Genomic DNA, 118,126 nt, shown 5'->3' with positions numbered 1-118,126 from the left:
GTGAATTTTAAGGGTAAATTACCTCACTACAGACACAATTTACTGGTACAGAATTGTTTTAAGAGAGTGTTTACCGCTTTGGATCCTAATGTATCTTGCGACAGCTTTTACAGTACACTTAATGAAATATTTTATAGAGAAGTTCCGCTTTTCGCGTTTTGTCAGGACCTATTGCGCATTGTCTTCAACAGTATTTCCCGATAAATAGAGGACTGCAAGAATATCCTCGATATTCAAAAAGGGACCTAAGAACGACATTCAAAATTACAGAGCTATATTGATCTTATGTAATTTCTCCAAAATAGTTCTTTATAATAGAATATATACCCATGTCAATTTAGACATAGCACCTAATCAATTTGGTTTCGTCAAAAATCGCGCCTGTACAGTACCTGGCTTGCGTAAATGATTATTTGTGTCAGCATTTAAATAATAGAGGTCAGGTTGATGTAATATACCTTGAGTTCTGCAAAGCTTTTGACAAAATTGACCACTTTGTACTTCATAAGCTAACATTCTTTTGTTTTTCTAAGGATTTAATTGCTTTAATAAAATCTTACTTACGAGTTCATAAACAATTTTTGGAATATGAAGGTCTTAACTCTCCTGTATATGAAGTATGCTCGGGAGTTCCGTAAGTATCTAATTTAGGCCCGCTTTTCTTATTATTATTTTTAAACGATCTTGTCAAATTACTGTCTTGTTAGAGTTTATTGTTTGCGGAAGATATAAAATTTTTCACAAAATTAGATACTGAAGACGATTGGGAATTCCTTGGTAAATCTTAATAAAGTTGAGAATTGGTGCACTCAATAGACTATATTTAAATGTTAATAAATGCTCTATTCTCTCATTTTCTAGAAAACTGTTGCCGATCAATTTTGACTATAGAGCAAATAATATTATGTTAGCTAAAGTGGATGAGGCGATCGATCTGGGAATTACTTATTATGCGAAATTAAGTTTCGCCAAGCATGTAGCAAAAATAGTTGCTGACTCTGCCAAATTGTTGGGTTTTGTTTATCGAAACTGTCGGCATTTTGAAAATATTAATACTTTAAAAATACTTTTCTTCTCTTACATACGCTCAAAATTAGAATACGAATCTCTAATTTGGTACCCAATTTATACCTGATAGATGATATTGAGCGCATTCAGCGCAAGTTTATGAAGTATTTCTGATTTAGAGAGGAAGGTGTTTTTCCGGCAAGAGGTTTGGATAGTCAATTATACTTAAGTAAATTTAATATTATACCCTTAGCAAAAAGAAGAGAAATTCTTTCTATAAAATTCTTCGTCTCACCTTTTTGGCTAGATTAAATTTTAGGTACCAAGAATAAACTCGAGGCATTGTAGATTATTTTATGTAGATCTTGCTAAGACTAATATTTTGTTTCAATCCCCTATTAATATAATGTGTCAGAATTAATTTACAAGAACGGTGCAATATTTTTATTGACAGTTTAAGGTACATTATAAAAAGTTTAAAGTAGATAAGTAATGCAGACTATTTCTAGTATGTATATAAATAGTCTGTTTAAGTACATAGAATGTTAAGTATTTTTATTTTCCATTTTTATACATATTTTGTTTTTTTATTTCCTGCTTTGCATGTGCTGTACAAACTTCAACATATTTTTATTGTTTCTTTTTTTTATTCTTTCCTGTAATTGGATAACAAACCTGTTATTAAAAACAAAATAAATGCCTCTTTTTTTTAATCACCCGCTTAATCGATTCCTCGAAGTCGTCCTCTGCTAGAATCATTTTCCAGATACAAGCTGGCCAATGTAAGGACAGTAGCTTTCTCCCTGAATAATTGATCAATTTGCTTTGGTTGCCGCTTTAAACTGATGCTGATAATAATTGCAGGATTTAGTACCACCAAATTGGCGCGCATCAGCCCAACAGATTAATAAATGAATTAAGAAATATGAAATATAGTTACGCTTTAAATTCAATCAAAACTTATGGGTAGGTAATGAATGTTTCGCTTCAATTATTTTTAAATTAAAATAAAATATTGTATACCACAGGGAGCAAGTTCATGAACCTTGTTTGATGGGTGTAGTATTAAAAATGATTAAAAATGTAAATTATACCCAGTTTTACAAATATAAAATAATTATAATAAAATAACTCCTCAAACCGCTAATAATGAAATTAAAATCTTCCACATTTTATGTGATTTGGAAACCAGACTGGTGTCACAGATGGTATATCATGGAACTCCAAACCATTACACCTTCAAGGCAGTGGTAATGTTAACAAGCAATATTTAAAGAAATGATGATAAGAGAGAATGAAAAAAAAACCCTTGCTAAGTTTCCTATTGAATCTTAAGCATTCTGTTACGAACTTACAAAATGATGTCTTTATAAGTTAAAAGAGGTGCCGAGAAATCAAATGCAAAACAATCATATTTTAGGCGACTTACAATCTTATTTTCTTTCTTTGGGTAGGTGTAAAATTTACGTGTGCTCCTACCAACACACACGAGAAATAAGTCAGTGGCAAGGAAGAAAATAAAAATCGATACAGATCCTTACAATCCGCGTAACGATACTAATGCCCCCACTCATAAATTTGAGATGAGCAATAAAATGTAGTTTAGTTTTATGTATCATTACCCGACACAATTCTTTCTTAGCTTTTCCCCAAGCTCTTTTTTTATGCAAGGTTTTCAAAATTGTTTTCTGCAACCTGGACAATGGTCTGCGTCCTGGTCTCCAACGATAATCCGCTCTTAGTGTGGCAGATTTTTCTGTCAATCAGCTTCCAGGTTGGCGAAATTTTCTAGTAATTTGTTTTTCAAACCTTCTTGCATCTTTACAGAATTTTTAAGCAATTTAGCTTCCAAACTTGCAACATTTCACCGATATCGCACCAGTATTTCATCGTTGCACCAGCAAAAAAAGTTGTCCCGGTCATCGCCTTCCTTAAGTAATGCGTTACGAAGCCGCTCCCGCAAGTCCGCTTATTTTCCCGTCAAAAAATGGCATTTTCACACACTTTAGTCCGAATTATTTTAGTCCACAATTCTTTATTTTCACCAAAGTTCAGTTGACTGACATCCGATTCACAACCCAGATCTGACACCAATCTAGCATTTTTCCGTTCGTTACGTGTGAATTAAAACAATCGAAAACAGTCAACTACTTTACTTGCACACTTACATTACTAAACACGATCACTTACGACTACTAGAGACATTTATCTTTACAGTATTTATTTACTAGTATTTATGTCCGATTTAAAATATTGCGCAAATATTTTGAACAACATGAACTGACATCCCAGCGTCGACGCGGCTCCAGTATTGCCAACTCGCTGAATGCGTTCTCCGCTGTTTATGAGAAGAAATTCCGCTAAAATCCGCTAGACCCTAAAACATAGTGTTAAACGGTCGCGGCCGGCAGGGGAGGGGGTTGGCCAAAAAGTTATGTTATAAAACGTATATTATATTTTTTATTTGGTTAGTTATAAGAATAAAATAAATAAATGAGTAGAGTAACGAAACTTATAATTACCAAATTCCAAGGAAAATATAAACAGATAATCTGATTAATCCGCATTTTGTATTTAAAACTACAATCTACAAATACTTAAATAATATAAGTCATTTTAGTTCAAAAAAAAAATCATTTTCTAGGTCATCCGTGTCACCGATGCCTATTGCTTGGGAGTAGGATTTGTTGGTTCTGATCTTTTTAATAATATCATTTGGCAGCAAGAAATCTTTACAACAAATACCATTTTTTCATTACGAATTAGTCCATTACGAATGGCGAGAAATGATAAGTAATGGAAGTTTCATGCGATTTCTAAGCTTATTTTTAATAATGTTCATTTGGCTGAATTGTTGTTCTATTTTGGCATTCGAATGCGGCAACGATAAAAACCCTAAGGCTACCAGAGCCAGTTCTTTAAATACGACAATATTGTAAGAATACTTGTACATAAAAACTTCGAACTAAAAATTGTGCGTAATGTTAATACTTTTCCATGGAAGTAAAAGGAGTTTTTTCCATTGATTTCCATTGATCAGTGCTATTTCTTCGTTATTTTTATTTATTAATTTTAATAAGTCTATAATATCTCTCTTATTAAGATTTAAACAATTTTGAACCGAAAATAATAACATTTTTTAAAACTTCTATATTGTCAGGGACTCGACTTTTGATTTCGGTAATTAAGCTTACAACGAATCTTATACATCGATCGCGTAGGCCGTCTTCGTCGAAACCTTTTGCTACCATAGTTTTTAATTGATTTTCAAAGGGTATCCGAGGTAACATCTTTTATCGATATAATCCTCCAGCTTATCGGTGAATACATTAAATTTTGAGTTTGGTGTAACAATTTTATTAACTAATGAGGTCAGTAAATTCATCAGATCATCTAATAACATAGTTGGATTGACATTGTTTGCCTAAAAAGCTTTATTAACTCTATAAACATCAATTAATATTGGTTTTAAAAAATAAATATAAGCATAATTTAAGTGATCTGAGTACATTTGATTTAACAAATCCGTAGTATAACATTTATCGTTACTTAATTTAGCTGTTTGAAAGTGAGTTTTCAACTCTAACCACTGAGTATGTATGCAACTAACAGCTAGCTCAGTAGACAACCATCTAGTTGCACAAGCTTGCACTATCTTAAGAGGTTCAGCACCGTCATTAATTGTTTTATACATAATGATTTTCTCATGGAGGACTTTGAAAACCAGTCATAGGTTTCACGAATTTAAAATTCTAAATTTCGTGGCAGTTCTTTTGTTGCAGCTGATGCAGCAAGCTGTAAAGAATTGCATATACAGCGAATTAAAACAATATTGGGATTATAGGCCAATAACTTTTTATGAACGCCATTGTTTACACCAGTCATTACAGCTGCATTATCTGTTCCTAGGCCACGTAAATTTTGAATTTTTAAATTATAATTTCTTAACATACCCAAAAGGCATTGCAAAATCCCGTCTGCATTACCAGAATCCAATTCTCCTAGTCCCAAGCCAGTTGAAATAATTTTATTGGTTTTCGCGCTAAAATATATAATAGATATACCTAAATATTTGGTAAAAGAAATATCATTGGACTCATCAATTAATATGCTATAAGGTAGATCTCCAACATCCTCTGTAAGCTCATCATGGAAATAAGGTGCAATTACATTTATTATTACTTCAGAACATTTGGTCCGTTGTATTTGCAATTCTTCAAAACCTAAAAAAGATTACAATAAATGAACGTATTTTTATTATGTAACACTCAAAAAACTTTTAAAGGAGGATTTACAAGTGGGAATCAAGTGTTCGATCCTTAATGTCGAAGAATGACATGCAATATATATTGCTAGTTTGCCCTCGGCCTTTTTTACTGAGTCTAGTTGACTTTCTGGCTTAAAAGGCAATTTGGTATTTCACAAAACAATCGTTGGGTTGTTCTTATGCCTTTTATGCCTTCTATTTGCATGATTTTTCAAATCAGAGTATTTATTTCCAATTGTGGTCATACAAAATGTACACTTTGCCAATTTACCGTTGGTTGACTCAACGAAAGTTAACCATGGCGATAAAATGGGATCTTTCTGGAAATTGGAGAGATATAATTTATTAAACCACCAAAATCCGCTTACTTATAAAATTATTCCGCTGAAAATTCCGCTAAATCTAGCGGCAAATCCGCTAAATTGGCAACACAGCGCGGCTCCTTCTTAACACTTGAAATGCGTGCTGCCTAATGAACAGACAGAAATTCTGTTGACATCTTTATTGACGTTGTTGATAAAGACGCGGGCAACTATCCTGACATGGCCGGAAATTTAAGCCTGATCTATTGGGCGATATTTAAATTTGAAGTAATTTGCAGAATTACAGAATATAATTTTATTTTATTTTAAAATTAACAATACGCTTATCAGTTTACGAATACCCATATTTTATTAAATTTGTTAATTTTAAATGTTGTGAAAAAATATATACCTATATTGCATCTCAGACATCCCTCATCACTTTATTTAAGAATAATTAATACATTTTTGTTTCCATAAGAGTTTAAAACAATATAAGAAACATGTAACAAACATACGTAAATAAAAAATTAAACATATTCATTTATCCATCTATACAATTGTAACAAAATAATATATATCCACATATTAAGGAAAACAAAATATAAACTCTTATAACAACAGAAACTGAACCTATTTCTTGAAATAAATCTGGCTTCTCATAAATAAAAATATATTCAGTAAATAAATTAATTAATAATGACTAGATATAACACAAATACATATGTACAAGTTAATATGCATGTTTTTTTATTTTTTATTTTTTTAGTATAAGCAAATAAAACAAAATACGACCTTGGATTTTTGGTTAGTCACAATCGGGTAAAGATGTCACAAGTCAGTGAGCTTCGATGGTTGCACTTAAGGTGGATTAAGTTGATTAGTTTTTTGAGAAGGATGTCTCAATCTGGATCTGTCATTATTTTCTTTAAAAATAACAAATAGGTGTTGGATTTCTATTCCATGTTAATGTTATTTCTACTCCAGCATGTCATCTAAGTCGCACAGGATTATCAGTGTTGCTAAAATCAGAAAAGAAAAAACTCTTTGGAGCAAACTCGATAATTGGTTTTTCACTTTTAGTCGGACTTGCATGACAGATCTTCCTGCAAGATTTTTGTAAAGATGGATTCAATGGAAATTTAAAAAATCTGTGATTTCTGTAACTATCTATTTATAATATACAAATTAGTGCATAAAGGATATTTGCACGAATATCTTAATCTAGATGAAGATAAGGAAAAGAAAATACTAGACATTTTCCCAGTGGAAATCCAAGGAACTAAACTGAATTGTAAAAAAAAATGTTAAATTGAGAACAGTGACATAGCTATGTCCAAAATAGGATTGAATCTATAATTATCTATACCCTGGAAAATGATAATACACCCAAGATGCACCTCGACTTTATTAGAAAATACTTAGGTATATCATCATTGAAATGTATCATAATTGAAATGTCTCCGGCTCTATGTAGTTGCACGATGATTCAATGTTAGCACCTTTGTAAAATAATTTATCAACCCACGACTCAAAAAAACTACAAAAAGCTATAAAATTACTTAAAAACTTTAAATTGGAAGAAAATCATGAGGCCTGGCTTGTTTTCCGCCCAAAGAGAACCTAAAAAAGACCGGTTATTCAAATTTACAAAACTTATTTAAATTTATAAAATACCCAACATTTATTGAAATTAAACAAAATAAAATTATTGTAATCCTTTACCTTATAATTAACATGATATTACAAGACAAGTTAGCATGATATTTATTTTTCTTTATAGCTCTATACCTATATTTGGTATAAATTTTAGCTTAAAACAAGTTTCAAAAAGATAATTTCTTATTTTAGGTCTAGTGCATCAAAGATCTAAGTGTTCCTGAAAAGACTTTGATGTGTCACAGTGGTTGAGAGCAACCTTTCCCGAGGAAGATAACATAAATATTTATTTTCTTTTAATTTAACGATCTAAATAAGATTATATTGTTTGTAATGTTATTGGATTTAGGGATCAATAAAATAAAAGTCCAATACTATTTAAACTTACCGACGGCGACGTTTCGGGAAATATATAAATAAGATGCAAATCTTCAGGGCGCTAAAATACAGTAATAATAATTAAGACAACAGAAAAAAAGTGAAGGTAAAGGTTCGGTCCTTGTCAACAACAGAATGTAAATAAATAAAATTAAAAATAATAAAAAAATAAAAAAAGACGGTTTTTTGACGTGGAATCAAACCCTGGGGCGTATATCCAATACCAATTTGAAACCTTTTATCCCCTGATGATGGAAACCACTATATCCGAAACATGTAAGGAATTTTAACTAACTAAATGCTTAATAAATAAGTGGAGGGAGACTGCAAGATTTTCATTTTACCTTAACCTACGACTCTGACTAAAAAAAGTGTTTGTATAGTTAGTTATGTACACAATTATGCCACCCTATATATAATAGTTTGCTCTCTACTCAGTTATATTGTATTTCATGCTTTATTTGCATTATTTAGTCTATATAATCACTTGTAATATTAAGTTAAGGTAATCTTCGTTCTTGCTTAGAGTACACTGTATCGCGGCTTGTCAAAATAAAAGTTTTTTAAAACATTATTAACATGATAGGAAACATAACTGGCGCAGTCGATAGGATCAGGGCAGTTTTCGGTTGAGATTTGCACGTCATCGAGACGATTAATCGTAAAAACGTGAGTTTGAACTCTTCGGACCTGATACGAACGTGGAAGCTGAGATCAAACCTTATCAGAATCGCTCTGAGACGAGAGATCAGTGGAAACACCATTTGGCAGCACGTACACAGCACCTTAGCAACGCGGGGATTCATCTGATTGGAAAAAGGTAAGTGCCAATTTCCTTTCAAACCCTTTCCCTTACTTTGGATTGAGCGAGTGGAAAGTTAGTTTTAAGTTATTGTTAATTTAAAATTTTTTATTGAAACATATATTTGAAAAACTTAATTTGAATTTATCTTTACCAATTGAACATTATTGAAATTACCATTGAACTTTCTTTTGAGCAAATCCTATTGGAATATACTCTCTCTTTATCGTAAAGGAAGAAAGATTCAAATAATTTATTAGTATAATTAATTTTAGAATTGAGTTTATGTTATTTAATTAATAACATTATTTTTATTTTATTCTATGAGTTAACCAAACGTTGACGCATTAGCTGAAGAATTTTTCAGAACTTTTAAATTAGAACAACAAAATTCACCTTTAGAAACAATTACTGAACAATCCGAATTATCTAATACAATGACTACCACACGATCAAATTCTATAAACTACACCCTTTTAAAAATGTATGTTGATACAATTCACCTTTACAATGGTGATTCTAACACTCTTAACAATTTCATCTCTGCCGCAGATTTTCTATTCGAAACATATGATAGCCAAGAAGATCCTATTTTAAAAAATTATCTGATTAGAACTATTAGAATGAAATTAATTGACCGAGCACTAATATTAGTAGGTTGCCGTATGGAATTATTATCCTGGGCAGATATTAGAAATGCTTTACTAGATTTCTTTGGCGATAAACGTAGTATAGAATGCCTTGAAAAAGATTTGTTTGTAGCTATCCCAAATAAGAATGAACAACCGTTAGATTTTGCAAAAAGACTACAAGTATTGCGTAGTGCTTTAGCTCAAAAAATTAATAGTTTTGATGGACCTTATGACAGCTAAAACAAAACTTATTCATCTTAGATAATACGATACTATATGTTTAAGAACATTTATAAGAGGATTAAACAACCCCTTACAAAGTATTATCCGATTAAAAAACCCAGATTGCATAGAAACTGCAATGACAATGATATCAGAGGAAGAAAACTTCCATTATACATAAAATTTATACAAACCATTTATACCGATATACCATAACAAACAACCAATATTAATGCACAAACCACCAACATATTCACAGAATAACTCACAACACAAAAATTATAATAACAATATCCAAATCAAAATAATTTTAGAACCCCAAATAATAATTTTAATCAACAACATAATTATAGACAGAATTTTATTCCACCTAGTTATCAGAATTTCGATCAAAATCCAAATTTCCCACGAGGTCCAGTTTCAATACAACCTAGGCCAATGCCTCAGAGACCTCTTCCAACCAATCAACAAGTTTTCGGTACCCCAAAGAATGTTTTCAAACCCACAGGTCGAACACCCCTTGATAAACCTGAGCCAATGTCAACCAGAACATCTTATACAATGCCAACAAATTCTAACATTCGCCCCAATATTCATTTTAAGCCATCTGGCCCAAGAAATTTTATTTCACAAGAACTTTTCCAAATAGAAAATAAAAATCCAGAAGAAAATGTCACAACCAATTACCACCTCAGTGATGATAATGATGATTATTATGGAAATAATTTTGAAAATCCTTATGAGACAAATTCTTACCAAATAAATAGAAATAACCCCTGTACATCAACTGATTACAACGATCAGTTGATGTACAGGAACCCAATGAACCAGAATATTCCTATGATGTGAATACATTCCCTATTCCAGACCAACAAGTAGAAAATGAAAATTTTCATATCACCAACCCTTCGAACACCCTAACATAACATACGAAGTCAATACGCAATTCACTAATAGCCTTCCCTACATCGAAATTCAAAACCCACCAATTAAAATATTAATAGATACTGGTTGTAATCCATCAATATTACGACCCTCCATAGCTGAAAAATATTTTCCTGACAAAATCTATCAATTTTCATCGATATTAAACCGGAGTTGGAGAAAAAGAAGTTCTCTACAAAGCCATTATTCCAGCTTTTACAGAATTGCAAACAAACGATTCGATCGATTTCATACTCTATGATTTTCATAACTATTATAATGGTATTTTAGGCCTTCAAGAATTAACTAAATTTATGTTTAACATTGACCTATATCATAAAAGGCTGATAAAGTCAGACGGTATTACAACCTTGTCATTCAGATATCGCGAGCCTGACTCAACATTTAAAATCACGGTCAACGCCCACGAAATTCTAAGCACAAAGGTACCCGTAACAACACATGATACTATTGACATAATTATACCTGAAGGAACAATAAATAACTCTTTGTATATACCAGAAACGCTCTGCACAGCAGAAAATGGTTTTGCACGTGTTGATATTTAGAACAACACAGATGAGAATATTACTGTCGAATTAATGAGTCCAACTGACTGTAAAATATTACCATAAAGATAATTTCGAATTTTTTCACCTAGACAATTTAATTAATTTAAACCCAAAAATATCCCATAATAATTACTTTACATCTAACAAGAATTTCGATATTACTCAATTTATAAGACATGATCATCTTAATAAAGAGGAAAAGTCAAAAGTTTTTAAATTAATCAGAGAATTCTCAGACATTTTTCATAAAGAAACGGAAAAACTATCATTTACAAACAAAATCAAACACGAAATTAAAACACATGATGAAATCCCAATACTCTTAAAATCATACAGATACCATTTCATACACAAGGAAGAAGTTCAAAAGCAAATCAACAAAATGCTGAAAGATGGAATTATAAGACCCAGCCAAAGTCCATGGAGTAGTCGAATATGGATAGTAAGTAAAAAACCTGACGCAAGTGGAAAACAAAAATGGCGAATTGTCAATGACTACAGAGGAGTCAATTCTAAAACAATTGATGACAGATACCCTCTGCCAAACATCAATGATATATTAGACAAACTAGCAAGGTGTACATACTTTTCCACCATCGATTTATCATCAGGATTCCACCAAATAGAAATGGCACCAAACTCTATTGAGAAAACAGCGTTCACAGTGGAAAATGGCCATTATAAATACGTAAGAATGCCATTCGGATTACATAATGCACCAGCCACCTTTAAGAAAAATAGAGGCGATCCAGAAATTCCCGATCCCGAGAACATCAAAGGAAATAAAATCATTCCTAGGACTCTTAGGTTACTATAGACACTTTATAAATGGATTTGCGAAACTAACAAAACCATTCACGAAATGCCTAAAGAAAGGAGCAGTAATAAAACACACCCCTGAATACATACAAGCCTTTGAAACATGTAAAAATTTGCTATGTAACGATCCTATACTACAATACCCAGACTTTAGAAAACCCTTCATTTTAACCACAGATGCTTCAAATATAGCAATAGGAGCCATATTAAGTCAAGGAAAAATAGGACAAGATCTTCGAATTGCATACGCATCTAGAACCTTAAACCAAGCTGAATGTAATTATTCGACGATAGAAAAGGAACTTTTAGCCATAGTATGGGCTACGAAACATTTTAGACCTTACCTATTTGGCAGAAAATCCATAATCGTTACAGACCATAAACCCCTGCAATACCTCTTCAACTTAAAAGAGCCAAACTCTAGATTGGTACGATGGAGAATAAAATTGGAAGAATTCGATTATGAAGTCCAATATAAAAAAGGAACCCAGAATACAAATGCTGATGCTCTATCCAGAATAGAGATTAATATAATAGAAAATGATTCTATACTTGAAAGCCCAAAATCGAATAAAATCAAAATTCTTTCCGATATACAAATATTACCCCCTCGTGACCAATGTCCACAAAATGGAGATACAATTCACTCAGCAGTAGATGACCCGATATTAAATATACCTATAACAGAAAATTGTTTAAATACCTACAACCATCAAGTTCTAATTACTCACAATACAAATAAACAATATTGTGCCTTTAAAACAAAACATTTTGAGAACAAAATTAGATATCACTTAACTTTGACTAGCAACTATGTAAACGAAATTGTATACTTTTTCCGAGAATATATCGATCCTAACGCTGTACACTGCATGTATATTGAACAATCTGAAATTAAAAATTTAGGAAATAAAATGGGAGTAATCTTATCTAAAACATTTAAACATAACTCTTACAAACTAGTAATCTCCAATACATTCTTAAACGATATAGTAAACGTAGAAATGCAAACGAATTTAATAAAGAACCATCACGAGAAAACTTGCCACCGAGGTATTAATGAATGTATGATGTCCCTAAAAAAATTATATTACTGGCCCAATATGAAATTAGACCTTACCCAGTATATAAACAATTGTGACATATGTCAACAAGCTAAGTATGACCGCCATCCTCCTAAAATAGAATTTTCATTAACACCCACACCTAGAGAACCTCCAGAATCCATCCACATGGACACTTTCCAAATTTCTAAGTTACGCCCTAGCTTGCAACCTAGTTGCAAGTTCTAGATAATTTAGAAATTGTTATAAGTCATCAGATTACCTGTGATAATGGCACAGAATTTGAAACTTCCCTATTAATTGATTTTTGTAAACTTCACAAAATAAAAATTCATTTCACTACTACCGGAAATTCAAATAGCAATAGTCCTATTGAAAGAGTCCATTCAACCTTAATTGACCACATTAGAGTTTTAAAACTTAAATTCCCAAATGCGACAATGAAACAACTAATGATTTATGCGATTACAGGTTACAACCTCTCTGTACATAGTGTTACTAAACAAAAACCCTTTGATGTCTTAAATGGACGTCCAAACGCTTTAGACCCTTTTGACCTAGTCTTATAATATTTATCATGAGATCATATTAAATAAATATGGTAATGATCGTAAAGACCGATTAAAAATTATCTATGACGAAATCTATAATCAATCTCTCAATACTAAATTACGTTTAAATGAAAAACAAAATAAAAATAGAGAAACCCCCATAGATATCCCATCATGATCAAAAATCTATGTAACAGATAAATCCGCTTCGAGAACTAAAGATAAAGCGCGTAAGAAAATAGAATACGTTCAAGAAGATATCGGCAATTAAATCATTACTAAAAACAAGAAAGTTGTACATAAATCTATGATACAAAAACCTAAAAAAACACTTTCTTTACCCTAGAAATAATGAACCTCCTGACACTTCAGAAGAGCTTCGCAGTTCTCCTACAAGTATTATCGACAACAGTGATAGCGACTAATCCTATCATAACCCCAATTAAATCCCCTTTATTCCCATTTCATCTAGGAAATGCGAGAATCATTGAAAGTAAACATACTTTCCTCCATTATGTAGAAATTAAACCATTAGTTATAGAGCTTACTAAACTAGAAGATAATTTTAGAATTTTAATTGCCGCTTGTAATGAAACAAATATTATTAACGCTTTGCTTTTACATCATATTAACACATTAGATATGCTTAAACATGCTAGCTACTTTATTAATGAAATCAAAACTAAACTTAATAACATTAAACCACATAGCCGTGAAAATTGAGGCTTAGTAAATATATTGGTAAAACGTGAAAATTGCTTTTTGGAGTTTTTGGTACATTAGACTCCGATGATGGAGAAAGATATGACAAAGCAATTGAAGAATTACGCTATAGTCAGAATACACATAAAAAAGAAATAAATATGTAAATATCATTAACAAAAGATCTAATTAATAGTTACAATAACACTATATATACACTAAGTAAAAATCAAAAATCTTTAAAAAATCATGTTGACCTTTTCAAAAAGCAAATGAATAAAATAATTATTGATCTTTCTATATATTTAAAACGTCAAAATACTATAAGTCAATTAATTATAAATTGCCAGAGTTTTATTACCTTTCTAGATAATTTAGAAGATGCAATAATGTTTGCTAAACTCAATACCTTACATAGTACCGTAGTTTCAGCTATCCAACTAGAAAAAATAATTTTAAATCTAACTACCCTTTACGGTGAGGAAAGACTAATATCATTTAGCGACTTAAATTATTATTATCAATTAACAGGACTTCAAGTAAGTTTTTCAAATGATAAAATAATTTTTGCTATTCATTTTCCTATATTTATAAAAGAAACTTTCGAACTTTTCCACTTGTTTGCTATTCCAACAAACCAAACCATTATAATTCCAAAACTTTCTTACTTTATCTGATACGGCACTGATCTACACCAATATCAAGAAGAGGCCTGCCCATTGATTGAAGACCTGTATGTCTGTCAAAATGCCCTAGGACCCCAAGTGGACGACTGTACTACGTCCCTTATAAGAAAAGCAGAAAACTAAACTGCAAGCTGCTTAAAGTTAACGTAACTACCCCTATTATCCATCCTATAAATCAGCAATATGTTCTAGCTATTCCTGCTAGCACCAAAATAAAAGCACAACAAACGTGCCAAAACAAGCAAATATTCTTTATTGATACACCTAGTTTAATAGAAATATCATATAAATGCGGTATAAGCTTGCTAGGATCACAATTCTGGAATCAAGAGGATATCCTGAGATCCAACCCTTTTCATCTACCGGATGTAACATTCAATGACTTGGAAATGCAGTTGCCAGAAGAAACAATCCAACTAGATTCAATCGACTTCAACCACATCAGATCGTTAGCAGAACATTCCAATATCTTGAAACCCCTTCCAGAGGAAGAAGAAAGAATTCACCCTGCAGCCTGGAGCTTTAGTATAACTCTTGGAACCATACTAGCCATATGCTGTATATTCTTCGCTATCTACACACTTATCAAAAGGAAAAGGTCTACTGAAGAGGAACTAGAACTTCAAGACAAAGAAGAAGCTGAAGAAAAAGATGCTACCCCTGGTACCTCGAAAAACAACACACCATCAACAACAAACGATTTTGTTCCAAATACATATTAAATTTTCATATTTTTATACCTGGATAAAATTTTAAGGTCAGTGCAATAATTAAAAAAGTCCTAAATCCGACATAGGGCTTATGGGCTTTTTTACTTGTAAAAGCGCTCAAGCCTCGTCCACTTTACAAGCGGAGAACTACCTTAATCCACATTGATACGTAACGGGACCACGTGATTGCTATCAGCCAATAAGAGACCCAAAAGATTTCACGTATCTACGTAAAGGAAAACACGGATAGAAGTTGCTTAATTCGAACTTCATTCCGTATTTTTACTGCATAAAGGAGTTTTCGCAGAGTCGATATTTGTTAAAGGTTTTCTATTATATTAAAATAGGCAGAATTAGGGCCATCTATATCGGCTCTCTTGACAATTTTTTTTTATGTGAATTATTTCTAAAATAATTCTTTTTTTGCAGTTCGTTTGTTGGTCGAGAATCGAAACACTTTTAAAGTCGAAACTATGTCCTGTTTCTTGTCTGTGTTGTACTAGCAGTTGGGTTTATTTTTTTGCTCAGTTTTCTGTTCTCTTCTAATTCTGTCTTTTAAGTATCGCGAGGTTGGTCCTATGTAACATCTATCACATTCGTCACACGAAATCCGATAAATTATATTTCATTGTAATGAGTTTTCTGTTTTTTCTTTTAACTTTGAAAAATACTTGTTTTCATGGTGTTGCAACGTTTTTGTGTTATTGTTATTTATATGATATTAATAGTTGGGTATTTCTCTATAGTCATTTTTTAGTTTTTCTGTTAGTCCTTGTACGTATGGCAATTTGCAAAATATTTTCTCATCGTTTATTGCTGGTTGCCGTATACTGTTTACGCCGTTAGGTTTATAGAGTATTTTTTTTTAGTGAAAGTGAGTAATTATTGTCTAGAAGCATTTTTTAATGTCCTACACGCAAACTTGTGGACTTGGAATGGCAAATTACTTGTCATCAGTATGTGGACATCTTGTTGCACAAGATTTACAAGATACTCTCATTGATAGAGTGCTATTTGAAATTCCGTTTTATAAAAGATATGTTGACGATATTGTAACTGTTGTTTTAAGAAATCAACATTTAATTATTCTAACTCAACTCAAATACTATCATCCAAAACTACAGTTTACTTTTGAAAAGAAAAATAATAATCAGATATAATTCCTTGATGTTTTAATCATTAGAAAAGAGAATGGAACTTTGGAAACTAACTGATATCATAAGTCTACATTTTCAGAGCGATACAATAATAATTTTTCTTTACATCTTTTACGGATAAAATCAATATAATTAAGAATTTAAAATATAGATCTCTTGCACTAGCATCTGAACATTTAAACGATTCAAATTTAGAATACATTACAAACAAATTACACCTGATCAAGTGTAGTAAAGAAAGTAGAAATACGAAAAATTAGATTTTGAAAGGCTTCCATGCTATGGGTAGACGTCATGACTAATAGCGAATTCCATTGGAAAAAAATGTTAGAACTAGGGCTGCACCGACACTGGTTCGGTTCAGGTAAAAAACCACACTGTTGCATTGTCAATGGTTTTTGGATTTAGCCCTGAGGGAAAAAATAAAAAATTGACTGTTGTTAGTTGAGGTTATGTTTTACGTTACCTTTCCTTAAAATTTAGTTTTGCTTATATGCAATTATTTATTGTAGTCAGGGTGAAACCGAATATTAATAATACTCTTAATTTTCACAAAACACTTATTTATTATTACAAAATGCGGACTGCGACTACATAAGCGAAAAGCATAAGTGCGTTATCAAAGTATAAACACGAATGAATTCAAATAATAAATTCCGTGCCTGCAAAAGGCGATTTCTACCTGACTCGCTATAAACAAAAATGGGTATCAAATATCTTATGATCAGTTGCTGGAAATATTTATGGTGGCGGACCACATTATCAATTTCCCTAAATAATAATCGCCATATTTTCTACTTACGGGATAAGAACTAGAGCCGCACGACCTGCCATAGCTCGTGCGGAACTGGGGTGCACTCACGGCAAAAAGTGCCACATTGGTGCATCAATGGAGTACAGAAACCTGCACTAATTACACCAATGGTTTATAAATTTTGCCCTGGTTCCGCACTCGTGCTACATTTGTCCCCCAATAGATTTCGCTATTCATTTTCTCGAACCATAAAGCATTCAGTGAAAGCTTTCAAACGACGTATTTAATTTAATTTTTCAAAATGCCTCCCCGCCGAGATTTTAAAGTTTGGCAAAATGAGCTAGAGACCAAAAAGTAGTATTTAGGTTGCTAATGATGTGTGCCAAATTTCAAATTTTTATATAAAAGCGTTCAAAAGATAAGATGGTGGAGGGCAATTAAGAGATGCACTGCATTTATATATTATACTAGAATACTTGAAATGCATCTTTATTTTTCAATGATTAAATAATATATTTCTGCTTACATAAAATTATACAGTTGTGTTTTATTTTTAAGCCTGTAATTTAAATAAACATTATTACTGAGGTTGTCTTAGAATTCGCATTTCCCGCACTTAATATCGAGAATTTCTTCCCGTTATAAAGGAAATTCTTATTTCTCTATATTTTTGTGTTTTGTATCGGTGTCTGGCAATCAAACGATGATTCAATACGGTGAATCCATCCTATATAGGACGTATGGAAAATTACCTTAGCCTTTCTGGCTTCCCGCCTGTTTTAAAAAGATGAAATGTCAATGTTGTCAAAACAAAGTATTTTTTGGTTTTGTCGATTTCAATTTTTCTTCTGTAAGTGTTTGATTCTAGGTCTGTAATTTCTCCTATTTTGCAAAGATATGTCCTCCGAAAGCATTAAACCCATTCGAAAATATTTAAAAGAAAAAATCGTCAATAATCAAGAATTTGTTGGCAAAGAAAAGGAGCTTAACCAAGTCCTAGACCTACTCAAAAAGACTGTGGAACATGGAGAGTCAAACTCTATGTTATTAATTGGACCTAAGGGCTCTGGAAAAACAAAGGTAACCTTCTATTAACTTTTTAGATGTGTGTAAGTGTAGTAACCTACACTCTTATTAGGTGATTCCGAAAGAGGTCATATTCTATGTAAAATTTATGTGCTTGATTATCATAAATATAACATAACACTTGCTGGCAAAGCTAATACATATCAAAAATGTAGAAGTAGCAATGTATTAATATTGGACTAGTAAATGTTAAAATATCTGACAATTCAATTTTGGCATCAACACAAAACTACATATTTTCAAATTTACAATCCCATTTTTTTGGTAATATACTAAAATTAAATCAAATCAAAATTTGATTTAAATTTATTATTATTATATTATTATTATTTTTGGCATATTAAGTGTTAATATAACTTTACAATCCGACTCTTTTGCTATTGATCCAATTTGCTTAAAGTTTGGTCGGGTTATGTATAGAACAAAATAATTGTTTCTTTTATGTTAAGTTTTCTGTTTTCTTTAAAATTGTTGTGTAAGATTTACTAGAAATTTGCCTCAGAGGGTTCATGTGAGTGAGGATGTAAAGCAGGTCTATAGTCTTAATATGGCCCAAAGAAGATTTTTGGGTATAAGCTGCACTGTACATAAATTACTTAATTTTCATCCACCAGAATATCTGTCAGAATTCCTTATTCAAAGGGGAGATAGGTACACATAATGTAAATATTTACTATAAAAGCACACTGACAGTATCAGTTTAGCAGTCATATGTGACAGTCATGTTTAAGTTCGTAGAAGGCTACGCCGGTACTCAGTTTTGTTTGTTTTGTTTTGTTTTGTTTTGATTTGATTTGTTTTGATTTTTTTATAACCACATCGACGTGCTATATTTCCGTACAAGTGTTCCTAATTAACAGGTTCTTGTTCTCTAACTTGTTTTGCTGGCATTGACCTTACCTTGAAACCATAGAACTTCAACCTTAGGACTTAGGACGTGCTAGTGTGTTCCTGGTGACGCTCAGGCTCAAGTTCCTGTTTGGCTAGCAATTCCTGTCTAACTGTATTTATATATTCCTTAATTTATTAAAATGAATCGTTATTTCAAATGCTGTCAAAAAAAGGAGTTTTCAAATTATTGCTGCATCTTTTGTATGTCTATATTCCACCCAAGTTGTTTGGATAGAAATTCTGATGCCATAAAAATGGGAGGCTACAAAATTTTATGCTCAGAAAAAAGTCAAATAAATTTTAATGAAAATGAGAATGAAAAGAAGTCTTATGAGCAGAAGATTCAAGAATTGTTGATTCAACTAAAAGAAAAGGATAGGCATATAGAGAGAATGAGAAGAAACCGTTAGGTGTTTGAAGATGAAGTGTCAGAGGCTGAAAAGCCTCTTACAAGTATCCAAACCATAATGTAATTTATAATAGCAAGGCTCTCTATAGAATATTTCACGCAAATAATATTAATCTAAATAGAATTTTTTAAAGTCTAATCATGCCAGCAACTTTGGATCAGATTTGGCATCATTACTGTATACCCATATTTTAAAACATTTCAAAAGTAGCATTTCATCCAAAAATGTGTCCACAATAAAACCAAGTAATCAACCTGGACTTCTAGGTACTGACTGTGATAGGGATTCTTTTTTATAGATAAATACACAGAAGATGAAGCTCACTCACATTCTATAAATAACATTGAAAATAAGCATGCAAAAAGTTTCAGTAGTTTTATTTTAAATATACAGTCTCTAAGAAATAAAATGGACGAGCTTCATCTTTTACTTGATTCATGTGATTTTCTTGATATTGTATTACTAACTGAGCACTGGTTAAAGCCTAACAAATGTTTCTTAATATCTGATTATATTCATATATCAATTTTTTGTCGGCAACACTCCATACATGCAGTAACAGCTATTTTAGTTAAACAATTGAAGCTTTTTTCTGTAAAATTAATAAGTATGATAGCTTTCTGTTGGCAAAGGTTTTTGAATTCTCCCTTTGTTTTTGTAAGCGATTTAATTTATATGTTCTTTGTGTTCATAGACCACCCACAGGAGATATTGGTATGTTCCTGGACAAACTTGATTCTCTATTATCCCAATTGTCTCTACACTCCATAGTTATATTGGCTGGTGCTGGTGTACAAATTTAAATGATGTGTCATGTAGAGTACTCTCATCTGATATTTCTGACCATGAAGCCATTCTCGCTAGGATTCCATGCAACACTGTATTTCTTTCATCTAATTATATAGGAAGAATTTTCAGCAGAGCAAATTTTAATGCTTTTTCTTCTACTACAGCTTTGGTTAATTGGAATGCAGTTGAAATGGCTCCTGACCCGTTTACTTTACGTTATTTCACGTCCTATGTGACAAGATCAATCAGTGTTTTCCTAAAAAGAGGCTTAAAATGAAAAATAGAAAACCATGGGTCACAGCAGGCCTCAAAACTTCAGCTAAAAACCTCCATTTTTTGGCTAAGTTGTGCAAGTATACAACTAATGCAAACATTATTCTTTATCATCAGAAATATCGTAGTCTATACAGAAAGACGATAAAAGCAGCAAAGGTTAAATATTATAGTGACTGCTTGAATGTGTCCTCAAACAGGCAGAGAGAATGTTGGTCAATTATAAATGACTTCAGGCATTCTCACAAAAAAGTTTCAGAACCAGAAGTAAGACCAAATAGTTTAAATGATTATTACTGTAATATTCTTCATTTATTGCTCAAGGATGTGAATACTAATATTGATCCTTTGCATTATATTCAACAAGTGTCAGTTCAAAATTCTTTTTTCTTTTATCCTGTTAGCCTAACTGACGTTAAAGATGCAATTAAAAGCTTAAAAAACCATAAATCAGCTGGAGCTGATGGGATATCATCAAAATTACTACTCCTTTTGCCTGACTCAGCATTGAATGCCTTAGCTTCTGCCATAAACAATTCCTTTCATAATGGCATCTTTCCAGCATGTTTGAAAGAGGCAGTAGTTATCCCTCTTTTTAAGGGTGGAGATTTGAGTGAGCCTTGTAATTTCCGTCCAATTTCTATATTATCTACCCTCTCCAAGATAGTTGAAAAACTTGCAAAAATCAGAATTTTGTCTTTTTTGCAACATAATTGCATTTTATCTGCAAATCAGTTTGGATTTCAAACGGGAAAAGGGACTCATGACGCTGTTTTCGGCTTTTTGGAGAGTGTCTATGTGTCCTTAAATTCTGGAGAGTCCGCGGCGGCAGTGTTTTGCGTTTTATCCAAGGCATTTGATTGTGTAGATCATGGAATACTGCTGTCTAAGCTCAATAATTATGGCTTTAGAGGTGTGGCATTGCAATGGCTGGAATCCTATCTGTCTAATCGTACCCAAAGAGTTACAGTATCTGGATGTTTATCCGATTCCAGATCCCTTAAAACTGGAGTACCTCAGGGTTTAGTGTTAGGACTATTATTTTTGGACTATTATTTTTGCTCTATGATTTGGGTTCATTAAAACTGCAGGGCAAAGTGGTTCAGTTTGCTGATGATACCACCATTTTATGGAATCATAGAGATTCTGATAATGTTAGAGCCCAGGTTTTTAAGGATCTTAAGATTTTATCGCAGTGGTATGCCGCAAACAGGCTTGTATTTAATGTAGGTAAAATCTTTATTATGGGATTTAAGTGTGACGTTCAGGGCCTTATTTAGTGAAAACTCCCCCTTGCAAAACAAAGAAAGCTGTAAGTTCCTTAGTATTACCATTGATGGTCGCCTTCGCTTTGAAGATCATATCCTAAATCTTGCATCAAAATTATCCTCTGGATGCTTAGCAGTAAGAATGGCGGGGCATGAGCTGGGAGGGGTAGTTGCACGTTCAGTGTACTTTTCTCTTATTGAGTCCCATCTTCGTTATGGCTTGCCTTTTTGGGGTTTAAGTAACAAGGGATTATTAAACATAATTTTTGTGATTCAAAAAAAGGCAGTTAGATACCTATGTTCCGCTGGGTTAAGAGATTCTTGTAAACCTCTCTTCATGCCTCAAAAAATCCCTACTCTTTTTTCTCTTTTTATCTTAGAAACGGTTACTCTTATTCATAAATGTCCTAAACCTCCCTCTAACACTGGTCATATGACTCACCAGGTTAACGATTTTCCCTTACCAATCCCTACATCCTCCCTCACCAAGAACTCACTTATATACCTTAGCAAAAAAATTTACAACCATCTTCCTGTATATATCAGAAAAATTTTAGAAGTTTAGAGAAGTTTTTTACAAATTAGAGAAATTCAAAAAAAATTAAAATCACTTTTATTATCCAGGGCATATTATAGCCTTGACAATTACTTTACAAATACAAGTAGGTAGATAATGGATAAAAAAATTGTATGTATGTACCTGTTAAAATATAAGTTTGCTGTCTGGAGAGAATTCCCATTACACCATTCAAAATTTTCGTGACTTCTTTGTAAATTTCAGCCTGAATTTGAATAAATTGCATTGCACAACTAGAAAGGTAAAACTTTTTTAAAATTAATAGACTTTTAATTATCTGTAATTCTGTGTTGGCCTTCTTAAAAATAATGCGGCATTGTATCCATAGAGATGCATTGGCTTACTATTATGCACTATTATGCACCCTGGCCTACTATTAAAATTAAAATAATAGGTAATTATTTTACGAAAAATATGTTTGTTTTTTTTTTTTGTTTTTATTCTGTTGTTTTTCGTAAAAAGGAAAAAATCAAGTGGTTTTTTCTATTAAAAAATATACAATGTGTTCAATTAAAAAAAAAACATTACTTAATTTTTTTATTTCAAAATTGTTAATTATAACAATAAAACAGATTATATAGCCGTGTTCTACGGAAAAAACCCCACCAAAATCATTTTTTACTTTTTCAATATGTTAAATATTAACGGAAATACAGTGAGGGTCCCAAAATCCAAAATTTTCAAAATCACTCTGTAAATTAAAACCTATGACACCTATCAAAATGTTGACAATAACATATTTCGTTTCATAAAAAAGTAGCACAGTAGTGCATAAACCTGAAGGTTCTATCGCCTATAGCAAGGAGATAACCTACAAATGTCCAAATTTGGAGACCCTGTACTAGGTGTTTACCGGTGCAGACTGACGGTTTCAAATCTGCTCACATGTCTATAACAACATTAATAAATTGTAGACATATACATACATAATTCATGCTTTGTACTACTTACTATTTGACAATTTAAACTATGATATCCTTTTCTATTTATGAATATGTTCATCTAGCCTTGGCTTAACTATGACTATGTGCATGCCGTCCACAACGTCTATTATTTCTGGCATATTAAATACAGTATAATAGTATTAATATCTACAATCAGGCATGTAATCATTATTGAGATAATAAAATATTTTTTCTAAACATTTTTCTTAAGATCGTTCCTTGGATATTTTAACTTCAGTGATACTGAGGCTAGTGCTTAATTGACTAATACATATTAAAAAGTTGTTTGCAAGGCACCGTTAGTAGCTTCCTACACCATAAACATGCAATACGTAAATTATACACAAATTTTGCTTAATATACTAATATATTAAATTACATTGAAGTTTTTTATAAGGCATAACATCTTTAAGTTATAGTCTGATTTACTGACACTTCTTGGCAATTTGCAATATAAAAAAATATTTACTGCAATTATGAAGTAGGTGTACATACTAACATTTTGAGGTATCTTAGAGATATAAACACAATCCTCCAAATGTTGTTCTAATACCCTTAAAAGGTACATTGCAGCCTCCTCATTTAAGCGGAATTTCTGTCTAAATTCAGTATTGCTCAATGAGAATGGGTTTTGCGTATATCGGAGCATTTTTTTAATAAGTCGTTGTGCACGTCTATTCTCTTCAACTTCTAAGTACCCTGAAAAAAGCAAATTTGCATAAAGTAATGCCATTATTTGTCACTAAGTTTACTAGTCTTCGACAACTGTATCTGTATCTCAAAAAAGAATTTATGGGACGTGACTTATCTATTAGAAGTTTTAAAACAAAGTTGTCATATTGACAAATATACAATTTTAAAAATACAAATAATAACACCTAAAACACCTAAAAATACAATTTTAGGTGTTAACTATCATTATATATGCTTATTAATTCTCTAAAAACTAAGAAAAAAATACCCTAGCTTTTTGTAGGTTCTTATTAAGTTTGAATAAAAAAATTATAATATTGGATTCGCAATGATTATAAGACTATTAAATTTAATGCATTGATAAGTTCTTTAAATTGTCTGAAAAATAAAAAATAGTACGCCATTGAAGCGGCCATATTTACCTCCCGTCTCACCTACACCCCTGAGCTTCAGATAACTTTGTGAACCTGTAAGTACCTGCAAGACACTGTAAATTAAAAAATATTATTTTATAAAATAATACCTTATTTATTAATAATACTATAAAATATACTTATGTCTAACCACAAAAATAACTTTTAGTAAATAATATCCATTGCGAGTATTTCGTCTTCAGAAGATAAAAGGTTTGAGAAAAAAATGTACACTTTTCCCACACAACACAAACATAAATAATAGACATCTGACATTCCCATAATAATTTCGACTCGAAATTAAAATTTCAACCACTTTGTTCAGGTTGAAATTTATTTCATCATATTCAGATTCAATGACGTCATATCCATGGTTCAACCGAAATCCGCAAGGCTCGCAGTCTCATTTCGACGTCGCCATATTGATTTCGACCTGTTTTTGGTCGAAATATCAATTAGTATCTGGGTCATTAACTATGCCAGGAGTGATACAACCTTACTACTACTACTACTATTTAATATTCCATAAAGTTAAAAAAAAGAGAAAACGGAAAGCTTTAAAAATTGCTGGTAAAAATTGTATTAAGAAAAGAAAGAAACAATATAAAAAGTGCGCAGAGAGTCGAAATTGGTGGCAGGATTTAAATTTTAAAAGAATTTAGAATTTTAAAATGTTTTTATATTTATAAACTCTTTTATATATTTTGCATAATTCTTTTTCGATATATTTTCAGTATTTATTGAGAGATTATTCATAACATTGTTGCGTTATAGAAAAAAGACTTCTGAAAATTTGCTGTTCGATGACCAGGAATTTTTTATAATTGTGTGTTCCTGGTATTATGATTATGGGCAATTAGAATGATGTTGCGTGTTGTTGAATGCGGTTTTTGGGTTCTGATAACTTGGAACATAAAAAGATACATTATATTCTTGTTTATATGTCATTGAGAATCGGGTTGTCTTTCAGATACGTCTCCATAATCAAAGTGAGAAATTCCAAGGGATTCAGAGAGTAAATATTTACTGTTTGAGGAAAGATCGATTTAAGTGTGAAATATTTTTTAATCTCAGATATGCCAGTTTAAATTTATTATTTATATGGCTTTCAAGTTTTCATTTAAGTTGGCCGTCTATAAAAATTCCCAGTAATTGGTATAAAATTTTCAACTTTAATGTGTTGATTATTATGCCTGTGGACTGTATTTCACTGGGTGGAAAGATGCTTCTGGTTGTTATAATTGTTAATACGTACATTGAATATAAATAATAATAATTCATAACTTAGACGATTAATGTAATTAAAATAAAAAAATGTAAAAATGGTCGACTGAGGCTGTCGCGTCTCCCACGCTTGAAGTAGAGGAAGGCTAGATAGTTCAATACCGGTTCTACGTTTCAAGTAAAATCATATTTAGGTTTAGGTGCTTTTAAATTATAACTCCCTTTAATAAATCTTTTTATGATCTTTGACCCAATTAAGAGCTAACCTATATGTATTTATTGTTGCGTAAGAGTTGCCTTTATTTATTTGGTTTACTAAAAATTCAAGATAATTATTTGAGTTAAATTCGAATACATTATAGTTCAATTGGCTTTTGCAAAATAGCCAATATTTCTGAAAACAAGCTTTGTGTTATTTCCAAGTGCCTTCTGATATGGATGGAAACATTATCATTATTATAAACATTATTTTGGCATAACAGGACATTTTTCTTTTAAGTAGCGCAGTCCGGACAATTTCCCGACCATCAGGAAAATTTTTCTGTGCAGGAGATGGGGCTCTCTAAAGGAGGAAACTAATCATTTTTCATTAGGTTTAAGAACCAACGGCTTACCACCTAATAAGGATACCAACCGGGTAGGAACGGGGAAACAAGGAACCGGGATATACTAAAATTCCTGTCGCTTTATCTTGAATAATTTTATCTGAAGTTTTAGATATCATGAAAAGGAGGGAAGGCGTAAAAAAAATACTCATTTTCCCAAAAAATTGTAAAGGCATCTACTGATATGGAATTAGGATCAGGAAACCAGGAAACATACCTTTTGCATTTTGTAATGAGATTTGTTGCAAAAAGTCTATCTCTGGTTTCTCAAATTTTCTTATTATTTTTTTAAATACCTGTCAATTAATTCATATTTTGTTCCAACGAAGTTTGTGTTGATCCCTTATCAGCTTCTTTATTTTCTTTAGAAGTAATATACAAAGCAAAGGGCCTTATACGGTTTTGTTCGCACCAATTTTAAAGCTGATAAATAAGTTATCTTACTCAGGTTGGGATATTTAACGCTCCCACCTCGATTTATGCAAGCTCTGGCATTTTTATCAATAATAAGTAGGACTCGAATATTTTCGTTTGATTTAGTGAAGGATTGCAATCCATAAACAGCTGCTTTTATTTCAATGTAGTTAATGTGCATGTTTCTATCTGAACCTCTGACAATTCTTTCCATCAAAATTGGCTTCCCAGCCCGAAAGGGACGTATCTGAAAAAATCTCTTTTCAAAAACTTTTGGGTTTTATTTCTTTGGTGTTTAAATTGTTTGAAAATCAAGAAAGAATGTTTACTATACACCTTCACAAGGAAAGGTGTTAATTGGCTCTTTTATTTGTTAATAATGAAGCCTAGATTAGTTACGAGATTAACTGTGGGTTTGGTGTTGACTTTACATTCAAATTTGTTCTTAGTTATTATTAAAATATCATCTAAATATATTACCAATTAAACATTTTTAAGGCGTAAGTATTTAACTACTTGTTTCATAGTTTTCGTAAAAATGTAAGGTGCAATATTAAGTCCAAAAGGAAGTCAATTAAACTGAAATACTTGATCCTCCCAAGTAAATTTTAAATATTGTTTATAATTTTGATGAATGGGTAATAGGAAACAGGCGTCTTTTAATTCTATTATTGTTACATAACAATCTCGAGTAAACAGTTTATTAACTGTTCTGAAATCATCCAAGTTTGAAATGTGGCGTATCGATGTATTTCATGTTATTAAATTTAGAGTAAATCTCTTTTTCCCATTTGATTTTGTTGCAAAAAAAATCACGACAAAAATTCACGTATAAATGTGAACATTTGGAGTTGCACCAATTTCTAATAGCTCAGTTAAGGACTTTCTTCTCGAATTGAAATCTAATTAATAGGGGACTCGATCGAATTTCAATTTAATGCCTTGAAACTACTCAAGGACCATTTTATCACTTGGTTTTTTTTGTCACGCATTGTAATGTGATAAACGAGCTGCTTATTTTTTGTTTACCGAAACTAATGTCTTCTGGTCTTTTTTAAACTCTGCTTGTTCTTACCTGCTTCGCCAAACGAAAAGAGTATGTATCTAATTGACTGGATAGCACTACTCTGCGTGATTGTATGTTCATGAGGGCAGGATGTTCTGCTTACGCAGCATCGATAAGGCATTATGTGCAATTGGAAAATAATAATGCGCCATCAGCCAGAGATGATAGCTGAGGATTAAATCGTTAAACGATTTTCCTTAATGGTTGCATCCATCACACCACCCAGAGCCGTTAATCCATGGCCTATTTGGTGTTGTAAGGATCTTAAAAAATACTATTTTCTATTAACAGATTCATTCAAACAATTCAACACTTCCTTATTAATTTTGGGAGGATTCAGCGCCTGGTAATTCTTAGCGATTGGATTTTTTTCACGTCTTCTTTGTAAATAAAATTCTCATCTTGAAACAATTTCGTTATGTAAATCTGGCCCTTCGATATTAGTGTCTGGTGGTTTAACCCTTAGGGCTACCGAAAGATCGTTGTTTGATGGCGTTGCCTCTAAGGGAAGAGGTGGAGCAGTTGCCTGGGAAGAAGAAGGACGAGAAAGCAATTCCGCCTGATCTTTATCTAACTCAACAGGTACGTCTTCCAATCCGGAATGTATTGGTGATTGATGACTCATCCTTGGACGATGAAGACTCTACATGTTTTTTGTTACTAAAATGTTGTATGGTTCACGATCAAGTTAAGAATGATTAAAGCCCACGGCTTTATTCAGTAAGGACGCGCAAGTTGGCACAAATTCATTTAAAATTCAGATGTGTTCGAAAAAAAAATGCTCGGACACGTAAATTTTTATTTTTTGTCGAGATTTTTTTGATGATGAATTCATGTGTCATAATTTTTAGTCCTACCCCCTATAGGTGGACCAGCTACGACTATCAACTTAATTTTTTTAAATAGAATCACCCATTTCTTATTTTTTTTTTTAATTTTGAATAAAATTTAAAGTATATTTTGTATACCATGTCCTGTACCTAACCTCAATATTTATTAAAAAATTTGCGATTAAATTTTTTATAAGTAACTATGAATTTTTAGAACAGTTTATAAAAAAAAATAAAACAAAAAAATTTTAATAAATGTTCAAATTGTTGACCATTAACTTCCTGACAGTAACCAAGTCGATATTCAAATTCCTGTAATACTTATGGTTTAAGGCCGGATTTGTTATATTTCGGCTCTAATTCTATTTTTTAATTCTTCTAAATTTTCAGGATTATCAAAATAAACTTTGGATTTTAGATAACCCCATAGATAAAAATCCAATGGGGTTAAATCTGGCGACCTTGCTGGCCATTCAATAAAACCCCCCCTTCCAATCCATCTATTTGGGAAAATGTTGATAAGGTAATCTCGTACTGTTCGCGAATAGTGTGGGGGAGTCGCCATCCTGTTGGAACCATATTGATTCTGCCGGTATAAATGGATTTTCACCATTTGGATAAAGTGCAATTAAACTAGGTACTATCTGATTTTGAAGCTAAATATTTTTCAGAATAAATATACGTTTAACTTCTTCGGAAATTGTGTGTGGCTTGCCATACTCCTTTGTCGATTTTCTGGTGCCCAATAACGAAAATTTTGCCTATTTACAGAATCATTAAAAAAAACTTGCCTCGGCAGAAAAACAATCTTACTTAAAAATTGAGGGTTTGCATTACATTTATTCTTCATTATTTCGCAAAACCCTATTCTGCGGATATGATCATTTTCAATAATGATTTCAGAATTTTATATGAATGCCATTTATTCCTATGCAAATATTTTAGAACACATTATTTACTAACCGACTGATCTGCAGCAACTTGTCGAGTTCATTTATGTGGATTTTCTTGTAAATCGAGCAAAATATCTAATTGTCTGTTTTCTGGAAGCGGTCCAGGTCATATTTGTTTCTAACATGAGCAAAATCTCTAAACTTTTTTCAATTTTGCTTACTACCGAATGTGTAATAGGTTCCTCTGGATACTTATTGTTAAATAGATCGCAAACTTCGGCCTGTGTTCGAGTCTTGTCGCCATATCCTACCATCATCAACATTTCAATTCTCTGTTTTTCAGGTAAACGTGTCATACTTTTAAATTTTGCAACTGCACTTGACACTTAGTATTGACACTTACTGACATTTACGTAAAGTAATACATACTGTTTCCATGCGATTAAATGGTGACAAGGTGTCAACAATCAAATATACTTGTTAAAAAACTATGAAAAAACATGTTTGAATATGCTCAAATGATAATAAGACATGGTATATAAAATATACTTAAAATTAGACACAAAATACGACTTAAGCCAACTTGATCGGTCGGCCGTTCAGATTAGAAAGAAAGCCAAACGTTGTCTTTTCAACAACGGAACCCCTATGTAGATTCACCGGAACTCAAAAAATTACGGCTTAAAAAAATTAAAACGAATTTAATATAAAAAAATGAAGGATTGCCCGAAAGCTCCCCACCTAAACGTGACGCTTCCAGACGATCAAATGAGTGTCTTTTGTATAGATAAAATTGTAATTATTGAATTTAAGAAGAAATATTGATACTGAAAAATCATAAAATAAATCAATCCGGCGAATCTACATTATTGTGAAAACAAAGCTTATTAAAAAGATAGTAATTCCATCTGATCTCCTATCTACCCGATCTGACTACCTACCCGCAATCCGACAATGTCATGCCGGCCGATAAGGTCATCATATTAAGGTCACAGGCGATGAGCACCACTGACATGAAATATAAACCTATAGTGAAATTTTTAGACAGACACTCTGAAGCATGGGCAATCTGCACTCTGCCAAGTTAAAGAGAGAAAAGCTGAATTCAGTTACTTATAAAATTACAAATAATATTGTTAACGAAAAGTAAAACATAGCGGTGAATGGCATAAGATTTCAAGTAAGATCCTTTAAATAGAACATAACAAAATATCTACAAAATTACATTATCATAAGGGCATACAATTCAGGTGATACATAATACAAAATTAATATAAATGATAAATCAATTCTGATCTAAATAACAAAATACATAGTTATCCTAACAATGGCCACATTATAACACATTACACACAAAATATGGAGAGCGAGGACCTTAGACACTATGCATAGATAGTTGCTTAAAACCATTGTCAAATAGCCAGTAGGCAATGCCATTTATGCACACTGATCAAAAGAATGACACTATAGATTTTTAAGTTTCGCCATTTTATGAGCAAAATGAAGGATTGAGAATGTTTAATATATATTAAAATGACTCTAATATATATATTAAAATTACTCTAATGTATTAAGTTAAATGATAATAATTATAGATAAGAAACAGCTTACGATTCTGTTTTTTTTTTAAAGCAAAAAAATTATATCACCGATTAGGTATAGAATCTAAAAAATAATTGAGATACCGTTATACTTATGAAACTATATATAACATAACCTAATATATGAAATTTATTTACATTAACCACAGCCGACTTTACTCATGCCGTGAAATGATAACATCGGCAACATGGCTTTGAGATCGGTTTTTATTTCAGTTTTCATGGGACTTAATGGAGATTGTTTGAATTCCTCTTTTAAATTTGAGTTTTTAAGTGAAATTTCGGAAAGGAAAGTGAATGTAGTTATTATTAAGAACTTACTAAGTCTTAGTAACATCTCCCAGCCAGTGTCGGTGTGTTATATACTATAAAAACATTGATAAATGGTTAATATAAACACTTTGTTTCTAAAGAGAAACAGGTGGAGCCGGCCGGCTTCTTAAGTGGGTCATTGTGCTATTTATCGATTTTTAAGTTTATTTTACATATCACTTTTAAGATTTTTGTGTTGTGTTCTTATCTGTGTAATTTGGAATTTTTTGTGAATATCTTGTGTTCCACTAAAACTAGAAACTTATGCCTAAGAGCCAAAGTTAATAGTTTATTCACATAAAAAAATGTAGGTTTTGTTTTATTTATAAACATATTTGGAGGAAATCTGGTAAGGAATACCCATAGTATTAGTAAGTATAGGTAAATCTATTAGCTTTATTTATATACAGATCGTGTTATCGTGAGCTACGTATTACCGAAAATAATGGCAACACCGCTTGGTTGCGGCTTGCAGGCGGCGGAATTTTTCGGTTTTTATTTTTTGAACCGGGAGTCAGCAGACAGACCTCACTTTGCTGTGTTACTGCACGTTGCATTAATAATTTTTGAGCGTTATTTTCGTGTTTTTTTTACTATGGCTGTTTATACCCCTTCCGAAAGAGTTCAACTAATTAAATGGTTTTATGGAGGCAATTCGGCAGTACAATGTAGAGATTTCTTTTCAGTGACATTTGAGAATAGACCGATTCCTTGTGCAAAAACGGTTTTAAATGTGGTTAAAAATTTTGAGACATCTTTTTGTCTTCAAGATTGTAAAAAATGCCACACAAAACGTCAAGAACCATCTGTTGAAGTGGTCCAGGATATAGAACGGCGGGAAGAAATGGTTTGCAGTACCCTAGAACTTGATTCGACACATTCCACTAGAAGTGTTGGAGAGGAACTGGGAATGAGCAATAAAAGTGTTGCTCGTATCTTGAAAAAATATGGGTACCAATGGTTTAAGTATTCAAAAACTCAGGAAATATTTCCTGAAGACCAGTGGCGAAGAATAGAATTTTGTGAAACCATGATGGAAAAGGCAAAGGAAAACGAATATTTTTTAAAAAATATTTTGTTTTCTGATGAATCTTCTTTTCCATTACAGGGCAAACACAATCCTTCCATTGTTCGTCTTTGGTCTCAGGAAAACGAGCGCAGAAGTTTTCAGTTTCGTACCCAGTATCCTCAGAAATTGAATGTTTGGGCAGGTATTTTGGGCGACAATGTTGTTATAGGGCCATTTTTTATTGATGGCACTTTAAAGGCCCAAAAGTACCTTGAGTTGCTGCAGAACCAAGTTCTTCCTGCCATTCAAATCTACCTGATGTAGACATGGGATCGGTTTATTTTCAGCAAGATGGCTGTCCTGCTCATAACGCGGCTAGCTTAAAAGAATTCTTAACAAATACTTTTCCTAACTGCCTTATTAGTGGGACTGACGATATTAAATGGCCTACTAGATCCCCAGATTTGTCTCCAAATGACTTTTATCTGTGGGGTTACCTTAAGCAGACCATTTACCAGCATGAATTTAGTAGGCCAACAAATTTGGAGGAGTTCCGAAATAAAATTGTCGAAGGTGCCAATTCCATTTTACCTGAAATTCTTTTGGAGGTGCGAAATAGCTTTTACGATAGGTTAAGTTTTTGTTTAGCGAAAGAAGGCGGTTTATTTGAGGCTTTTATTTAAAAAATGATATGTTGTTAGGTTTGTTTATTAGAGTTTTAATTCTGATTTTTTATTATATTTTTATCAAAGTTGATATTTTATTTTTTATTAGAATAACGCTTTAATTTTCATTATGCAAAACACAGCATATTAAACATTTTAAGATTACAATTCTATGCGGGTTTTAAACATTGTCATGTCTATAAAACCCGGATTAGAATAAATATTTAAAAAATGCCTGGATTTTCGCGTAATATTTTGGGACATTTTGTCGCCAAACGACGCAGCTTCTACGAAAGTCAGATGTTTACTAATCACGTCCTCGGGACGGCCGGGGCGCTGCTCTGTCGCAGGCACCGTACACGCGCGACGTTGCTAAATTTCGCCTCTATGCGGTTTCCTATAAGTAACGAACGAAAACATGATCTGTATAGGAATTCATTGAAGCATTTTTTTTGCCTTTTGAAACATGCCAAGTCCCTGTTGTGTTACAAAAGTAGTTTAAGAGCAGGGGAGGCAAGGATTTCTGTTTTGGCTTCCGCAAAGATGAACAACTTAAAATTAAATGGCTAAAAGCCATACCTAGAGATAATTGGGCTCCTACTCAATATTCTGTGGTTTGTACCAAGCATTTTGACCCGAATGATATTATCCGAGAAGATGATTATACACTCACTAAGATTACAGTTAAAGAAAGATTAGTTTGCTCAGAAGCGCCTCAAATTTTTCCAAATTTACCTGCATATCTAACAAAAACAGTGCCTCTTCCTAGAAAAAGTCTAGATAAAAGAAATAGTGAACAACAAAAACAAAAAAAACTTGCCAATGTAGCCTCTGAGCAACTTGATTTCATAACTAATTTTCAAGATTTTATGAGTAATTATTCTAATATCTGACCTGTGGATTGTAAAAATTGTTGGGGATACAACTATATTTCTATACTTTAAACTTGAATGATGCTTGTATAAATATTATTAATCAAATATCAGTAGATAGCGACCTACATGTTAAAGTCTTTTTAAAAAACAATGAGTTGTCCCAAAATGACCTAAAACGGATTTTACCTTTTAAATTGAAATTAAGTAGGTGATCTCAACTCGAAAATCTATTAACTAGGTATAAGTCTTCTGATTATTATGAGCTTAATAAACCATACTCTTCATCTCTAGAGAAGTTTCATCACCTCATTAACCAAAATTCAGATTTCTTAAAACAGGCGTTAAATTTATTGGAAAGTTCTGATTCACACAACTTAGAGGATGAAAAAGATAGTGACATTTGTAATCGAGTAATATTTTTAATAGACCAAATAACATTACTTCTTTTAAAGCAAAGACGTTATTGCCCATCAACTATAGTAATGTTATTTATGTCATATATTATATCCCCTTGCGCATATGAATTGCTTAGAGATTATTTTAATCTACCCACCAAGAGGCACCTACAGTATCTTTCTTCTAGCTTTGATGTGTGACTTAAATAAAACTAACGATAATGATAACACCACTAATTATTTAAACATTGTATCCACTTGTTTAGCACGGACTGAGAAAGTTGTTAATTTATTAATTGATGAAATCTTGAATATAACTAACTAACTAAGAGCGGAACATAGGAAATCCCATGTAAATTTTAAGGGGGGTCAATTATTGGCTTCCCTATACATTTTACAGAAAAAATGTAATATAACTTTTTGAAGAGACCAATCTGGCAAACCCTTGTGCAAAGTTTCAAAAAATTTTAATAAGCTAATCTTGAACCACCAGCCACCAGCAAACAATTTGTTATAAGAAGAGGGAAGTGGCTGTGTTGCTCGAAGGACAATACAAATCAATCAAACCAGATGTATTCAGAGCAATTTTTATTTTAAAAGCTTAGCAGAGCGCTTTCGGCGTATGAGCCATCATCAGTGCTAACTGAAATGAGTTGGGTGTTAAATGCGTAAAAGACACTATAGTCAAAGGTGAACGAATGGAATGTACTCACTTGTCAGTTAAGCCCAGAAGTTTACCATAGTGGGAACACATTCGATATTATTAAAATTACACTTAAAATTTAGACACACTTAAGACTATACAGAACACTAAACAGGACGAACAGTATTTAAAAAGGGGAGAACCTTGGTCTCCTTTGTGTTTTGTTTACATTTATTGTGGTTTCTTAGATGGCGGGAAAAAATGTGTGTCAAATAAGGTTAGCCTACAGTTAACTTTACTTTAAAATTAATATTTATATTATGCGAACCTATCAGAGTGGTAGTAGCGACAGATGGGTCTAGATGTCATTATCGTAAATGATGTGCGGTAGTGCGAGTTGGTTATAAATTGGTAGCACAAATTAGACTACAACAGTGAATTTTTGTTCGGATAAGGAAGTTGTTATCCTTTAAGGATGTAAAGCAAACTTTTAAATTAGAAAGTTGCCAATGCTTATAAAAAATTTTAATTGTGGAGTCTTCTATGTAATGGAACGTAAGGTCTGTTAAGGTTCACTTGTATATTTAAACAAGATGGATTTTTTATGAGCTCGTTGGTGATATAAATGACTTCAAGAAAATCTAGTCGGTTATAGTTCTTAGAGGTAACCTGTTGGAGAATTTTTGAATTAGACTTTGTACTTAATTATGGTTGTTAGATTTTATATGTTCACCAAATGCAGATGAGGGTCTACTTAAGTGCTCGGCTATGCGTGTTTTTAAGGGTCTACAAGTTCGTCCCACACATGAGCAATCACAAGAATCACACTGCAATCTGTAAATACCACTCTTTGATAATGTGTCAAGTTTATCCTTGGTATTGATCAAAATCGAACCCAAGTTGTTTTTAGTTTTATAAGAAATTTGTAATTCTGATTGGTGTTTAATGAAGCTATTGTTGATTTTCTTATTTAGATGAGAATTAATGAATGGTAGAGATATGAATTTACTATCTTTTTTAACATCAGGAAAGATCTGTTTGTTAATTTTTGTTAATTTTATTTTTCTGATTAAAATATTAATTAGTTTGGGGTCATAGTTATTATTATAAGCAATTTGTTTAAGAACATTTATTTCGTTTTAAAAATTAGAAGGAGATAGAGGAATACTTAAAAGACGGCGAATGTAACAATTAAAGGCAGCCATTTTGTGTTGGTGAGGGTGATTGGAAACATTTGAAATTATGTGGTCTGTTTGAGTGGGTTTTCGGTGTATTGAAAATTCTAAACTATTTGATTGTTTATGTATTGTTAAGTCTAAAAAATTCAAATTATTATTTGTTTTAATTTCTAGTGTGAAAGAAATCCTAGGATGTATTTGGTTTAGCTTGTTTAAGAGTAACTGAGCTCCTACTCTGTCACAATTCAAGAAACAGAGACAATCGTCAACATATTTGTACCAATTGAAAATTTCTTTATTGTTATCAGTCATTATAAAATTTGATTCCATGTGATCCATAAAGACCTCCGCCAAAAATTGAGATAAGCAACTGCCCATAGCCAGGCCATCTGGCTGTTGGTAAAACGTATTATTAAAAAGGAAAAAATCTTGAGAAAGGCAGTGGTTAAGTAATGTTATAAGCGAAATAAGATTATTGCTATTTATTTTGTCCTTCAAGATATTTTTAATTATATTCACACTTTCAGATTTAGACACTGTAGTGAAAAGATTAGTTACATCAAAAGAAACCAATAGATAATTATTAGGCAATTGTGAGTCTGTTAGTTTATTTACAAGATCAGTAGAATTTTTAACACCAAATTTAGGGCAGAAGGCTGGTAAATTTTTTAACAATTTAAGGATAAAATTGAATAAAAAGGAAAGTGGAGTGTTGGTGAAACTAACTACTGGTCTTATTGGAATGCCGATTTTATGTAACTTGGGTAAGCCGTAAAGACGTGGGGTTGTAGGGTTGCTGGATAAGAGGGTATATGGAGCATTATGTTCTTTTAAAAAACGGTCAAATTGTTTTATTATAGTGGAGGTCTTTCTGACAAAGTTGTTAAAAGGACTGGACTTTAGTGGTTTAAAGTGGTTTTCAGTTAAAAAAGTTTCAACTTTGGATATATAAAATGCTTTTTCCATGATCACCAAGCAATTTCCCTTATCTGCTTTTGAGATCACCAAATTATAGTTTTTTATTTTGTTCTTAATGGATTTTAGGACTTTGTCTGGAGAGTTTAAGTAAGATTTTGATTTTTTAAAATTAGATTTAAATTTATGCAATATACTAAATAGGTCATTGCGAAGACTGTAGGCTAACCTAATTTGACACACATTTTTTCCCGCCATCTAAGAAACCACAATAAATGTAAATAAAACACAAAGGAGACCAACGTTCTCCCCTTTTTAAATACTGTTCGTCCTGTTTAGTGTTCTGTATAGTCTTAAGTGTGTGTAAGAATGTGTTCCCACTATGGAAAACTTCTGGGCTTAACTGACAAGTGAGTACAATCCATTCGTTCACCTTTGACTATAGTGTCTTCTACACATTTAACCACCCTACCAACTCATTTCAGTTAGCACTGATGATGGCTCATACGCCGAAAACACTCTGCTAAGCTTTTAAAATAAAAATTGCTCTGAATACATCTGGTTTGATTGATTTGAATTTGTTATAAGGCTTTGTCAAATCTGACGTACAGCCGAATACAAGTAATGTTTTTTTCGTTTTTTAATAAACTGAAAACATTTCAGATACTGCTCTAAAACTGTTTCCCGCATAATGCCATTTAATTATGGCAATTTTTTCGTCGATTGAATAATTCATACTTGTTTTCAAATATCGACTGTCACTGATTTATTGACACTTTTCCTCACGTCAGTGAAAATATTCATTTTACTGGTGCCCGTTTGGTTTTACCTGAACCGAAAATTTGCTAATTTTGCAATTACATTTAATTGAATAATTCAAGATTCGCTTATTAAAATTTTTTGAAACTTTGCACAAGGGTTTGCCAGATTGGTCTCTTCAAAAAGTTATCTTACATTTTTTCTATAAAATCTCCAGGGAAGCCAATAATTGACTCCCTTAAAATTTACATGGGTTTCCCTGTACCACCCGGTATATTTAAATCCTATTAGAATGTTATAGGGACAAAATACTCTTATAGATACCCTATTAAACGAGTCCCCATATGAAACTTAAAGATATTAGCAAGAATCTTAAATTTTTAGGAAAATAGTAAGAAAGAAATGAAAATAAGGCTGAAATAAAAAATAACACACTCAATCTGGATTGTGAACAATACACCCGCCAAACTCCCCTAGTGCTATTCAACATAGAGTGAACTTGAACGATGTAAGTTCTAGTTAGCCAGATTGCGTAACCCTACTAAGAAGGATAAGGGAACCTCATGAACCTCATTTTTCATAAGGGGGCCTTATGAAAAATGATCCCGAAAGAGATCGGCACACGCAGACGGCAAAACTAATAAAGAGTGAGTAGAGAAAAAATATTTATTTTGGGTTACCCCAGAGACTTACTAAACAAAAAGGAGTGGATTCAAGCATCTACCCGACCAAATAGCACTATTCTGCTGAAGGATGAATTAAATTTCTTCTTGAAAATCAATCACCAAGCAGTTCCACAAAAAAAATGGATAGGGTGTTCCGTATTGCGACACTGTCAGCGACCTATCAGAAAAATATGTTCGAGGCTGAGGTGAAACGCAGTAGCAACGGCCCAGTATTTGGCACCCATGTTCTGAGGATGGCGAAACATGTCCCACTAGGAATACCAACCAGACGAGTTTTTCAGCTTACACTTCAATCATTTGTGAACTGAGGATCATTCCTTGGATTGTTATAGTACATTTAAACAAATTTGTTTGGCATCTGTACTTAAACAATTACGTTTTAAAACTGCTTAATTTCCCCCTGTAGCTTCTACTTCCCTTGCGTCTTCCTCTGCTTCCTCAACACTAGAAAATGAACTATCAAAACTATGTGACTCTAAATCACTGTCCTTACTCAGATTACTTGAAATGAAACTTATTGTTTTCATCACAAATATTATTGTCTTTCTTGTCCACCCACGGTCTCCATAAGCCCGCGCAAACACTTTCTTCTCCATTTGCCAAAATTTCATGCGTATTTTCCCAGGATCGAAACATTTTAAGGTCTTTAGGTATAATACTAAAACAAATCCACAAACACAAATAAAAAACACACTTTCTTACAGTAAAAACTTCAAAAAATGTAGACAAATACAGGCCAAATTCTAAATTCTCCACTTTCATAAACGTGTAAAAAACCTAAAGTAGGAATCGCCAGAACGCAGGTATTTTATCTTTGTTTAATAGAGTGGCTAAAAAGAGGTGAGAAGTGTGTGAGTGCTGGGAGTGTTTAAAATGTTTTGTAAGATGCTTGGATTTTAGTCCGCTGTCAATTTTTTGATATTATTTTCTTTCTAAAAATGAACATTTTCGAAAGAAAAATAAAAAATAGTGTAAAACATGGGGTTTTACGTATATTTAAAATGATTTCATAGATAAATTATATAAAATTTTGCCATTTAACCATGTATATCATGCGACAATAAATACGACAAAAGCGCACAACTATTTAGTGCAGCATCTGCGACACATCAAAGATTCTAATAGATCTCTAAACTAGACTTTAACGAAATACGTTATTGACACGCCTATACCAAATAAAGAAACATTGACTGTAGCCAGGACAATAGTAGATAACTTTATATTGGTATCTGGGCCAATGAGAGAGATTCGCACTGACCTAGGGACAGAATTTTTAAAATGAGGTCTTAGAAAAACTTACCAATCTACTACAAATAAAGATTCTATCACAACTTCTCGACAGCTTATCACCAAAGTATCGGTGGTTGTGAGCGAAATAATTAGATTATTTTATTGTCATAAGTAATTTAAATCTAGTATCTTTTTCAAGTGAACTCCTTGCATATGTAAAATTATTTGTAAATAAATTTCAATCATTTGTATAGATATTTTAATCTTCTATTTAACATCATGTGGAAAAGTATTGAAATTCAAAAAAAAACTAATTAAAACACTATGAAAACCTTGAGCAATTAATCCTTAAAAAGATAGCTGTCACTTACTTGTTCACAAAAACAACAACAAAATTACTCATTTTTTCTATCAAAGCAATTAAATAATAAAAAAATAAGTAGGATATATGCTATCCCAAAATAGTTAAAATAGGGTCAAAAAATGTAATATGTTTTTAGTCTCTACCAATATACTTCTACCCCGCGTTCTTGCAATCTAATTCGTTGACGCAATATGATCTGAATGAAATTAAGTTATTAAAATAGGAACCAGAAATCAGTTGCTCTATTTAGCAAGTAAATGGCTTGTTTCGTTTTAGCTAGTAAACAGTGTTTTAAAGCAGCTCGAAATATTAAAAAACTTTAAACAAGACTCAATAGTGGTAAAACTGCATGGCTTGATTCACACCGATGACCGACTTGCTCTAAAAGCCATCACCTTCCAAATGAATTTGGACAATGCTGTTGATGGAAAAGTATTTGGTAGTTTCGCTGAAAATCTCGCTTTCTTATTAGCTTGTCTTAAAACTGGTATGTAGTTTATCATTAAGTTTTAAAACTAAAATTGTATAATAATATTTTTAGGGGATAGACACTCTTCTAAGAGCATAATTTTTATACTGGAAGAGTTTGATTTATTCTGTACTCACCACAACCAAACATTGTTGTATAATTTGTTTGATATTTCACAGAGTGCTCAGGCTCCTATTTGTGTCTTGGGTAAATATGTAAGAGTTGGAATTTGTCTTTTTAATAGATTTTTTATTATTATGTTGTGAACAGGAATAACATGTAGGATAGATGTCATTCAACTACTTGAAAAAAGGGTCAAATCAAGATTCTCACATAGACAAATGTTCTTGTACTCTGGCCCGGAAGAAAAAAGCGAAATATCAGATATAGGTACGAGTCTAAAATTGTTGAAATATAAAACTAATTTGTGTTAATGGTTTTCAGATTTCGCATTAAATAGAATTAAATGGTATTTAGAAATCCCTAACAAGGCCGAAATCAAAATAAGTACCATAGTAAGAGACCAGTGGAATTCTCATATTCAATCTTTAATTGTCGACAAAAAATTTAGAAACGTTATTGAACGGTTAATAGACATAGATTTAAATGAAAATATGCTTAGAAATATTTTGGTAAATTATATTATTAAATGCTTTGTAAATGTAATACATAGTTTTTTTTATGATTTTAAGGTAAAATGCATTTTTGCTCTCTCAGACACCCAAAAACTGTTTACTCATCAGCACTTTGAAAAGGAGTTGAATCTTATGGAAAGAGATAATGTAGTACAAATACTGCAGGATCTAAGTGTTTTAGAATTATGTCTTATAGTAGCCATGAAGCACCATAACGAAATTTATGACAACAGCCCAATGAATTTTGAAATGATTTATTCCAGATATGTTAAGTTTGCCAACAAACATGCTACCATGCAAAATGTACAAAGACCAGTTGTCATGAAGGCATTTGAGCATATAGAGGTAAATTTTAAAACTGTGTTGCACAAAAAGTGCAAGTGTAAATATTATCAAGTTTTAATTGTAGAACTTAGAACTTATATCTATGATTAACCAAAACAACAGTAAGCTGCACAAGGAGTATCAGTTCTTTAAATTATTGGTAACTGCACAGCAGGTTTCAGATTCTATAAGTAAATCCGTGGGATTACCAACAGAGGTTATACAGTGGTCAAATAGTTCTTTATTATAAAGTTAATTTTAGCACTAAATTTGTCCTGCCCTTAGTGTAAATAAATTTTTTCTTCATTATTGATAATTAATATTGGTTTTATTTATAAATAGTAATTTTGTTATAGACCTCGGCCCACTTAAAGTCAGGAATACACTTTCACTTTGAATTGGTTTCCAGATAAACAGCAAAACTTAATAAAATCTCACGAAACTTGATGCCTTTTAAAGGTCAATTGAATTTAAGAATACCTTGCTTTGTTTTGTTGGTAAATTCCTAAATCAGTGACAGTCAAGGCAAGTATGTAAAATCCGGAATATTTAAACTACGAGTATTTACAAGAAAATAAAGTATGGGCCCTTCAAACAAGAAAACTACTAAAAACTAGATTCTACACCCACTACATGAAGTATATATAGTAGTATATATAAGTAGAACCCTAAAATAGCTACTGAACAAATAACTGATAAAATAACCTTAATATTTGAAACACCATCAAATTCTGCTGCCCAGTTATAAATTATTTGGTCCTGCGTGAACTTATGTACCAACGTTACTAGTCGTTCTTACAAATATTCTGTAATACTAGTATATTTATACATATTCCATTTGGCATATTTTTTGACTTCCCCTATTTTTGAAGAATTCAAGAATTGTAACAAAAAAGCAATTAAGTCCTAAATGATGTCTTTTTTAAATTAATGAAACATCGTATTTATTATTAATTCTAAGTGTTTTCTAATATATCTATCTTTGACTGCTATTTTTGCGTTATCGACGCTAAAAAAATTCCCATTTTCGGCTTAATTAGAAAAAAAACTTAATACGGCTTAATTTCGACGTATTATGTTCTTCTTTCTTCGGCCTTGTTACAAGGCAATTGCCAGTCGGATTTGTGTGAGACTCCTGTGCTTATCTGTCTCTGGACCATACAAAAATCTCCATAGATTGGTCCTTATTAATCTGATTCTTTCTCTTCAAGCAATTTACAGACTTTAAGCAACGGTTTTATTGATACTAGAAACACTGGAAGAAAACGAGATGCAACAGATGGTAAAAGGTAAACATATTACACACTAAGCACAAGGCATTATAGTAGGATATGGGTATATGGATAGCTGAGCTCTAGAGTTTCATTTATGAAATGTATGGTTACACTTATTGTTTCGTCATCTGGAAATGAAAGATCGTCCGACATGAATAAAGGTGGAAAACCTTTTTTCGTAACTAATAAATTGTAAATATGTAAGTTTCGAATAAAATAAATAGGACATTCAAAAAATATATGATTAAGATATAATATACAATCCAGTCACAAAAAAGGAGTCTCTTTAATGTTAATCCTAAACTGATGAAAAGTAGTTAGACAGTGGCCCGTACGCATTCTAATAATTGTCGTTATTTGTTTTCCATTCTGATAATTTATTTTAGAGAACCATGTTTTCATTAAACAGGTTTGCTATACATTGGCATAATTGTGGATCTCCATAATACTAAATTCATTTAAAATCTGTTGCTTCAAAAGATTAAACACATGTATGTCCACCAACATTCTTTTTGGCACGAGGTCTTTTCCTACTTTGTATTTGCTAGTATATCTGCCTCTGTTTTTTCTTTAATATCTGAATGTCCCAGTACCCAAGCTAGCCGAATGTCAAACCCTCTTTCATTTGATGAGTTTATCAACCTTTTTGTTGTTAGTATACAAAATTTACAGAGAATAAATAACTATTTAGTTTTGATATAGCACTTTTTGAATCTAGCCTTTCTAATATATTTATATATAGCAGTTTCAACTGTGTCGTAAAATTTGATAATTTCTGCTTTATATATGCTACGTCAGTCCAGTAGTTTCATGGAAAATTTATGATCTATTGACGGGATAGATATGCCATTTCCTACATTATTCTTTTTTGATGCATCAAAAAAAATTAAAGTGAACCTTTCTTTAAGTTTGTCGGTCGTTGCTATAAATTTGGCGTTTGTTAAATTGTCGTTTTTTTTTTAGATTGAAATTAAAGGTGTTTACAGTTCCAAAAAGTGTATTATAATAAGTTTCAAAGCAAGGAAAGTTTGTACCTCTCTACATTCACTTTACATGAGGCCTAATATCAATTAAGGTTGCGACCAGATAAGGTGTTTTACTATTGTTCCAATATTCAGGTCTGTGTAAAATTTTTGTACGAATATTATTAATGAGATGTGTTATAGAGTGGTTTGTAATTTGTACAATTTGGAGATAAATCTGAAAATAAATTCCAAGCTATTTTATTTGGGATTTAAACGGTATTATTATATTATTGATTTGAATTTGAGGTGGTAATTCCTTTACCTCTGGAAAACTACTTTGCTTAAAATTTATGACTAGAAGGAGTTGGATGATTTTCGTTTAGAAATATATTGATCGTTTCAAGGTTAGAATTCATTTTACTAATCATTGGTTTTATGTATTTTACTTTTACTATGACTGCCAAATCATCTGCAATGCCCAATAATTATTGCCCAAATCCAAAGCAAAGATTTTTCTTATTTATATATTAATTAATATAGTAATTAGTGGAGAACCCTTTCTTGCCAAAGTTGGCTCCAAAAATGAACCACTGTTCCCCTTGCTTTCAGCTGCTCTGCTGTATAAGAGTCTATTTTTATATAGGCTGTAAATTACTCCGCTTACAAAGGTATAAAAGAATTTTCTAATCTTTAAGCCTAGAATATAAAGTGTGTACATATTTACATTATCATCCGCTGACTAAACGTGCAAAAAAAAACTACAAGTACTGATTCTGAAGATTGATGTGCGTCAACAATATATGAAGTCAGACAAGCTACATTATCATACCTTTTCTAAAACCAGTTTGTTTATTTGAAAGTTCAGTATTGTGTACCAAGAAACCACTCTATACGATTCTTGATCACGATTTCAAGTATTTTTTGTGCACAAGACAATAGGTCTAAAATTTTCTGAAATAGGTTGTTCTTTGTTAGGTTTCAGTGAAGATAATATATTAAACTGTCTCTATGAGTAACGTGGACATTTTTCCATTAAAAAGAGTTATAAATATTGAGCAGTATTTGTTTGACCTTAAAGGGCAAATGTTTAAACATTTCATAAGACATATCGTCCATGCCTGGTGCTGAAGACTTTTTTATGTAGTGCCTTATCCAATTAATTCTAGTGAAATGGGATATGTTTTCAGTCATTGAATGGTTCTTATTGACATGTTTCTCAAGATGTAATTTTTCATAGGTATGATTTAAAATAGTATAATTGAATTTGTCTCCTTTGGCAATGTTACCAAACTTCGTGACTTTTTTCCATATGTAGGATGAGGTTCTATTTAGCGTTTCACAAAATAATTTAAATTTATCTTAATTTCTTTATAGTAATTGCTATAATTTTCTTTAATAAAGATAAAGTTTTGTGTGGTTGAATGATTACTAAAGTTAGCAATAACTTTCTTTGGCCATGAATCCACTTTTCGACTTTCATTAACTCATACAGAACATTCAGAATCGCACCAGGGATTTTCCCTTTTTTGGAGAAATTCCACACCATTTTAGTGGAATGGCTTTACTATCGACAGAGTTAACAATGTCAATAAGCTGGCCATAAAGCATATTATAATTTATGTCTGAAACCTTTAACAAAATTTTGTGGTTTCTAATATGCTTTTTTAAAGCTTCTGATTTCATAAGTGTGGCTATTTTGCTCTTCATTAACTTCTTATTTATATAATTCGAGACATGTAGGGAAGTGGTCACTATTACCGCAATCGCGCCAAGAGGCCTGTATGGTTAAATCGCCACTAACTATAGTTAAGTCAACTGTACTTCTCTTCTTAGTTGGGTTAAAACGAGTTGCCGACATTCATTATGACCATTCTATTATCAAACTACGAGACAGTTTGGCCACTAACCAAAACTCTTTTATCTTTAATCTCCACGTGTGTTCCGCTACGATGTTAGAATCTTCGGGAGAAGATTAAAACTCAGAGTTTTAATTAACTTAAAGGTATAACTGTCTCGTAATTTGAGCATCACACCAAAGGTTCCCATCATAGGACTTCCATTATCAAAAATAAAAAGAATAAATCTACCACCCCTACTAGGGATGAAATTATCACATGGAGGGTGATTAAAATCCCCTGTGGGGAATTAAAATCCCCCACAATGACTACACCTTATGGGTTAAAAGAAATTAATTGTCTTAAAATACTAGGACCCAAATTATTACCTGAATTGCCATAAAAATTTACATATTGTACATTTCCTATTTTTATTATAATATTATGGGTATCTTCTGATACAATATACATATACAATATACAATATATATAATATTCTTCTTAATACAGGTCCGTGACCATCAATTCTATCTTGCGCTATTACTTTATAGGCACCTAAAGGGAAATTATAATTATTTTTAAACCAAGGTTTGTTTAAAAATACAATATCAGGGTCTTCTGAATGTATTAAACTTATTAGATTATCCCGATTTCAGTTAATACTGATGTTCCACTGCATATAAGTTTAAATTTTGGTGTATTAACCATTACCAAAGTCTATACCGGGTGGTGCGTCGCCGAGCGGAACATAGGAAAACCCAGGTAAATTTTAAGGGGGTCAATTATTGACTTCCCTGTACATTTTACAGAAAAAATGTAAGATCGCGTTATCACACTTTCGGTTCAGGTAAAACTAAACGGACACCAGTAAAATGAATATTGTCACTGACGTGAGGAAAAGTGTCAATAAATCAGTGACAGTCGATATTTTAAAACAAGTATGAATTATTCAATCGACGAAAAATATATTAAATAAAAGTTTAGATAAAAAAGTAATGTTAATGTGTCTTACTTTGAATGTATGGTTGTGAGATTGATAAAACGAAAAAAAAAACATTTCTTGTATTCGGCTGTAGGTTAGATTTGACAAAGCCTTATAACAAATTGTTTGCTGGTGTCTGGTTTTACCTGAACCGAAAATTTGGTAATTTTGCAATTACATTTAATTGAATAATTCAAGATGCGCTTATTAAAATTTTTTGAAACTTTGCACGAGGGTTTGCCAGATTGGTCCCTTCAAAAAGTTATCTTACATTTTTTCTGTAAAATGTACAGGAAAGCCAATAATTGATCCCCTAAAAATTTACATGGGATTTTCTATGTTCCGCTCGGCGACGCACCACCCGGTATATTTAAACTAATATATAAAGACTGCCATTATTATAAAAATTAGAATATTAGTCTCCAAATAACGAGAGTCTAAAATCGATACATTTGTCACTATTACCTTTAGGGTTAAAAAGTATGTTCCTATATAGAATGGCCTTTTATTAGATTAAACAAATACACAAATTAAAACTCATAACTAATAAAACCATAATTTAAAATACATAAATTAATGCATCTCGCCATAATAGAGTCGCGTCATAATTTCCTTGTCAATCACTTATGCCAACCTAACAAAACGTAATAACTGTCAACACATATGACGTTATATCTAAAGGCGCGAAATTAAAATTTTAAAATTAAATACTACACCTAATGGCTTTTTTATTGAATTCTGAAGTGTGCCTAATTGTACTAATAATATCTTCTGTATTTACCGGTTACCATGATAGGTTTGAACCCTGATCGGTAAGCTTTTGAGTTGCACTACTAATTATTAACTCTGAATGTTTTTGTATATAAACTGTTTTTACAGACTGATGAGAACTGTTGTTTTTTGTATATAAAATTTGAAGCTCTCGAGTTGGGAAAAAATAGGTTCTTATCATCATGTGCATTTCTGTCATATCTGTCATATAAGTTCATATATAGTTACACCTTTTTTAACAAGTTTATGGTTTAGTCTTTTAACATTTAAAATTTCCAAACCATTATTTGATTTACAGTGTTCTTTTAATTCATTTTCACTTATTTAAGCCACGTGGAGGAGTTTCGTCTTACTGTCAAATGAAATATTGATATTTCTCCTGAAGGAAGTCTTCTAAAAGGTTTTCAATTTAATTTTGAAGAAAATTAGGGCACCGTGGACCAGTTAGATGTTCATTATAAAAAATTGGACTCAAAATGTTATTATTTATTACACCACAAAATATGCCAATGAACCGAGTTTGGATTATATGGAACTATATTTGGCTCGCGCAGTAAACTCTGATTTCAACCCAAAGCTATAAAACAATAAATATATATACCTAAAAATAAACTAATGTGCCACAAGTATAACTCTATATTTCAAATATTATATATTTATATTTTCTAAAAAACTAAGGCTTTAAAACCATCCTTTAAAGAATTGCTTTAAATTGGCTGCGAAGCCAATTGGCTGTTCTAAAACTGTGGCCGTGCATCCGGCCATAGCTGGTGAGACACATACGTAGATGGTTGGACTGAAATGCAACCCTGCTGGACATTGCATTACGTCACTCTTTCCATGATCACACGTGAGATATTGTGAGCAATTCTTAGGATGGGCACTTAGGAAAAAATCATTAGGCCTTTCAAGACACACGTAATCTACATTATCCGTTTCCTGGCTAGTTGTAGGTAATTCGGTTGTTGTTGTGGTTGTAGTAGCAGCCTTTGTTGTACTGGTAGTTGTTGGACTCTGGGTTGTGGTGGTAGTTGTAGCCTCAATAGTTGGTGTGTGTCCCTCTGTTCTTAAGGAGCCTGAGACAAATAATATAAAATTGAAAGCAATAAATGAAACAAGCTTCTACCGGCCGCCGGCCAGTAGAAGAGGCCGCCGCCCAATCTTCTCAAAAATCAATGTATTAGCTTCCATTACTAATCTAAGTTAAAAATAGAAATAAATATTTCTCTCGCTCTTGGATAGATAGCGTCACGTGCCGCGTTTGCACAGATTTCGCTTATTTGCTTCAGCTTTCTGTCGGTAATAGGAGAAATAATAAAAGGAAAAACTGGATATGTATTCCCATGAAATTGTTTTTTAGATAAAGGATTTATACATGCTTAAAACTACATAAGAAGTGTAGATAGTTTTTTTATTTTTTTTTGTTTAATTTAATTCTTTTTAGTCCTTAGATGAGACAGCCTTTAGATTTTGATGTTGTCTTCTCAATTTGATATAATTTATATTAATACAATAAACATATATTAATATGCAGGGTGTTACTAAATTAATTAAAACTTTTTCCTATAAGCATGCATCCACTCAGAGCTGCAGCCCGACAGACGTGCATACGTCAAATCTCTGGAAATTTACAAGTCCTAATTGTTTGTGAACCTAATTGTTGTTACCCTTTTGATGGGCTATATCTTTTTCTAATGAGAAATTTGAAAATGAACACCTTCTAATTAGCCATGAAAAAATCTACAATTATAATTTTTTGCATTTTTGGACAAAATAAATTTGATTTGATAAAAAATAAAACAGTCACAGCCGACTTCGTTTTTTCTAATTTAATTGGTCAATTGGGTTTAATAATGCTTCCCTTTCGTTTATCAGCGATTTTTTTGAAAACGCTTAATTATATCGAAAAAATGCAAGAGACAATAATTTTATTTTTTTTCATGGCTAACTAGATGGTGTTGTTAGATTCTTAAATTTCTCATAGGAAACATAAGATACGGGCCATTAGAAGGGTAAGCTCCCATGAATCCTCCCCTAAAATTGGATTTACACCATTTTTGGGACGGAAAATAAGAAGAGCACCCAAAAAACAAGGGGACATGCAAATTTTTAGAGCATGCATGGACTCAATGAACAGGTTATTATATTTGATATATCAAAGTGAGGTTACCTGGAGGTGAGGAGGTGATTTACAGAACTTAGTCAAATATAAAATTAAATGTCCCCTTGCATATCTAAATTGACGTGTTTTTTTCCTTTTTTTTTAAAGTTATTAAGGGTGGTTCGTTTTGAAATGAAAGCACTGTATATATATATATATATATATATATATATATATATATATATATATATATATATATATATATATATGTTTATTATATGAAAAAATCTTGCTATTTAACTAGTTTTACTTTTTAATAAAACAATTAAAATGGAATTTTTTGTCCCTTATTTTTTTGGCGTATTTTGCTTCGTTTAGAGTGAAAAAAATATAAAAACCGTATTTCAGCACGTCTCTGGCCTGCATTAAAAAAAACTAATATGCTTCAATATTAGTAATAATAATATTGAAGCATATAAATAATAATAAAGCAATCACATCCCTGTATTATTGCTTGGTTCGTAGCATTCTTGAGTACTGCTCCTCTATTAGGTCACCTAACTATACAGGTCAGAAGCAGAGGTTGGAGAGAATTCAAGGCAAATGCCTGAACTACTTGCTTTTTAAGCATCATTTTCCATCAGCGGGCTTACCTTATCCCAAGCACCTTTTCTTAAGAGATCCACCAAGAATGACCAGACAAAGCAACCTATTTTATGAAGCATACCTTCGTACTAATTATGGCCGGACTGCATTGATCGACAGACAGTCACTACTATTATGACTTTTCTCGGACTGTGACATATAAATAAACAAAATAAAAAAAACCAGCCGTAAAATACAGAGTTTGCCGTTTTAAGAATGTCTCTGTTATATCGGCCGTAAAATATTAGACAAATAATTTCTTCCTCGGTTCTCACCACTCAGCACCAAAGTTTAAAAATTTCTATAAACTCTCGAACGGATATGTAGTGTAAAGTAAAGTTTTTTTTAACTTTTTATAATTTGATGTATAATTTTGACTTTTAATTGTATTTTCTTTATTGTACCTTTTAATTTTGACATATCTTTTGTTATTTTAATGTATTTCTCTCAAGAAAAAAATAGATTCTGATGATGAGTAGTAAACTCATCGAAATGCATTACTCTTGACAAAAAGATTGGCATTTTTATTTGTGGAGAAAAGTTTTCCCGACCTTCCTAACCCTCTATACAGGGTGTTCCAGAACTATGGGATCAAACTTCTGGGGGTTGTTCAGTGCAACAGAAGAATTTATTTGAGTATAGGAACCCATGTCCGGAAATGCGTCACTACGCCACTACGGCCCCAAGACGCGTTAAAATTTATAAAAAACATTAATTACCTAAATAGGATCTGCTGCATTTATTTTTACCTTTTGTACATGATACCATAACAACAATTGTTTAAAATCAATGTCAATTCTCAGTGTCATGTTTAAAAATTTTATAGCTTACAATTTTTAAACATTTATTGCTAATGGAAAACTTTTGCAATCAAGAATTGGCGGATATGCATTTGGCATACGGAGCAACAAACTGCAATGCACGAGCAGCATCGCGGTTGTATCATGAACGTTATCCCGAAAGACAGCGTCCTAGATACAAAAAGTTTATTGCGGTTCATCGGCGGCTCGCTGAGACAGGCATGTTTAAGACCAAGATGCATGATACTGGTGTTGCTCGAACCGTAAGAACGGTCGAATTTGAAGAAGAGGTGCTTCAGCGAGTTGCCGATGTCATGATCAAATAGCACACGTGACGTCGCTAAGAATATGAATAAGAGTAACGCTTCTGTCTGGCGGGTACTACACGAGCAACAACTCCATCCTTACCACTTCCAGAAAGTTCAAGGTATGACTGCAGCCGATTATCATCCTAGAGTTCAATTTTGTCGATAGCTTCTGGATCACATCATTGCACAACCAAATTTCTTATGATATGTTTTGTGGACCGATAAAGCCTCTTTTACAAGAGACGGTATTTTTAATAATAGGAATGGCTATGTTTGGGACGAAGAAAATCCTTATGCAATTTTTTCAATAAAACATCAGAATCGTTGGTCTGTCAACGTATGGGTAGGCATTGTTGATGATTATTTAATTGGGCCATACATTCTACCGGAACGGTTAACAGGACCTATTTATCTGCGTTTCTTGGAGGAAGTTCTCCCAGAACTCCTTAAAAATGTTCCACTAAACGTTAGACAGCAAATGTGGTAAAATCTGTATTGTTGTGACAAAGTCATAATGAGTTACTTATTATATTGGGTATTACGTCACTTATAGCAAAAATCTTTTCTTTAAAAAAAAGAAATTTTTATCTCGCACGCTCAAAAATTTAAAAGAAGAAGAAAATAGACTTATTCACGTATTTAAAAGAAATATGATCTTAAACCTGTAACGATACAGTTCGATATATTTAATTTAATTTAAGTTCAATAAGTTTTAAATACAATAATTTACTTGAGGTATAATAGATTTTTTCTTTTTTATATACCTAGGAGCTGAGGTTCAATCTATTAATCTCTGAGCTCGTTTCTTCTTTTCAATATCCTACCTAACTTTGTTATGAATATTACAATTAAAAAACGATAAAAAATAACAAGAAGACCTACTTTAAAAAAAAATACCTAATTTGAACCAACGTTTCGGTTAGTTATATCTAGTTATATCTACTACCGTTATCAAGGTAATTAAGGTAAAATTAAATTAAATTAAATTAAGAATAAAATATACTTATCTTTCAAATTTTCAGCTATTCATCAAAATTTCTTCCTAATTCGAAAATACTTTATATACTTTTTTATATGATTTGACGGTTTATTAATAGTTTGACAAACTATTTTGAAAGATAACAAAAATTTCAAAGGTTACTTTTTTAAAATTAAAGGGGTGTGATCTTAGTGTAAATTAATCATAGAAAATACATGAATATCAAATATTTTAAATCGTTAATTAATTTTGAGAATACCCTGATCTACCTCTCTCTTTAGCAAAGGAATCCATGTATTATGAAAGTCAGCCGAACAAGTAGCTAAGCATTTATCTTCATTTAACATTATAAATGCACTTTCCTTTAGCTTACGTAATTTTGAAATTGGTTCCTTTGCTAAAATTGAGGAAGCATTCCAGTCTATTCTGTGGTTATTGTCGAATGCATGTTGTGTAATTTTTGATTTTTGAAAATTATTGTTTTTTATGTAAGATTTATGTTCATTAATTCTTTTTGGTAATGGTCTACAGGTTTCATCTATGTAAAATTTACCACAAGTACAAGGAATTTTATAGATTACATTTTTATTAAATTCATTTTCATTGAAAGGTTTAGTTTTTGTTAATAAGTATCGTAATGTGTTTTGTGATTTAAAAATAGTTCTTATATCAAATTTTTTAGCAATTCTTTTTATCTTATCAGAAAAACCTGGAATAAATGGTAAAATAATATTTGTCGTAAAAACTGGTTGATTCAATTTTATACGTGGATTATCAAACTCTTTAAAGCAATTTTCTAAAAATTCTTTGGGATAATTATTTTGTATTAAGATATTTTTAATAAAATCTTTTTCAGTTGTTAAATATTGATTATTACAAATAATGTGTGCACGATCATATAAACTTTTTACCACTCCTTTTTTTACCATTATTGGATGATTAGAATTAAAATTAAGATATCTATTAGTATGAGTTGGTTTACGGTAAATTCTAGTTTTAAACTTTTAATTAAAATATCAAGAAAAGGAAGCTGACCATCAGCCTCCTTTTCAAGAGTAAATTTGATAGTAGATTCTTTTGACTTAATGTAATTTAAAAAATTTATAAGATCTGTTTCGTGATATATTGAAAAAATATCATCAATATATCGCCACCATATTTTAGGCTTTTTATCAAATGTATTAATAATTTCAGATTCAAAATTTTCCATAAATATATTGCTTAAAATTGGTGAAAGAGGAGAACCCATAGCCATACCAAAGTTTTGTTGATAAAATTCATTATTGTATTGGAAATAAGTAGTTTTTACACAATAGGTTAAAAGTTCTAAAATTGTACTAACGCTTAGTGTTGTACGTTCTGCCAAATTATTATCATTCTCTAATTTATTTTTAACAATATTTAAAGTTTTGTCAACAGGAACATTAGTAAAAAGACTTGTAACATCAAAACTTACCAGTAGATCATGAGGGTTAAAAGAAATTGTAGAAAGTTTTTCTAAAAAGTGTTGAGAATTTTTAATGTAAGAATCAGAATTATTAGTGTATGGAGTTAAGATATTTAAAAGATATTTTGCAAGAGGATGAGTAGGTGGATTTATGCTACTAACTATAGGTCTTAAAGGAACATTTATTTTATGTATTTTTGGTAAACCATAAAAATGTGGTGATTTACTATTATGTGGAGTTAATTTAAATCTATCAATATCAGAAAATTGATTTTTATGCTTTTTAAGTAAATTATAAATTTGTCTTTCAATTTTTTCTGTAGGATCTTTAGATAATTTAGAATAATTGCCATCATTAATTATTAAATTTAATTTATTTTCATAAGTGTTAATATTTAAAAGAACAGTAGCATTACCTTTATCGGCAGGAAGTATTTTAATAGTATTATCGGTTTTAAGTGTCTTTAAAGCTTTTAATTCTGAAGAGTTTAGATTTTGTTTAATTTTAATTGGTTTTTCAATTTCTATCTTTGCCCTAATTCTAAATTCATCTTGTTGATCCCTTGGTAAGTCTTTCGTTGCGTTTTCTATAGCTGAAAAGAAGAAATAATATTGAAAAGAAGAAACGAGCTCAGAGATTAATAGATTGAATCTAAGCTCCTAATTAAAAAAAAATCTAAGGTAATTATTATTTTTTCTAAATTTAAACGCGTCTTAGGGCCGTAGTGGCGTAGTGACACATTTCCGGACATGGGTTCCTATACTCAAATGGATTCACTGAACAACCCCTAGAAGTTGCACTGAACAACCCCTAGAAGTTTGATCCCATAGTTCTGAAACACCCTGGATTATAGCCACTCCACTTCAAGAATGAACTTCTACTTATAAAAAAAATGTTCGTATCTTTTGCTTTTTTACTTAGTTTAGTTAGTTTTTTAGTTTTAATAAGAAATCGTGATATCATGATTGGAAACACGTCAGTTGTTAAACATGTGTTTTATAAACAAATGTAGGTTTTTATTATACTTATCTTTCCTCTACTATATTTGAAATACCTGTATAAAATGTTTATATAATATGGAGAAGTAAAAATGTAAACTATACTTATGTCTCATCCAGGGCCGAGCCTAGGGTATTTGCCGCCCGGGTGCAAGAGCTAATTTTGCCGCCCCTTCTGCAGTGATTTTTATAAAAAGTATTTTAAAAAATGCTCTTACCAAAGTACAACGTTTAAAAAAAAGGGTGTAATAAAAAAATCGTATTGAATTAAATTCCAAACACACATATATTAATCAATATATCAATATTATATTATTTACTTATTTACTTACTTTACTTTTTACTTATATAAGTATTTCTATATTAATATGTGATTACATCGATATAAACACCTAAAGAAAATATATTTTACTTACATACTAATTTAAAGAAATAAAAAAAAAGTAATTAGAACCCTGGTTTAAATGCTAACATTTACTTTTCTTGCCTTTTTATATGCAAATTCCCTTTAGGTCGGTAACATCTAAATTAGAGACAATGTCTTCCTCAATACTTATTATTGATAAATTTGATAGTCTTGATTGGCTCATTATGGATCTTAAGTAGTTATTTATTAATTTTGGTTTGGAAAATGAGCGTTCCCCATGAGCTACAGTGACTGGCATTGTTAAAAATATTCTTAAAGCTACGAATAAATTTATGCCTTTCAAATCGTTAGCAACCAGATCTATTAATATTTCTTTGGCCGAGAAAATATTTCAATATTTAAATCATTAATGTAAATTAATTGTTTTGTTAATTATTTTAATCATTAATGTAAATTGATAATATGTCGATTTCATTATAGAGGTCGAATCCATTTATGTCCATATTTTTTGTTTCAGGGTCAGTTAATTTAGCTTCTAAATTCTTACAATAGGTCATTATTTCGGGTTTGGAAAATGCTTTCAAATTGTTTAAAAAACCAAATAATTCAATATGTTTTTGTAAATCGTGAAATCTCTTATCCAATTTTGAGGTTGAAATATCGAGAATATTAATAAAAATATTACTTTAAAATTTATTTCTGGAGATTGGATTAGCTCATCTTTGTGTTCATAATCAAAAAACTTGGTCTTATTGAGTGAATGGCTGGAAAGGAAATTTCGGCGTCTACTTCTTCCGCAATTTTCTTAGATTCATTTATCATGTCTAAAAACCGTTTTCCGATCTCATTTGTGTCAAAAATAATTTGATTTCTTTTAGCATCTGTACAGCTTCTGGTAAAATAACATTAGACTTTTGCAGTGTTTTGCTTACTATATTAATTTTTGCCAAAATGTTGTACCAAATAACTAACGAACAAATAAATTTAAATGATTTTATTTTATTTATTAGGGACATTGCAATATTCTTTGTTTCATTATCTCTGCTTTCATCATTAAAAAGCGTAAACAGAGCATCATACAATTTTTCTAACTGAAATCTAAGAGTTTTTATTGCCTCAATACGGCTTTCCCAGCGGGTATCCGATAAGGGCTTTAGTGTTAGCCTGGGCAGCTCTTTTAAGAGAGCATTCCATCTGTAAGTTGAGGTCGAAAAAAAGACATATATTTCCTGAATAATGCTAAAAAAATTAGTTACTTCTAGAGAGCTCTTTGCTGCATCATTAACTTCTAAATTTAAACTATGGGCGGCACAGGGTACAAAAAAGGCTCTAGGATAAATATTTAAAATTTTTTTTTGTAGGCCATTGTGCTTGCCTTTCATGTTTGCTCCGTTGTCATAGCCCTGACCTCTCATATCGGCAATATGAATATCCAGTTCTTTTAAATAATTTAATAAAAAATCTGTTAACCCCTGACCAGTAGTGTTTGTAACTTTACAAAATCCTAAAAAATGTTCTCGAATTTCTATACTTTTAGAACAATCATCAATAAAAACGAATCTAACAATAATGGTAATTTGTTCTTGGTGACTAACGTCAGGTGTACAGTCAAGAATGATTGAGAAATATTTGCATAATTTTAAACATTCAACATTACACTTTTTTACTTTTTCTCCTATTAAAAAAATCAATTCATTTTGTATTTTATCTCCCAAATCATGCGGCATTTTGTTCCCATCTTTTTGGACTCTATCAATATGTTCGACCATTACAGAATCAAATTTTGCAATCGTCTCAATTAATTTCAGAAAATTACCGTTACCCTTATCAAATAGTTTTTGATAAGGGTAAAAGCTAAGTTTTGTCCAACTAAAAACTGGATAACAGATATTATTCTCTCTAAAATCGAAGTCCATCTTTTTTTTCCATTTGAAATAAATTTTGATTGATAGAGTCTACAGTTAAACCTTTTTCTATTGATTTTTTTAATTCAAGCCATTTCCTAACACTTTCAAAATGCCCCTTACTGGTTTCGTGTCTACCGGAGTAATGTTAGCAACGGAATACCAGCAACGGCGGTTGCCGGGTGGTCACGAGTCGCGCGCGATGTCGAAGCGGCGCTTATGAAAATTGATAGTTTATTTAACACATGCAAAACTTTAGATGCATTAAAACTTCCATTAGATGCATTTTCTCAACGCAAAAAATTCCTCTTTACTAATTTTATTATGTCGGCACAATTAAAAAAATTATGAAAAATTTTATCGGAAAAAAATTATTTTAAACTCGATATAAGTCGTTTAAAAAGCAAAAAAAACACCGTTGGTATGGTAGCAATTTGAGGATTTTTTTAGGGATGACAACTCAATATCTCTACTAACTTACTGGATATACCGTTTGAGAAAGTCAACCAATTTTAAAAAACTACTTTTTCTAAACTAATTTTTTTACTATGATAAAAGAAGAGTCCAAATTCGGTATATCCGACATTTGAAGGGTAAAAAAACACCGTTGCTACGGGTAAAAAATTAGGATTTTTTTAAGAATGATAACACGGTATCTGTAGATACTTACTATGTATGTCTTTTCGAAAAGCCGACGTATTTTAAAAAACTAGATATTTTTTAGTTTGATAAAAAAATAGACCAAATTCGGTATATTCGACATTTGAAGGGTAAAAAAACACCGTTGCTACTGGTAAAAGATTAAGATTGTTTTAAGAATGATAATACGGTATCTGTAGATACTTACTATGTATGTCTTTTCAAAAAGCCGACGTATTTTAAAAAACTAGAATTTTTTTAGTTTGATAAAAAACTAGACCGAATTCGGTATATTCGACATTTGAAGGGTAAAAAAACACCGTTGCTACTGGTAAAAAATTAAGATTTTTTTAAGAATGATAATACGGCATCTGTAGATACTTACTATGTATGTCTTTTCAAAAAGCCGACGTATTTTAAGAAACTAGAATTTTTTTAGTTTGATAAAAAAATAGACCAAATTCGGTATATTCGACATTTGAAGGGTAAAAAAAACACCGTTGCTACGGGTAAAAAATTAAGATTTTTTTATGAATGATAATACGGTATCTGTAGATACTTACTATGTATGTCTTTTCAAAAAGCCGACGTATTTTAAAAAACTAGAATTTTTTTAGTTTGATAAAAAAATAGACCAAATTCGGTATATTCGACATTTGAAGGGTAAAAAAAAACACCGTTGCTAGGGGTAAAAAATTAAGATTTTTTTAAGAATGATAATACGGTATCTGTAGATACTTACTATGTATGCCTTTTCAAAAAGCCGACGTATTTTAAAAAACTAGAATTTTTTTAGTTTGATAAAAAATAGACCAAATTCGGTATATTCGACATTTGAAGGGTAAAAAAACACCGTTGCTAGGGGTAAAAAATTAAGATTTTTTTATGAATGATAATACGGTATCTGTAGATACTTACTATGTATGTCTTTTAAAAAAGCCGACGTATTTTAAAAAACTAGAATTTTTTTAGTTTGATAAAAGAATAGACCAAATTCGGTAGTTTCGACATTTGAAGGGTAAAAAAACACCGTTGCTACGGGTAAAAAATTAAGATTTTTTTAAGAATGATAAAAGAGTATCTATAGATACTTACTATGTATGTCTTTTAAAAAAGCCGACGTATTTTAAAAAACTAGAATTTTTTTAGTTTGATAAAAGAATAGACCAAATTCGGTATTTTCGACATTTGAAGGATAAAAAAACACCGTTGCTACGGGTAAAAAATTAAGATTTTTTTAAGAATGATAAAAGAGTATCTATAGATACTTACTATGTATGTCTTTTAAAAAAGCCGACGTATTTTAAAAAACTAGAATTTTTTTAGTTTGATAAAAAAATAGAGCAAATTCGGTATATTCGACATTTGAAGGGTAAAAAAAAACCGTTGCTACTGGTAAAAAATTAAGATTTTTTTAAGAATGATAATACGGTATCTGTAGATACTTACTATGTATGTGTTTTCAAAAAGCCGACGTATTTTAAGAAACTAGAATTTTTTAAGTTTGATAAAAAAATAGACCACATTCGGTATATTAGACATTTGAAGTGTAAAAAAACACCGTTGCTACGGGTAAAAAATTAAGATTTTTTTAAGAATGATAAAAGAGTATCTATAGATACTTACTATGTATGTCTTTTAAAAAAGCCGACGTATTTTAAAAAACTAGAATTTTTTTAGTTTGATAAAAAAATAGACCAAATTCGGTATATTCGACATTTGAAGGGTAAAAAAACACCGTTGCTACGGGTAAAAAATTAAGATTTTTTTAAGAATCATAATACGGTATCTGTAGATACTTACTCTATATGTCTTTTCAAAAAGCCGACGTATTTTAAAAAACTAGAATTTTTTAAGTTTGATAAAAAAATAGACCACATTCGGTATATTCGACATTTGAAGTGTAAAAAAACACCGTTGCTACGGGTAAAAAATTAAGATTTTTTTATGAATGATAATACGGTATCTGTAGATACTTACTATGTATGTCTTTTCAAAAAGCCGACGTATTTTAAAAAACTAGAATTTTTTTAGTTTGATAAAAAAATAGACCAAATTCGGTATATTCGACATTTGAAGGGTAAAAAAACACCGTTGCTACTGGTAAAAAATTAAGATTTTTTTAAGAATGATAATACGGTATCTGTAGATACTTACTATGTATGTCTTTTCAAAAAGCCGACGTATTTTAAAAAACTAGAATTTTTTTAGTTTGATAAAAGAATAGACCAAATTCGGTATATTCGACATTTGAAGGGTAAAAAAACACCGTTGCTAGGGGTAAAAAATTAAGATTTTTTTATCAATGATAATACGGTATCTGTAGATACTTACTATGTATGTCTTTTAAAAGAGCCGACGTATTTTAAAAAACTAGAATTTTTTTAGTTTGATAAAAAAATAGACCAAATTCGGTATATTCGACATTTGAAGGGTAAAAAAACACCGTTGCTACGGGTAAAAAATTAAGATTTTTTTATGAATGATAATACGGTATCTGTAGATACTTACTATGTATGTCTTTTCAAAAAGCCGACGTATTTTAAAAAACTAGAATTTTTTTAGTTTGATAAAAAAATAGACCAAATTCGGTATATTCGACATTTGAAGGGTAAAAAAACACCGTTGCTACTGGTAAAAAATTAAGATTTTTTTAAGAATGATAATACGGTATCTGTAGATACTTACTATGTATGTCTTTTCAAAAAGCCGACGTATTTTAAAAAACTAGAATTTTTTTAGTTTGATAAAAGAATAGACCAAATTCGGTATTTTCGACAATTGGAGGGTAAAATAACACCGTTGCGTATAGGATTAATATTTTTAGGAATTCCAATTCAACATGTATAGTTATTTGAGTACTCTATAAGCTGTTTAAGAGGGTAAAGGAACACTTTTGCTGTGAGTGAAAGTTAGGTTTTTTTAGGGCTGATAATTTAATATCTACCTTTTGTATGTCATAAAAGCCAACACAGCATATTTTGAAAAACTAGAATTAATTTCTACTGATGAATGAACGAACTAATTTTGCTAGATTTAGCACGTAAAGGTATAAAACACCTTTGCTCCAGGTATAATTTTCTGAATATAAAATTAGATTTTCTGTTTTAAGTTCTTTTTTAAATCTTCCTTAAGTGTGTACGCAGTGGAAATTTTGTTGTCTAGAATTTTAATTTGGCCACATTGTTTTTTTGTGATTGAGACGCTTACGCCAAACACGCGGATCGTTCAGATCCTGCTAATAAGTTATTCCAAGCGTGTGTGCGAAAAAGAGACAGCTGATGCAATTGCGTAATGTTTAAGGTAAGGCAATGCGTTTGTTGTTACACTAAAGGATGCCGACGCGTGTGTTCATTGGGTTTATTCTATAACGAACGCTTTATTATAACTTTTGTTTTTAATTTACGTAAATTTGTTTTATTTTCCTTTGTTTTACTATTTACTCTACTATTTTTTAGTTACTAATTATTAATTTAACATATTTTTATTTATTTTAATTTCTATTTGCTTCTCTTACAGTAGTTTATTTAATAAAAAGAAAATGTTTTTAATATCTTATTACCTAGTGGTTCAATTAATGCCAATTAAGGCCAAATTCGTACAAAAAAAAGGAAATTTTTATATAATAAGTGTAATAATTGTAGAGGTTATTTTGAGATCACAATAACACAATTTAAAGCTAAATAATGATTTTAGAATTAATATTGTTAAATTTATAGAGCGTCAGTACGCATATTACTTAAAAGAAAGAACTAAAAAAAGTTATAATGCTTATTTGTTTTTTGTAAAGTCGTATCGCATCAAAAAATACACATAGAACATACATATATGGTTATTGTGGCCATTATTATTGTGAAACTTTTAAACTTGTTTGTCATTTAAGAAATTACAAAGAAGAATGCTCGAATTATATTTCTAATGTGTTTAGTTCTAATTTTAATTTTAAACATGCTGATTATTTGACTGGGCAAGTAAGGAACTGAAAGAACTTTATTAGCGACTCATTTTAGGGATATATATGACTTCTTTATAAATAAAAATAAAAAATATTTTAAAACCTAATAATATTTTCAATTTGACAAGAAATTTGCAGGCAAATAAAAGTGATGGGGTCTATAAAAATATTACGGCGGAATTTTTATCACAACTTGATCGCAAATCTGATAATCGCTTTGATATTTTATGGGTACCATCATCTGGAGTATATTCAGTTTACTGGCAAACTGAATATATATATATCTTACTGTATATATTTTCAGCAAAAAAAAAATGACTTCTTAATATCCTCTATTCGGAAATCCAACCAGAAAGGTCATTTTACATTTAGATGCCACTGGTAGTATTGTCCAACATCATGTTTCAGATAGCAAAGCGATTTTTTTTGAAAACAGAATTTTGTATTATATGGTAGGAGTAAGAGTAGGGTTTGCTAAAGAGGGAAAGGAATGCGTATCTCCAGTTTTTAAAATGATTTGATCCCAGCGAGATTATGTAACAATTCAAACTGGCTCAATAAATTTACATTTTTTTTTGATAAATATAGCGGAAAATGGCCAATTTTTTATACGGTTTTAACTGATTTTTCTTTAGCAGAAATTCATGCAGTATTTTTATTATTTAACAAAATAAGTTTATTACAATATATTAATGATTTTTGGTTTAATTATAGGGTCAGAGTAAGAATATCAAATTTAGAATCTAATAATATTACAAAATACCCAAACCAATGCACGAAATCTTTAATATTTGCAACATTAAAAGCAGCCGCAACAGTTTTCCCTAACAAAACTTAAATATTATACTAAAATGTTTATTAAATATAATTAAGAAAATTTTCATAATGTGCACAACAAATCTGAATAGGAGTAACTGGACTATTGACATGTTTGTTATACAGGGTGTCTCACGACGAATAGACGCGATCGATGTCTCGGAGACTAATTTTTCAAAAATTTTGAAAATTTGGCAACATCGCATAGTCGATGGGGGCCACACAACGAAAATATTTTGACAGTTGTGACGTTTCCGGTTATACCGGAAGTAGGTGTCAACTTCGTTATTTTTAATGGAATACCCTGTATATTTTTACATTTTTGGCTTCCACGTGAAATTCTAGGTATATTTTGTGTATAATGTCCTATACCTAAGTGTAACCGTTTTTGAGATATTTTTAATTTCATGTGAAAAACTATGTTTATAAGCCCTAACATAATTACCGATTACTCCCTTTTAGTAGTCTTCATTTATTGGTTAGTTTCGGTTTTATTTTAAAGCAAGAACCACTTTAAAAGACTATTTTAATATTTGGCTTAAAAAAAGGTATAGGGGGGTCAAAAACTAGCATTAAAAATTGAAATGAAAAAAATCATTAAAAGTCAACTTTTTTAAATGAAAACCCCTTATTTTTATAATTTTTTCATAAAGATAATTAAAAATAAGGTTAACTTTATATAAGGTTATCTAGTCCAAAAATTGATAGTTTTTGAAGTATTGGCAGTTTAAATTTGGCCTAATGTTAAAAGCCGTATAATAGTAGTACACGGCTTAAGGATTGTTGATTCGTTGACCATGACGGTTGTCATAGTAACCGCTACAAGCAACAGTAAGATAATGAATTATAACAGAAATTTACACTTTTTAATTACTTATACATTTAATGCATAATTATAATCCATTGTCTTACTGCCGCTTCCAGCGGTTACTATGACAACCGTCATGATCAACTAATCAACAATCCTTGAGCCCTGTATCTATACGGCTTTTAACATCAGGCCAAATTAGGCCTTCATCGACTGTGCCCTGTTGCCAAATTTTCAAAATTTTTGAATAATTAGTTTCCGAAATATTGATCGCGTCTATTCGTCGTGAGACACCTTGTATAATAAACATGTCAATAGTCCAGTTACTCCTATTCAGATTTGTTGTGCATATTATGAAAATTTTCTTAATTATATTTAATGAACATTTTAGTATAATATTTAAGTTTTGTTAGGGAAAACTGTTGCGGCTGCTTTTAATGTTGCAAATATTAAAGATTTCGTGCATTGGTTTGGGTATTTTGTAATATTATTAGATTCTAAATTTGATATTCTTACTCTTACCTTTGCTGAACAAAAGCTGTTGGAATTTATTTTTTTTTAATGGAAGCACCTATTGTTTTAAAATACTGATTGGGAAAAAAATTTAACAGAATCACAAGAAACAAAGCAAACAAAAAACTAAATTTTTTTTTAAAAATCCTTATTTTATTTCATATTTTTTTAAATATTTTATTTTAATCCGAGAAATGGTTAATTTACAAATGTGCAATGGCGGTGTTAGTAAATTAAATAATTTTTTTAATCCGACATTGTTATCGTATATTATTTAACATTACTTTTCTTACCTATCTCTTTGGTTACCTGTTCCTACTAGAGGTCGTTCCAGCAATGCAAGAGGAAAAAATTATTTCAACTATATAAAAAATTATCTCTTGCATAAAGAACTTCGAAAAAAACCCGTAGTGGATTCTGTAGAAATGTTAGAGAATATGTATTGTCCTGCCATAAGACTATAATGTTAGAAATAAATACAAAATCTTGCGCTGTAAATAAAAGAACAATTGAAATACCGGATGAAAAATGGTGCAAGTGAGTTCGAAGGAAAGATTTATACTATAAGGTATCAGGAAGTAGAAAAATATTAAGCCTTAAACAGTTCTCAAATACACACATGAATTCTTCAATTGTCGAAAATACCAATTTAGTCTATTCTTTTATCATACTAAAAAAATTCTAGTTTTTTAAAATACGTCGGCTTTTTTAAAAGACATACATAGTAAGTATCTATAGATACTCTTTTATCATTCTTAAAAAAATCTTAATTTTTTACCCGTAGTAACGGTGTTTTTTTACCCTTCAAATGTCGAATATACCGAATTTGGTCTATTTTTTTATCAAACTAAAAAAATTCTAGTTTTTTAAAATACGCCGGTTTTTTGAAAAGCCATACATAGTAAGTATCTACAGATACCGTATTATCATTCATAAAAAAATCTTAATTTTTTACCCCTAGCAACGGTGTTTTTTTACCCTTCAAATGTCGAATATACCGAATTTGGTCTATTTTTTTATCAAACTAAAAAAATTCTAGTTTTTTAAAATACGTCGGCTTTTTTAAAAGACATAGATAGTAAGTATCTATAGATACTCTTTTATCATTCTTAAAAAAATCCTAATTTTTTACCCGTAGCAACGGTGTTTTTTTATCCTTCAAATGTCGAAACTACCGAATTTGGTCTATTCTTTTATCAAACTAAAAAAATTCTAGTTTTTTAAAATACGTCGGCTTTTTGAAAAGACATATAGAGTAAGTATCTACAGATACCGTATTATCATTCCTAAAAAAATCTTAATTTTTTACCCGTAGCAACGGTGTTTTTTTACCCTTCAAATGTCGAATATACCGAATGTGGTCTATTTTTTTATCAAACTAAAAAAATTCTAGTTTTTTAAAATACGTCGGCTTTTTGAAAAGACATATAGAGTAAGTATCTACAGATACCGTATTATCATTCATAAAAAAATCTTAATTTTTTACCCCTAGCAACGGTGTTTTTTTACCCTTCAAATGTCGAATATACCGAATTTGGTCTATTTTTTTATCAATCTAAAAAAATTCTAGTTTTTTAAAATACGTCGGCCTTTTGAAAAGACATACATAGTAAGTATCTACAGATACCGTATTATCATTCATAAAAAAATCTTAATTTTTTACCCCTAGCAACGGTGTTTTTTTACCCTTCAAATGTCGAATATACCGAATTTAAAAAAATTCTAGTTTTTTAAAATACGTCGGCTTTTTTAAAAGACATACATAGTAAGTATCTATAGATACTCTTTTATCATTCTTAAAAAAATCTTAATTTTTTACCCGTAGCAACGGTGTTTTTTTACCCTTCAAATGTCGAAACTACTGAATTTGGTCTATTCTTTTATCAAACTAAAAAAATTCTAGTTTTTTAAAATACGTCGGCTTTTTGAAAAAACATACATAGTAAGTATTAACAGATACCGTATTATCATTCATAAAAAAATCTTAATTTTTTACCCCTAGCAACGGTGTTTTTTTACCCTTCAAATGTCGAATATACCGAATGTGGTCTATTTTTTTATCAAACTAAAAAAATTTTAGTTTTTTAAAATACGTCGGCTTTTTAAAAAGACATATAGAGTAAGTATCTACAGATACCGTATTATCATTCTTAAAAAAATCTTAATTTTTTACCCGTAGCAACGGTGTTTTTTTAACCTTCAAATGTCGAATATACCGAATTTGGTCTATTCTTTTATCAAACTAAAAAAATTCTAGTTTTTTAAAATACGTCGGCTTTTTTAAAAGACATACATAGTAAGTATCTATAGATACTCTTTTATCATTCTTAAAAAAATCTTAATTTTTTACCCCTAGCAACGGTGTTTTTTTACCCTTTAAATGTCGAATATACCGAATTTGGTCTATTTTTTTATCAAACTAAAAAAATTCTAGTTTTTTAAAATACGTCGGCTTTTCGAAAAGACATACATAGTAAGTATCTACAAATACCGTATTATCATTCTTAAAAAAATCTTAATTTTTTACCCCTAGCAACGGTGTTTTTTTACCCTTCAAATGTCGAATATACCGAATTTAAAAAAATTCTAGTTTTTTAAAATACGTCGGCTTTTTTAAAAGACATACATAGTAAGTATCTATAGATACTCTTTTATCATTCTTAAAAAAATCTTAATTTTTTACCCGTAGCAACGGTGTTTTTTTACCCTTCAAATGTCGAAACTACCGAATTTGGTCTATTCTTTTATCAAACTAAAAAAATTCTAGTTTTTTAAAATACGTCGGCTTTTTGAAAAAACATACATAGTAAGTATCAACAGATACCGTATTATCATTCATAAAAAAATCTTAATTTTTTACCCCTAGCAACGGTGTTTTTTTACCCTTCAAATGTCGAATATACCGAATGTGGTCTATTTTTTTATCAAACTAAAAAAATTCTAGTTTTTTAAAATACGTCGGCTTTTTGAAAAGACATATAGAGTAAGTATCTACAGATACCGTATTATCATTCTTAAAAAAATCTTAATTTTTTACCCGTAGCAACGGTGTTTTTTTAACCTTCAAATGTCGAATATACCGAATTTGGTCTATTCTTTTATCAAACTAAAAAAATTCTAGTTTTTTAAAATACGTCGGCTTTTTTAAAAGACATACATAGTAAGTATCTATAGATACTCTTTTATTATTCTTAAAAAAATCTTAATTTTTTACCCCTAGCAACGGTGTTTTTTTACCCTTCAAATGTCGAATATACCGAATTTGGTCTATTTTTTTATCAATCTAAAAAAATTCTAGTTTTTTAAAATACGTCGGCTTTTCGAAAAGACATACATAGTAAGTATCTACAGATACCGTATTATCATTCTTAAAAAAATCTTAATTTTTTACCCCTAGCAACGGTGTTTTTTTACCCTTCAAATGTCGAATATACCGAATTTGGTCTATTTTTTTATCAAACTAAAAAAATTCTAGTTTTTTAAAATACGTCGGCTTTTTTAAAAGACATACATAGTAAGTATCTATAGATACTCTTTTATCATTCTTAAAAAAATCCTAATTTTTTACCCCTAGCAACGGTGTTTTTTTACCCTTCAAATGTCGAATATACCGAATTTGGTCTATTTTTTTATTAAACTAAAAAAATTCTAGTTTTTTAAAATACGTCGGCTTTTTGAAAAGACATACATAGTAAGTATCTACAGATACCGTATTATCATTCATAAAAAAATCTTAATTTTTTAATTGTAGCAACGGTGTTTTTTTTACCCTTCAAATGTCAAATATACCGAATTTAGTCTATTTTTTTATCAAACTAAAAAAATTCTAGTTTTTTAAAATACGTCGGCTTTTTGAAAAAACATACATAGTAAGTATCAACAGATACCGTATTATCATTCTTAAAAAAATTATAATTTTTTACCCGTAGCAACGGTGTTTTTTTACCCTTCAAATGTCGAATATACCGAATTTGGTCTATTTTTTTATCAAACTAAAAAATATCTAGTTTTTTAAAATACGTCGGCTTTTCGAAAAGACATACATAGTAAGTATCTACAGATACCGTGTTATCATTCTTAAAAAAATCCTAATTTTTTACCCGTAGCAACGGTGTTTTTTTACCCTTCAAATGTCGAATATACCGAATTTGGACTCTTCTTTTATCATAGTAAAAAAATTAGTTTAGAAAAAGTAGTTTTTTAAAATTGGTTGACTTTCTCAAACGGTATATCCAGTAAGTTAGTAGAGATATTGAGTTGTCATCCCTAAAAAAATCCTCAAATTGCTACCATACCAACGGTGTTTTTTTTGCTTTTTAAACGACTTATATCGAGTTTAAAATAATTTTTTTCCGATAAAATTTTTCATAATTTTTTTAATTGTGTCGACATAATAAAATTAGTAAAGAGGAATTTTTTGCGTTGAGAAAATGCATCTAATGGAAGTTTTAATGCATCTAAAGTTATGCATGTGTTAAATAAACTATCAATTTTCATAAGCGCCGCTTCGACATCGCGCGCGACTCGTGACCACCCGGCAACCGCCGTTGCTGGTATTCCGTTGCTAACATTACTCCGGTTTCGTGTCTTTCTAAAGTCCGAGATAAATGTCGCCAGTCACTATAGCCATTCCCCTCATTAAAACTATTATCAGAAACTTTAAATAATTTACAAGGAAAACAGTACACTGAATCTTTAGATTTTGAGTAAATAAGCCAGGTTCTAGGAACTTTTTCATTGTTAGTTAATGTTTTTTCAAAGTAAGCAGCGCTAAAACATCTATTTAAATGATTAATGGGATAATTAATATTTTTAATTTGAACAGGTCCTATTCCTAAAATCAATAATCTAATATTATCCGTTAATATTTCGGGCCAATATGCTGGATCTTTAAATCGTTCTTCATTTACCTGAATAGCTTCAATGTTCTCAGTTTGGGTATTTGCTGGCGTATTCGTCGAGTGATCATCTTGTTTCAGTTCATCTCCTGATGGTTGTTGATCTCCATCATTTGATTGTTCTACATCGGCATCGGCTTCAGTTGACGTCAAAGATTGAACAACCGGCCTTTGGCTTGTTGAAGGTTGAGGTTGTGCCGGTTGTGGGTTCGTTGATGACGCAAAAAACTTTTTTAACGAACCTGCTAACCGCCTGTCATCTTCCTCCTTTTCTAGCTTCCTTTTTCGGTATTGGGAACCAGAAAGCCTCTTTCGACCATCAACCATCTAAATCAACAAATATTTTTTTTAGAATTGGCACAAAAATCAGACATAACTTTTTTCAATGAAAAATTGCTTAAGGCATGAAGTTCTAAATATTTGGAAGATATTAATAAAATATTTTAAACTTACCGTTAACAACACAAACACAATTTTTATATAAAATGTATTAAAAATAAACACTAATCGACAAGTCGCTTTAAAACTCGCAAATTAAAATAAATTAAAAACAAAAGGGTGGGAATTTCTAAACACACCCCCGCTTATTTCTGCAGCTCCAAAATACATATTATTTATTACCCAAAAGTATTGAAATTCCGCAAGAAATAAATTTCGAGGAATTACTATTGGTGGTACTTTACGCGGCTCTTTTAATTACGCCGCCCTTATAACATCATCAGCACCGGCGGCGCTGGGGCTGAACCCACCATACTTGCGGTGCTATTGTTTTTATTACCTGGTCCTGGTACCTATTTATTTATCTATATAGATTATTATTATTATTATAGCAACGATTCGGGGAACAATGCTCGGTTTCAGTAAACATTGTATTCTGTTGGCGCCTTAATTATAAGTTTTAAATTTTATAAATGTTTGTTATTCATAATTTTTTTTTCATTACTTGGCGCTTTTTTATTTTATTTTTCGGATATTTTGCCGCCCCAAATGAGCGCCGCCCGGGTGCGGCGCACCCCTTGCACCCCCGGCACGGCTCGGCCCTGGTCTCATCATCATATTTTTTTGCAGATTCAAAAAGATTATTAACATTTTTGAATCTGTTCCAAGAAAATTCTACATGCCATCCTACAGTGTATAGGACATCAGTTATTAGGACATTTTTATGGATACTTCTCTATCCTTCTTATTTTTAAAGATATTTAGATAATTTTTTTTATCTTGATTTTTTGAAAAAATGGGGTTTACTAAAATAAGTATATACAACGTGGCCCAGGATTAAAGGAACAACTCAATAACTCCCTTGCATTTTAAACTAACATATATTTGCCATGTAGGTTTGTTAGTTAAATGCGCATTTTTTAACATTCTATTGTATTTAATGCATGTCTGAGGCAACAATTCCTTTTTATATGCTGATTTTTATCAGAAGTCAGACTTTTACAATATTTTGCTTAAAAAATTATAAGTTATCTATTTTGTTGGGTATTATTTCATCGTCACTTTTTCAATAAATATCAATTTAGAAAATACTATCTCATACGCTCAATTACTAAAAAGGAGAAGAAAATAGACTTATTCACGTATTTAGAAGAATTAAATTTGTTCTTTACCGATACTTTTCGGTAGTTAAATCTACTACCGTTTTCAAGGTAAATAAAATAAAATAAAATAAAAAAAAATTAATAAAAAAAATGACTTTTTCTGTATCTCTTTGATTCGTCCAAAAACAATCAAAGATTCTTTTAAATTGACACTTGTTTCACTTTGATAAACTGTTTCAAAAAATAATGGCGAAAATACAACGGTTAATTTTTTAATAGTTAAAAAATTTGATCCTAATATAACTCAATAATAGAAAATATTTAAATAAAATATAAGTCCAATATTCAATTAATTTTACGAATGATCTGTTTTTTCTTTAGCAGAGGAATCCAAGTATCATAAAACTCAACCAAACAAGTAGCTATGCATTTATCCTCTATTAACATTATAAATGCACTTTACTTTAATTTGCATAATTTTGAAATTAGTTCCTTTGCTAAAATTGAAAAAGCAGCCTTGTTTATTATATTGTTATTATCAAACGACTGTTGTGTAATTTTTAAAAATCGTTCTTTTCGGAATTAATTCTTTTCGGTAATGGTCTTTTTGTTAATACATCAATGTAATCTTAATTATACCTATATACAATTTACCACACGTATAAGACATTTTATGTATTACATTTTTATTTAATTCATTTTCATTAAAAGCTTTAGTTTTTGTTAATATACATCGTAATGTATTTTGCGATTTAAAAATAGATTTTATATCTCTTTCTCAAGCAATTATGTTCCAAAAATTCTTTGGGATAATTGTTTTGTATTATTATATTTTATAATAAAGGCTATTAAAGAGATTGATAAGTCGCGTATAAAATTAAATCAACCCCTTTTTGATTTTAACCACTTTTACCACAAATCTTATTTAACCATTTATTCCTGGTTTTTCTGATCCATATTTCCTGATTCAAAAATTGTGCCTTATTGGAGAAAGTGGAGAATGTGATTTATTATTGAGTATCCAATAACGGTTTGTTTGGCAGGATATGCCAAACAAACCGTTTAAAAAAATTTTTACCCGCAAATTTGTAGCTGGTGCAAAATGAATACAATAGGAAGCAAAATTAGGCTGTAAAAGGAATCTAAATAGAATTAGAGTAATCAATGGAGAACAGTCCCATATATTTTTTTATAAAAAAAGGTATATAAAATACGTAAAATATTCCCAATAGGGACCCAATAGGAGTGGATCTGGTGGAAACTAAGTACTACAAATGGAACGACTTATACAGAAGAGTCAGGGAGGTATGGCGCTAACCTAGACAGCTTAGATTATATTTGGTTAGAATACTGTCAGCAATTTAATTATAAAATAGTGTAAACAAAATTGTTTTTTGGGATACATTCGTCGCGGTTCTAAAAACTGATGACAACAAGTAGGTAAATCTGCAGCATATCTAAAAGTTAATTTGAGCTAGTTTGGCAACTACAAATATCCCTAAAATAATAACACAAAAATAAAAAACCACATACATTTTAATATAGTATTGACGTAACATTATACGGCTAGTTATTTACAGCCAGACAAGTTTAAAACGTATAATAATTTAAAACATTCCTGCCTTTATTCTGCGAACTGGTCTTGATTGGTGAACAACCAACTAGTCAGGGTATTTAAGTTCACTAAGCTCGACTGAAGCCCCACCTTATTGTATATTACTTCTGAAACATTGATTTTAAATTTGAAATAACGTTCTTGAGACCTTATGCAAGTATAAATATTTTCTGAAAATACGAGTGGTGTTTTGACTTACTTTCTCTGGAAGAGGTTGGCTTGGAAGTAGTAGGGGTAGTGCCAGCGATTCCAGTGCATCCCGCTCTATACGGATAATCACAAACGTTTAGCTCTGGATTAAAGTGAAGTGTTGGTGGACATGGATGATAATAAGCTGCTCTATTGGAACATTGGCAGAATCCACCGCAATATTCCAAAGCAATATAAGTTGGATCTTCTCCATCGACGGCAGGGCATAAATTGGATACTAAAGCCGGCAAATATAAATATAATTTAAAAAACTTAGGTTTTGGTGTTTATACATTCACTACAGCTACTTGGTCCATCAAACTCAGCTTCAGTAGTGGACACACTATCAACTGGCGTGGTGCTAGTTCCTGCGTTTGTTGTTTCCTTAGTAGAAGTAATTACTACTGTTGACTCTTGAGAAGGCGAGGTATTTTCGTCCATTGTAGATTCTGGGGTAGAGGATGATTCATCGAAATCCACGATGGGTTTTGTGACGTTTTCATCGCAGCCAGCATCCCATGGCGAATCACACACATTTAAAGTTGGGTTAAAGTGTAGGCCTTCAGAACAGTTCATTAAGTGGGCAACTCCATTTGAACATTGCCAAAATTTGGTGCAATCTTTATCAGGTAGATATACTGATTGGTCTCCGTCTTCTGATGGGCAAACTCCTGGAGCTATAAAGTGATAATTTTTAAAATTAATAATTTAAATAAAAGGGTCTACATATACCAATAGGTCCATTGTCACAATCCTGTTCAGAGGGAGTAGTCAGTTCTTCACTATTATTTTCAGTACTCGACTGGTTGTCATTTGAACTAGGTGTACTATTCTCATTTTGTTCCTCAGAGCCTTCAGATGTTACATCTGTATTACTTGAAGTGCTGACTTCTCCATTTCCGGTTGTATCATCTTCTACCGAAGAGCTTACTTCTTCACTAGTAGTTTGAGAAGTAGTTGTTAGATTCGGAGGTCTGGAAGTGACAGGTGTGGTCGATGAAGGCAACGAAGTGGTCCAGACTGAAGTTGTTGTAGGTTCTTGAGGAACTAATATTAAAGCATTAGAGTATTCACATTTTTATTAGCATTGACTTACCGCATGTGCAAGTACATATTGTTGGAGGAGGTAAGCACTCGGGCGTAGCTGGGGCTTGAGTTGTTGTAGTTGTAGTCATACCTTCAGTTGTAGTAGTTACAGCCTCAGTTGTAGACACAACCTCAGTTGTATGTTTTGGGGTACTGGTTTGACCATCAGGTTCAGTAGACGCTTCGGTAGGTTGCTCAGAAGATTCTTCTGTAACCTCTTTCCCGGTTTGCTCACTCACTTGTTCAGTGAAAGATCGTGTTGTGGTTGTTGTTTGTGGTTTCTCGGTGGAAGTTGCCTGAGTTGTTCGCGCAGTAGTTGGGGGTTTAGTAGTAGAAATACTTTGTGTAGTTTTATATGTTGGCTCTGTTGAAAAATATGTTTGTAGAGTATGTCAAAAAAGAAAAAAAACACACCTAAAAACAAATTACCCTTGAACAGGTGTAGTAAAGAAAATAAAAATGCGAAAAAGAAGATTTTGAAAGGGTGCCATGTTGCTATGGGTAGAAGTACTGACTTAATATTCCAGGACCATAAAGCATTCAATGGGAGTGTTTAAACGATGTGACTATGACTCCCTTTTTATTTAATTTTATTTTTGAAAATGGCGGCGCGACGCCATTTTTAAGTTTTACAAAATGAACTAGGAGCCAAACAGTAGCATTTAGGTTGCTAATAATGTGTGCCAAATTTCAAATTTTTATATAAACGCATTCAAAAGATAAGAGGGGGACAATTATTAAGAGCCGTACTTTATAAATAAATTAGATAAATAATTAATAATAAAACTATATGTAATAAAAAAAGGTTATGTATTCCACAACTTTTTATGATAACACTTTGAGGAAAGTCAGGGAGGGCGTGTTTGATTAGAGTATTTATTTTTGCTTAATTTGTTTTGAATGTTTACCTATGTCCTCAGCTTGTCAGAAAAAATATCTATTTTCTAAAGCAAAATATATAAAAGTACTCTTACCTCCAGTTGTAGTTGTTGTTTGTGCTTCCTCAGCGGAAGTTGCTTGAGTAGTTGATATAGTGGTTGGGAGTTTAGTAGTAGAAGCACTTTGTGTAGTTTTATATGTTGGCTCTGTTGAAAAATATGTTTGTAGAGTATGTCAAAAAAGAAAAAAAACACACCTAAAAATAAATTACCCTTGAACAGGTGTAGTAAAGAAAATAAAAATGCGAAAAAGAAGATTTTGAAAGGGTGCCATGTTGCTATGGGTAGAAGTTCTGACTTAATATTCCAGGACCATAAAGCATTCAATGGGAGTGTTTAAACGATGTGACTATGACTCCCTTTTTATTTAATTTTATTTTTGAAAATGGCGGCGCGACGCCATTTTGAAGTTTTACAAAATGAACTAGGAGCCAAACAGTAGCATTTAGGTTGCTAATAATGTGTGCCAAATTTCAAATTTTTATATAAACGCATTCAAAAGATAAGAGGGGGACAATTATTAAGAGCCGTACTTTATAAATAAATTAGATAAATAATTAATAATAAAACTATATGTAATAAAAAAAGGTTATGTATTCCACAACTTTTTATGATAACACTTTGAGGAAAGTCAGGGAGGGCGTGTTTGATTAGAGTATTCATTTTTGCTTAATTTGTTTTGAATGTTTACCTATGTCCTCAGCTTGTCAGAAAAAATATCTATTTTCTAAAGCAAAATATATAAAAGTACTCTTACCTCCAGTTGTAGTTGTTGTTTGTGCTTCCTCAGCGGAAGTTGCTTGAGTAGTTGATATAGTGGTTGGGAGTTTAGTAGTAGAAGCACTTTGTCTAGTTGTAGTGGTTGGCTGTATTGAAGGGCTATTGTCCCCCTTGCAACCAGCTTGATCTGGCCAGTCACAAACGTTTAAAACGGGGTTGAAGTGTAGACCAGCTGGGCACGTATGCTGGTAAGCTATACCATTTGAACATTGCCAGAATTTTGTACAATCGGGATCGGGGAAATAGGTGGAATCCGGACCATCTACAAGAGGGCATTCTCCAGAAACTGAAAGTTTTTGAGATACATTTTAAATATATTGATTTTTTGCATTATCGTCATATTTATAGTAAATTAAAGATTTGTAATTTAAAAAAGTAATATAAAAATAGTAAAAAAAATATTATTTACACTTTAATAATCAAACTTGTATGATCATAAGCACAGATAAATGAGACTTTTATTTAAACTTTAAGTAATATAAACCAGGCCTCTTATATTGAACAACAAATTAATATTTAGCTTTATTGATAAAATTAATTGGCCTTAAGCTTTTGATCAAAATTCTAAAAATAATTTTTTTCGTATTTTTTTAAGCCTGTCTTTTCATTTTATTTTGCATACTTTTAGAAAACTCTAAACAAGCTGCCATATAATATTTAACAAGAAAAAGATATAAAAGAAGGAACACGTTTGCAGTTTTTGTTTCTTGGCTTAGTACGATTTTTTTTCAAAAATAAAAAATGTTTTGTTTTTTGACAATTCCAGAATTTTTATTCAAAAAATTAAACAAAAAATTATTATAAAACTGATTTTTTTTCTAAATTAAACGAGAAAGAATAAAAGAAAATTAAAAAAAGAACCTGTATTCCACAACTTTTCATGATACCCTTTTGAGCAAAGTCAGGGAGGGCGAGTTTGATTAGGAAAGATTGTCTACTCCTAAGCTTATCTGAAAAAATTATTTATTTACTGAAACAAAGTGTTTAAAGGCATTGTTACCTCCAGTTGTAGTTGTTGTTTCCGCTTTCTCAGTAGAAGTTGCTTGAGTAGTTATGGTTGACGGTTTAGTAGTAGAAGCACTTTTTGTAGTTGTAGTAGTTGGCTGTGTTAAAGGGGTATTGCCTCCCTCGCAACCAGCTTGATGGGGCCAGTCACAAACGTTTAAAACAGGGTTGAAGTGTAGACCAGCTGGGCAGGTATGCTGGTAAGCAACACCATTTGAACATTGCCAGAATTTTGTACAGTCAGAATCGGGGAAGTAGATAGAATCTGGACCATCTACAGGAGGGCATTCTCCAGATGCTGGAATTTTTTGAGTCAGATTTTAAATATATTGATTTTTTTGCAACCACATCATCTTGCATTCATATTTATAGTAATGTAATGGTTATTAATTATAAAAAGTAAGATGAAAACAGTGAAAATATTATTATTTGCACTTTATGATATACAATATGAAACTTATATGTTGTTAAGAACAGATAAGTGAGAGAGACTTTTATTTGAATCTTAATTAATATAAACTAGGCTTTTTTTATCTATCAATAAATTAATATTTAGCCTTATTATTGAACAAAATCCTAAAAATGTTTTTAGTTTTATTGCTATTTTTATTTAAGCTTGTCTTTTAGTTCCATATTGTATATCTTGGTAAAGTCTAAAATAGCCACCATATCATATTAAGCGAAAAAACTCAAAAAGTCATAAAAGAAATAATAAATTTTTTAGTTTTTGTTTTATTGTTTAGTAAGATGGTTTTCTTGTACCAAAAAAAACCAAATTTTGAAAATTCGGCATTTTTTTCCAAAAAATTAAATACGCAATGATAACAAAACTGATTTTTAATCAGATTAAAAAAATCATCCTTTATTACACAACTCTTTATTATACCCTTTTAAATTTAGTGAGGAAGGGCGAGTTTGATTATGAGAGCTTGTCTATTTCGTCAGCATGTTTAAAAAAAAATTATTTATTTATGAAAACAACCTATTTAAAGGCACTTTTACCTCCATTTGTGGTTGTAGTTTGTACTCCCTCTGTGGAAGTTGCTTGAGTTGTTGGGGGCTTAGTAGTAGAAGCACTTTGTGTGGTTGTGTTAGTCGGCTGTGTTGTAGAGTTATTACCTTTCTCGCAACCAGCTTGGTCTGGCCAGTCACATACGTTTAAAATAGGGTTGAAATGTAGACCTGCTGGACAGGTATGCTGGTAAGCAACACCATTTGAACATTGCCAGAATTTTGTACAATCAGGATCAGGGAAGTAGATGGAATCTGGACCATCTTTAAGAGGGCATTCTCCAGGAGCTGAAAATTTTTGAGTTTAAAATATATATACTTTGGTTTAAAAGTATATATACTACCCACTAACCAAAACTCTTTATTTTATTCTCGACACGTGTTTCATTAGCGTAGTTAGCATCTTTTTAAAGCATTCTCATTAAGGATTGTTATTATAATTATTATAATTATTATTTACAATTTATAATATATATAAAATATATATAGACATATATACAGTGTGTCCCAGGATTAGCGAATTTATACGTAGAAATGACAAAAAATTTTGTAGTTGAAATTTGAGCGTTTGGCATCCAGCCCTGCTTGATTAAAAAATAAAATTTAGCAGATTTTAATTTTTTTTAAAACAAGCCTGCCTTGATACGAGCATTTTTTAAATATTATGAGTATACTACTACTTTCATAAATATTTTAAAAGAATTTCTAATTTCTTCAATGGAAATTAAATTACAAGCATCTTTAATTCTTTGTTTTAGTAATTCCCTGTCATTTGCTAATGGCTCGGAATAAACAATTTGCTTGAGCCGGCCCCATAAATAGGAATCAGAAAAGGTTAAATCAGGTGACCTTGGCGGCCACTCAATTGGACCGCGTCTTCCAATTTATTGATTCGGAAACGTTCTATTCAACCATCGATCCTTCAATAAAGTATGGGCCAATAATACCTAAATGGTAAGATATGGCACACCATACGTTGACTTTTTGAAAATATTGCCTCTTGCCATGGATTACAAAGTTTGGCGTTTCATTGGACCAAAACCGACAATTTTGAGATGAAATTACACCATTTGTCGTGAAAGAAGATTCGTCCGAGAATTTTATTTTTTATGAAAATTCCTGTTCTCTAAAATTTTATCGCCTAATCAAGCAGAAAATAATAAACGGCGCGCTTCATCCCCCTCTTCTAAAGTATGCAAGTACCTTGGTTTGAATGCTTTAATATTGTTGATAAATTCTTTGCAATTCAGATTTGCTTATGTTCAGCACCGCCGACCTAGCTCTCAATGACATCCGAGGATTCTCAGCAATTGACTCCAAAGCAAGGATTGTAGCAGCATCGTTGTCATCGTTCGTATCTCTTTTTCTGTTTTTTTTTTCATCTCAACACTACCCGTGGCCTCAAAAAATTTAATTAGTCGTCTCGCAGAAGATATTGTTACTTCGACTTGCGGATATTTTTCACGAAAAAGATTCAAAACGCACTTTAACGACATACTATTTCCACTACCATACGATTGCACAATGAACATTTTCTGCTCCAAATTTAACATTTTTCTATAAATTCTGATAATATTATTAATAACTTTTATAAACTTTACAATAAGATAATGCCATATGTACGATTTTTGTACATAACTTTGTAGGTAACAATGTTTTATAGTAGCTGCCATATTTAATTGAGAATGTTTACATTTTAAAAAGTTCGACAAAAACTCGTAAATGGAGCAAAAAAATAACCTAATATAATAAGCGGCATGTATTCCACGAGCAAAAAATTCCTACCGATCGTAAAAAGTAAAATATTTATTTGGTTTTTGTTAATTAATAAATAATTTATACATAAAAAGTAGTAGTATTCGATAGTATAGTCGATTTCATAATGCTTTGAAGGCGTACTTTCTGGAAAAAGCCTTGCACGCAGTGGAGGATTTTTTCTAGGATAACTTTTCGGGTATCACATACACACTGGCTCTTTGTATATCTTAAAATAGAGAATATATTAGATTTTTTTTTAGTAAATAAATTGCACTTTCATTCTGTATTTAATTAATTTACTGTTATTGACTATTGTGTTTATTTTTATTGACATTTTATACATCATGATGTATATTGACCAGGTACATTGTTTTTGTACAGTTTTGCATGTATTTATTTTGTTTGTATATTTATTTTTATGTTTTTATTTTGTGTGTTTTGTTTTTATATGTTTTTTTTATTAGCTTTGTCTACAAAATTTTGTAATTTTTTAATAAAGCATATGATTGATTGATTGATAGTAGTAAAGTAGGCCTATGGTTATGAAATTCGGTATTCGGGGATAGTTTTGTATTCTAAACAACTTTTTCTTAAAATTTTTTTTATAATATCTTGCCTAGAAATACTACTTTACCTACTCATAAAATTTAAAAAATGCTCCTATCAAGGCATGCTTGACAGATAAGTGAGACTTTTTATTTAAATCTTAGTTAATATAAACCAGGCTTCTGTCATTCATCAATAAACAAATATTTAGCTTTATTGATAATGAATTCGCCTAAAATTAGTTTTTTTCTATTTTTTAAGCTTTTCTTTCAATTTCATATTTAATACTATGGACAAAGTCTAAAAAAGTTTTCATATCATATTAAGCAATAGAATCTGAGCCATCAACAGGACGTCATTCTTCACGAGCTGAAAGTTTTTTAAATCCATTTTAAATATATTGTTTTTCTCCAACCGCAATATCTTGCATTCATATTTATAGTAAGGGAATAGTAATTGATTTAAAAAAAAATAATACGAAAATAATGAAAATATTATCATTTGCACTTTATAATATATATAAAACCTATATGTTGATAAGCACACATAAGTGAGACCTTTCATTTTAATCTTAATAAATATAAACCAGATTTTCTTCATTTATCATTAAATGACTATTTAGCTTAATTGATAAAATTATTTTCCCTTACGTCATAAAAGAATTAGAATTAAATATAACAAAAGTGATTTTCAATCAAATTAAACACATTCTATTTTCTACAACTTTTTCTGATAACTTTCTGAGAGAAGTGAGGAAGGGCGGAGTTTCATTAGGAGAGCTTGTCTACTTTGTCAGATAAGCAGAAAAAATTCATTTAAAAAGAAAGTATTTTAAGGTACCCTTACATATATTTGTTGTTGTTTGTACTTCCTCAGTGGAGGTTGCTTGAGTAGTTGGTGTACTGGTTGTGGGTTTAGTAGTAGAAGCACTTTGTGTAGATGTGGTAGTTGGCTGTGTTGAAGGGCTATTGCCTCCCTCGCAACCAGGTTGATCTGGCCAGTCACATACGTTTAAAACAGGGTTGAAGTGGAGACCAGCTGGACACTTATGTTGGTAAGCAACACCATTTGAACATTGCCAGAATTTTGTACAGTCGAGATCAGGAAAATAGATAGAATCTGGACCATCTACAGAAGGACATTCTCCAGGAGCTGTAAGTTTTTAGAGTTTTCATTAAAATAAATTTTCTCGTTAGCCAAAGAAATTTGTACAAGAAGAATATAAATATTATTTTATTTTAGAAAAATGAAAAGTGCTAACATTTAGTAAAAAATTGTTAGAAATAAATATTTTATTTAAATATTCGGATTTTCAAAACTCCCATATTATTATTATAGTAATAAGAATCTTAATTTACCTCCATTTGTGGTTGTAATTGGCGTCGTAGATGCTTTGGTAGTCGTAGAAGCCGGAGTGGTTGTAGTTGATTTAGTAATAGGCGCTTGCGTAGTTGTAGTAGTAGTAGTAGTAGTAGTAGTAGTAGTAATAGGAGTTGTAGGTGCCTAGAACGAACGCAATTGTACACGGCATAGTACAATATTAACAAATATACAATATTCCAACTTACTTTCGTAGAACTCCATCCTTCCCCAGTACAAGTTGAGGAAGCTATGTGTACACAAATCCACAAGGACTGTTCCCAGTGGGTACCAGGGGCGCAGGGCATTAAATATGCCACCCCATTTGAACATTGCCAATACTTTGTACAGTCATTTGTGGCAAAGTAAGCTTGGACAGAGTTGTCGCTTGGACAAGAAGCTAAAGAAATATAAAAAATTGATTGTTATATTGCATAAATTTAAAACTAGAACTTCGAATCAGAAAAACGTAAAAAATATTTTTATTTAGCTTACAAAATCAAATTACTTGTCATTTTCTTATGTTATGTACTCGTTCTTTAAATGCCCTTAAAGAAACAGTTCACACTTTTCTCTGCAATTTTGAAACGAGTTGTAATGGAATAAATAATCTATGTAAATGTAAACTTTTTTGTCTGGCTTACATAATTTCTAAATTATTTTATTCACATTAATTTTCGACTTCATAAAATATTCCCTTTAAATGAATTAATTTAAACAAAATCAATTTTCTCGCCAGTATACGCTGAAACATCATAACGATTGATACTGGGAACTATAAACGAAAGGGGCGGTTAGGATCATGTGGCAATCTTACAAAATTGAGTTATTTACGAGGGCGAGTCAATAAGTCCGTGACTTTTTGGATAAAAGACAGGTTTTTATATAAAAAGTTATTTTATTTTTCAACATAGTCTCCTTAGAGTTCTATACACTTAGTCCAACGTTTCTCCAATTTTTTTATCCCTTCGGAAAAATATGATTTGTCGAGGTCATCAATATATTTGTTTGAGAGATGATTTCGTCGTTGGAGTCAAATCTCTTTCCGCCGAGCCATTTCTTTAAGTTTGGGAATAGGAAATAGTCACTGGGGGCTAAATCTGGAGAATAGGGCGGATGAGGAAGTAATTCGTAACCTAGTTCATGGATTTTTGCCATGGAAACTGCACATGTGTGGACGCTTGCATTGTCCTGGTGGAAAAGAACTTTTTTTTTGGCCAAATGTGGTCTTTTTTCTTTCAGTTCCTCATTGAATCTATCTAATAAGTTGGTATAATATTCTCCATTGATTGTTTTCCCCTTTTGAAAATAGTCAATGTGGATTATACCGCGTGCATCCCAAAAAACGGTCGCCATGACTTTATTGGCTGATAAACCCACCTTTGCCTTCTTGGGCGCCGATTCACCCCGATAAATCCACTGTTTTGATTGCTGTTTGGTCTCCGGCGTGTTGTGGTGGATCCACGTTTCGTCCACGGTGACGAAACGACGCAAAAATTCGTCCATATTGCGGTTAAATAACGCCAAACACTCCTGGGAAATTGTCACACGGTTGTGTTTGTGGTCGATTGTGAGCAAACGCGGCACTCATTTTGCGGAAAACTTTCTCATACCCACATGATCATTCAAAATTGAAACTACTGAACCATGTGAGATGCCTATGGCTTCCACAATCTCTCTCACTTTCAATCTCCGATCGGCTAAAACCATATCGTGAATTTTTTCGATTGTTTTGGATGTAGAGACCTCGACTGGGCGTCCAGAACGTTCGGCATCTTCCATGCTTGTACGGCCACATCGAAATTCGGAAAAGAGGCAAATAACACAATGGACATTCGACACACTCCCGAAGCTTCCCCCGAAGCGATTCCGCGAGCGCCGGAACAGGGTGACCTCGACGAGACGGGTGCATTCGACACAATCGTCATTCGACATAATGGACATTCGCCACAATACCCGCGAAATATTTTAAACGTTCGAGTATGATCGGTTGGGTCTTTTACACGTCAGCCAATTTTTATTCGAAATTGCTGTAGTGTTGTCATCTAACACAAAATAGGGTTAGGTATAGGTATATTATTTTATTTACATTCGAGTCGTGCTTACAATAATTAGTTTATATTTATCGATAGTTTGCCAAAAGTTATTAATTTGTGAGTTGTGAGTTCTTCAGTATATTTGAAGCTTTAAGATATAATTACAAAGGACCTGGGATGATACTTTCTGATACTGATTAAGAAACATTATAACTAACTTTGTGTAATTTTTTACTTGGCCTCCTATCCTGTGATTCCTCTTTTTAGAACATTAAATACCTGCATTATACTTATTGCGAAGTGAAGAGGTATTTGACGCCAAAAAAACGTACCATCACTTGGAAAAGTGCAAGTTTTTTTGTGTAAAATTGTGGCAAACAAAGTTCCATTTGACTTGCATAGGTGTGGTGTTTATATTTACTACTTTTGACTAATAAACTTGAAAAAGTGCAATTTAGGATAATATGCTGGAGAAACTGAATGATTTTGATGAAGTCATATGCCTCCGAGGATATTTGGATTATAAACTATAGTGTGTCAGCTTAAATATAACATACTGAATAACCAAAAGGACTGTAATAGACTATACAGTTTTTAATTTACTTATACACACACTTATTGCTATCAAGTAATTTGTGAGTAACATTATTTCTGAATTGGTGTCGTAAAAAAGTGCAATGAGTTATTAGTTAATAATATTTATAAGTAGGAAAAGAAACAGGTTCTTAGAGAATATCATATATTACAGCCTTATTTAGATTGAGCCAAATTTTCATTCATATTGTTGAGTTTTGTCAGGGCTGGAACGTATACAAATTACGGTTGTCTTATCGAACGCCGTTTTTTTGTACGAATTTAAAAAATTAAACAGTTACAAAAGTTAATGTATGTCGTATTTATTATAAATACGTTGTCGGAGACTCAATCATTTGAAAAAAGAAAATAAAAAATATTAAAATTTTACCCCTGTTCGTTTTTTTTTGCGCAATCAGTTTTTCTTATGAAAAATGATTATTCACCCAACAGGTCCTTTTTGCACCCAGCGCCTTTTTATATAAAAAAAATCACTACCAACCCAGCTCAGCCCCAACCAACCCAACCCAGCCCAATACAACTCAACCCAACCATTAAATAGGAAACATATACTAAAAAGAATAATAAGACAGCTATTGAAATTAGTTTTGTTTCTTAATTATTTTTTTTTAACGATTTATCGAATGGTATCATTATTCGATCACCTAAAAAAATAGTATATTACCTGTAAAATAATAGTGCTGGCAACCCCGATAATTCAGTGTCTCGAAAGGTTTTTTCGGTACGTATTCTGGTAAGTGATTTCCGATTTGTTGTCTCTCTCGTCTCAACATAATCGAGTATTTCCGAGCGGTGTGTTATGTGTCGAGGTCACCCTGTTCGGGCGCTCGCGGAGTCGCTTCGGGGGAAGCTTCGGGAGTGTGTGTCCATTGTGTTATTGAGAAGGCGGAATTAGTCCTACTCAGATTTTGTTCTACGGTCGATCGGAACGGTTCGGCTTTTCCTCGAAAATCCTGGGTTTGTATTTCGATATAGAAGCAAGGATAGGAGGTATTTATATTTGACAACGCCGTATTTACGAATTTCGGCAGCTAAATAGCGACCGATGCGATGGATTGTCTGTGTCGCAACTGTTAATAGCTAGATGGCGCACGCGGGCGGCAACTGTATTATTAAGTTATATGGAAATATGGGGTATTCTGTATAGTGTATATGTTACGGTCAATGATGAAAATTCGTACATTAACGATAATGGCCGGGCAATAACGTAACGATCCAAGTAAAATAGGCAATATATGAGGTAAATCGAAGTTTTATGAGCAATATTCTCTATTTTCTTAAAATAGTCAAAACCTAACCCAACCTTGGGCCAACCCAAGTCACCAGGACGTTGTGTAGCCAATTAATTTTAATAATGCTTAAATTGATGTTCAGTCGTTATCATTTGATTAGACAAAGTTAGGACGAGTTAGGTTGGCCCAAGGTTGAATCAGGTTTCGTATATTTAAAAAAAAAATACATATACAAATACAAAATACAGAGCATATTGGTCATAAAACTTCGATTTTGCTCATAATTATATTGTCTCTTTTATAATAATTTGTATAAGTATAAAACTTATTTAATTTTAAGTTTAAATTTTATTAAAAGTTTCATACCTTCTGGCTTCATTAATAAATTCTTGATGAAAAAATCTTTGATTACCAAATCTTTCTATCTTTGCAACACACACACACACACAACAATAAGTTCTAGGTTGAACGGCCTTATTCGTTGTAGTTGGTGTATGGTTGGTATCACATTCAATTTCACACAGTATCCCCCTCCCTGAACTGAATACCGAATTTCGGTCACATTGCTAAGAATATTTTAGAGTTCTGACAACACTGTTTTTAACCGTTCGGCCGGATTCGTAAACGTAGGACAAATTCCGAGTAGGACCAATTCCGATCCCCCGTGTTATTTGCCTGTTTTCCACCTCGACACATAACACACCGCTCGGAAATACTCCATTATGTTGAGATGAGAGAGACAACAAATCGGAAATCACTTACCAGAATACGTACCGAAAAAACCTTTCGAGACACTGAATTATCGGGGTTGCCAGCGCTATTATTTTACAGGTAATATACTATTTTTTTAGGTGATCGAATAGTGTTACCATTCGATAAATCGTTAGAGAAAATTATTAAAAAACAAAACTAATTTCAATAGCTGTCTTATTATTCTTTTTAGTATATGTTTCCTATTTAATGGTTGGGTTGAGTTGTATTGGGCTGGGTTGGGTTGGTTGGGGCTGAGCTGGGTTGGTAGTGATTTTTTTTATATAAAAAGGCGCTGGGTGCAAAAAGGACCTGTTGGGTGAATAATAATTTTTAATAAGAAAAACTGATTGCGCAAAAAAAAACGAACAGGGTTAAAATTTTAATATTTTTTATTTTCTTTTTTCAAATGATTGAGTCTCCGACAACGAATTTATAATAAATACGACATATATTAACTTTTGTAACTGTTTAATTTTTTAAATTCGTACAAAAAAACGGCGTTTGATAGGATAGTAAACTGTTACACCAGGGGTAATTATTTAATATAGTCACTTTTTTTTAAACGATTTAAAAAAAAAATTGAAAAAATTGAAATTTTTGGTCTTCAACAATGAAATTATGATGAATACGACATTCACTATTCTATGTATCTGTCTCTTTTTTTTAATCTTGAAAATGGGTAGTCGATAAGATAGTAAACTGTTACCGTAATTTGTATACATTCCAGCCCTGACAAAACTCAACAATATGAATGAAAACTTGGCTCAATCTAAATAAGGCTGTAATATATGATATTCTCTAAGAACCTGTTTCTTTTCCTACTTATAAATATTATTAACTAATAACTCATTGCACTTTTTTACGACACCAATTCAGAAATAATGTTCGGAGGCATGTGACTTCATCAAAATCATCCAGTTTCTCCAGCATATTATCCTAAATTGCACTTTTTCAAGTTTATTAGTCAAAAGTAGTAAATATAAACACTATCACCACACCTATGCAAGTCAAATGGAACTGTTTGCCACAATTTTACACAAAAAAAACTTGCACTTTCCCAAGTGATGGTACGTTTTTTTGGCGTCAAATTCCTCTTCACTTCGCAATAAGTATAATGCAGGTATTTAATGTTCTAAGAAGAAGAATCACAGGATAGGAGGCCAAGTAGTAAATTACACAAAGTTAGTTATAGTGTTTTTTAATCAGTATCAGGAAGTATCATCCCAGGTCCTTTGTAGTTAAATGACAACACTACAGCTATTTCGAATAAAAATTGGCTGACGTGTAAAAGACCCAATCGATCATACTCGATACGTTAAAAATATTTCGCGGGTATTGTGTCGAATGTCCATTATGTCGAATGACGATTATGTCAAATGGACCCGTCTCCGAAATTCAGTAAACCACTTCTTTACTATGGAAATGGATGGTGCAAAGTCCCCATAATATTTATCAAGCTTAGAATTGGTTTGAGTTATGGTTTTTTTCGTAAAAAATAATGCTTAATGAGCACACGAAATTCACTTTTTTCCATTTTCTTCTCAAAACGAGTGGTAGTCTGCTATCAACAGCTGTCAAACACAAACTAAATGACGCAGCTTGTTCAAATTTTGACAGGCGTCAACTGACAGTTCTCTGTTGACAAGAGCATAGTTGCCATTTCCATTAAAGGGCGCGAAATTCAAAAAGTCACGGACTTATTGACCCGCCCTCGTATTTAGAACTCGTGAAAAGAAGTTAATATACCAAAAATCACCTAAGTTATAATAATGTAATATAATAATATATATAATAGTAATAATAATAATAATAATAATAATAATAATAATAATAATAATAATAATAATAATAATAATAATAATAATAATAATAATAATAATAATAATAAAATCACCGTGGGGGACAGGTATCAAAGAATAGGCCCCCGGTATGCTCTGCCTGTCGTAAAAGGCGACTAAAGGGGCAATCTAGGCCTCCGGGTTGCCCCTGGTGGCACACACCCATGAAAATGGAGAACAACCAAAACTTCGGAGAAAGGTCGCTGCCTGGAGGGCTCTTGTTATACAAGAAATCACAGGTCCACTACAAACCCAAGTTGCACAGGGTCACCAAAAACTAAACAGGACCCAACCTGCTGTAGGTGTTGCGCAGGAAACTCAGCCAGTGCTCACTCAAACAGGGTTACCGAGACAGCGCTTAAAATGGACCGCAGTCACGAATATAATGCGCATTTTCTTTAAGGTAACACTTCTGGGATAACAGATGATTAGCTACAAACAACAAGTACATGTTGAATTCTGCAGGAAATATGCAGATATGAACAGAGAGTCACTGACCAATATCGTTCTTAGAAACAACTTGATCCCAGAAACCCGAATTAACTCTATTAGAAGGGAAATTGCAGCAGAAATAAATTATCAACCGGCCTTAAACGGAGTAAGGGAAAATTTGCAGGACAATGGTGACCAAGAGAGAACAGAAGCAGAAGAAAATTCCTAGAGTTAACTCTGCCGGCAAATTGAATATTCTTCTTAATGCTGCCAACGACGCTTCATCTAATAATCTACTATGCGGCTACCGCTATTATTAAAAGCTTGGGATTCAAAATAATAAATAACCAGCAAAATATCTATTTTTTTAGGTCGCTTAAGACGGTATAAATCCAGTAAAAAATGAAAAAAGATAATTTACTTTTTGAACACTCAGAGAAGCAATTTTATCGAAAGCTCAACGACACTTTTCCAATAAATACTGCCATTAGCATTTACCCCGGTAAAGAAAATAGCAAGAAGCTCTGAGGTACTCAATTAATAACACCTAGTGAATGCAACCTCGACACGGAATGGCTAGATGAAGCAAAATGTCAAACATATAATCAAATGGCATGTTTGCCATTTTCAGTTGACGAAGTGGCTAACGTCATAAAAAAGCTACATAAGTGGTAAGCTCCAGGCCCACATCACGTCCAAAATTACTGAATGAAGAAATTGTGGTCAACACATCAACAACAGATCTACCTTTTAAATGACGTACTTATGAATCCTCAGAATATAGCCAATTTTTTAACAAACGGTACCACTTACCTCTTGTTCAAGGACTCCCAAAACACTCAAGATCCGGCAAAATATCGTTCAATAGCTTACCGACACTCTATAAACTAATTACATCTTGCATTATAGAATGTGTGGCCAGAATAACATCATAGTGGCTCAACAGACTAGATCTACCAGAGGTAAAGTCCAGTGCAACGATATATTAGAATGGTCGCCCGTCAAAACACCAGCATTGTACTTCTCAAACAATGTAAATAGAAGGTGAATGACATTGTTTAGCAGGTGGAATGCTGGTGTTTTGACGGGTGACCATTCTAATATATCGTTGCACTGGACTTTACCATGGGCTGTAAATAACAGCTAATTATCGACTCCGTAGTTTGCAATCAGGCATTTAACGACAAGAGAAACCTTTTCGCAGCATACATTGACTTTTTCAATGTATTTAAATTGTACAAAATAGACAACTGCATAATTTCTTTTTTAAAATTCACTATGGCATCTTGACGAACATTAATAAGACTCCAGGTGTCTAACGGTAACTGCATTAGAACTAGTATGATTCCTATTCGTAGGAGTATATTACAGGGAGATTCCTTAAGTCCTCTTTGGTTCTGCCTTGCTATGAACCCACTCTCGAGCCAATTCAATTTAACCTAGGTACGGATTAGGCCTGAAAAAGAGTAATAGCGGACTTTATATGGATGACTTAAAAAATTTTGCGGCAACACAAAATCACCTACAACAAATGCTTAAGATGATGAAAAAGTTCTCTGATGATATAGGAATGACCTTTGAACTGAATAAGTGCCGAACTGTAAACATTATCAAGGGTAAACGAAACCAAGTGACTTTCAAATAGAAAACGGTCAGATAATTATTGTTATGGACGAAGAAGAATTCTACAAATATCTAGGAATGCAGCAGGCGGAAAGAATAGACCATAGAACAATAAAAAATTAGCTACAATAAAAAATTGACTACTAAGTTCACTACAAAAATGCGACGACTCCTTAAAACAAGTCTTAATAGTAGAAACTTATTTAAAGCTATTAATACATATGGAGTCAGTTGTACATAGAGAAGCTGATGTTGACATAGAGAAGCAATTTACTCAGGAAATTCAAAATAATCATCCATTACTCTCAATGAGACTTAAGTATATGACCAAAGGAGGAAAAAAAAGTAAACTCAAAGTCCAAGTCTCATAAATCAGCGTCTATTAAAGGTTACGCGTTTCGCCGCATTAGGTCATCATCAGACCTATCGAAATACAAAAACCACACACTGACTCACACTGACATAAATAAAAAAATATAAAATAAAATAGGTTTACACCATCGTGTATCGTTATTGACTCAATAATTACCTTTTTTCCCTCCTTTGGTTACTCAGAAAACTAGTAACTTATCCTCTTTCTTAAGAAAGGCTGAAACATCAGACATTCATCGTGCCGTATGTGAAGCAGACGACTTAACACCACTTAAGCTCCATGAGCTTGAGATACCCGTACATCATAGCAACGAGCAAGAAAAAATGCAAGCTTGGATGGGAAAACCGCTACATGGAAGGCATGTTCCCGAGGTTTAACAAGAGTATATCGAAATAGCGACGTCGAACTACTGGTCGACTTCAGGACAGCTTTTCTCCGAAACTGAATGATTTCTTGTGGCTATCCAAGATCAAGTACCAACAAGAAATTATTTAAAGTTTGTCGTAGGTGACCCGACGGTACAAAGTGACAGATGTAGGTATGGATGTGAGACAACAGAGTCCATTCTTTATGTCACCGGTAGATCAAACTTTTGCACCAACGGAATATAAAGAACGGGATCAACTAGTTGCAAAGATGCTGCATCAAGAGCTCGCAGAAAAACTAAACCTCTTATCAGGATACCCGGTTTATTATGGCTGGTTCCAGCTTATTATAAATATAAGGCGGAACCAGTTTTTGAAAATGTAGCTATTCCTAAACAACAACTTTAGAGCGAAACATGATAAAAAGATTGTTAAGTATAGGAATGTAGAACACCAGATACGAAGACAATGGGAACTGAGATAAGTACGGACAATCACTACTACACGCACTAGTGCGTAAAAAGTAAAAACTTTATAAACCCCGGGAAGTGTGTAAAGTGAGTACTTTTCGAACGGTAGTAGAAAAAATATTTTTTGTATGTTTTTCAGGCTCTCATAATTATTATAGAAAATCTGACTAAAAACAATACAAAAAAAAGTACCATAAATCAAAAAATATCCTGTTACTTAACACGTCACCTCACTCCTACAACCATAGCTTTATTTGTAAATATATAAATAAATCCTATAAGAAAAATCAGTGAGAAAGCTTAGCGTTTTCTATGCGAAAAAAACTCAATAACATCTTCACCTTTGCTTCAAGAGCTTGTTGTAAAAAACTGAATGCCAAATATCTCTTTTATGCATAAAATTTGTTAGATTAAAGTTACATTTAATATCAACATCAAAAAAGGGGCGAAAGTTATTGATTTCAGATGAGTGTGAAGGACCTGACAGCATACAGGTTAAGATGCTATTACTCATAAAATAGAAAATTCGATCGTGCAAATTAATGGGCTCTCAATAAGAATTGGCCTCGATAATAACTTATATCCAAAAGAAATGTATCTATCAGACCTCTTTTGTAAAGGTGAAAAGATAAACAAGAGTGATATTGTCGATGGTTTGTTTTTCGTTACATGGTTCCTCCCTCAACAAACACAAATTTTATTTAAAAAAAAATTAGAGAGCAGAAACTTAGGAGGGAGGTACCTTACGTCCCGACGTTTTATCTGGTTTTATCTGGATGAGCTTACCTAGTTGGAAAATAACATTTTTTTAATCCTTTGGAGAGAGATCAGTCAATCAAATATTAATTTAATTGTTGGCAAATTATTATCTTTATATAGAGATTAAGATGTTTTTGTAAGATAAAGTATTTAAGTAAGCAAAATATTTTTTAACAATAGTATATTGTTTTTAGATATTATTACAAATGTTGGAATAATTTTATTGCAAAATTGAAACAAAACTTAGTAGAAGATATTCAACCTTAAAACGGATTAAAAGCTTACCAAATAAGAATTAGGAAAATTTTCATAATCTTACTATGCTTTTTAGCTTAAATAAATTTATGAGTGATAGCTGTTATAGAATATTTAAGTTAAATATATTATAAAATTAAAATTATAAATTCAATAAAATTATAAAATTATAATTAAATAAAATTATTATTATAAATTCGCTTTTTGTATTTAAAAAGATATTTGGAAAAGAAGTTTATAATCAGATAGTGCTACAATTTTAAGGTCTTGATCAATTGGATATAATCAAATTTGAAATTAAACCTTTTATTTTTGGGTAGCCATTTGAACTTGACATTTTCCAATAAATTTTTCAAGTAATTTTGAATAATAACCACTTATACTGGAATTAATTTTACTAAATTAACCAATTTCAAGGTAGTACTCGGGGCGTTTTATTGACAAGGGCGGTGAGGTAACAATATCAATGAATAATGCCGGCTGAATAATTTTAAGAATACCTTTGGTCAGAGCCAAAAGAAATTATTGGAAATAATGTTTGTTCCAAACTCTGCTGAAAAAAAGCCCGTTTTTTACATATATAAATTCTGCATCTTTTTAGTTTAACGTCTTTTGCTATAAAATATTAATTTGAGATGAGGGGAAAAAGTGTATTGATCAAACATTTATAATTTTGGTTTTCCTTAATTGAACTTGAGAAACTAGGTCTCTTTCAAGAAAGTCAAAAGCAAATCATCGCTATTTTACATCGACGTACTATATTTTGTTGGTAAAATATTGTACCCGACACCCTTAATGAAACACTTTAATTTACCCCTTATCGATATTTAAAAGAAATATGTCTGAAATTTTATATTTTTTAACTCGAAGTTTGTAGTTACTTTTTTCTATATTTCTATTATTATAGCAGCTTAGCTTTTTTCTTCTTATGATAAGCATCTAAAATAGTTTCTTAACATTGAAGGCTGCTATATAGATAAAAACGTTTTTAAATCCGAGCTTTATTCCGAAAGAGATTTAAATTTTTCCCTTGATTAAATCATCGCAAAATTACGTACTTAGTCTAAACGAAATATAATTTTTGTATTTGAGTTATTCTAAATAAAACAATGTATTAATAGTTTCTTCATATTATGTTACTTAATTACCAGGATTACCGAGGATTTAATTACCAGGCGACTAGGTTTGAGTATGACTACGTAAAAGAAACGAAGGAGTAAAGTGACATTGTTTAAATTTTTTTCCTAGGGAGACTTTCAACTCGGTAAATTAAGTTTCAACTGCTGGTTCAGCTGTATACGAAGCCGTCGTTTAAGAACACATCGTCTAAGCGATTTGAAAGCAAAATCTTCGATGCGTATGTTATATTATTTTTACTTACAATTACTTAATTGTAAATACTGAAACGAATTGAACTGAAATATTAAAGATATATTTTATTTTAACAATATTATCAATTTTTACCTTTATGGATAATATTAGTGTCTTTCAAAAAGATAACTTGGATGGCTTATTTGCTATAATTTATATATTATATGTAAATACGTACGTTCTGGTCCAGGATCAACATCTCCCATACTTAGCCCCAATAGGGTTAAGATCACTAAACTTTTTAACATCCCCTTCTTAACTTAAAACTTTACTTTAATTTCTATATATTTCACGGTTAAAAAAGATGATTTTTAATAGTTCATCAAAACCAAAGTCGAAAAGTTTTTCCCACTGTCTCGATATTTAAACCTCTATCAAAGGATTAGCTAATCATTTTATAATTCTCATAGTAATCCCTTTTGTCATTATGTTTTGGCGATTCGCTCATTATATTTTGTTTTGACATTGTAAAAAAATTATATGGGATTGCTTTTGATAATCTCTGGGGGAGTTTACTAGCGGCGATAAGGAAGTAATTAATCGGTATATAATAATGTTTTATCATGTTGCACATCTTAGATGAATGAAAATAATTTTCAAAATGCGAGATTTTTATAAAATGTATGCAGAATTACATTTGTATGGCATTTCATCAGATGCATTAATCTTTGTACCAGAAGCGTAAAAATCTTTGTTGTACTTATACTAAATAAAAATTCCTTGGAATGATAAATGCAATGTTAAAAGAACGATCTGCCTTTCGAAATAGTTCTTCTATCTCAGGGCATGATGCATCCATGTAGGGTCTGAAAAAGAGTGTTAAAAAATAAGAGTAAACAGCCACATCTTAACTGGATAAAAATTGATGCGGAAATCCAGTTACTTCGACATAAGCGTCCAATATCTACAGTGTGGTGACTTTAACTGGAACAAATTCAGTTAAAACTAATCAAATTTTATCTCGCAAAATTCCTGAGACCCGTCGATTTTTGTTAATTTTTTTTAAACTCTCATTGAAAAGAGCCCTTTTTCCTGATTAAATTGCCCTATTTACTTTTGTGATTATCTAAAGGAGAAATACGAAAAAAAAACTTTAAATTATTAAAAGTCTCGAAATATTTTGTGTTGGTAAATTTTTGGCGTGTTTGTTTATTTTATTGGTATCGAGACATTTCCTAACATCGTTGTAGTGTCACTGTTAAAGTGAATTTCAACCAGTTGTTAAATAAGTTAACTTATATTGAAAAAATGCCTTATTTATCCGAATCCCACAAGATTGAAATCTTAATGATGATTGGCTATGGGGATAGAAGTCGTACTCAGCTAGAGGTTGTCCACTTATTCAGGCAGAAATATCCAAATTTGCCACCTATTAATCAAGGTACGGTTAGTAAAATCAAAAGCAGATTTCGAGAAGTTGGGCACGTGAGGGATGTTTCAAGACAAACGTCTTCTAAAATCGATGAAAACACCCAATTAAATGTATTGTTAGCGATGGAAGAAAATCCGGTAACTGCAGCCAGAAGAGTAGCTCGCGAAAACTCTATTCATCATAAATCTGTGCTAAAAATTTTAAAAAGTGCAAACGAACGACCTTATAAAATGCAACCCGTTCAAGAGTTATTGGAAGACGATCCAGATCGCAGAGTTCAGTTCTGTGAATTAATGATGAACGCCATTGACGAAAATCGCATATCTTCGGAGTGGATCCTTTTTTCTGATGAGGCTACATTCACTCTAAATGGCCATGTTAATAAGCAGAACTGTCGCTACTGGTCTGACGAGAACCCACACTGGGTAAGGGAAACTAATACACAATATCCCAGAAAACTAATGTTTGGGCTGGCATAATTGGCAGGCAAGTTATATAGGGCCCATATTCTTCAATGATACTTTAACTAGGGAAAGATATCTAGAGTTTTCTTCAACATAAACTAGTTCCAGTCTTACGTGCCTTATATCCGAGTCAGTTCGATCCAGATTTGTATGATGAAATAATCTGGATGCAACAAGATGGTGCTCCCCCACATTATACCCGTAATGTACGCCAGTATTTAGATGACAATTTTCCAAACAGATGGATTGATAGAAGGGGTGCAATCGAGTGGCCGGCACGTTCTCCCGATCTCACCCCACTTCATTTTTTTCTGTGGGGACATTTGAAAAGTCAAATTTATATGAGCAAACCAGGAAACCTAGACGAACTCAAAGAACGTATTAGGCAAGAAATCCGACAAATATCTCCAGAAGTATTAGAAAATGTCAGAAACGAATTTTATTATCGTCTTGGGCTTTGCCAACAAGTAAATGGTGCTCATTTTCGATCGACGGGTCTCAGGAATTTTGCGAGATAAATTTTGATTAGTTTTAACTGAATTTATTCCAGTTAAAATCACCACACTATGCCCATGACTTGGTAATAGAGTGAATGGCCGTTTAAATATTCTTATTCACTTATTTCTTAAAAGGCCCAAACCCCAAGGTGGGTTAACCTTAAAGTCAGTGGCGGTTCGTGGATTTTTTATTTGGCGCGCAAGTAAATGGTAATGTGAAATGAGCGATAAAAATGGGACGGTGCCAGAGGCTAAAAAAATTAATATTCCGCGCCCTAATTCTTTAACCTCTCTAACCTTTATCTTAAGTCATTAAAAAAATATTTTTGGAGTATTTGAGTCCTTTTAAAATCTCTGGTTTGGCACCGAGCAGAATTCTTTTGTATAAACCTTCTTATTATCAAGCCAGGTGGAACCGAATAAAATATTTAAAGAACAAAATTGTAGGGACAAATTTAAAAAATCAGATTATTTATTTATATTTAAAATCTGCTCTTCTATTTTTTAGGCAGCAAGTACTTTAATCACTTTATTGTCAAAATATAAAATATTCTTTACAAGTTTTTTTTATTGAAAGCATAGTAAGTGCATTAAGTCTATCCTGAACCATCGTACTTCTGAAAAAAACTTTTAATTCTTTGCAGAGCTGAAAAATATCTTCTTTTCTCACAGTCACAAGTTGTGATTAAAGTAGTACAAATAAATTCTTAAATTTTGTAGGTTTCACAAAAACTTTCCTTTAAATTATTTTTTCATACAAATAAAAAAATATACCACATATCATTTCTACTATACAGTATAAACTACTGTATATAACGGTAAGTTTGAACATTAATTTTCCATTATTATTGACTACTACCCTTATTGTCTCATCAAAAATTACTCTAGAAAGTCACCTTATTGAGCAGTCGGAATTCTTCGAGCTGCTAGTTCTATCGGTGGATTGCCTCCAGTATTAATTTGATGCTGCTCTGAATCAGTAGGAAAAATTAAGATGTGCAAGGAAAACACATCTTAATTCTTAATTCTTTTTTATTTTAGGGTGTCTTTAATATATTTTTTTAAATAATATCTGTAATAATACTTCAAAAAGCTTTTTCAAACAGATAGGAAAAGGCCTTGAACGATGGGTTCTAACAGCATTCTTTACGACTGTTCTTGCCAATGTTCTCTCCTTATTGCAGGTGTTGTTCATATCTCTTCAAGTTTACCATTCGAACCAAAACAGCAGATTTCATTTGCGTAGATAACATGTTTGCTGGAAAAATGCCTTGATCTGAATTACCTCGTATACTAATTTCCTTAGATAACTTAACGACTCTAACATTTCCATATTATCTTATGTAGATATATTATATGATATATTATACTATATGTAGATATATTTTTATATATAGATAGTGCATAAATATCTCGTTAGTACTTATCGTCAATGTCCGGTTATATACGTCAATTTTAAACTACTGGACATTATCATCCATAACATCATCCATAATTTCTGCCACTAATGTTGGCAACTGGAATGTTACAACATTCCAACATTACAGCCGGTGGTGAATTTAGCTTTATGTAATCAAATATAATACAAAAGTAAAAGCAGAAATAAATCTAATGTAAAGACATCTAAATGTCAAAATCAGAACATTTATCTCAAGTCCTTTGCAGTGCTTTAAGTGTCAGAAATTTGGACATAGACTAGACAATTCCTAAACAAATAAATCTGCCCCAGATGCTCACAAGGGACAAAAAGAGAATCACTGTAACCTCTCTTTTTGTTAGAATTGTCCAAAAACAACCAGAAAACAACAGAATCAACATACCCGAAACTCTCTCATCCTCTACTCTCCCTCAGCTCACCCCTCCCCTGTTTCCTGACTTTCCTTGACTTTCAAATTCCCAAATCCAAATACCTCAAAAATTCCCTGCCTCACATTAAACACCCTCCTGCCCTCAAACCTCAAAATCCCTATACCCAAAAACCTTACCACCATGCCTTTCAAATTAGACCGAAAAAAAAACAACAAAAAAAAAACTATAGATTAGTGAAAGAAAATCATCTAGTTTTATACCAGACAAAAAAACAGAAAATTCTTCCACCTCACTTTCTACAGTGAGTTCTACTTCTTGAAAAAAGGAGAAAGATATGAACTCACAAGAATCAAAATAATCCAAGAATGCACGCTAGTATTATACACTGGAACATAAATAGTCTCAATACTCATAAGGAAGATTTGAATCTTCAAAATAAAAACGTTATCGTTATATCAACTTTAAATCATTATCCTAAAATGTTATCCACACAAGAAACAAATCTTAAAGATCCTGATCAATTTAGGTTATTAGGCTACAATACTGAAAGATTACACCGTATAGGATGTAATAGAGCATCTGGACGAGTAGCTTTATTAAATGGAGAAAATTTTCTCTATGAAACAATAAATATAGACACTATTTCTGAAGCAGTAGTCAGTTCGAACATACACATATATTAAAACCATTATATGTAATGCATATATACTACCTTCAAAAAAATGTTCGCAGACTGACATAAATAATGTAATAGAACAACTTCCTCCTACATCTTTCATTTTGGAAGGTGAGCTTAATGCACATAACCCAATAAAAAAAACAATTGAAAGAACTTTAGCCTTGACTATATCCCACCAGATATACAAAATCTTAACATAGACGCAACTACGGATGTAATAACCAAATCTCTTTTGGAAACATACATTAAAAATACGTCTTTCATAATCAGTTGCGTGGTGGAACTGCAAAACAGCAATTCTAGAAAAGAAAAAATCACTCAATGTTTTTAAGCACCACCCAAGAAAAATCCAAGAAAATTATAAGCAAAGCCAAATTAGATTCATAAAGAGAATTTACTTCCTTAATTAACTCTAATACTTCAACTAAAGCATTTGGGATAAAATACATTGACTCAAAAGCATGCCCACTTGTAATACTTCTGGCCTCTATAACCACCACTTTCACCACTGTTAAGGCTGTAGCTTTACATACTTGGGTCACAACTCATCAAACAATTGAATAACTTTACATATACCCTAAAATACAGAAAAGACACCTTACCAGGACTTGACGAAATTAGAATATCACTGATTAAAAACTTAAAACTGTCTTTTAATTATAGCTATAACTTATATGATCCTCAGATCAATTACCAACAAATTGGAAATACAGCATTCTAAACCTAGTCCAAGAACAATCCAAATAAATCTGTCAAAAGAAAAACTATAGGCCTATAGCATTAACTAGCCATTTTTGCAAACTATTAACAGTATCTTGAAAAATCTAAACTTATGCAGATCTTAGTTATTCGAGAGCAGGCAGGTTTTAGAAAAAATGAACTTTTATCTAAACCCCTAGTTTATCTATTTAACATGTGCATTAAACATGGATTATTTCCAGACATATTAAATTTGTCAACCATTTCACTACATAAAAATAACAAATTCATAAAAGTAAAATTATATTTTAAATTATAGGCCAATTAGTCTGCTAAAAAGCTTGTCCAAAATATTAAAAAATATCCTCAATGATGATTTATATGAACATGTAAAACATAAAGTTGATAAGTGTCAGCATGGTTTTGTCAATAATAAATCCACAGTTACAAATCTGTTCTCTCAGAACAAATCTCTCGGGAAATTGAGTTAGAGTTAAATGTCCTGTACACTGATTACGAGAAGGCATTTGACAAATTAAATCATAGTATACTGTTGATCAAATTAGTTACTTTTGGTCAAAAAGGGCTTTTAATTTAATTAAATCCTATTCAACAGAGAGAATCAACAAAGCTAAGGTTGAAAATTGTTTTTCAAATTAATCTATCTCAACTTCAGGGCTAGCAAACTTGTTCTTGTCCCTTGCTGTTCCTATTATTTATTAATGACTTACTTTATTATATCTCTTCATCTGCAAGTTTATTGTATGCTAATAATTTTAAGCTATCAGGGAGGATACTATAAAATTAAAAAATGATCTCTATTGTCAATTGGTTTACAAGTAATAAGATACCCCTGTAATGTAAAAGCATATGCAGTGGTTACTTATATTCGCAAAGCAAACTATTTTATATCTTATTATAAGTTAAATAAAGTTGGGTTTTATACCACGAAACAGCAAGAATTTCAAAATTAGCACTATAATAAAGCTCTATAATGCCCTTGTAAGGCCACTTATGCAGTATGCCTCAAATATCTGGCCACCTTTTTTTGAGATGTGAGGAAAAATAGGAAAATACAAGAATTGTGAATTAACTGAGTATATTCTCTTTAAGGTACCAAAGACTAGATAAAGAATAACTAATAAAGATTTATTATATATAAATAATTGTAATACATCTCCAATAAATAATATGTTACGGATTTGTAATAACGTTTTGGGTGTCTTGGAAGATGTTGATATATTTAATATTAAGGCCAAAGAAATTGGAAAATTGCTTAAGCATCAGAACATGGTTTAGGGTGCAATATAAAAAAAGACGGTTTTAATTTAAATAGTTATTTTTAATTACTTATTTTTCTTCTTTATTTTAATTCTTGTTTACTTTACATGCAATTATTATGACATGCTGTTGTTGTTTGTAAAGTTTTTCTAATCAGTAAATAAATAAATAAATGTTATAGAACTGCAATTAGATATTCAAGACGCCTAAAACATACGTCAGCAGTCTAGAATTCTCACCAAATAAATCAGTGGCCGTACATTTTTATAGGAAAAGCAACTGCAGCAAAATGATTAATCTACATATAAAAATTTCTAGGGTGCATGTTGATTCACTACTAAATTTGGTTATATCATGATCACTAAACTAAAGTGTAAAACTTAAAAATTATGCGCTATCACACACAACGTGGAGACCTGAAACGTCAACACTACTTATCATCTACAAAGCTTTAATAAAATTAAAAATAGATTATATGAGGATCTGTTGCTTATTCATCTGGCCCAATAAACAGCATTTATTGTAAAGCTGAATGTCTCCTTCTAACTTAGATAACTACTTACCTTAAATTATGCACAACACATATACAATATTTAAATCCAGAATAGTCTAACATGAACAACCTCTGATGATGACATATGATGACAACACATACAAATATCCACCGCACATAGCTAATTACTTCCTAAACAGCACACTCACATTTAAACTTTACCAAAAACAGAGAGATCATCTTATTCCAGCACTTACTTCAAGAAAATCTTTTCCCTTACAATTCCGACAGAGACTTTTACAGCGGAACTACTAGCAATACTCAATTGAACATATATTTATTTTCTTTAACAAATACAAATTCGCAGTCGTTGAATCATATCATCCAAAACACCTATTGTTCTAGAAATTAAACATCAATTAGAAATTATAATGGCAAATATGATATTTTTATGTAAAAGGTAAGAATAACTTCTCCCTTAATGTTATTAAAAATCTAATCCGACTTGACTGGGACATCCAAGATGGGAATAATAAACTATGTATATAGAATTAAAGACACATTCTTTCAGATCTTACAAAAATTACACACGAATATCTAGTATCGTCGTTGCGCCTTCAAAATGCGACTTGTGCATTTCCATAAATTGTACAGGAGAGACTAAAAACTGTATAGTTTTCCTCCAAGTTTTAAAATATTGGCCATTTACTTAATTTGGCGTTTTAAATTGCCTAGTTGACCATTTCAATGTGTATTTTATTTAAAAAACCAAGATTAGTAAATAATATAAATTATTGATTTTAGATGCGCCTTTAGAACGCACAGCTACATTTTACTTATATATTATATAGATACAAAATAATTAAATTTTAATATAATATAATTAAAGTTTTATTAAATAAAAAAAAACAAAAAAAATATTTACGAATATTATGAAAAAGGACTGAATTGAAAATACGGTCGGTAGTAAAGTATTGGGAGTTTAATGGAATAATTAAGTTAATAATACAATACATATTGTTTTTAAAAATAAGAATGTTTAAGTCTCTGATTTTAATGTTGATTTTTTTTTTACTAAAGTTGATAGTCCTTATGCATGTAGACCTTTAGTGCCTGTAAACTTTGAATCTTTCATTAATCAATTTTTCTTGGTTCATTGTACAGATTTGTAGACTCCATATAATGATATGGAGGAACTAAATGTAGTTTCAGTCTTTCTAGGGTAGGGTTTTCCAGTCATCAGAATGTAATTTATAAAATGTGTTCCCGTTTACATATTTCATCCCTCTAATATCGACTACAATTGGATCGCCGCTTTTTTTACCTGGACGAATTGAAGTAAAAGTATTGGGTAATTCTTCATAATTTAAAAAAAAATTAATAATCAACGTGATTTAAAATGTAAGGTTATTTTTTTCGCGCCTGTCTCATTTTTAGTGAGAGGAATTGTATATAGGAGGCTGAAAAAGTTGTTCTAATGTTGAGTGAACACTATCAACATTCATCATTGTATGGCCTTTTTCTATTTTTTCTTTTCTTTTTCTGCTTAAGTTTTTTTCCAAAATCTGATAAAGCGCTATCTAATATTCGGTTTTTATTTTGGTATGAATAACCATCTGAAATTAGAATCATTTTCTTAAACTGTGAATGCTGCTTTTGTACGAAGTCCATTATGCAGCTTGTAAATTCGTTCGATGTTACACCTCTATTTTCTTCACTCCATAAATGACCCAAGATGAACGTTTTTATTATTGGAGGTATAAAGAGAGAAGTTGTGAACTTGGAGCTTCTGGGAATAATACTGTTTTGAAATTAAGAGATTGGGACTAAGTAAGATGCTTTGTACATCCATAGTAACGACCAATACTTCATCGGATAGATTAGCAATGGCATCTTGCTTTGCCTGACGCGCTTCTTTCTTCTTTATAATGTGCTCTTTGTAGACTTGTTCTAGTTTAATTCCCTTCCTTAAATAAAACAAAAATATCGCATTTATCTTTTCTAGGTTTAAAAATGGAAATGTTTTCTCTTTTTAGAATTTCGCAAGATTTCTTTCTCTCCACAGTATCTCTACTATTTTTTTGACACCACTCTTTAAAAACAAAATGCATATGATTCACTGAATTAAAAGTAGATTCGACATAAATACGAGAATTTGAAGCCCTTCATTTACTTTCTACTTTTGATAATAGGTTTAGCCATTCTACAATGGAATCGGATTCAAGTTCTTTTTTATATCTAGAGTATCAAAAAAGAAGCACCTACACTCCCTAACTTTAATATCGTCTGATATTGGTGAGAGCAATCATACGCGTGGTGTTTTTAAAGCTGATCTAAGTTTGTATTTTTCCTCCTTCTTTTCGGAATTGTAAACTTAATCAAACCCTTCAAGTAGGACTTTTTAGATTTCAATGACCAAAAATGTTGAAAAAAAAATTTCTTTTGTATTTTCGCCCATTTTTTCGCACATATATGTTCTTTTTGATTTTGCAATAGTTATGGGGCTGAATACACCTTTTTGGTTTCTATATTCGTGCACTTGCTTATATATCTATTTATTTATTTATTCATGCCAAAAAGTAAAAACTCTTACAAAAGTCAAAATACAGAAAAAAAGCATTACATTTAACATTACAATAATAATAAAACCCATGCAGTATCTATGTATATAATACGATAAGATAATCCACAATTAAGGTGAAAATACATCAAGGATTAAGCATTAAGTAAAACTAACAAATACAAAGCGCTTTAACAGACAATATAAACATAAAAAACACAATAGTCCTAAAAAGCCACATTGAAGTGAAGAAATTCGTCAAATGAGTAAAAAGGGTTGTTAATTAAGAACTCTTTAACTTTATTTTTGTATTTAATATACAAAGTGGCAGAAGCTAAAATGTATTAATACTCTGGCAGAGCATTAATAAATTTTAATGCTCTGGCAGATTCTAATGAGTGTAGGTAAATTTTACTCCGTAGTGCGAAACCCCAGTTCTGGATCTGGGAGAGTCGATGGGAAGGTGGAATTAAGAAGTCATTATTTTTGGTAAAGTGCCGCTGGGTATCAGCATAGTCAATCACATTTTCCCTAACATATAATATGGACACTAGAATAAATGCACAGGGTAGAGTAGACATTTTCAATTTTCTGAAATGGGATTTACAACACTCTCTGTAGCCCAAACGAGCAATCACCCTCACACATCTTCTTTGCAATGCAAATATCTTAGACATGTGCACCTAGTACACATATCTAAGATATTTGTGCTGGGTTTTGATTTCGTTCAAACATAATCTGTTTGAAACAGCCCAGTTTTTCAAGTTTGCCCATGACTCTTGAGATATACGAGAAATATTCGCTTCACCAGCATCAGCAATCAAAGAAGTTGTGTCATTCGCGTAGAGATAAAATACAGAGCCATTATCGCAAATACGGAGATCAATCATAGAACAATGAATTTACTTCAAAATACTCTTCAATCTGTATCTTAAGCAGATATTCAAAGATCTTTCCAAATATAGGTATTAGAGAAATAGGGCGATAATTTTCACGAATAAACTTATACTTAGGCCCCTTTTTATGAATGGGAATTACCTTGGCAGATTTAAGACAATTAGGAAAATGACATTGCCAAATTGATTAACTTGGTAAGTGGTACTATAATCAAGTTTTTTATGGTTTTTATAAGTGTAGTGTTTAGATCAAAAGGATCCGTACTTTTACTATTTTTCAGACCATCAAATACCTGATGAACTTGATCTTGGCTCACATAGCTTAGGATCGATTACTTGCCTGATTGATAAATTTATCATTCGAATCAATCTTTTTAACTCGGGTTTCCCTACGGTAACTGCTTTGGTAAGTGCAAACAGTTTCAGAGGTAACTATATTGGGCGAAGTGTGTAGGAAATATCCAATCCGTGAGGAAATATGGTTTTTCCAACCTTGAGCTAATTCATGGGGTTGCACGGTAGTATCCCTGTTACTCTTTTCCCCGAGTGTTTTTTTAGACGTGCTTAGGAGGGATTTCGGACTTCAAACTGGTCTGGGAGATATGAATTGAAGATCAGAACCAGAAGACATATTGGAGAGCAATAAGACCATCTCAACATTGGTGTCCTTCAATATGCGAATCTGTTTATTAATAATCCCGGTCTGGTGATAAAGCTCTTGCCTAATGAAAGCTTTAAGGAACTACAACGGAATGTGCGAGCCAGAAGCAGAAGAAGAGTGCAGGTATCCAGAGTCAGCCGAAGGCAAAGGAACTATCAACTAAGTCCGAGAGCAGATTAACTACATTAGATCCGATGTCAATCACGGGTGTCATGTTTATCTTATATGCATCGCTCGCCAGGTTTGCAGTCCGGAGCCTCCCCTCAGATTTACAGATGTTTTCCAGTTCAAGCATCTGCTGCTTCAGTGAAGTTATATCCTAGTGAAGACGCGCGAAATTAGCCAGATGGCTTTTAGTTGTCACATAAAAAGTCTGCAAATCATTCAGTTCCTTTCTCAAAGTAGGGAGACTCCGGATGGCCAATATGCAGTCTGGACAAAAAAAAACCATTCCTCTGAAACGACTAGGGATGTAGCGAACTTCTTGCGCTAACAATCATGTACAGTCCCTGCAAACTACCTTTGTGCAGGTGTCACAAAAATAATCAAAAAGATCATTCTTTTCATCACTAGGTTTACTTTCATAGGACTAGTTGCACTTGTAGCACTTTAGTACCTCGGAAATCATGATTTCAGAATATTATGTGTGAATAGCACAGCACAGATCTCTATCAAGATTAATTAGTTATGCACAACACCAAAGTTATCGATAGCCAAGCCAAAGCCTAGCGAAGTCATACGATCTGGCAACACTGTCGCGTAATTTAACAGCTGACACTCGAAAATCAAAATAGACCATGTTCAGCAATGAAGTTGTTACAAAGAAGAAAAATTCTGATTAATTTAGATAGACAAAAGGCACTGGGTGGAATCCAATTGATGAGAAGTGCGACGCGCAAAGTAGCAGGGATCAACAGCACTCAGCAAACAAAAACACTCCACAAACTCACAATTTGGAAACTTTACAAGAGCAAAACACAAACAATATTTGTTCTTTCACTTGACGTTTTAAATAATATCCACGGCACCTTTGCTAAGTACCCTCAATGTTTTGTTTATTCGTCTTGAGTTTTCTGCAGTTGCTTCTTTCTGGCTGTCTTCAACATTATATTCTAGATTACTGTCACTAGATGAATTGTCTTCGTTACTTCTTCATCTTCTTCATTTAACCTATAACTCGATTCATCATCATTATCTTTAATATATGCTTGTATTTCTTCTTCACTATTCACGTCATTTACTGCAGCCTAATTTTTTTCTGCGTTCAAGTTTATTTTAACTTTATTTTGTGAAATTGTGTCCCTCTGTGTTTCAAGAATAAGAGGATTCTCAAGAGGTACAGATATATCGATGGTCATAAACGTGGTGTCATTCAGAGGAATAGAAAATATGGCGTCATCGAGATTTCTATTAATTCCTTAGTGTTTTAATACAATTTTCCACTACAAAACTTTCAGCTGTGTACTTACGTACTGACCTGTTGCCTTTTCACAAAAAGCGATATGTGTATGTAAACACTTTAAAATTGCGGTTTTAAATACGCTATGTGTATTTTGAAGGCGCATATTTTCGGTTAAGTACATGTTGCATTTTAGTTAAACACACCTGGAACTAAAACTGGTCTGATTAACACATGGCAGCTTTTGACGAAATATCCAGCTTGAAGTCTTTAATCCAAATATACACATAACCCATTTTGCACATGTCGCGTTTTAAAGGCGCAACGACGGTATACAAAGGGAACCAACCAATATGTGAAGCATGCAATTTACCTTTCTCTGTTCAATACTATTACCTGGCTGTAAAAGACATAAAGATATTAGACTCAAATATAACTTACCTAACAACATTAAAACTCTACTTAGACGTTTGATAGTTAAAAAATTCCTGGCTAGATTCCACAATGGTGAAATGAGGCAGGCCTTAATACTAGCACATTCATCTAAACTAGTAGATGTACTAACACGGACTCTTGAATTCGAAGCTGCCAGGAACAGGAACAAGGTGTCAGCACATGATGTCAGGTTCGTGTTCGGCAGGGATTCCAGGATTCAAGTTCGATTGCCGGCAATGTAGCAAAGCAGGTCACATGAAAAGACATTGCCCAGAAGGTGCTAGTTTAGTTCCTGCCAAACTAAGGAAGGTTGTTGCGAAGAGATGATCGTCGATCTGTATTCAGCAAGCCGTATCAAGAAAACCCTATCGGAGAAAGGGGGCGGATTGTAAAATTTATCAGCGGGCAGAGGAGAAAGATACTAAGTTGTTAAGAGTTACGATCATCGATGAAACTTGGCAAAATGAAGATCTTATAAGCGACCAAAAAGAATATCCCGAGAGTCCTAATAGGAAGAGAAGAAGCCAACTTGGCAAGAACTGCCAAGTATTCTCCCAATGTCAAGTCATCTTGGGCTTATGCCCTATGGAACGTCCTAATTTTGGAAGATGAACCCTTGCGGCGGAAAATAGTTGACTACGACGACAAAGAGGAAAAAAGGCCAATCGTTATACCTAAATATCAGATTTTGGAGAGAGAAGTATTTGATGTGTCAGTTTGAGGTCTTTTTAAAAGGGTTGCTCAATGATCAATTGACTTGAATTGCTATTGACTTATTCCTGCTTCTGATCCCCCGATGCCAGAGCTGCTTCTGATTTGGGAAATGAGAAGCAGCTAATAAGTATATCGTAGACGTGATAAATTCCTTCAGTCAATGAGTTTAGACATACCCTACCAAACCAGGAAGCCTCTACTATCGTCGATGCCTTAATTAAAGAATAGATATGCCGATTTGGTGTTCGTTTGGTGTGGCGCTACTTGCTAGCTTGAAGTTAGGTTTATCTTTGAAGGAGTTGCTTGCCGAGGATCTGAAAGCCTAGCAAGTTCCAAACTTGCTGGAAAACAGCTGGGTCAATGGTTATTGATAAGCTGATTAGAAGAAATAGGTTTAAGGTTAATCTTAAAAACTCATACCATATTTATTAAACATGAAAATGAGCAAACTTTCGTTGCAATACCATATGATCTTATCAAGGGAAGAGGCTTTAATAGGGGTTTCAAAGACTTATGTCTAAGAATTCAGAGCTCGGCCAAGTTACGAAATCTTTTAGGAAACCCAAAAGATAAAATAAAAGTCAATGAAAAGTCCGAAATCTATGAGATTAATTGCAACGATTGTGATAAAAAGTACATAGGACATTGTTTGTCCACAAAAAACAAGCTCATCTGAAATATGGAAGAGTTGAAAAGTCAAGTTTGACAGAACATATATTAATAACTTGTCACTTTGTCGAGATAGACAATTTAAAATTACTTAAACCAGTTAATAACAATAGAAAATTATTTGCATACAAAAGTTGACCAATACTCAAAAATAAAACATTCTTAACAGGGATAAAGATCCAATCCCTTATAGTTGCCAGTAGTCAACTGTATATTTTAATTAGTGTTTAAGATTTGCTTAGCATTGCCATGCTTCATTGCATTTTCCACTCTATTAGTTTTATCTTTAGCATATAAGACCATTTGTAAGTAGTTTTAGGTTACTTTTAATCTTCTCCCGAAGATACTAACATCGTTAGCGAAACACGTGTCGAAAGTAAAATAAAGAGTTTTGGTTTGAGAGTGGAGAGTGGTTAAACTGTCTTGTAATTTGAAGATTTGTTTTTAATTTATTTAGGGTTATTAAATTTATTACTCCACTCTGTACACGACTAATCCAACCACGATTAACAAACGCTTTTAAATGAATTATATCATTTCTTTTTTAATTATAGAATTTTCGGAAATACTTGAAAATATAACTAGATAAGATCAACTTATAAAACAAATAAGGTAATCTTTACTTTAAGTATAATCCTTTCTAGCTGGTGGAAACCTTGATAATATGGTGATTTCCCTACTATGATTGGCCTTTCTTTACAGCGTATTTTGCGATAAAACGGTACTCTGAACTTCAAAGTAATTGAAATGATTCATAAAAACCAAAAAAATATATATTATTGATTATTTCTTGTGAATTATTTTAAATAAATTTTAGTATCTACTTATAATCAGACAATGCGACATGTATGTCATGAGTGTTTTTATCAGTCCGGCTTAATGAGTATTTCTCGTTATTATTATTTGTTAATGTACATTTGATCATACATGTATGCATTTTGTTCTTAGTAAAGTTTGACGCAAAATTTATTTGTATCCGAGGCTATACATTATAAAAAAATAGGCTGACACAAAGTACAGGCTTACAACGTAATACAATATAATACTTGAGTTACTTATAGCAAAAATCAATTTAGAAATTTTTATCTCACACGCTCAACAATTGAAAAGAAGAAGAAAATAGACTTATTCACGTATTTAAAAGAAATATGAACTTAAATCTGTAACGATACCGTTCGATATACTTAATTTAATTTAAGTTCAATAAGTTTTAAATACAATAATTTACTTGAGGTATAATAGATTTTTTTTTTATATACCTAGGAGCTGAGGTTTAATCTATTAATCTCTGAGCTCGTTTCTTCTTTTCAATATCCTACCTAACTTTGTTATGAATATTACAATTAAAAAACGATAAAAAACAACAAGAAGACCTACTTTTTTTAAAAAATACCTCATTTGAACCAACGTTTCGGTAGTTATATCTACTACCGTTATCAAGGTAATTAAAGTAAAATTAAATTAAATTAAAAATAAAATATACTTATCTTTCAAATTTTCAGCAATGTAGTCTCATCAAAATTTCTTCCTAATTCGTAAATACTTATATATACTATATACTTTTTTATATGATTTAACGGTTTATTAATAGTTTGACAAACTATTTTGAAAGATAACAAAAATTTCAAAGGTTACTTTTTTTAAAATTAAAGGGGTGTGATCTTTATGTAAATTAATCATAGAAAATACATGAATATCAAATATTTTAAATCATTTATTTGATATTCATGTATTTTCTATGATTAATTTACATAAAGATCACACCCCTTTAATTTAAAAAAAGTAACCTTTAAAATTTTTGTTATCTTTCAAAATAGTTTGTCAAACTATTAATAAACCGTCAAATCATATAAAAAAGTATATAGTATATACAGGGTGTCCCGTAAATAGTGGTCCAAATGAAAACTCCTAATAGATTGGACTATTTCCAGTCAAAATAATCCAACATAGCTCTAACGAAAGTGTTACGGTTTTCGAGATATTTTGATTTTTGCGAAATTTTAAGAAATACCTACCTGTAATCAGTTTTTTTATGGTGTGTCACTAAGTGAAAAAAAAATCACAGTTTCTTCGGTTGGATATTATTTGCCGATAGATGCGCTTTATGATGCGTATTAAAATTTTCCAGTTATGCAAATATTTTTCACAGGAAAAATTTTTGAAATTGCAATATCGGATTTTTTTTTCTTTTCAAAAAGTTTGAAGTCTTATGACGCAATAAAATAATAATAGAATCTTGGTGCCCATTAGCGTAAAAACTTATTTATTCCATGCAGTATTAAAGACAAAAACTTTTTGAATTTTTTGTTAACCTCAAAAAAAAATGGTTGTTTTAATGCCGAAAGAACTATTTTGTGAAGATTTAAATCGTTTTTTTTTTCGATCCAAATTAATTCGGTTTATTTGTGTTTTGCAATTTTACAAAAGGTGTTCAAAATGGCCACCACCTGCTGCTATACACGCCCTACACCTTCGTATAAAGGATCGCTTAATCCGTTGAGCGTGGCCAGCTCTATTTATCTCTTGAGCAGCAGTTTGGATGCGCTTGCGCAGATTTTCATTGTTTTGTATGGGTCTCCTGTATACAATTTCTTTGAGGCATCCCCAGTAAAAAAAATCAAGAGGATTTAGGTCAGCTGACCGTGGAGGCCACAATATAGGTCCTAGACGTCCGATCCATCGGTTAGGGTAGGATTCATTTAAAAAATTTCTAACTTGCACACCGTAGTGCGCAGGACATCCGTTGTTTTGCAGCCACATATTTCTGCGAATGTCTAAAGGAATATTTTCCAAAAGGATGGGGAGAATATTTTGCAAAAAATGGAGATAATATTCAGCATTAAGATTTTGCGGCAACTCAAACGGTCCTATAATTTCACCATTAATAATCCCTGTCCACAAATTGATTTTAAATTGGTATTGCGATTTATCTTCTCTATTAATATGTGGATTTTCCGGACGCTGGAGGGCGCCACGAGTACAACAGCCAAGCCCGTACATAGGCAGTTGCCCATCTAATAACCTACTTATATTTCTTATCTATGACCTATGACACCGATATTAAAATTGTCACCGTTGACAACTTGGCACTAACTTAAGCTTAAAGTTTTTTAATACCTCTTAGTTGTTAGTATGGTGCAATACACATCACTTGAGTATGCAAATATGCACCTTATTTACGGCTTGTGTGAAGGAAACGCCAGGGCAGCCTCTGAATTATACAGAGAAAGGTACCCTAACGCTTGTCATCCAGACCACCGAGTTTTTATTAGGGTGCATGCGGCATTGCTCGGAGAAAAATTTCCTGGAAAAGGCGTAGGTGGCGCTCGTGAAGGTAGGCCGCATTTAGAAGGAGAAGAGGAAGCTTTGGAGGAGAGAGATGCGGATCCCAGTACCTCGGTACGTGCCATAGAACGACGTACAGGTATATCCAAAAGCAGAGTTCAAAAAAATTTTAAAACGAACTTATGGGTTCCATTCCATCCGTATCATGTGCAGCGCGTTCAGAGTCTCGAACCAAGAGACTATGAAGCAAAAGTAGATTTTTGTCGTACGATGTTGAGAAGGATGCGAGATGGAAATTGGTTTAAAAATATCTTGTGGGGTGACGAATCAACCTGCCGCAAAGATGGATTTTTGAATCTCCATAATTTATATAGCTGGCAATTGGAAAATCCACATATAAATGGAGAAGATAAATCGCAATACCAATTTAAAATCAATTTGTGGACAGGGATTATTAATAGTGAAATTCTAGGACCGTTTGACTTGCCGCAAAATCTCAATGCTGAATATTATCTCCATTTTTTGCAAAATATTATATAGTCGTATATAATAAATATTCTCCCCATCCTTTTGGAAAATGTTCCTTTAGACATTCGCAGAAATATGTGGCTGCAACACGACGGATGTCCTGCGCACTACGGTGTGCAAGTTAGAAATTTGTTAAATGAATCCTACCCTAACCGATGGATCGGACGTCTAGGACCTATACTGTGGCCCCCACGGTCACCTGACCTAAATCCTCTTGATTTTTTTTACTGGGGATGCCTCAAATAAATTATATACAGGAGACCCATACAAAACATTGAAAATCTGCGCGAGCGCATCCAAGCTGCTGCTCAAGAGATAAATAGAGCTGGCCACGCTCAACGGATTAAGCGATCCTTTATAAGAGGGGGTAGGGCGTGTATAGCAGCAGGTGGTGGCCATGGCCATGGCCATTTTGAACACCTTTTGCAAAATTGCAAAACACAAATAAACCGAATTAATTTGCATCGAAAAAAAAAACGATTTTTTTTTCACAAAATAGTTCTTTCGGCATTAAAACAACAATTTTTTTTTTGAGGTTAACAAAAAATTCAAAAAGTTTTTGTCTTTAATACGGCATGGAATAAATAAGTTTTTACGCTAATGGGCACCAAGATTCTATTATTATTTTATTGCATCATAAGAGTTCAAACTTTTTGAAAAGAAAAAAAAACAGACATATTTTCCATTTTAAAAAATATTTCCTGTGAAAAATATTTGCATAACTGAAAAAAGTTAATACGCATCATAAAGCGCATCTATCGGCAAATAATATCCAACCGAAGAAATTGTGATTTTTTTTTCATTTAGTGACACACCATAAAAAACTGATTACAGGTAGGTATTTCTTAAAATTTCGCAAAAATCAAAATATCTCGAAAACCGTAACACTTTCGTTAGAGTTATGTTGGATTATTCTGAGTGGAAATAGTCCAATCTATTTGGAGTTTTCATTTGGACCACTATTTACGGGACACTCTGTGTAAGTATTTACGAATAAGGAAGAAATTTTGATGAGACTACATTGCTGAAAATTTGAAAGATAAGTATATTTTATTTTTAATTTAATTTAATTTTACTTTAATTACCTTGATAACGGTAGTAGATATAACTACCGAAACGTTGGTTCAAATTAGGTATTTTTAAAAAAAAGTAGGTTTTCTTGTTGTTTTTTATCGTTTTTTAATTGTAATATTCATAACAAAGTCAGGTAGGATATTGAAAAGAAGAAACTAGCTCAGAGATTAATAGATTGAACCTCAGCTCCTAGGTATATAAAAAATCTATTATACCTCAAGTAAATTATTGTATTTAAAACTTATTGAACTTAAATTAAATTAAGTATATCGAACGGTATCGTTACAGATTTAAGTTCATATTTCTTTTAAATACGTGAATAAGTCTATTTTCTTCTTCTTTTCAATTGTTGAGCGTGTGAGATAAAAATTTCTAAATTGATTTTTGCTATAAGTGACGTAATACCCAATATAATAAGTAACTCATTATGAATTCGTCACAACAATACAGATTTTACTTAATGTAATACTTCATATTCAAAACTTTAATCATCTCAATTTTTTCTGTAAAATGTTACAGACAAATGTTTCTGTAAAATATTACAAAAAAACACCTGTGGAATGAGGACCGGGTAATTGTAACTGAACTTGCATAACGAACTTTGACTAATACGTTTCTCTTTGTGCTTTGAAAATAATTCAAAAATAGGTCGACATTATAAAGATATATGTATATGTACATGTATCTTCATCCTTAATACTGCATGAACATAACGGGTTATGTTCGGGGAACATAACTCAGACATTTCCAGTCTGCAATTACACTATTTACGCGGCGAAAGATCCCAAGTTAAAAATAATACTATAAAAAAAAGATATTAAATTTTGATAATTACTTGAGGGCAATATTACACTACGAGGAGAATTAAAAACAACAAAGCTGTAGGAAAGCAATCTTAACATACATTCTAAACACCCTTCCTCGACAAATGCGTGAGTAAAATAGTAAAAACTAAAAAAGGTACACTAAACTTTTACAAGATTAGTACCGTAATATATTCAGCCTTGGAGAAAAAATACTATAAGTAATAGTTAATGATTTTGATTTATTATCATTATGTTGTTTGAAAAAAAAAGAAAAATAGAAGTGAAAGGAAGGTAGCAGAATTAGGAACTTAAACATTTAACGATTCCTTTCTTTATAGTTAATTCAATCAAATAATTTATAAAACTACTAATTTACTTGAGGAATGAGGAATATATTTTTTTATATACCTGGGATCTAACATACACGGTGCCCCAAAAGTATGGACACACCCAAAAATCTTGGGAAATATGGGCGCTAGAAAAAATCTTTAAATACAAAAGTTTTGGGGAATTAATCGGTGCATCTGATGGTGACCTTAAACTTGACCTTAAGCTTGACCTTCAAGGTTATTTGAAGGTCAAAGCGATTTTTTTAAAAGGGAGCCTCTATTTTTGACATCGGATTCTGAAAGAGCGGAAAATTTTACGTCCGGGTATGTATTGAGGTATGAGGTTGAAGTAATCCCGAGAGGTCAAATAATGACTTCTTAAAAATCTCGCGAGTTCAGAGGTAAAATAAAACAAATAAAGGTCATACCCTAGGTAAGGCTTAACGAGGAACCCAACGGTGACCTTGGATTTGACGTTGAACCTCATTTTTAAGGTCATTTGAAGGTCGACCTATATATCTCTCGACCTCTGACATTATTTCTTCTTTTTAATAACCCAGCTAAATTTATTATTCTAAATATGCAAAAAAGGAACGATTGACGATGAAAATAATGATGATGATTTGAAACGATCGAAAACAACTTGTGAAAAAATATCCTTAAACCAAAAAACTTAAACCGACATTTTGGTAGTTGAATCTACTATCATTATTAAAGTAAAAAAAAGGAAAATTATTTAATAATACATTGGCAACGCCGTAATATATCAGCTATTCTTCGTTATTCCGAAATCATCGCGGTGATGCAAGTGGGCACACCGCACGATATCATATCTGGAGACGCGTGGAGAGTTAGCAAATCTTCCGGAAACATGGTCTGGCGAGTATATAAAAAGTCGTTAGAAGGCCAGTTTAAATCAGAATATTGGCGCGACTTTTAAAATCGACATCAATGTGATCCTATTTAATGTGTAGATAAAGTGATCGTGTTTGTTATGTATCTGTAAAAAAAATTTGTTGAGTATTTTTGTGCATGGAGGATTTTAATCACATCTAACGAACGGTAAAACCCCTACAATAGCTTTTTTGTATTTTCTTTTATCTTCTAAAACGAAAAAAAAATCAATTAACTTTAGTTTGACTTTGATAAATTTTAAATAGTGACAGGAAAGTTAAAAGTCAATGTTTACTTTTTTAAAGTAAGTTAGAGAGTGTGATCCTAATATAATACAATAATAGAAAATATATGTATAAGAAGATAGACTTTTTTTTATTATGGTTCTATGGTCTTTAATTCCTCTCGCATTCATGACGGAATGCGGACTTTTGCACTTTAAAACGTACTAGCTAGCTACCGAAGTTGTAATGCCCAGTTAACAGCTGCATGTCTTGTTTTTCCAGACGTAGTTGATCCCTTTCTACTCTATAGCAAGAACGTTTCCCTACTATTATTACTTCCGACCGTATTCCATAGCGCTATTTCACACCTGATTTTGTGTCTCGCTCTTCCTTCAGTCATTCTTTCCCATCCAGTCGCAGTTGCTGATATTTCATATGTCATCTTTAATATGCCGGAAACGGCATCAATTGCCAATGGCCCAATTCTAAAAAAGATGTTGTTCTAAATTTGTTGCATTTACTGTATAAAGGAATAGTTTTGACAAAAATTACTAATAATTTAATAAAAGAAAAAGAAAACTTAATATTTGTCATAATTTTTTTTGGACTTTCATACAATCATTTTATTTGCTAGTTTTCTTAAACCAATATAAGTAATTATTATAACACCTTTTAGATTACCATACAACCTTCAGAGCCACTTCAACAAGCCACATGTGATGGATACTTGCACAGGAAGCGCAGAGCGTCTTGAATAGAATAATTTCGTACAGATAAAAGTGTACGTCGAAGCGGCTCTCACCTCTCAAAAATCAGATAAGCTATATTACATAATTTTGTGCTAAAATTTTGAGGTGTTCGGTACAGAAAACTAAATATCAGTGATTTTCATGACCCGATACTCCTGCTACCAGGTATGAGGATTCCTGGCACCATCTGATAAAAAGAAAAATCTCATCAATATGTCTCGCACGGGCAGTGTATCGCTTAGTGAGCTTAGTTTATTGAATAAATTTAGCTCGTAACTATTAATATGTCTATTTTAATAATATTTTTAATAAATTACTGTTATGATCTTATACACTTTATACAAATACAATAAATATTTCTGTATCTAAACAAAGATTGAAATATTTTTTTAACTTTATTTAAACTATAATTGCGTTGCAAATACTTAAGAAATAGGATGTGACTTATACTTATCTAGGTCCTAAAAGCTTGCTTCAAAGGTTCATCTTCGTAACAATATCCGTCTTTTCGGTTTTTTGCTGTTGCCTTTACCAGCTGATTGTTCTTACTCTTGAGTCGTATTTCTTAACTATTCACACCATTGTTTCAGGAGTGGGTTTTCTATAGTAGCACGCGTCTTTGAGCTAACAGGTATTTTTTTTTTTTGAGTTATAACAACATATCTAATAATCAGACGTTAGCATATTAAGTTTGCTTCGATTGATGAATATCTTTCAGTCCTTCCTGTATATATAGTGTATATATAAGAAGCGCTACTAGGGCGAATTTCGCAGATTTTTGAGAGAATGCGTCAAATCCAGATCTTAAAATATTCGCGGCGGAAAATTTTTTATTTTCTGCGATGTTGATGTTTTGTGTTGTGTTACAACAGTTACTGTTAGCCGTTTATACTTTTATAAATATCATTTAGTGATGATAGTAAGCTTATCTTTACTACAAATATTATATACGAAGATAATATTATGTAATTTTTTTAATTCATATAAAGAGTTTTAGCATAAAAACCGTAGACTTGCCACCTCCTGGAGTCTTATCCTCAATCTGCTGTACCTGAAAATGTTGGCACAGAATGCTAATTTTGACCATTTTCTTACAAATGTCACGATAAATCTACAAAAAATCAGAAATTATTATTTATGGCCTTCGTATTCCATTTTTGATTATTGTGCCTGTACTTTGTTATTTACGTTAGTTTTTGCACAGAGCTCACACATCACAAAACAAATAGTTAAAATCTTTTAATAAAAAACAACCGTTTATTGTTTTCTATTCAAAGCTTCAAATAAACAAATCATAACATAACAAAGAAAAAACTGACAACTAATGGCAGCTGACAGAAGAAATTCGCAAAATAGTTGAAATCGTTTTAACTTTTTTGCGAATATCCGCTTTTTCCCGTAGACGAATTTCGCTTTATGTGTATGGGTAGAATATGCGAATATGCGAGATAAAAATTGCCTGTCAAAAATCCGCGAAATCGCCCTACTCAGAATGAAGCTTAAGTCGTATTGAAGGCTAATGACATGTCATATAAATTATTTACCTCCAAATCAATTTGATATAAACATACTCCGTCTCAATTCAGAAAAAAACAAAACTTATTTTTTCAATGGCGGATCTGACCGATAAAGAGCACAGCGTCTTGTATATAAGTAGACTTAAATTTAAAAAGAAACGTCCATATAAATGGTGTCTGGTCAAGTTTAAAAGACATAATTTTTCGTCATAAAAATATTAGACCGATTGTTAGTATGAAAAAAAAATAAATAAAATCTGCTTACAGAGTTTCTTGGCTTCCAGAGAAAGGCTATGAGAGTTGTTTCAGGTTTGGGATGCAAAGGTATTTTAGGAATATATTTGTATGTTTGAATATTTTATCTTTCCCTCGGTCTTCATTCTAGCAAGTATTTTTAAATCAGAAATACTGAACACATATATATATACAGAGTGTCCTGGAAAATGTGGAAAATTTCTCGAATTCCTATAGAAAATAAAAAAAATATATGGAACTTTCCTATAAAAAATTTCCTATATTTCCTCTCTACGAATACGTCGCTGAAAATCAATTTTGCTTAAATAACTTTTGAAGTACTTAGTATAATTTAATAAAAATTTTACGTGACCAACGCTACTAAAGACCACTTAAAACGGAATCCTTAAAACACATTTTATTTATTTTACCAGGGACGGACTAGGTTGTCCATAATAATGCTTAAATTTTTAACACCCTGCATACAGGGTGTTAAAAATTTCAGAGTCTTTATCATAATAAAGACTCTGAAATAATAAATAAATAGCTTGAACCTCAAACTACAGAAAAGGCACTCTTGTTCATTATCGATAAAATGAATCGTCTTGGAGAAAAAACATTAAGAAATAACTGTTTTATTTTCATTAAAAAGAACCATATGTTCTTTCTTTCAGCGATGCGACACTTATTCAAAAAACAGAGAAGGTCCATTTTAAGTTGTTTAATCTGAAAAAGCAGTCTTAAAAGTTACTCTACTCTTAAATATAAAAAGTTCTTAGAACAGCCATCTATTTGAAACCAAATATTATTTTCAGGTAGAATTTTTTTCTGATGCTAGTCCAATTTGATTCTGTAAAAGTTCCAAAGATGCGTCTCTTCCCAAATATTTTTCCGAAGCAAAAGGTCCAATAATTCCAAAGCCCAAAGCTGTGTTTGTTTTCTTTACTCCAGTAACGAACATTTTGAAGATTTGGCTCATTATTTAAGGTAAAAGTGCATTCGTCCGTAAGACAAACAATTCGTAACAAATCTCTGTGGTTAGTCGCCCTTTCTCCAATCTCAAATCAGAAATCTGCTCTTCGAATTTTATCGCTGTCCCTTAGTTCCTGATGTTTTTACTATTTAAAGGAATGGTTCGTATTCTTTTAGTGTGCTCAATACTGTACTATGATCTTTTCCTTCAACTTCTCCAAGAGTTCTGCTGCTAATTCCCTTATTTATTTTCTTCAACATGAAGTAGCATTTCAAAATTTTAATTTTTTGTCCAGCTCTTCCATC

At 31.8% G+C, this 118,126-nt stretch overlaps 2 protein-coding genes and 1 long non-coding RNA gene across 11 annotated transcripts; 2 read left to right on the top strand and 1 right to left on the bottom strand.

The window, feature by feature from the left end:
- Positions 1-18,007: 18,007 nt before the first annotated feature.
- LOC126736936 (origin recognition complex subunit 4) lies at positions 18,008-41,965 on the top strand. The gene is made up of 7 exons (XM_050441602.1): positions 18,008-18,289; positions 40,494-40,704; positions 40,759-40,893; positions 40,957-41,076; positions 41,131-41,318; positions 41,379-41,666; positions 41,731-41,965. Exons 1-7 carry the CDS (start codon positions 18,107-18,109, stop codon positions 41,893-41,895), a joined length of 1,290 nt encoding a protein of 429 aa, XP_050297559.1. The 5' UTR covers positions 18,008-18,106; the 3' UTR covers positions 41,896-41,965.
- Positions 41,966-48,093: 6,128 nt separating this feature from the next.
- LOC126736934 (mucin-5AC-like) lies at positions 48,094-92,926 on the bottom strand. 9 transcript variants are annotated; one of them, XM_050441589.1, is made up of 13 exons: positions 92,759-92,926; positions 80,689-80,879; positions 80,479-80,623; positions 79,967-80,272; positions 76,808-77,104; positions 75,801-76,103; positions 74,778-75,086; positions 74,057-74,167; positions 73,093-73,446; positions 72,729-73,034; positions 72,290-72,673; positions 72,007-72,234; positions 48,094-48,548 (listed from the first exon to the last, which is right to left on the bottom strand). In XM_050441589.1, the coding sequence occupies exons 1-13, from the start codon at positions 92,826-92,828 to the stop codon at positions 48,154-48,156; spliced, it is 3,399 nt and encodes a 1,132-aa protein (XP_050297546.1). In that variant the 5' UTR covers positions 92,829-92,926; the 3' UTR covers positions 48,094-48,153. The 9 variants fall into 9 exon arrangements, with proteins under 9 accessions (XP_050297546.1, XP_050297549.1, XP_050297545.1 ...); XM_050441592.1 differs by having other exon boundaries at positions 72,729-73,043; positions 74,057-74,135; positions 74,875-75,086; XM_050441588.1 differs by having other exon boundaries at positions 72,729-73,043; positions 92,759-92,925.
- A 21,233-nt stretch (positions 92,927-114,159) lies between these two features.
- LOC126736943 (uncharacterized) lies at positions 114,160-115,471 on the top strand. Its single transcript, XR_007660834.1, has 2 exons — positions 114,160-114,292; positions 115,025-115,471. It is a non-coding gene; the product is annotated as an uncharacterized LOC126736943 (long non-coding RNA).
- Positions 115,472-118,126: the final 2,655 nt, after the last annotated feature.

Source organism: Anthonomus grandis, chromosome 5 (assembly GCF_022605725.1).
Source record: "Anthonomus grandis grandis chromosome 5, icAntGran1.3, whole genome shotgun sequence".
In the NCBI taxonomy this organism is placed as follows: Eukaryota; Metazoa; Arthropoda; class Insecta; order Coleoptera; family Curculionidae; genus Anthonomus; species Anthonomus grandis.
This window is presented reverse-complemented; position numbering and strand designations above follow the sequence as displayed.

Coding starts and splice junctions, on each gene's coding strand:
- LOC126736936 (XM_050441602.1), top strand. CDS start 18,107: ATGTCCTCCGAAAGCATTAAACCCATTCGAAAATATTTAAAAGAAAAA. Junction 41,319..41,378: donor ATATGCTTAGAAATATTTTG/GTAAATTATATT, acceptor TATGATTTTAAG/GTAAAATGCATTTTTGCTCT. Junction 41,667..41,730: donor AGGCATTTGAGCATATAGAG/GTAAATTTTAAA, acceptor TTTTAATTGTAG/AACTTAGAACTTATATCTAT.
- LOC126736934 (XM_050441588.1), bottom strand. CDS start 92,828: ATGTTAAAAAGTTTAGTGATCTTAACCCTATTGGGGCTAAGTATGGGA. Junction 76,104..76,807: donor AACTACAACCACAAATGGAG/GTAAAAGTGCCT, acceptor AAAAAATTCCAG/CATCTGGAGAATGCCCTCCT. Junction 72,235..72,289: donor ACCAAGTAGCTGTAGTGAAT/GTATAAACACCA, acceptor TGCCGGCTTTAG/TATCCAATTTATGCCCTGCC.